General features: G+C 37.8%; 2 protein-coding genes across 2 annotated transcripts; one reads left to right on the top strand and one right to left on the bottom strand.

Annotated features, from left to right (window-relative positions):
• The first annotated feature begins 60,025 nt into the window (after positions 1 to 60,025).
• Positions 60,026 to 127,568, top strand: LOC149781692 (uncharacterized). Its single transcript, XM_089935002.1, has 7 exons — positions 60,026 to 60,431; positions 63,204 to 63,304; positions 67,067 to 67,222; positions 72,502 to 72,558; positions 73,783 to 74,988; positions 125,255 to 125,311; positions 126,790 to 127,568. Exons 3-7 carry the CDS (start codon positions 67,207 to 67,209, stop codon positions 127,551 to 127,553), a joined length of 2,100 nt encoding a protein of 699 aa, XP_089791128.1. The 5' UTR covers positions 60,026 to 60,431; positions 63,204 to 63,304; positions 67,067 to 67,206; the 3' UTR covers positions 127,554 to 127,568.
• Positions 127,569 to 137,189: 9,621 nt separating this feature from the next.
• On the bottom strand, positions 137,190 to 140,023 carry LOC149781691 (uncharacterized). Its single transcript, XM_089934776.1, has one exon. It carries the CDS (start codon positions 139,960 to 139,962, stop codon positions 138,394 to 138,396), a length of 1,569 nt encoding a protein of 522 aa, XP_089790902.1. The 5' UTR covers positions 139,963 to 140,023; the 3' UTR covers positions 137,190 to 138,393.
• Positions 140,024 to 144,179: the final 4,156 nt, after the last annotated feature.

Genomic DNA, 144,179 nt, shown 5'->3' with positions numbered 1-144,179 from the left:
GTATCGAGTAGGTCTTGATACGAATTTTTAAATTATACTAGCAGGGAGGGTGACGCTCTCAACGTGTCACCAGTTGTTGTCACAAAGACAAATCAATCGTTTTCTCTAATTGGCAGCAGAGCAGGTGACACTCTCAATTGTCACAGTTGTTGTTGAAATCTTCCAAATCTTATTTTGACAAGTATATGGTGAATTCAATTAGAGGCTGTTCACCCTCCCTGATGCTCAAGTTTTCAGTTAAGATAAGAAAAGCTGAGATACGGTAAGATCAGATAAGATTTATATAACGTCGGCATGGTTTCAAACATCAATTCAACATAAGCTCTAGTGAGCTTTCACTGTCCTTTCATAAAACAAACAAGGCATTACAATAAGCATGATTAGCAAGATACCTAACACATCATAACAAATCAATACAGAGTTGGACAAAACACACAAAGCATGATTTAAGTCGCGAGCAAACAATGCATTTTAAAAGTCAGGGGACTAAAAGGAATTTAGGATCTAGGTTAATTAGAAAAATAAAAAAAAATACATTATTAGTCAAAATAAAAATTTAAACATAAATACTGAAGCACCAGATTAGGACTAAAATCATGTTGAAATGCGCCTTATGCCTTACTTAAAAAGAAAGTAGCTAAATGTAGAGTGCTTGATCAGTGCATAAGACAAGGGCAGATAAAGAAATAAAACTCTAACACAAACAATTAGTTGTCATCATGTGTGGGGAAGTATTATTTGCTGATATTATATTTACAGTCTTTTCAATTCCAGGAGTGTATTAAATTCATTCTCCCTCTTTCGTCTTTCCTTCCCCCTTTTGTTTCTTCCTATGCCCTCTTCATCTTCTAGATCTCCTCTTCCAAGTATTCTCCAATGTGTTGTTTTCCCGACCTGATGGTTTGTTTTTGTTTTCATGCTTTTTAGATATTGGTATATCCAGATCTCTTTTACAACTCCCAAGGGGGGGGGGGGAGTGTGCTACTCTATGTAGCATTGCCTCAGCCTCACTTAATCTTCCAAACTTACAAAGTTGGCTAATTATACAATCCAGGATGAATGCCAAAAGGGTTCAACGCTCCGTAACATATACTCAACTAATTGAAAACTAATTTAGGGGTTCTTCCAATTAAACCGCATGCGATATTTCAGACATGGCGTATTTTTCATCACCCAGTCTGAATGTAAAGCATATGTGACATCGCATTTCGACCAGAACGCTGTCATGCGACTTTCAGATTTAACGTGTGATATACACAAACATGCCATTATTCACATGTATATGCTATCATACGAAATAACAGAGCAAAATGGATTTGAGTTTTAATTGGTTTCACAATTATATAGTAGTATATATTTTGCGAGAACTAAGTAGCCCTGAAAAAGGTAGTTTTTCTTGCCGGACGTTCCCTTAATGCCCGCGCCTTCCAGATCGGGCTAAACAAGATACAGCATATCTGACACCATTTGCATCCACCCTAAGAATTGATGAGGAGAGACAAATGTGAAGCTGGATAGTTTCGCTCTTCCAGGTCCGTATTTTTGGGGATGACGGTCTTCTGTTTGTTGTGGTATAACTGCTGTTGCTGCTCACTCCACCGACGGAAACATTTTGATTTTCCTTCAGTTTCTTTCGTCAACAATTAAAAAAAGTTAATTGCATCATGAACAAAGAAAGAAATGAATAAGGAGGGTTAGGACACATCCTTAATCTTCTTGCACAACACACACACACACACACACACACACACACACACAAACACACACACACACACACACACATATATATATATATATAACATGAACTTATTTTGCAAGGTTGCCAACGTTGTGAAATAAGAATGGACTTCCCTTAATCTAGAATAGTGTCATCTTGCCATCGATGAGCTCTACTGTTTTTGAGCTAAAGAAAACAGTTATCTACAATGATCACTAAGCCAGTCAAACTTCATCATCATTTACGGAGAAATCACGTTCAAAACAAGTTCTAAAGGAAATTGAAGATTGCATTGATGAAGAAAATGGACATCGAATCCGATCCTGTTAATTGCACAATATTGAATTGGATGAATACGGAATTTCTTCTCTTATATTTTGTGATTTGTCTTCGAGAGGAAGTAATCCATAGGAATCAAAATGTTTTACGCTGTGGTCGTTACCAAAATGTACGACTACTGTTATGTATATCTATATTGTGTGCTTAACTTTTGTCCATGATTGTATATTGTAAGGGTCATCTGCAAACACTATTGTAGAGAAATAATCTTAATCCATGATTTAGGTGGTGTTAACATGCTTATATGGTCTTTTGAATTTAGGATGTTGTAGAAAGTGAACTTATTTACAGTTTGAAGTACGTTTCCAGTAAGATGATTTAGTTTGTTTCTGAGAATCCTGGTGCGAAATAAGGTCACGTCGGGATGTAAGTAGGGTACTGAAGTAAACAAATTTCTTCATTTCTATCTTAATATCAGTCTTGAAGCTGCTTTCAATTCTAACTTGAGAGGAATCATTTATTTAAATTATTCAGTGGAATTACCAAATTCTTATTTAATTTTCGGACTAGAACACTATAATGAGACTATTGTAAATTTATTCAAAGATATTCTAGATTAAATTAATCGGATACATCAAGACTGTTGACACATTAGCTCATTCAAGTTTATTCAAGACATTGAATTCGTTCAGAACACTCCATACGTTTAGACTTGTGATATACCTTTTGAGATTATTTGCGACTTCATTCATATTTGTTTAAGTTGATTTTAGCTTTGCACTTTTTATTCTAGGGAACTAAATTATTTTGTTGAATTTTACTACACTCGTTGGTTTCACATTTTTGCTCTTACTTAGTTTAATATCACAGAGTCTATTATATTCCTAAGCGATGTCTGTTATTGATGCTCATTAAATTAATTCGAACTTTTCTACTCTTTAGAAGTGAAAGTTCATCTTTAGCACGCTCTACTGGATTCCAGTGTTCTGTGTACGAACTGTTGACCAGGAGGTAATGAAGGTCCCACGGGTAATCATAGGTAATAATTTCACGCTTAACTATTTTCTAAAACTCATCTGTTATTTAAATCGATGAAGAGACAGTCTCAGTACTCTTTTGCACGTGAGGTTCGATGAGTTTCGTCTCCAATGAGTCAACGGAAATATGGAATGATCATTTAAGTCTCAAGCTACTCTTTCAAGAATGTTTCTTCTGGCATGAGTGAGTGTCGATGCTTTTTCCAGATACTCTTCCAGTTTTCCTTCTGGAATGCTCATTAAACATTGGTCGTGTTGTACGTGACTAGTATTAATGATTTGACAATAATAACAATGTTCTCTGCCCTACTGTGTGATTCTCTAACATGAGATTTAGTGTAGTATTGCTCTTGTTCTGGTCATCCTTACCTTCATAATGTGTCTTTCTCTTCTCCCCTTTGCGGTGGAGTGTTGTGTTACCACTGAAGTTTTTATTCTGGATGTAAAACATTATCCTCGCTTATGTCCATGGGTGCGTGCTCAATTTACAATTCTCACAGACTGCTGATTTCAAAGGTATTATCAAATTTTGCATTGAAGACCACTTTCACTGTGTTCATTAAGGGAAATGAACATGGAGAAAAATCGTGGGACTGTTGAGCGACAAGGGAAATGAACATGGGAATAAATCGTGGGACTGTTGAGAGACAAGGGGAATTGAACATGGGAATATGGGACTGTATAGCGTCAAGGGAATTTAAACAGGGTGGGACTGTATAACGTCAAGGGAAATTGAACATGGGAAAAATTGCTGGGTCACTCTAGGGACAAGGGGAATTGAACATGGGAATAGAGTGTGGATCTGTCTAGGGACTAGGGGAATTTAACATATGGAAATTGAACATGGTGGGTCTGTATAGCGTCAAGGGGAATTGAACATGGTGGGATTGTCTAGGGACAATGATGGTAGAGGGTCAAACACAACAGAGACAGAGACATACATACAATAGTACAAGCGTGAGATTTATATATAAAGCATTACCAAGACCTGAAATCTTGATGGGGTGTTAAAACATTTGCATAATTGTAATGATGCTATAAATAGCTATAATCAAGGAAATGCTCAACGACAAAATGGATGTGACTAAAAGTAACACTAAAATGACGAAATTGTCCCAGAATCTAAAGGAAAATAAACATATCCCCGAAAATTAAGTTACAATGGTTTAGACTAAAATGGATAAAATTAGTAACTACTTACAATATCAACTTGTGTGACGATCGTGGATAAACACCCATGTATCTATTTATAGCTATAATCAGCTAAAATTCCTATGAAATCCCACTATCTATTTATAGCTCCAACTTGTGGGTTATTCCTTTGGAAAATCCCACTATCTTTTTATAGCCTCGGCTTGAGTGACGTTCCTGTTTATGAACTCTAGTATATATGTATAGCCACAAAATGTGGAAATCCCCAAGTCCATATTTATAGTCTCAAAATTTCCAGCGTCAGTGACGTCACTGTACTGAACACTAGGGGATAAATGGCAACAGTGTTGCAAGTGGCTGGCCTGAATACGCGCTACTGTAGGTAGGTAGGTAGAGTGTATCTGATAGGGATAAAGTGAGTTTCAAAGGGACAAACAGAGACCAACACACACACACACACACACACACACACACACACACACACACACACACACACACACAGAGGGAAGGGGAAAAAACAAACCCCAAATATAATATCAACACAGAAGGGAGATAATACAAACCCCAAATAAACTATCCACACAAACGTACGCGAACGCATACAAACCCCAAATATACTACCCACACAAGGTCGCTAATGCATACAAACCCCAAATATACTATCCACACTCGGGAGGAAGAAGAAAAAAACAACCAAATATACGATCTACACAACGTACGCGAACACACACACACACACACACACACACACACACACACACACACTATAAAATGGATAAAATTAGTAACTACTTACAATATCAACTTGTGTGACGATCGTGGATAAACACCCATGTATCTATTTATAGCTATAATCAACTAAAATTCCTATGAAATCCCACTATCTATTTATAGTTCCAACTTGTGGGTTATTCCTTTGGAAAATCCCACTATCTTTTTTTAGCCTCAGCTTGAGTGACGTTCCTGTTTATGAACTCTAGTATATATGTATAGCTACAAAATGTGGAAATCCCCAAGTCCATATTTATAGTCTCAAAATTTCTAGCGTCAGTGACGACACTGTACTGAACACTAGGGGATAAATGGCAACAGTGTTGCAAGTGGCTGACCTGAATACGCGCTACTGTAGGTAGGTAGGTAGAGTGTATCTGATAGGGATAAAGTGAGTTTTATAGGCACAAACAGAGACCAATACACACACACACACACACACACACAGGGAAGAGGAAAAAACAAACCCCAAATATACTGTCAACACAGAAGGGAGATAATACAAACCCCAAATAAACTATCCACACAAACGTACGCGAACGCATACAAACCCCAAATATACTATCCATACAAACGTACGCGAACGCATACAAACCCCAAATATACTATCCACACAAACGTACGCAAACGCATAAAAAACCCAAATATACTATTCACACTCGGGAGAAGAAGAAAAAAACAACCAAATATACGATCTACACAACGTACGCGAACACACACACACACACACACACACACACACCACACACACACGCACACCACAGAGGGAAGAAGAAAACCATTATACGCTATCCACACGGAGTGAAGAAATAACCCTTTATATATATATATACTATCAACAGAGAGTGAAGAAAATAACCCATTATATTCCATCAACACAGAGTGAAGAAGAAAAAGTTTTTTGAAAGCACCTAAGCCCTCACCTGCAATGACCAACTCTACCAAACACCTACACCCCACCCCCTACTCCCAACACTACAAAACCCATTTAACCCGTTATTTTATGGCATCAGTGTGTGATTTAGGAAACATCAAGACACAAAATGATGGATGAATAGACTGACTATTGTTTACGGACTTGCATGCCTAAAGAGCGTGCGTGAAGGAAAACATCTTTCCATTTCAATTCTAACTAAAACATGATCCAGAGGGATAGAGAGAGGTGAAAGAGCACAATTTCATAAAGTGTGAGTAAAAAACAAAATACGCCATCCTTATTATACAATGTCAAGACCAAGAGACACTTACGTTTTCTTTCTGGTCTATTCTCTTTTAGAAGGTAGTATGAAAATTCACATCAGGGCCAACGCATCGGCTGACATTGTCAATTTTTCCATTTCCATGTCTTTACTGGCACAAGTTCTTCATCATCTTCAATTTCTTCTTCTTCTTCTGAATCCCTCTTCTCTGTTTCGTCTTATTTCTGTTTCTTCTCTTTTCTCGTAGGGCACTCTGAATTCCAGTGTCCTTTCTCCTGACAACGATATTAGGTATCTTGACTTTTGTCTCTCTTTCTTAGACGAAGCAGGTATTCTGGAGACAAATACCCATTTACCTTTGCAGATATAGCAAACTTCATTAGCACACACTTTCGTATGACTCTCATCAAATCAGCGACCAAAAGAGTAAGTTTTGTTGCCACTTTCGCCTGTGAATTATGCTTTCGTATGACTTTTAGCAAATATTTGACCAGCAGGTCGATCTGTGCTGACTCTTCCATCTTCTTGATCGTTTGAGAGTGGAATGAATACTCTGACGCTAAGACACTCTCCTTATATACAGGGACCTGCTGCGTATGAAACCTAGTCAAATGTAATTTTGCAATAAGATGAAACGATTTCATTGAGGAAGTAAAAGGCAATGATGTACCGTATCGCCTCACACAAAACCTGAAGTGTTAGCTCAGATCCGTGTCAGCGATTTCGAAGACGACATAACTGAGCTACCATCAATGCTCTCCATTTATGCCACAAAACCACGAGTCCTGATTCACGCCAAAAGAAATTTCGTTCGGTCCATAGAAAATAGTATCACATCTGAGAAACGCAAAAATGAACTTCCATAAAACTGAGAACGACGGCTTACACCTACAACGTGAAATGTATGAGTTCAAGTAGTGCGTAAAACTTAGTCAAATTAAATTTTTATAGTCAAGACGAAACGATCTCTTTTCGAAGAAGAAAGCAGACACCAAGCGACAATGGCGATCCGTGTCACACAACATTTTTCAAAATGTATATGATCAGAGGTTTGTTCTAGCGATCTGCACGGTTAAATTAAATGTTGATGTATTTTGCAATAAGACGGACACAATTTCCATGGGATCGCCCATGGAACCATTGTTCGTACATTAGTTTAATTTTTTAAAATATTTTTTTTTATATAAATCGCCTATAGGATACACCCAGTAAAGCATGGCCATTCTCGTCACTGTGTGAATAGCTACTCAAGTCAATTCGAAGTGAACGCGGTAAGAAAATAAGTATAGCCAATGAAATGGCTTACAACGGGTGATGCATTGTTTTGTTCTAGGACTGTGTGGCATAATAATCCCTATGTTCTTGCGTTGTTACCATTACAGTGCAGACAGACTGAAATGTGAACTTACAAGCCCTCTTTGTGTGTGTTGTACCATTTCTTCTTACCACATCAAAATACTGAGCGTCACAGTATTGGTTGACGTTTTCAAGCTGACCATTTTTTTTATATCTCACTTTAACATTTTAACATAAACACTCACACTCACATCGGTAGATTCAGAACAGACGTGTTACAGTATTGAGGGGCATGTTATCTTTTTTTTTTCTTTTTCAAACTAATAAATTTGGGGTTTGTATGAAGTAAAGAACCGAAAGTACAGTGAAACTCAAGGATGATGACCCAATCTGTCTGTCTATTGATGCGTGTATTTACTTAAGAAGAAATATGGCCTCTAAAACACAAAGAGATACGGCAAGCATGATTAGAATGAACATAACGATGTTTTCCTTCACGCCCGTGTAATTTAGAGTTTCAATCCTCTTTGAAGACAAACTTGGTCTCCTTTTGTAGGGCTTGAAATAATAAAAAACCTGAAAAAATCCTAAGCACTTTGCTATAGATAATTTCATCAACAGACTAAACAACATAAATACCGTTACAACACTAGAAAGCCTTAAATCTTCTATCAAAAAGAAATGCATCAAAAAATTAAAGATTAACGATAACTAACCAATGAAACCGAATTTAACAAAGGCAGTGACATGTGAAGAAATGTCTCTCACTTTGGAAAGGTAGGCGAATGTACTCTGTCATGCACCATCAACTTGAAAAAAAAATTATAAACAGAGAGAAACCTGAATTCAAAATTCAGTTGTTTTTTTTCTTCAAAATTGTTTCGTTTCTTTTTTCGTTTTTTTTGGAACAAATCTAAGCACTAATATAGAGTGGAAAAGGGAAAATGCACATACAAGCTTTGATATTTCTGAAAAAATGAGGGGATATTCCTAACGTTCATAACCACCTATGGACTTGGACTTGTCTGTGACTTATCCACAAAACAAGATGTACATATTTCTGGTCAAGCTGCAAGTGTGTGCGTGTTTTTGAAAATGGTAAAAATGGGATATACAATTTTCTCGTGACACTTATAAAGTGAAGAGTCTGTGCAAGTGTCAAAAGCCAAAGTCATATAAGTTTTGTATTTTGTACGGTTTGTAAAGATTTCCACTTTAGAAAATGTGAAGTATCACAAGTTATTATCACAAACAGAAGTGGAACATAGGGGCTTGCAAGAAAGAAAATAATCCAGACAGTTGGTGTCATCAAGAGTGCTAGAGACGGTACCCGAACTTGCTTGCTTGCTTACTTGAATTAAAGTGATTTTCGCTCTAATGGAGCATATATCACTGTTTAATAACGCACCGCGTGATTTTTAGTTACTCCTGGGGAAGGAAAGAGAGCCTCATCTCCCAGGCTTTTATGTACTCACAGACTACTTTTAAATTTAGCCACTCAGGTGTAGGACTAACTAGTCCTTAACAACCTGACTGAAAGGCTTTAAACATGAGTGGGAATAGTCTCACCACACACTCATTTTTTCTGTCCGAGCGTGGTAAAGGAGGAAAAAGGTGCTCAAAAAGACAGCCATGGGTGTTAAGTACTCAACAAAACGCTAGCCCGTACTTATTTCAAATCAAGTCCCGTTTTTGCTAATGGACAGTAAAAAGTACCAATAATGTGTTAACCACTTGTGCAATTAGTTCAAATCTAACGAGTCTGTTAAATGTCCTACTTCCTAACATATCTATCTAATATTAGTACTTAGTGTACATAAAAATAGCCATACTGATCTTATTTAAATTATTATGTCTAAGAGACATATACCAGTTTGGTCACTGTTAGGTTTAAAAAGTTAAGTTTGTTGCGGTGTTCCAATGGGTCAAGTTTGTTTCGAGAATAGTTTAGTCAAGGAGGGATACCAAGCCAAATATGGTTCCCTAGTTAATAAAAAGAAATCTTTTGGAGCCCTAAAAAAGGCTGTTTTTTCTGTTAGAAGGTAACACGTCTCTCTTTTGCTTTCACGTTCTTTCCCGCAGTCCTAGTCTCATGGTTCTTGATATCAGGAAATGCGTAGCCATGATGGGCGGCAATGTAAGCAGCGGCTTCTACCAGTTGACTGAGGGGGTATCCAGTGTAGGTTTGTCTGTAGAATTGGGAAGAACTCTGACCCTAATCCCCATTGAGAAGGTCTTGGTTTAAAGGTGTCTAGAGATTTGTAGGCAACGTATTGTATGGCTCTAATAAACTACCCTGCTTTGTTGACGTCATACAATGCTTGATTTAGTCCCATTTCGGTGTACATCTCAACGAAGGTCAGCGTCCCCCTCCTCCTCCTCAACCGCCTCAATTTCCTCTTCTGGTTCTGATACTAATTCTTGGGGTTCTCCTTCCTCAGGATCTTCACATTCCATGTCCAAAGAATCCCTACTATACAAACATTGATAAAAGTCTTCCATGACTTCTAATAGTCTAGAATGACTTCTCTCAAACTGTTGGTTTATATCGTATTGTCCAATTCAGCATACAGGATGACGTTCACCGTATTATCTGCGCGTAGATTTTCTGCAAACTGAAATTCCACACGCATCTGACCGGATTTTATAGGGTGAAAATGTCCCTCCTCGCTGTCTTGACTTACAATTCGTTAGAGAACCGTTTTCGAAAATGGAGTTTCACTGTAACTTTCCCTTTGGAGAATGGAATATTTTGTCCCAGATCTCCTTTTATAGCAATGTTGACAGTGTCTAAATACGACTTACTGACGGGCAAATAGTGAGGATGTACAAATTCACGGTGTACGTGATAGGTGTTTGCACCTTCCTGGTCATTGTTTGTGGTACTATCCACTTTGAAAGGAATGACACGCAGTAACGGAACAGAGGTGTGTCCCACCACGTTGTACTCCACCACATCGGAATACACAAAGATCAAATTAAGGCCTTGGTTCAGTTCTACCGGGTTTCCAAAAGCTCTGTAAAAATCCAAATTACTTTTGATCTTGGGGCTCATATTGTTTGCGACCATTTCTGCATATCCACCCAAAATTTCAAACAAACTACCATTGAACCTGAGGGACAATGTGTCCGTATCTTGAAATTTGATCACGAGACGATGAGCCACTTTATGGTACTCAATCTTCACACTTTTTTTGGCTCTGTTCAGTGCTTTGCCAAAGGCTAAGTTGAACCTGTCCGCAATAGTGTCCACCAAATGTTCACCACTAAAATAATAACCTGAAGGAATATTCAAGGTGTAGATAATGAAGGCTGGATTGCTGGCTGGTCTTGTGTCCCCTAAAAACCAGACTTTGTTGATTTCTTCCTCCAATTGGGCATTCAGGATTTCCACCTCGAAAGTGTTTTTCTTTTCGGTGATGTTTTTGATTTGTGTTGGGTGAATGATTTCCACTAAAGCCACTTCCCAATGGGCTTCGTGATCTAACTGGATGGTCTGAGGTAATTTGACCGTGTAACAGCACAACGTGTTCTTGGGAAACACCTCCATGGAACTGTCACTGGGTAAGATTAAGTAAAATTGGTTGTTATTGCTCATAATTCCAGAGTTTTGTGGCTCTCCGAGGCGATTCTGGAAGTTAGAGGAGTGTCTCCGCCCAAAATGGGGTTGTTGTTGGAGTGGTGACTGGCACTGACACTGGACACAAGGTTCCTGTTGTTCCCGTTCGAGGAGAATTTCAGGGAGGGATTAGGAAGCAGGTAACCGATGTAACTGCTCAATGCAATGGTCCACAAGTGTTTGTCTCCTTGTTGCAAACTCAGATTGGCAATGGCTGCACCGATGACACAATGCACCACGAAGGTTTGGCAGAAAAAGACGATTTGCGTTTTAGGCACACGTTTTCCATACCACACCCACAAGGGTTGTGTTTGTAAATCTTGCAGAGAAGAATTGGGTGAAGGAGTGATCGCAGTAGCTGAATCTGTGTGAAAGGGAATGATGGTCACTTCTTTTTATAGTGCGAACCGCCGATGCAAGAATGAAAACTGGGTGGATACCCTTTCCAACGTACTTTGACTTCTTTGACACGTCGTTTGCCCACTTTACGGTTTCTGCGTTTGACAATGTCTTTGATGTCGTACACGTCGTCTTTTTTGGTGACACGACTTGATTTGAAATAAGTACGGGCTAGCGTTTTGTTGAGTACTTAACACCCATGGCTGTCTTTTTGAGCACCTTTTTCCTCCTTTACCACGCTCGGACAGAAAAAATGAGTGTGTGGTGAGACTATTCCCACTCATGTTTAAAGCCTTTCAGTCAGGTTGTTAAGGACTAGTTAGTCCTACACCTGAGTGGCTAAATTTAAAAGTAGTCTGTGAGTACATAAAAGCCTGGGAGATGAGGCTCTCTTTCCTTCCCCAGGAGTAATTAAAAATCACGCGGTGCGTTATTAAACAGTGATATATGCTCCATTAGAGCGAAAATCACTTTAATTCAAGTAAGCAAGCAAGCAAGTTCGAGTACCGTCTCTAGCACTCTTGATGACACCAACTGTCTGGATTATTTTCTTTCTTGCAAGCCCCTATGTTCCACTTCTGTTTGTGATAATAACTTGTGATACTTCACATTTTCTAAAGTGGAAATCTTTACAATCCGTACAAAATACAAAACTTATATGACTTTGGCTTTTGACACTTGCACAGACTCTTCACTTTATAAGTGTCACGAGAAAATTGTATATCCCATTTTTACCATTTTCAAAAACACGCACACACTTGCAGCTTGACCAGAAATATGTACATCTTGTTTTGTGGATAAGTCACAGACAAGTCCAAGTCCATAGGTGGTTATGAACGTTAGGAATATCCCCTCATTTTTTCAGAAATATCAAAGCTTGTATGTGCATTTTCCCTTTTCCACTCTATATTAGTGCTTAGATTTGTTCCAAAAAAAAAAACGAAAAAAGAAACGAAACAATTTTGAAGAAAAAAAACAACTGAATTTTGAATTCAGGTTTCTCTCTGTTTATAATTTTTTTTTCAAGTTGATGGTGCATGACAGAGTACATTCGCCTACCTTTCCAAAGTGAGAGACATTTCTTCACATGTCACTGCCTTTGTTAAATTCGGTTTCATTGGTTAGTTATCGTTAATCTTTAATTTTTTGATGCATTTCTTTTTGATAGAAGATTTAAGGCTTTCTAGTGTTGTAACGGTATTTATGTTGTTTAGTCTGTTGATGAAATTATCTATAGCAAAGTGCTTAGGATTTTTTCAGGTTTTTTATTATTTCAAGCCCTACAAAAGGAGACCAAGTTTGTCTTCAAAGAGGATTGAAACTCTAAATTACACGGGCGTGAAGGAAAACATCGTTATGTTCATTCTAATCATGCTTGCCGTATCTCTTTGTGTTTTAGAGGCCATATTTCTTCTTAAGTAAATACACGCATCAATAGACAGACAGATTGGGTCATCATCCTTGAGTTTCACTGTACTTTCGGTTCTTTACTTCATACAAACCCCAAATTTATTAGTTTGAAAAAAAAAAAAGATAACATGCCCCTCAATACTGTAACACGTCTGTTCTGAATCTACCGATGTGAGTGTGAGTGTTTATGTTAAAATGTTTAAGTGAGATATAAAAAAATGGTCAGCTTGAAAACGCGAACCAATACTGTGACGCTCAGTATTTTGATGTGGTAAGAAGAAATGGTACAACACACACAAAGAGGGCTTGTAAGTTCACATTTCAGTCTGTCTGCACTGTAATGGTAACAACGCAAGAACATAGGGATTATTATGCCACACAGTCCTAGAACAAAACAATGCATCACCCGTTGTAAGCCATTTCATTGGCTATACTTATTTTCTTACCGCGTTCACTTCGAATTGACTTGAGTAGCTATTCACACAGTGACGAGAATGGCCATGCTTTACTGGGTGTATCCTATAGGCGATTTATATAAAAAAAATATTTTAAAAAATTAAACTAATGCACGAACAATGTGTCCGTCTTATTGCAAAATACATCAACATTTAATTTAACCGTGCAGATCGCTAGAACAAACCTCTGATCATATACATTTTGAAAAGTGTTGTGTGACACGGATCGCCATTGTCGCTTGGTGTCTGCTTTCTTCTTCGAAAAGAGATCGTTTCGTCTTGACTATAAAAATTTAATTTGACTAAGTTTTACGCACTACTTGAACTCATACATTTCACGTTGTAGGTGTAAGCCGTCGTTCTCAGTTTTATGGAAGTTCGTTTTTGCGTTTCTCAGATGTGATACTATTTTCTATGGACCGAACGAAATTTCTTTTGGCGTGAATCAGGACTCGTGGTTTTGTGGCATAAATGGAGAGCATTGATGGTAGCTCAGTTATGTCGTCTTCGAAATCGCTGACACGGATCTGAGCTAACACTTCAGGTTTTGTGTGAGGCGATACGGTACATCATTGCCTTTTACTTCCTCAATGAAATCGTTTCATCTTATTGCAAAATTACATTTGACTAGGTTTCATACGCAGCAGGTCCCTGTATATAAGGAGAGTGTCTTAGCGTCAGAGTATTCATTCCACTCTCAAACGATCAAGAAGATGGAAGAGTCAGCACAGATCGACCTGCTGGTCAAATATTTGCTAAAAGTCATACGAAAGCATAATTCACAGGCGAAAGTGGCAACAAAACTTACTCTTTTGGTCGCTGATTTGATGAGAGTCATACGAAAGTGTGTGCTAATGAAGTTTGCTATATCTGCAAAGGTAAATGGGTATTTGTCTCCAGAATACCTGCTTCGTCTAAGAAAGAGAGACAAAAGTCAAGATACCTAATATCGTTGTCAGGAGAAAGGACACTGGAATTCAGAGTGCCCTACGAGAAAAGAGAAGAAACAGAAATAAGACGAAACAGAGAAGAGGGATTCAGAAGAAGAAGAAGAAATTGAAGATGATGAAGAACTTGTGCCAGTAAAGACATGGAAATGGAAAAATTGACAATGTCAGCCGATGCGTTGGCCCTGATGTGAAATTTCATACTACCTTCTAAAAGAGAATATACCAGAAAGAAAACGTAAGTGTCTCTTGGTCTTGACATTGTATAATAAGGATGGCGTATTTTGTTTTTTACTCACACTTTATGAAATTGTGCTCTTTCACCTCTCTCTATCCCTCTGGATCATGTTTTAGTTAGAATTGAAATGGAAAGATGTTTTCCTTCACGCACGCTCTTTAGGCATGCAAGTCCGTAAACAATAGTCAGTCTATTCATCCATCATTTTGTGTCTTGATGTTTCCTAAATCACACACTGATGCCATAAAATAACGGGTTAAATGGGTTTTGTAGTGTTGGGAGTAGGGGGTGGGGTGTAGGTGTTTGGCAGAGTTGGTCATTGCAGGTGAGGGCTTAGGTGCTTTCAAAAAACTTTTTCTTCTTCACTCTGTGTTGATGGAATATAATGGGTTATTTTCTTCACTCTCTGTTGATAGTATATATATATATAAAGGGTTATTTCTTCACTCCGTGTGGATAGTGTATAATGGGTTTCTTCTTCCCTCTGTGGTGTGCGTGTGTGTGTGTGTGTGTGTGTGTGTGTGTGTGTGTGTGTGTGTGTTCGCGTACGTTGTGTAGATCGTATATTTGGTTGTTTTCTTCTTCTTCTACCGAGAGTGGATAGTATATTTGGGTTTTTTATGCGTTTGCGTACGTTTGTGTGGATAGTATATTTGGGGTTTGTATGCGTGCGCGTACGTTTGTGTGGATAGTTTATTTGGGGTTTGTATTATCTCCCTTCTGTGTTGATAGTATATTTGGGGTTTGTTTTTCCTCTTCCCTCTGTGTGTGTGTGTGTGTGTGTGTGTGTGTGTGTGTGTGTATTGGTCTCTGTTTGTCCCTATAAAACTCACTTTATCCCTATCAGATACACTCTACCTACCTACCCACAGTAGCGCGTATTCAGGTCAGCCACTTGTAACACTGTTGAAATTTATCCCCTAGTGTTCAGTACAGTGACGTCACTGACGCTGGAAATTTTGAGACTATAAATATGGACTTGGGGATTTCCACATTTTGTAGCTATACATATATACTAGAGTTCATAAACAGGAACGTCACTCAAGCTGAGGCTAAAAAAAGATAGTGGGATTTTCCAAAGGAATAACCCACAAGTTGGAGCTATAAATAGATAGTGGGATTTCATAGGAATTTTAGCTGATTATAGCTATAAATAGATACATGGGTGTTTATCCACGATCGTCACACAAGTTGATATTGTAGGTAGTTACTAATTTTATCCATTTTAGTCTAAACCATTGTAACTTAATTTTCGGGGATATGTTTATTTTCCTTTAGATTCTGGGACAATTTCGTCATTTTAGCGTTACTTTTAGTCACATCTATTTTGTCGTTGAGCATTTCCTTGATTATAGCTATTTATAGCATAATTACAATTATGCAAATTTTTGAACACTCCATCAAGATTTCAGGTCTTGGTAATGCTTTATATATAAATCTCACGATTGTACTATTGTATGTATGTCTCTGTCTCTGTTGTGTTTGACCCTCTACCATCATTGTCCCTAGACAATCCCACCATGCTCAATTCCCCTTGACGCTATACAGACCCACCATGTTCAATTTCCATATTTTAAATTCCCCTAGTCCCTAGACAGATCCACACTCTATTCCCATGTTCCATTCCCCTTGTCCCTAGAGTGACCCAGCAATTTTTCCCATGTTCAATTTCCCTTGACGTTATACAGTCCCACCCTGTTTAAATTCCCTTGACGCTATACAGTCCCACCCTGTTTAAATTCCCTTGACGCTATACAGTCCCATATTCCCATGTTCAATTCCCCTTGTCGCTCAACAGTCCCACGATTTATTCCCATGTTCATTTCCCTTGTCGCTCAACAGTCCCACGATTTTTCTCCATGTTCATTTCCCTTGTCGCTCAACAGTCCCACGATTTTTCTCCATGTTCATTTCCCTTGTCGCTCAACAGTCCCACGATTTTTCTCCATGTTCATTTCCCTTGTCGCTCAACAGTCCCACGATTTTTACCAATGTTAATTTTCCATTGTCGCTATATGTTCCCAAGGGGGGTCTGTAATGCTAATTCCCATTGTCGCTATAGTATCCCACTTTACTACTTCCGCTCCTCGTTGGAAAACTTGACTGTTGTTGTGGTCAGAGCTTGACCTATGTCATTTTCCATATTCTTTAGTACTACTTAATTTTTTTACTCAATGACTTATTTAGCTGCAATCCTTATGATATGTCTAAACAGGGGTAGTCGGTTTCATTTCTTTCTTTTTTCACTTCATTCTCTTTTTCTTCAGTTCCTTAACTGGTGTCTATCATTTATGTCCCTGTTATTTTCTTAATTTTCTTCGTTTTTCATGACATTTTTTAAATGTCTCCGAAAGATTTCTGATGAAACAATTGGAGGCGTTGCAATAATTGCGATATTTTCCATTTCTGACCTATTGATGATTGTTACTCCTTCGTGACATGTCTTTGGAAGTGAGACCAGAACGTAAGTTAGGTAGCAACGGTAACAGTTCAATCAACTCTTTGTAAGGAATTTAAGTCAATTATCGTCCTTTTATATATAACTTTAGTTATTTCAGTTTGTGACCATAGAGTCGTAATATATATATATATATATATATATATATATATATATATATATATATATATATATATATATATATATATATATATATATATATATATTTATATTCCGACTCTATGGTCACAAACTGAAATAACTAAAGTTTGCAGACTTTCGTCAGGAACAGAATAAGTGTGAATGACTCCAACAATCGGAATGAAACTGAATGCTTAACTTTCTCCTTATATACACCGTATAATACGACTGTACTTTGCAATAAACCCAACATGACATCATGCACTGTTGATTTTGCGTCAATTAAGATATTACATATCTTCACACAACCAATGGGAAACCACGGAATAATTCTCGAAACTTCCATATGGCATCAGTCACTGAGAAACTACCCTTTTGGCGCCATTTTAAGTATATTATTAAAATTATTATTACTAATTGTCAACACGACACGTCAACCTCTATTTTTACATCCTACGTAATTTGCGTTTTTAACAGCCAAATTACGCACAGAACCAAATTACGCACAGAATTTATAACAAAAAATATTCTATACTGTTTACAACCATGTATAAAAATTACGGAAACTTAATAAATCAATCATATACCGGTAGTTACAGAAAATATAGATACACATAGCACTTCCATCATAAGGAAAAGAAAGAGTTATGCAATAAGGCTTTCATTTTCTATATTAATAAAATACACAAATGATCTAATGTCACAAAAAGAGGTAAAATGAATGCATACTGAATACCAAATATTGAACTCATACACGTGAAAGTACATCTGCAATTACATTTTCTTTCCCCTGATGTGCCAAATATCGATGTTGTGTTCTTGCAACATCAAACTCTAACTCAACAACATCTGGTTTTCATTTTGCATTTTGTTGACGAAGGTAAGGGGGTTGTGATCACTCCATACAATAATTTGAGAAGGTGGTCAGAGTTAATATACACTTTATAAAGTCGTAAATCAAAATTAGAGCTAAACACTCCTTCTCGATAGTGGAATAATTTTCTGGTGCTTCTTTGACTTCTTTGAGAAATAGCACACTAGATAATCCACGCCATTTTTATTTTCCTGAATTAATAAGCCACCAACCCCTACATCACTCGATCAAGATACTTTAAATGGTTGATTGAAATCTGGAGCTGAAAGAACTGGTGCTCTTATAAGTATGGCCGTTAATGTATCGAACGCCTCCTGACATTTGTCAGACCAGTACAACCTGGTATTCTTACTTAATAAGTTCGTCAGGTATGGAAAAATGTGTGCCAAATTTACGATAATTTCCAGCTACACCCAAAAATTGCATCAGTTGCTTTTTACTGATTGTCACTGTGAATTCGGAGATAGCTTTAACCTTAGCTTTTACAGACTTAACTTGACCATGTCCAACAATATGTCCTAAAATTTGACACAAGCTCGGCAAAGTTCACTTTTACTTAGATTAACAACAATCTACATTAAACTTAAGTGAACCGATCGATTCTAACACATTTGTTAGGACAGACTAACATTTGTTTTTACCACATTTGTCAAAACAGATGAAGATATCGGTGTTCTGAATCATGGTTATAAAGCAATTCTTCCTTTCAGCACATTGCAATAACATTCACTGAACGTATTGTTGACTTTTTAAGATGACTTTTGGAGGATATGTTTTGGATTCGGGGCATTGACTTTGAGTTATGGGTGCGCGCATAATTTTTTACAGGGGGTGGGGTGGGCAATCAGACACGACCGGGAGAGTTAGTTGCGTAGTTCCATATTTTTAGCTTCATTTGCATGATTAAACTTGTTGGGACATTCAATTTCGACCACACATCGTTTGAACTAGTCCAAATCACACTCACACTGGAGCAAAGGTCAGTCCATTTTTTCTGCCTATACCGCCCTCCTCCATGTGGAAAAAACAAGCTGGCTGACTCTCTCTTTTTGGAGCAGTTTCTGAATCTCTGATCGTGGTACTCTAAGTATGATCCGATCAGCTGTGTTTTGAACTTTTGGAAGTTATTGGAATAGATATTGAGATGAGCCAGACAGAACTGAGTTACAATAGTCCAGTCTTGAAAGTACTAATAAACAGGCAAGTGTTTTAGTGGCATCAACTGAAAGATATTTGCGAATGGAGCTGATGCGTCTCAGCTCAAGATATGCAGCCTTGCATATGTTCATAACATGTTGGTGCAATGCGAGACTACTGTCCAGAGTAAAACCTAGGTTTCGTACTGATTGTGTGGCCCCAGTTTTATCATCATTCATCTGCAGCTTGTTACATGTCATCCATGATTTCACATCAGAAATGCACCTCTCTACACCTTGGATGATAGCATCAACTTCAGTTGGGTGGCTAGATTTGTATATTTGGGTGTCATCAGCGTACAATTGGTGAGACACTGGATGATGATCTATGACACTTGAGAGCGGCTGAGTGTACAGAATGAAGAGAACAGGTCCAAGAACAGACCCTTGTGGAACACCACAACATAGATCAACTGGGCTGCAGTGTATTCCATTTGCAGATACAATTTGTGTCCTGTTGATCAAATAGGACTTGAGCCACAGTAAGGCTGTATCGTGAATGACAAATACATGCTGGGGTCGATGAAGTAATATATCATGGTCTTTTGTGTCAAATGCTGCAGACAAATCAAAGAGGGTGAGGACTGTGCTATCCAACGCAGAGAGAATGTCATTAACTACTTTTAGAAGAGTAGTTTCAGTACTGTGGCCAGGGCGATATGCAGATTGTACATTGCTGAAAAGACTGTTTGAACTTAGATGAGATACAAGCTGGGATAGAACAACGTTTTCTAAGACATTTTATATGAATGGGAGATTAGAAACTGGGCGGTAGTTCTTTAAATCGTTATGGTCTAGTGTTGGTTTCTTCAGCAGAAGCTTTACAATGGCAGTTTTGAAAAATGATGGGAATTCCCCGGATGAGAGAGAGGTATTAATAACGTCAGTTAGTGAAGGCAATACTGGATCTAAGCACTCAAGCAGCAGTGATGTTGGAATTGGATCAAGTTCACATGACTTTGGTGCACTCTTCATCACGATTGTACGTACGAAATCCATATAGACAGGTTCACATGCTGCTAATGGTTGCCGCTCAAATTCTGTTTGCCAACTGTATGGTGACGACGAGTCAATTGAAATTGTGTTGTCAAGCTTATCTCTAATGGTTTGTACTTTATCACGGAAGAAATTTGCAAAGATGTCCAGAAGGTCGATTAGAGAGAAGGTAGTTGGATGTGGTGTTGACCGAGTGTGACCCTGACGAAAACCAATCTTTTTTACTCTAAGAAATAAAAATAAAAAATTATATCTTAAAGACAAAGTCCCATCATGACCTTGGAAACAACCAATCATTTTAAAATAAAATAGAACTTGTTTACTAAAGTTGCTACAAATTCTGAAACAAGGTCAGGATTTAGATCAACACCTGGTGTTTATAAACTAACAGTCAAGGTCAAACTATTTTCTAAAAAAGGTATCATCTCTAGTGAATAAATTTACATTACAATATCATGTAATAAAATTTTTAAAAAAATTGAAAGTGACAAACAATTAAATTGAAATTAACATATATTAAATCAGATATAATTAAATCAAATATACATACCATGTGACTAATGGGCAATGAGCTTTACTTTTTTTAGTATAATCTAAATAATATTGTCGTTATGATGATTTCCGTTCGTGTAAACCAAAGTTTAATTTATTCTTCGTCTTTTCCTAACACGTCAATCAAAATGATTCGATGCATTTGATCAGAGCCAACTACACGTCTTCATCATTTCAAGACAATCAAATTGTCTTGTGGAATAAATTCTTTCAAAAAAACTAGGTAATCATCATTGTTTTTAGTGACTTCCTACTGGGGAATTACTTTTAAGACTGATGTAGAAATGGTGGCATACCGACTTTTCTACCGTTTTCGCAGAAGAGTCTAATCACGTGTTGGCACACTCACTAATTTCCCGACTATGATACAATCTTCATCAACTAGATTTGTTTTGTATGCAGATGCTAACATGTTTTCATTGTATGGTGTATTGGATGTCAATGTTACTTGGATTTCACTTAAATCAGCATAAAGTCTCTTTTAAATGCATTCTCTCAGTTAAAAAGATACAGTAATTTATTTTTCGCGGTGAATGTCTTCGCTTAGATCGATCCTTCCTTTTTTTGCAAATATTTTTTAATACTGAAAAGCGTTTCCCCGAATGAAACTGTGTTGTGATCACGAAGTATAACAATCGTTTCTGTTAGATGAGCTGGTATCTCTCCTCAAGTGCCAACACATGATTTGATGATTAGGCAAACATAGAATCTTGTGGGTTTGACTGTTGTAACACAAATGCCTTGATCTTGTCCTGCTTTTAAAACTCTTTCAAGATGTTAAAGTTTACCACTTGACTCGAATTACGTCGTTCTTTTACTTTCTAATTGTTATGAAGATTTCTTTTCCTGTCTCAGTACTGTTAATCCTAATTTAGAGGTCCACCACTGGCAAAATTAAAAGAAGGTCTCTTTAGGATGTCATCTGTCAACACTCCAAAACTTTCATCTTCAATTTGAGGGTTATAGTCTCATGGTCGATTGATGTACATGCAACTGTCGGCGAACTAGTAAAGGACGCGGTCTCCTACAGTTCCAACACCAATTGCAACTTAAACATGCACTAGTTGTCGCATACGATGCACTGATGACATTGTCTAACTCGTCGAGTGGAACAAATTCTATGAACTCTTCTAACGTTACCAAGATGAAATCTTGATGCAAGATTTCCGCCTGTTTAATGAGTTTTCTAGTATTGTCAATGAACAAAATGTATAGCCAAGTATTAATTCTTAGGTAACATTTGACACTGAACAAGTGTTCCCTAGCAACAGTTTAGATTATTTTAACAAACGTTCGCGTTCCTTCTTTCTGCTCTACGTATTCCAAATCGATGCCTTACAGAGACAGTTACCATCGTTTGAATTGATCTTTTGCATCCTAAGTGTGGCGCCAGGAAGGATAGTCGCTTTCGTCTTGTTGATTTAAGAAACTCGTCGTATCCTGAATAAAATCCATTGATTCGTGTCGTCCTGTTGATATTGTTTTGTGGTAGGAAAGTGTTCAGTAGTCAAGATAAAGAGCATATAAAATGCGACACGTATCCACGTTTTTCCAAGGCTAGTTCTTGGTCATCGTGGCCAAAAGGTTGCTGTTGATTTCAAGTTTCACTGCATATACGACATAAAGGAAACAACAGTATTCCATGATGAAGCGATACTGGATGGTACAAGTTCCTCGATGGAAGAACGTTTCTCCTGGTGGATTGTTCGAGGTTGAGGTGATCTGTTCGATGTGTTCTGTCAAAGTTTTAGAATGTTCGTTAGGTAGTCGAACATATTTTTACATATTCAAGGGTACAACGAACACATATCTACTTGAGATGTCAATTATATTGTTATCTTAGACGATGCGTCTAAATTTCTGGATTTTTTATCCAAACGTCAGTTGTATTCATGTTACCACATTTCTACAATTTGGTATCCTTTACTTTCAACACTCTGAAGCCGTAGGTAAGTTTTGTTATGGAAATGTTTCATGGTCAACTCGTTAAACAGATATTTGAATTCTCACTGAGAATAATACCTGGGGCATCCATAAAATAAACATCCCCGAAAATAGTACGATCTGTGTGATTTCTAAGTCTCCACAGTTTCTAACATATTGTATATACGTATCTTGAGTATGGCGCAAGTAATGTAACCAACACAAAGCTTCGCTCAGTATCGACATCTGCTGGATTGATGGGACTTAGGTGGTACAATGGCTAGTTTGTTATCAGATATACACTTCTTTTCACATACTAATCCACACACTTTGTCAATGGTGTCCAAAATCGGACTGAAAATATTACAACATCTTTTCTTCAAAATTAAAAGTGGCTGAAGAGTAGTCTTGGTCCCAAGAATAGAAAGCTTGTCGTTGTACAGTTCGTGTATTATCCGGGTAGTAGTACTGGGCTTCAGAAAAATACGGCAATATGACATATAGATGTTCTTCGGTATTAACAACGTGTGGAAGATAACCGTATACAACTGATATCATTCCAACACTTTTAAGCATTATGTTACTTAAATAACTCATGGAATATTACCACTGTACGTTTCCCACTTCATGCAAACTAGTTTGGCTCCCATAATGGTGACATGTCGACATTTGGTCCCCGTTCTGAAAAATATCAAATGTTTGAAAAGAAATATTCCATCGTATCCAGAGAAACAGTATGGTATTGATGGCTGTAAAAAGAAAACTCTTCGTTTCAGGTTTCTTCCATGGGGTCTAACCCTCAATGAACCATTGAAGAAAGGGTATGTTAGAAACGAAATATCTTTTCACGTTCAGTGATGAAATAATCTTTCCCCAATATAGTCGTGACATGTTCAAAAAGCCACCCAAAAGGTAGGAATGCGAATCCTTGTTTCTTAAAAACATGTAAAATCAAACAAGATAAAATTTACAAGATTGTCTCGCTTCTTGTTCTTGGGCTTCTCATTCAGTAATTTCACAGGTTTGTTGTCATAATTCTGAATGAAAACATGATAATCTAACTAGAAAAGTTCCTGGAGTAATGTGTGGCTCTTTGTTTTTTACACAAAAATTCTGTCCACAAGTTGGACATACTGTCAATTATTCGCAAGCACTCTTGTGGGCCCCGAGTGGCCGAGTGGTCTAAAGCGCTTTCCGTCACGGATCACTGCCATCTCACCTCTGTCTGCGTGGGTTCGAGTCTCGGGCTCGGTCAATGTGGATATGTGAGAAAGCTTGCCGGTAGCTTCTCGTGGGTCGGTGGTTCTTTCCGGGGTTTTCCCGGGTTCTTCCTCCACCATTAATATTGGCCGCCATGTATAGCCTATCTTGTGCTGAGAAATGGCGTTAAACCCTACAACAACAGCAAGCACTCTTCTTTTGTTGCAATTAGTTATCGGCGTAACAGGCTGGACTAAGAATGTTCTGTCCACAGATAGAGCATTCAATTATCTTTTATCCTTGATGAACCCAATATCTGGATGCTAATTAGGAACGAAATCTCTAGGCATAATAAGTATGCTGCTCCTGATTGTTAAATCCTTGATCGCATTTATCACTATCGCATCTGACGTAGACTCCATGAACTGCAATGCACTGTGACCTCTTTAAAGAGTGTTCTTAAAACTCACCTATTTTGACTACTAGAACAGACCTAAAGATTTAGTAAGTTTTACTTCCCTAAATATTGTCAGCATATTTTTGTTTTGTAATTTCAAGGGGTTTGTCATCGTGTCGTTGAATACGTTTTTAATGTAATCTAATATTGTATAGCGCTTAGAGCTTCTAAAGAATGGTTCCGTACTATATCCATATTATTATTATTATTATTATTATTATTACTATTATTATTATTATTTACTTTCAAACTTACTTTGTCCAGCTATGTCTGTAGATCCATCTGTTTACATATTCATGATAAAAAAAACTATACAACTTCAGTTATTAGACATTAAACTTGCACTGTCTGTTAAGTTGGGATGAATATGTTGGTATACAGTATAAATAAACAGAGAGCTGGCTATTCTTAATATTATTTTATTTTACGAGAGAGAGAGAGACACACACACACACACATATAGACTTGCATATATTACCATTATGCAAGATAATATTACTGAACCAATATAATTTTGCTTCTTCTTCATTTTATAAATCGTGTATTGACTAGCTGTTATTTCCATTTTTTACCGAGCTTTCACATTTTAACAAATGAGAAACAAGTGTTTGAAATATTATTGTTCGAATGGCATGCATTCAGTTATGTCCAGATATGCAATTTAATTATATACCTAAGTGTTAAATATAAAGACTTCCTGGTGAAATAATTTTCAAACTTATTCTCATGCCTCTATTTTCACATATGAAAAAATATGAACACTTGCTTTGTTTTCAGATAGGTCCAAAAAGTTTAAAAAAATAACAAAACTGTAATTTACCTGCGACAGGTAATGTCAACCACATCTTACCGCTTTCTAAAGTCACGTCTATTTGCATGATCAGGCTATGAAAGCGATGTGAATTTACGAAAATGTGGAGGGGTTGACAGCGTCTTGTGCGAAAGAGAAAGTTTAATTATCCAAACTTTGATTATGAGACAAGTCTGGTATATAACAAAATTAAAAGTTTCTTGTCCTGCATTAATACCGATTCGCCACTCGTTAAAATTCTTGTTTTTGGTACCACTCGATGAAATATATCAGATATTAACGTATATATATGTGTGTATATGCAATATCGAGGATATTTTTTCCTACGTTAATATCGGATATATTTTATCGAGTGGTACCAAAAGCAAGAAATTTTAACAGGTATGCACATACTGAGAAATAACAACTCTCCTTACAGCTTCCCTTTTTAATTTCCTTCATTCGAATACAAGTTTAACAATCTTCGTTTAAAGAGGAAAATGGGAAGAAAGAAAACTTTCGTGATGTAATACATTTTAATAGATATTCTGTTTCAAGAATAAAAAGTATTTGAAGACGGAATAAACAATCAACGTTATGACAAGACAAGCAGACGGCTTAAGACCGACAGATAAACTGAACAACAGATGCATTATAATAGGAAGGCCTAACGAAGAGATGAAAGACAAACGGGCAGAATGGTAAAGAGCGAGCAGACAGCTGGACAAATGGCGAACGGAAGGCTGAAGGAAGAGGATTATCGAAAGATAAAGTTGTAGACCAAAAAACGAATTGAAGGACTTACAGAATGATGGGTTAATATATAAACGGACAGACCCATACACGGACAAACAGACGCTCGAACTCAGAGGAGATTATACAGAAAAACGAACGGACGAGTGAAAGGAGTTATGAATGATAATGTTGTCCAATGAATAATTGGAAGGGAGCTCGGGCGGACTTGCCAATGAATTAATATTATTCGTTCAAACAAGTGAGAGAAAAATCAACAAGTCTATCATAAAACATTTACTTACATTTCAACAAATTCTGCGTCCATTCGTTCGTTTCGTAATATGGGAAACATGACGTAGCCCAATAAGTTAATATTTTAAAAGATTTATGAACACGTTATATTCGAAGTAAAAATGTTGTCGCCTCTTTTATCTAAATGCCAACATTTTCTTTAACTCGCTCTCCCCTTCTCTACTTCGTCTTCCTCCAACTTCATCCCCAGGGCCCCTCACGTTGTTAAAACTCTACAAGATCTTTTCAGTATCGACGTAGTCATAACACAGTTTTTTCTTCTTAAAACGATTAATAAAAGCACAGAATACTTTGTCGTAATCGGCATCATCATCATTAACTATTTAATCCAATACATCAATATACAATGACGAAATTATAAAAAAAAAACATTTGGTGTAAATGCACACAGAAGAATGATCTCTCTAGAAGCGTTCACTGAATTACGATTCTCTCTCTCTCTCTTTCTCTCTCTCTCTCACTCTCTTTCTCTCCCATTATTTCTCACAAATATTAAATAATTTAATATTACTAAACCTCAGATCAGTTACACAGTCAAAATACGTAAGACTGGAACACTATTAACCAGACAGCTAAATTTGACTACCAACTCAGGTATAACGAGAGTTATAAGATATTATGTACAAATACAAATTATTAATGGCAGTGGCATATTGGATAGAAATACATGGGCGGTGAGAGATATTCTGATCGATAGTTTGAAAATGCATGACAAATCTGGATGAAGAGTTAACAGGTATAACTATTCGTAGTTTATATGGGAACAAAATGATTTAAGTATCAATTATATAAATTGACTTGTTCTAACATTTGTATTTCATAGTAACTTACTAAATTTGCACCATTCCAGATACATCTAACCTTTACATTTTAATTATTTCAGAAAATTATTTATATTTAAAAGAAAGATCGTAAACTTCGCCATCTATATTTATATAATTTTTTCAGATATATACAAATTATGTCACCCTCCAGTTTTATTCTACGCTTTCATGGCAACACTACGAAGCAGTATCACAACTTTCCTAAAGTTGTTTGTTTTTTTTTTTAAATTAAAATTTTGAGATGTACTAAGTAATGAAAGTTGTTATAAATTGAAATAATATCATGATATTTGAAAATAATTATATATTGCATGCAATGTCAATGTTACAATCATACAGTGAATTAATAAAATTGTATTCAGTGGTATCCAGACCGTAAATCTGTATCATTTGCCAATTATGTGAAAGGGTTTCTGTTGTTGTTGTTTTTGTTGTTGGGTTTAACGCCATTTTCAGCACACGATAGGCTATACATGGCGGCCAGTATTAATGGTGGAGGAAGAACCCGGGAAATCCCCAGAAAGAACCACGGACCCACGAGAAGCTACTGGCAAGCTTTCTCACATACCCACATTGGCAGAATTCGAGACTCGAACCTACGCAGTCCGAGGTGAGATGGCAGTGATCCGTAACGGAGAGCGCTTTAGACCACTCGGCCACTCGGGGCCCCAACAAAGGGTTTCTGTGAGACCCGCTAGCCATTTTATTAAATATTGTTGAAACAAAATCTCCGAATCGATACAATATTGCCCAGTTTATATTTGTGCATTCGATTCTGTGAAATATTTCGCATTTGACTGCAGTTTATTGTACGTGTTCAATTGTCAATTGTCCTTTCAGGTAATTCACTGATTTATGTAAGGAGTTTTGTGCGGCTCCGACAGCTGGCCCTATGTGGTGAGTTCTTCCATTAGCCTTAACTATTGTCATGTGTAAGCATTCTTGAACCAACCCAGGAAATATTCTTGGCGTTGTTAAGATGGCATTGTCCAGAAGTCCTTCGAATAATTTATAACAGTTTCAGAATAATATTATAGTCCAAATAATGAGCACTTTATATTTCCACTGAACAGTCCAAATAAATGTTTTCCTCTTGAACAATATCTAAGACCAACATAAAATGCGTCTGCAGATTTACAACAGGCACATGAGAAATGAGAATGACTTCGAAATCAGAATGAAACTAAGTGCTTAGTTATTTCTTTATATACACTGTCTGTTTCGTCTGTATTCGCAAAAGACCACACGTGACAGAATACACTATTCATTTTGTGTACAATTGGCCTATTCATGTGACCTAGTCCAACCAATGGAAGTTACATAATTGTTCTAGAAACGTCGAAACCCCATCAACCACTGAGAAATTAAGCCATAAGAGTATTGTTAATTATAGTCAACATGTACACAATCATTTATTCATTAGATCCTATGTCATGCTAAACTCTTAGGATACTCAGGTCACGTAGGCAAAATTGAAAATCATGTGCCAGGAGTTACAAAAAACATAAATATACATAACACTTGATAGGATCATTTTTAAAAGGATTCTGAGGATCACCGAATGGCTTACACACACACACACACACACACACACACACACACATCAGCTGTAAACCAAAAACACAGACCATATGATATATTTCTTGAAGTACGACTGAGTAACCTAAAACAATGTGTACTCCACTGCATCGAAAAGTCACGTGTTCAGTGCGCTTAAGTAAAGTGTGTATGATTCCTTCACAAGATTGCACTCGATACACGCAATACAAATCTCATTCAATTTCTTTAAATTCTCTGCGTTAATATTGCAATTTATTTTCAATTAGTTGACAACTCAACAAAATGGACGTCATTTGTATCAAAAATAGTTTACAAGGAGTATTGACATGTATACACCACCCCTTCGCACGCGCAGGCCTATACCAAGAATACTTTGACTATAAGAGCAGTAGACAAAACGTATTAGATTTATTCTGTGTTTCCAGCAGGGTGCTGAAATACTTAACTCCGAATATATATTTATTTATTTTTATTAATCTTAGATAATAGATTTGGTATCAAAAATTTTGATCATAACCTTCTTCTCATTTCTTGCTATGAGAAGGAAATACTCATAACTTATGAAATGTCTTTGCCCATGGAGAGAAGGGGGGGAGGAGTTCCGGCTCTCTTAAGAAAAGGTTGTCACTCCTAACGGTGTAAGTAGTATAGTGGGCCACCATAGCCTTAATGGGAATTACCATTACAGACCCCCCCCCCCCCGGGCCACTATAGCCTCAATGGAAATTTAACATGGAGAAAAATCGTGGGCAAATATAACCTCAAGGGGAATTTAACATGGGAAATAGTCTTGGGCTACTCTAGCCTCAAGGGGAATTGAACATGGGAAAAAAGTCTTGGGCCACTATAGCCTCAAGGGGAATTGAACATGGGATTTTTTTTTTTTTTTAAATTTTTTTTTGAAAAAGGGGTAGGCAATGGAAAGTCATTCTCTTTTCGAGAAATATGGGTGGCCCTGAAAAGGGCCTTTTGGTTTTTCTTCTTCTTCTTCTGCTTCTAATTTCTTCTTTTTCTCCACCAACTTCTTATTTTCTCTCCTACACTCTTTCTCTTCTTTTCTTTCTTTTTTTCTCCTCCTCTTCTTTCTTCTTCTCTTCCTCCTCTTCTTTCTTCCTCTTCTCATTTTCTTCTTCTTTTTCAATTTTTTCATTCCATTTTCTTATTCTTATGCTTTCCTCTTCATCCTCCTTCTCCTCCTTTATCTCTTTCATGACACCACTTATTATGTCCTTTACTTTTCTTAAGTTATTAATTTCCATCTTCACACGATGGGGACCATAGGAATAGTGGTCTTCATTGAGTCTCACTAACATCTGCTCCATCATTCCTAAATTGTCTAAAACGTCTTGTAATTTTTTGCATTTTGTCAAGTTGGTTCGAAGCCATCTTCTTTGTAGAATGGTTTGAACGACGAATACTGTGGGTTCTTATACGAAAAGCGCGGACGTGAAGGAAAACATCCCCCTAAAAACATAAAATTGATCTTACCAAGATCATGACCAAACAACGCGTGGACGTGAAGGAAAACATCCCCCACTTTTCTCATTTCATATAATAAAACCCAAACTATACTCTCCACATACGCTAAGAAACAATAAAAAACCCATAATCTACTATTCACACAAACTTACGTGAACCGTTACAAACACAATCACTAACACACAAACACATACACTCGCATTATTAAAAAAAGAGTTAGTGTTTATATTCACACTACTCTACCTACACACACACACACACACACACACATTGGCAAATGTATAGTTATTTCTTTTCTAGAGTATTGGGTAGCCCTGAAAAGGGCTGTTGGTTTTTTTGAACTCCAGATGCACCTATCTAATGATGGCACCTTCCTGGCCTGGCGCCACACACGCATCTTCTTCCCCAGTCTCCTTTCACCTTTCTTCTTGGGAGTGCAGAGGCGGGATGATTGGCTTCAGCACCCCAATCCTCTGTCTCTGGTATCTTGTAAGTCATCCTCTCTCCTATTTTCTTTTCCTCCTCTTCCCTCTCTCTTCTCTCCTCCTCTTCCTTCTTTATTCTTGCCTCTTCTACTATGGCTTCCGCGGATAGTTCATTTACTATGCGCCTGGCATATTCCAGGTGCATCTGAGTTCTAGCAGTTTCACAATTCTGGTGTTCATTCTTCTGGTGGTGTTGATCAATCAACAAAGGTAGCTAGACTGCCGAGCGAGTTTCAATTTATACTGAAAGCGCGGACGTGATGGAAAACATCCCCCTAAAAACATAAAATTGATCTTACCTAGATCATGACCAAAAAAAAACAACGCGCGGACCTAAAAGAAACACTCACTTTTTTATGCTACCCATTCCTATTCTAAAATTTTTTTGTTATTAACCATTTCAATAGACTGTGGATACGCAAAGCAATCCAATCTAACCCCAAATCTACACCTCAAACACCAAAAAAAAGACATCATTTTAATATACTATCCTCACCAACCTACGTGAGCACTTACAAACACACAATCTTATACACAAACACATACCCTCACATTTTTTTAAAAAAGAGTTAGTGTTTATATTCACACTACTCTACCTACACACATTGGCAAATTGATGGTTATTTCTTTTCTTGAGTATTGGGGTAGCCCTGAAAAGGGCTGTTTGTTTTGGTTTTTTTTTTGCTATGGCAATCTTTTTTTAGTTTCTAAGAATGCGATGTCCTCTGAGGATAGACTTTCTGGCGATAGGTCTGCTTCTTCGGAAAGAGAAGAAGAACTCTTTGGTGTCGATACGACAATCGACAAAGCCTCTGTCAGCTTCAGGTTGCTGCTACTGCTGCTGCTGCTGTTGTTGTTGTTGTTGCTGTTGCTGCTGCTGTCTTTGAAGTCTGTACTTCTCTGTCCATTCTTCTTTCTCCCTGTTCACTTCTTCTCTGAAGAGCTCTTCTATCAGGTATTCAGTGACTTTTAACATTCTCACATTCTCTATTTCTTCTGGCTTCGGTATCAGACTGTGTCTGACCCTATGCAAATTCACGTAGGCTTCGTTTAGCTTAGCTAGTTTGGAGCACATCTTCGTAGGAGGATGAGTCGACAATGGATGGTTAGACTGGAAACAACCCCGGTTCTTAAAGTCAAAGCGCGGACGTGAAGGAAAACATCCCCCACACGGTTTTCGAGTCGCAACGTTCAATGAGTGTCATGAGAGGGATAGTAAGAAGTTAAGGAGCATCAGTCAAACATTCTTATAGCTAAACAAAAGACAAAGGCATTTTTTTCAAAACACAACATTTTTTATTCAAAATCACTTAACACTAACCAACAACAACTCTAACATTTTTAACAATAATCCAACATTATAACATCAAACATTTTTTCAAATGACAAACATTTTTTCTCAATTCACACTCTACTTTAAACAGGGCTGACAACGTTGTGAATGAAATTGTGATTTCCACTGTTGGAAGTCATTAGGCCATTGATGGACACTACGTTTCCTAGCTTGAGACAAAAGATAAGCATAATGGTCACAAAACCATCGATCTACTTTCACATCGTTTCTTGAAGAAGAACGAGGATCAAAATGAGTCACTAAATGTTCTAAGGAATAGCCCAGGCTGCGATGATGCAGAAAATACACACAGTACTGTCCACACACCAAGGAATCTGTGCCTTGTAATTTCACATTATTGAATCGGGTGGTCTGAGCATTTCTTCTCATAAAGTCGATGATATCGTCTTCCAAAGGGGGCAATCCGTACGAATCGAAATATTCCACACATCCTTCTTGAGGAAAGTAAACGGCTACCCAGTGGGTTCCTGGGAGATGACTGTCGTCCGTGTTGATCACGTAAGCTTGATGGGCTTTAGGTTTGCGATGAGGGAGTTCATCTTTAGCACAGACGACAGGATTCCAAGAAGCCTTATACGAACTGTGGTTCAAAAGGTAATAAAGTTATCAGGTATCCATGTTTTGTGTGTTGTTTTTTCTTCTTCACAGGTAATGATAAGTGATCAATTCGATCCTGACTTTTTGCTTGAAAATGTCTGACAAATAACCGTTTCTTCGTTTCGTCTCCTCACTTTGATTCAGGAGAGCTTCGATACGATGGATCTCTTGAGTGGTTAATGGTGGACAAGAATGTTCACGCAAGTCTTTATACCACTGGTGCAACACGTCTTCGTCCGAGATGAGACTCCAAGCATCGTCCAGATACTCGTCCAATTTTTCTTCTTGACTCAGCATCAGGCATTTATCGTGTTGAATTTGACTGGGATGATCGTTTTGACATCCATAACAATTTTTCTTGATCAATTCCGTCATTTTTTCGACCAAGTGTTTGGCAAAACAGGAGACTAAATGGGCTTCTTGTTCTGGCCATCTTGACTTCATCATGATAACTTCTTCTTCAACAGTCTCCTCACATTTCATGTCCAAAGTTTCTCCACTCGGTAAAGAGGGATACCAGTCTTCCATGGCTTCTAATAGTCTAGAATGACTTCTCTTAAACTGTTGATTTCTATCGTATTATCAAATTCTGCATACAGGATGACGTTGACTGTGTTCTCTGGGGGTAGTTCTTTTTCCATGGTCTCCTCACATTTCATCAGGATGACTTTCACCGTGTCTGGTAGAGCATTAGTAAACTGAAGTTCCACACGAATCTGGCCAGATTTTATAGGGTGGAAATGTCCCTCGTCGCTGCCTTGGTCTGGAGTGAAATCGAAAGCCCACAAAGCATAGCCTCCTGCGTAATCTTCGTACGTAATGCCGTGACTGGTGTTGGTTCCTAACTGTCCGGTGGCTTCGTACAGGGACAAGTACGATCTCAAGTAATTCATTTTATTGGGAGAAAAGTCAGGTTCGAAAGGTCGGGTACACAAGGTCTTGCCATCGCGACTGACTTCGATCTTGGACACGTCAAAGTGTTGAAAGTGAAAAGGATTTTCAGCGAAGGCTCCGTTGAAGGCTGAATTCTCGACCATACCAAGGATTAAACGTTTAGGTAACTGTCCTTGAAACAGATGATCTTCGATCATGGATCGCTGTCCCTTGGGAATGGTGAAGGTTTTCACTTCCACGCGACGGATCGGATACTTGGCGGTCGTTCTGTTCAACGTCTGACTGATGTCGTTTCCCACTTTGGGTAACACTTCCACGCGTCGTACGTAGAGTTTGGCCTCCTCGATTTTGCTTTTAGGAGTGTCAGCAGCAGTATCAGCCAACAAATGGAAAGCGGCACTGCTGCGATTCAGTCTCAAGCGAACATTTACGCCGTTTAGCAAATATTTCTCTTGCAACCACATGTCCAAATGCAAACGATCCATCAGTTCTAAACTCTTTCCATCTTTGATTTTGTTTCGTCTTTCCTCAAGCCGTCATTGTCAAATTTGTCAAACTTATTCGCTTCGTCAGGTTCCCATAGCACGTCAAGAGATTTTCCAGGTAGGCACGATAAGGGTAAGTATCCATGCTGCTGCTGACCAGTTTGTTATTCAAGTACAAGTCCACTGAGCTGAACAAGGAATGCATGAAATTGTTGATGGGAGCTATATTCTCAGTGTCTTCTACTGCACCATTATCCTTATCTAGAACTTTGACTTTCAAGTACAAGTAACTGCTATTCAGATCGATGTAATCTTCGGGCTGTCCTTTGATTTCGAACTCGATGGGAGCGGAATCCGTCAAAGAGGAGACGGGGTGAAATTCCACCCATTGGGATTCTTGCATCGTCATCATCGTGGGGGGCATTGCAAACAGGTCCAGTTCCGTCTTGGAACAAGCGCAAGATTCTCGGTGCATCATTTTTTTCTCTGTGTCTCAATAATCGAAAACGTCTAAGTCTCGAACGGTTCTTCTTTTCTTTGTCTTTCTCGCTTTAGACGTGTGAAGTCTGGTGAAAGGGTGTTTTCTTCGTCGTCTCTTTCTGCCTTGTCCTTGCTGAATGCCTGACTCGGTAGCGTGCAGGGCATTTATAGGTGTTTCTCGGCGACCCAAAATGTCTTTGCCCGTTTTCAGCAAGACATTTTTGCCAGCCCTCATGAAGGCTTCTTTAGGGTTTTGTTTGTCGATGATGACATTTTGGAGAAATTCTTTGCCTTGCGTCAGTGCCGCATCTTTCAAGGCGTGCAATCCGCGTGTCACCATCGGTTTCAACACCGGGGCCACCGAACGAAAGGCCGATTTCAGCATATCTCCTAAACCGTGTCCTCGCTGTCGAGCAACCCCTCGGTACACTGGATACATGACTTACGAATCGTGAGAGAACCGTTTTCGAAAATGGAGTTTCACCGTGACTTTTCCTTTGGTGAATGGAATATTTTGTCCCAAATCTCCTTTTATAGTAATGTTGACCGTGTCCAAATACGACTTGCTGACAGGCAAATAGTGAGGATGTACAAATTCGCGGTGGACGTGATAAGTGTTTCCACCTTCCTCGTCAGCGTTCGTGGCAGAATCCACCTTGAAAGGAATGACACGCAGTAACGGTACAGAGGTGTGTCACACCACGTTGTACTCCACCACATCGGAATACACGAACATCAAATTCAATCCTTGGTTCAGTTCTACCGGGGTACGAAATAACTTGATAAAAGACTCGTTGTCGTAAACGATTGGTAATTCATTTTTCTTCATCATGACCATTCTCATGTTTATGTCTCCGCCCAACATGTCATACAATTCAGGACAAAATAAAATGGACAGGATTTTACTCCCGTCAAATCTCATCGAGAAGCGACGAGCTGCTTTGTGGTATTCCATGGTGACACTTTTTCTGACACTCTCCAAAGCTTTCAGAAACACGCTATTAAACCTGGTGGCTATGGTGCTGACCAAATGTTGACCACTAAATTAATAGCCTGGGGGAATGAACAAGTGGTAGGTCCACTTTTGATTTTGTGTACGGGTTTTCTTGTCATATTTGACATTCTTATCCAAGTACTCTTGCACTTGCTCGTCATGAACTTCCACATCAAAAAAATTTTGATTGGGAAGGACATTGAGGACTTGGGTCGGGTGAATGATTTCCACTAAAGCCACTTCCCAATGGGCTTCGTGATCTAAGGGGATGGCCTGAGGTAATTTGGCCGTGTAACAGCACAACGTGTTGTGGGGAAACACCTCCATGGAACTGTCACTGGGTAAGGTTAAGTAAAATTGGTTTTGGTGACTCATAATTCCAGAGTTCTGTGGCTGTCCGAGGGGTTACTGGACGTCAGAGGAGGGTCTCCGCCCAAAATGGGGTTCTGGTTGTGGTTGTTATTGGAGTGGTGACTGGCACTGGCACTGGACACAAGGTTCCCGTGGTTCCCGTTCGAGGAGAATTTCAGGGAGGGATTGGGAAGCAGGTAACCGATGCAACTGCTCAATAAAATGGTCCACAATTGTTTGTCTCCTTGTTGCAAACTCAAATTGGCGATGGCTGCTCCGATGACACAATACACCACGAAGATTTGGCAGAAAAAGACGATTTGCGGTTTAGGCACACGTTCTCCACACCACACCCACAAGGGTTGTTTTTGTAAATCTTGCACAGAAGAACTAGGTGAAGGAGGAGTGGTCGACGTAGCTGCGTCTGTGTGAAAGGACATGATGTTCACTTCTTTTTATAGTCGATGACTTGCGAAGCGTCGATCCAAGAATCAAAACTGGGTGGATATCCTTTCCAACGTACTTTGACTTCTTTGACACGTCGTTTGCCCACTTTACGGGTTCTGCGTTCGAGAATGCTTTCGATGTCGTACACGTCGTCTTCTTTTTTGGTCACACGTTGTAACTCGGGCAAATAAAACGTTCCTTTGAGCACTTCTCCATTCATGTCTTCCAATTTATAGACGGCAGGATGACGACCATGCACTCGTCCAGTGACACGAAACAATTCGGTCGTCCAGTTAGGTAAGTAACCTTTGTCGAAAGTGCGTTTGGTTTTGCCAATGCGCACCCAATCTCCTACGGTCAACTGTCCACTTTTCTTGGGGACAGCCCTCGTCGGGGACGTACCAAACAGGCGCTTAAACACCAACACTTCGTTCTCGGGAGTCACTTCTTGCGGGGCACGTCCGATGCTTCGATGGTAAGATTGGTTGTACGCTTGCACCAGGTGCGGTAAGATGTCGATGTACTTCAGAGTGTGGTGATGCGTAAAATATTTCCACATGCGTTCTTTCAAAGTGCGTTGAAAACGTTCCACGATGCTGGCTTTGGTTTCGGGATTCTCGGTGGTAAAAAAATGAATGTCACGTTTCTTTAATTCTTTTTGGAAAGCTTGGTTCAGAAATTCGGTGCCTTTGTCCGTTTGCCATCGAAGAGGGTGACGACCGCTTTGTTTCAACACCCGTTGCAGGGCTCGCACTAACTCGCTGCTCGATTTGGAAGTCAAGGGCACGACCCAGGCAAATTTGGAAAAGACGTCGATGACACAAAACAAATATTTGTAGCCACGATTGTAGCTGTCCAAATGAGAGACATCGGCTAAATCGGCTTGCCATTGATGATCGATGCCTTCCACTCGGGTGCGACTTCTGGCAAACTTGCGTCGAATGGGTTTGTGTAAAGTGTAGGTAGCTTGTTCTTGTAACCATCGTTGCACTTGAGGTAAACGGAGACTTTTCAGTCGAGTTTTGGCAGCACGATACAATTTTTGAACTCCTGCGTAACCTGCAGGATGGGAGGGATCGTAGTAAATGCTGGCTAAGACTTTTTCCATTTTTTTGTGTTGATTGGTGTGTTAATAAGACACCCACTCTTGGAGGATGCTACTCTTTTTCTCTTGGGGTACTTTCTTGGATTGCAATACTTTGCGTGTGCGACCAGCAATAGGTGTTGAAGTGGAGGATGTCTGAGCGGGGGATATCGGTTCTTGTTTCACTTCTGTCTTCACTTCTGTCTTCACTTTCTTTTTCTCTTGTGTCGAAGAAGGGGTGGCCATCATCTTTTTAATCCATCCAATTCTGGAGGTAGGTGGTGTTGTTAACTTGCGTACTTTTTCTGGTGGAGTTTGAAACCTTTCTTCTTCTTCTTCTTCTTCTTCTTCTTTTCCTTTTTCTGTCTTGGTCACTGGTTGTGGTGGGACTGGTACTGGTACTGGTGATGGTGCTGGACTTTTCATCAAGGTCTTAAAATCTTTCAGAGTGGGTAGAGCTGTTTCGTCTAAAGCTTTCTGGTGAAAGAGTTGCGGTCGTTGCAAGAGTTGACCGTACTTTTGCGATTTTTCTGTTTCGGACAAATCTTGGCGATCCATCAAGGACTGCAATTCGAGTTGTAACTGGGACATCTCGCTCAAATTGGGATTGGGAGGTAAATGCGGGGTATGTTGTTCTTGCCACCGATGGTATTCCATCCATCGTTTGTAAGGTACTAAAGCTAGTTTTCGTCCTTCCATGGGGTTGTCAGGGGTCGATTCTGAGATCTTGGGACTTCCGAAGGCCTTTTTATCTTGCTCCCACCAGTCCTCCCAACATGGTTCCCAAGACTCCTTTCAGTATGGGGCCTAACAAGAGAGGTAAAATGCCTCCACGTTGGACCAACATCTTCTTCTTTTGACGAATGGGAATTTTCTTTTGAACCATTTGGCAAAGAACGTGACGATGTTTGCTTAAGCATTGTTTCTGGTGTTTGGACAAAGGGATCGTGCCTTTCAAGACGTTCAAACAACATTCGCACACGGTATTGATGACCTCTTTGGAGGCTGATTGAATGAGTTTTTTTCGTAGAGGTGGAGAAGCTTTGGACAGGATAGATAACATGTCCCCATGTTTGACTAAACGTGGTGGTAGTCCTTTCCTTTTCTTTCCTTGGGGTTTTCTGGAGGGTGACATCTTTGAGTCTTCAGGACCAAAAAACACTGATGCCCCCGACTTGGTCACCGGCCTTTTTTATACTGGAACGCGTCGCCACTGATTGTCTTACGGACTAAATCGTGCCAGTTCTTGCTTGGACAAATCCAGTAAACTTTGTAACATGCCCGATCTTTCTTGGACTTTGATTTTGGGAGAAGGTACTTTGTGAGCAGCAGCCACTGCCACTAAATTGGAGGGTCCTGCCACTGGGGAAGTTCTTTTTGGGGTCATCAACGGAGAAGTTCTTGGTGTGATCAACGTCTCCAAGTACTCTTCAGTTCTTGGTGTCATCAACGGAGAAGTGGATGAACGTGAGGCTGCCGGAGACGCAGTCACTGCCGTGGCAGGTCGTGGTTTGCGAGTGTAAAGTTGCGTCCTGGCCGAAGTGCCTCTCTTGCGACTAGTTTTCTTCTGTGGACTTTTCTTTTTCTGGGGACTTTTTCTCTGTTTCTTTTTCTGGGGGCTTCTTTCCTTTTTCCGGGGTGGTGTCTGGTAAGAGGAGGGTCCTGCCACTGGAGAAGTTCTCCTTGCTGACCTGGTCTTTTTCTTTTTCTTCTTGGGGCTTCGTTGGACTTTTTTCTTGGGTATAACTTTGGGGGCATTAGGATCCCATCTTAAGAGAGAGCGAATGATGACCCCTCCTAGAGTACCGCTCCCTCCAGGTTCCAAAATGATTTGTTTTTTGGTTTGAGTGTCGATGCGGGGATCGGCCAGTTGGACCAAAGCGACTTTGTTTCGATCGAAAAAGCGTTTGGTTTGATGAGGAATCTGAATGATTCCTTGGAGTATTTGACGTGCCGTCACCGTGAACCATCGTAAGACTTCTTTGAGACTAGCTTCTAAGACACGAGCTCGTATTTGTGGATTTTTTTCTCGACTGATGCCATACAAGGCACCAATCAATTTGACGGGAAGATGCGACTGAAGGGACGTCATGTTGACGTTGTGTGAGACAGACGAAAAAGGTCTGAGGTTTTTATAGATTTTTTTATGTGGAGTGAAATTAAGTCGAGGATGGAGACGTGTACAGGACAGGCCCTCCGTCTTGGCACCAGTGGTGAAACAAGTGGGTACGAAATCGCAAATCCTCGGGGGTGGTAGGTTTCAAATCGACGAGTAAATAGGCGTGTGGAGTTTGAGTGGCATCGTCGTATGCCTGAGTCAGCCAAGGCGTTCCTAACTGTTTGGCTAAGACTTGCACTTGCGATTTATCTCGAGAACCTTTAAACAAGACCACGTAATGCGCATTGAGACTGATGGTGCGATGGGCTTTACTTTGTTGAAACAAATTTTGGGTGATGTAAACGACACTGGCATTACGGTGATGCCCTTTGCGCGTGAACCACAGTTTAATTTCTTCTTCGTCTTCTCCTAACATGTCGTCGAAAATGACCAAATGGGTTTGACGGGAGTCAGAGACGATGCCGTCGCCTTCTTTAGGAATGCCTTCCACAAACACGATGGAATCGCCTTGACTTTCTCGCAAGAGGCTGTACGCCGATTGCCACTCTTTGTAACACCACACGATCCGCTGAGGTGGCCGATCGATCAAATGATGTTTATGTTCGATCAAACGTTTGACGAATTCGGTTTTGCCTGAACCGCTAGGTCCGGCAATGAGCATGTTAAAGGGATGGCGAAGATACAAAGCCTCCCAAATGGCACGATCTAAGTGTTCGTCGATGACTTTGACAGTAGAGGAAGAGGGAGCAGAGACAGCAGAGGTAGCCATAGTGTGAGAAATGTCACTTGTGACACGAAAACAAACAAGACAAGAGTTTATATACTTTTTCAGAACACGTTTATTGAATGTTTCAAACATGAATACGAAAGACAAAAATACATAAAAGTCAAAGGCTTAAGTACAAGGATAAAAGGCACATGATAACCATTAACGTGGAATAAACACAAGTGTCTGTACAACATGTTTTGGGTAATGTTCTAACCAGTTCTATAGTAAGGGGTAAGGTCACACAAGTGTCCTCCCGAAAGGGTCTTTCAGGCCTGTCCACGACAGTTCCGTCCTGGGTGACGGATTCTTCTGGCACCGTCACTAACACGGGTTGAAAGTAAGTTTTTTCCTTTAACAACTCTCATGCATACTGGGCCACTTCTTGGGTCCAAGCCTCAGAATCCCATTCTTTCCAGGCACGGACATCTGTCCAATGGGGATGTAAGTCACAAGCTACATAACACATCGTCATACACGTCTTGGGTAGCTAAAAGTTGACGAATCTTTTTTTCCTGTTGAGGTCGAGAAGTATCCAGATGAAAACGCAAGGCTTTGAGCAAAAGGAGTTTTTCGTGACCATTTAAGGCCATTGAGGTGGTAAGTACTGATCGTAAAGAGTCCACAAAGAATCGGCTGGTAAACGAAAACGCAGAAAACAAGTCACTAAGACACACACCACTTGTCGACCCAAATTGAATGGATACAGTTCTTGTAATAATCGATGGTAATGATCCACGGTTTGAATATGGTCATTGAGTTCCTTCCACGGAATCTGTTCAATAATATGTGACATAATCCGTGGCATGGCAACTTGATTTTATAGTGTCTTTGTTTCGGAAGCAATAAAGGTAATTTCTAACTAAACATGTTCGTTCTCCAGTAGGGAATTTAAATGTTACATACTGTAACTGAAACGTCAGAGTTTGTCTAGATGTTTCGTCTTTTTCTAAGCAGATTCCATGTAACAAATGTTGGTAATCCTTTAACTCGTCTTCCTCAATACGTTGCAGTAAGTGAATCTCGAAGTAACCAAAATTACGAACGTCTAGTTCATCATCATTCACAAACTGAAAGTGTTCAACAAGGTCTGACCACTGAAAAAATTTCTGACGAATCAGTCCTCTTATACCATTCAGGTACCAGTGGTTAAAGATCTGGTGACGTAACGGATGCAATTGTTCTTTACGTTTCACTTGTATTTTGACCAGTTCTCGGTAAATCCTTTCTTTCAACTCCTCAGGCAAGCCCAAAATGTTCTCTTGTAAAGTATCCATAAGTATATACACTGTTTTTGGAATCCTTGGGTGGTGGCCAATAGCTTCGTTTACCTTTGTGCCTGATGTAATATCCACTCATAATCAGTCTTCTTATACTTTGGAACAAAGCATAATTTAAAAACGGTTCAATAACTTTGCGTTTGCGTTTCACTTGTATTTTGATCAGTTCTCGGTAAATGCGTTCTCTCAACTGCACAGGCAAAGCACGAATGTTCTCTAGCAAAGTATCCATGAATAGGTCATACTAAATCCTCTTTGGTCTGACACAAGAAATGTACTCTTTGCACAAACATGGTTTTACTTCAGTGTCGAATTTAAATCGTTTAGTCACTAATCTACACATTACAATTCGTTCAGAAGTTTCCTCTTTCACTAAGTTGACATTTTGTTCAAGATATTGGTAATTCGTTAACTCTTCCTCTGGAATTCGATGCAGTAAGTTTACAATGATGTAGTAGATAGAATCGTCCATAACAAACCAATCCTTTTTAAAACTAGGGGATCGTTGATCAGTGTCTGTCCAATGGAACACTTTCAATTGAATCAATCCTTGTATAGCCTTCAGGTACCAGTGGTTCAAACGCCGGTGACGTAACGGATGCAATTTTTTTTACGTTTCACTTGTATTTTGACCAGCTCTCGGTAAATGCGTTCTCTCAACTCCACAGGCAAAGCACGAATGTTCTCTTGTAAAGTATCCATGAACAGATTATGGTAAGTTACTTCAATGTCTCGGTCCCACTAAGGGTAAGTAATGACAATTCGGTGACCATCGAGCATGTTCTACGTAGGCCGAATCTTGCGGTTCCCAGTAATGAAGTGACACACCGCAACTGAAGCACTTGACTTTATCTCCTTCGCCCAAGTAGAAAAATCCGGCTCTGGCTAATTCTTCGGGGGTCGGTCCTCCCAGATACTTAGGCCATTTTCCTTTGAACGATTGAAGACGATTTTCAAAGTCGCAGTATTCCGACAAACGCACAGGAAACGAATATTCGTCTTTCACAGGTTCGTTTCGATGAGGGTTGAGTGACATGGGCAGGAGTTTGCTCAGGGCTGGATGACATCCGTAGGGGGGTAGACGTGAAGGTGAACATTCCCCTTTAAAACGAAACCCAGTAAAATGTCCAAGAGGACGAGCGGCATCACTTTCGCATCCCTCAGGTTTGACACGCACAGCATCACTTTCCATGATAGGGGTAGTGACACTAAAGTTCCCATGATGCTTTACGGCATCGCTAAGGTCACAACGTACAGCATCGTACCCATCGCAAGGCTCAGAATCGCATTCCACTTCCGAAGCCTCACACTTGAATTGTGCCTTTCTAAACAACTTGTTCTGTGTTTCTCTGAAAGTATTCATCTTGTTCACTCGGTCTTGGTAGTCACAATGAACTATCGATCTTGACCATAGCCCCTTTTTATACTAGTCGCAATGCAGTCTCAAGCTTGTACATCTTTCCTTTTTTATGTTTTTTATGTCTTGTTCTGGAAGGTAACGTCTCTAAGGTACCGTCAACATTGTACCGTAGTGTGATGGGTGGAAAGGCTATAGAAAGGTAAGGGCAGTGCGGAGACATCGAGTATGTTCCAGAATAGCTGAATCTTTATAGATACATAGATCCATTCGTAACTTCAGTCCGCAAGCGAAACAATGTGCCTCGTATCCCAATCCTGACTCAGGTCCCAAGTAGACAAATCCTGTTTTAGCTAAAACATGCGAAGAAGGTAATCCTTCCCTATCCGTAGGCCATTTCTGAAACGTGTCCAATCGACGGGCACAATCACAATAGTCAGGTAAGAAGACTGGAAAATGGTAGGGTTTGAACTTGGAGTTCTCATCGGGTTTCTCACTCGATTCTTGCTGTGGCGAAGTCATCCTTCTAGCGGGTGACTATCCTCTTACAACCAATGTTTTATACCAACGTGTCCATACGGTAAGGTGAAATGATTGGGAAGTCGAACTCGCTTCTGGTACACGATTTGATAGACTTTTTCCAAGGGCCGACTGACGATGTGGTGAGTGGGTAAACGTACAATCTTGTTCGGTTGGTGAGTGGTCACTTTAAAGTTTCCATCCTCTCCCAATTGCAAGGCTTCTTTCAATACCCCAAAGTTGACCACACGACTGGTACGATAATTCAGTCAGTCCTTTCACTTTGCACGTCGTGTGCACTTCTTGTTTGTCCCGGTATTCGTAGCCGTAATTTTTGGGACCGCCACTGACGAAACTTAGAATCTTGTCGTCGGGATGCTCGTCTGTCCAGGTTCCTAAACGGTCTCCTTCGATGTCAGGGTGCTGTTGACTCGGGTGATGGATGTAAATGCAACTGTCCGTGTCAAAGTACAGGACGCGTTCTCCTAACAGTTCTAAAGCTTCGTACAATTTTAAGCGAGCATGAGCTGTCACGTAAGCCGCAATGATGACATTTCCAAAAGGGTCGTCTTGTACAAAGTCCAGATCTTCTTCGTAATTGACCAAGATCAAATCCTCTCGAACGACGTCCAAGTGTTTCATGTATTTGGTTTTGTCGTGAATCATCTGGAAGTAGCGGGAAGGTTCTGTCAAATATTCCGTCTTGGGTAAACACGGTCGTTGTGCCATTTTACCCCACAAGCAATTTAACATCACTTTGGCAAACGATCGCCTGCCTTCGTTTTTCTCGATGTGGTCTAAAGAGATGCCTTCTTGTTCATAGTATTTCTCTTTGAATTGTATTTGGTCTTCGGGAGTGTGACACCAGGACGGATAGCCGCTGGCTTCTTGCTTCATTTTCAAAAAGGCATCCACGTAGTCGGCGAAAATGCCTTTCTGACTGGGGTCACCCTTGTGGTATTGTTGTGTCTTGGGAAAGTGGCAAATTTCGTACACTTCTAACAGTTGGTATCCCATGTCCAGAGCTTTGAACAATTCTACGCTGACCCAGGTTCCCGTCAAGGCACGTTCTTCCTGGGTGTGATGGCAAGGCTGGTCTTGGTTGCACGTTTCGGCACAAGTACGGCACAATGGAAACATCAGTTTGCCTTGACAATGGTGAGGTAAGACGGGATGGTATAGATTCGTGGGAGGCAAAACTTTACACTTGATCAAGCCTTCGTATTGTCGAATGTTTTTCAGGTCGATGTGTTCCGTCAGCAATTGTGGGTGCCCTACAGGAAAGCGACAATATTTGCACACGTAGGGATACAGCGAACACACGTCCAAGTATTTGATTTCTTCTCCTTTGTCTTCGTCGGCTTGGTACAGCAAACAGGTGGCATTGGTCCTTCCTCCGTACAAACTATCCCTCGGGTTCAGCGGGTCCATGAACTGGTAACTTTCCACGAGGCATTTAAACTCGGGATCGGTTTTCATACGGTGATCGTACTCGTGTTCCCACATTTCCACCACTTGGTATCCTTGCTGTTCCAACTTTAAGCGCCGCTGACATGTGTCCTGGTACAAGTCTTCCATGGTTCGTTGTAAAAACTGATTTTTAGTGCTACGGTCAGGGTAACAGACGGGACATCCGTGAAATAAGCAACCGTTAAACTCGTACACGATCTTGGGGTTTTCTAAGTCCCTGCCATCTACCGAATACGTTCCGATGGTCTTTTCACCCCCTCCGTTGCGGGCATGCTGAATCCACTTGTCTTCCTTGTCGCACAAGTAATGTAACCAACGTAGGGCTTTGACCGAGTATTGACGTTTGACAAAGTTGGTCGTTTGAGGGCTGATGACAGCCACGGTGTTTTCAGGCATGAATCGTTGTCGATACACTAAGGAACACGCTTTGGCAATGGTGCAAGCTTCTTTCAAAGGATCGACCCGTCCGTGTTCCATGAACAGTTCTCGATATTTTCCACAGCAACGCCGTAAAATGTCCACGTCGGAACGACAATACTTTAGCATTTCTTCCTGAAAGTCGAAAGGGTCCGAGGCGTGAGCCTGGTACCAAGCGTAGAAAGCTTCTCGTTGTTCGGTACGCATGTTGTCGGGGTCGTAATAGTGAGCCTCAGGTAAATGGGGTAGAACGGCGTGTTGATTGGCTTCCGTATTGAAAAAGTGTGGAAAGTACCCTTTAGCCATTTCTGTCATTCCAAACGTTTTAGGCATTCGACTCAAAGGCATGGCCAAATAGCTCATTGAATCTTTAAACTGTACTTGTCCCACTTGCATGAAAATGATTTTGGCTCCGTTCAAAGTCACTTTAGGACGCTCGGTACCTTGTTCCGTATAGTATCTCAAAAGAAACTGTCCATCGTATCCGGAGAAATTGTGACAATCTCCGTTACGTTCGATGTCCTCTTGGCTCCACGTCTTGTCGATGGGGTCTAAGACCCATTGTGCAAAATCGGCTAACGTGTTCGGTCCCCGAAATATTTTTTCACGCCCTCCAGGAATCTTGCTGCAGTGAGGGCAATGACTGAAGATAGGTTCTTGAATGCACTTCTCGCACGCTCGATGAGCCACGCAGAAATTAGGAATGTGAATGCCAGTCTTTTGCATGCATTCGAAATCGAAAAAGATGAAATTGCCTTTCTTCTTGTGACCGTCCTCTTTCTCTGGTGGGGGTTGGTATTTTTGCACGTAGCATTGGTGTTCCAAGTCCACGATGTGGTGACAAATGTGACATTTTTTCTTTCCTCGACATATGTATGCCTTGGCATTATTGGTAAGTATGCCTTGTCCACAGGTAGGGCACAATCTCAGCAGTTGACAAGCACATTTCTTCTGTGAACCTTGTGTTTTCAAATGTTGTTGGTAACAGGCAGGGCTGACAAACGTGCGCAGACAAGTTGAACAAGGCACTGGCCCTTCGCTCAGACAGGGTGGAGAGGCCAAACATCCTGGGCATTTCATTCCACAATGTTTGTGTTGCTCTCGATTATTATAACCATGGTCACATTTCTCACAGTAATATCTGTATCCCAGGAATCCGGTGATAGTGGTAATGGTATCGAAATGGTCATCGTGATAATAAACATGAATGTATTTTCCGTCCTTAAAATCTTGACCTCGAAACAACAGAGGCCCGCGCATTTCTTGAGGGTGCACTTTCAAGGTGTATCGTGGAGCTAGGGCATCTTGCAATTTTTGCATCTCAGGAATGCCACAGGGTGTGTCTTTGGACAGGCCAGCTTGTTGCAACAGGAGTTCTGCTTCGTTTCGTTGTTTGGCTCGGTCCGATTGTCGAATAGTTTTCCAGGCTCTTTTCCATTCTGCCGTGTCGTTCTTGTTGGCATAGGTTCGTCCCACCACGATGGCTCGAGCTAAACACATCTGGTCTTGAGGATTGTGAATTTGGACAAGGCTACGCTTAATGCTGCGAAGCTCGTTCACCAATAACATCTTTTTGCGTCCGGTCCCTTGAGGAGGAGAGACGTGGGTCATGTCCAGTGTGGCTTTTCCATCGGTGATGTCAAACTGGTCATTAGATTGTTGCACGTGTTGAATCTTGTCCATGACTTTGGAAGCGGTCAATTCTGCAGGGGTGCTAAACTCGATCCAAACAGGGGATTTCAAACCGTCATGTTGTATGGAAAGTCTCAAGCGATCGTCTTCTTTGGGTTGACATTGTCGCTTGAGTGCGGTGAGCAAAGAATCCCACACCCCAGTGATGAACACTTCTGCTTTCTCTAACGGTACTTCAGCCTTGAAATCTTTAAACTTCACTGTGTATTTGTAAGCCGTGGTTCTAAATTTTCTAGAGGAGCGCTTTTCCGTCTCTCGAATGGAATAGTATTTTTCAGGGTTGACTAAGGGTGGTGAACTTGGTTTAGAGGGTTGGGATTCTGGTTCACTCATGTCCTCTTCAAAATCACTGGCATGAATTTGTGCCAAGATTTCAGCCCTGGTACGAGGCGATAGATCACGTTTCTGCCTCTTACTTTCTTCTTCTTTCTTCTCGAATGAATAGGATCGTTTCATCTTGAGTGCAAAACGTCAAATGACTCAAGTTTAAACACCATAGACTAATTTATAGTCATGGCAGACCAGCGTATATAAAAGGGTGTGTGTCTTGTCCTTTCACTATTCATTTCACTCTCAAGCTGAGCACAACGATGGAAGAGACTAGCCAAATCGAACGTTTCGTCAGAGCTTTGCGAGGGGTCATTAGAAAATTCTCTTCAGACCAGCCCACGGACTAGTCTCCTTCCTTTCGAGATAAAAGTCAAGATACTTCCTATATCTGTCAGAAGAAAGGGCATTGGTCTTCAGAGTGTCCAGACCGTCAAAAAAGAAAAAAAACAGGGACTAAAAAAGACAAAAGTAAAGATACCTGTTATTATTGTCATGAAAAAGGACATTGGTCTCCAGATTGCCACAAAAAGAAACAAGAGGAGTCAGAAGAAAAGAGGAATTCTTCTTCAGAAGAAGAGAGGGATTCTTCAGAGGAAGAGAGGGATTCTTCAGAGGAAGAAAGCAGACAGGTGAAGAAAAAGAAACAGGAGAAGAAAAGAAGAAGGGAAGAAAGCGAGGAGGAAGAAGAAGAGGAAAAGAGTGTGACGGTGAAGAAACTAAAAAAACAGAGAGACTAAACAAGGAGAAAGAAGAAGTCAATGAACTTTTTATTAAAGTGTTGTGAATTGTGAATTGAATTGTAACAATGGATAAAAGAATAAATTAATTATATAAGGTAAGTGTCTTTGAGTTTTGATTTTAAAATAAGAACGTACACTCACGCACTCATACACAGACACGTACTATAGGGGGTAAAATGTTTTTTTTTTTTTTTTTTTTTGAGTTATTGGCAAATTGAAAGGCTATCTCTTTTCGAGAGACGTGGGTGGCCCTGAAAAGGGCCTTTTTATTTTGGTGCAGGGGTAAGTTTAAGCAATCAACTTTAACTGCCTTAAGCCTTTGCCACGGCCAAGGCCTACTTCTGGACTGCGTAATGTTGATGATGATTGGGTTGAAATCACTAAGGGTGGTACGGTAGGCTTAGTCACAGGGTTAACGTGTTTAGCTCGGGAAGGTCGTATTCTCTTCGATCGTAATAAAAAGTCTGATACATTTGTTTCAGACTTCTTAACTCCGCTAAAATGTCCAACAGTACCGTGACCGTTTGATTTTCACCCTCTTGTTTCTTTGCTGCTACTTCTTCTTGCTGTTGTTTTTTTCTTACCTCTTCTTCTTGCTGCTGCTGTAGGAGAAAAGCTTGTTCCGCTTCCTTTTGTCGTTGTATAAATTTCTCCAATTCTTCTTTCTGTCTCTGTCTAAAATTCTCCACTTGCGGTAATGAAGAAGGTAACGAAGGTTCCGGAACAAATTCTTGCGAGGTAAGAAAATCCACAAAATCCCAATTCACCTCTTCTGAAAGTAAGTCCGGGTTCCCTTGGGCAGTCTCCCCTGCTAGTGCACCCCAATGGATCGTTTTCTGAGTTTCCGTCATGTTGAATCACTGTCGCATAGATTGACTGCACACAAGCGCTAGCGAATCTATATAGACCACGTGACGTCACAGACTGCTGTCTTCGGATTGGATGCGGGCTGACTGAATTTTGTAACGCGTGTTTGGATTGGTGAATGAACTCAATCCGTTTCAATCCTTCCTCTACCTATAAATAAGCGCAGTTCACTGCATTGATTCACCTGTTCTCGTCGCTTCAAGATGTGGACCACAGTCGAATCATCCACCCTTGTGTCTTCCATGATGTTTAGGACGGACATGCTCATGTATGTCCGGTCCAAGTGGACCGTTGTCGACAAGTCAGACACCAGTCTGTGGATACAAAGAGTGTACGTAGAAAGACAAGGTTGCCTCAAGAGGACACTGATTTATGGCCCTCGAGTAAGACGCAGCTTGAGGACAAGAAGATGCCGCAAATGCCCTTTATGTTAATGGATACATTAACAAAAACCAAAAGGCCCTTTTCAGGGCCACCCATATTTCTCGAAAAGAGAATGACTTTCCATTTCCTACCCCTTTTTTAAAAAATATTTAAAAAAAAAAAAAAATCCCATGTTCAATTCCCCTTGAGGCTATAGTGGCCCAAGACTTTTTTCCCATGTTCAATTCCCCTTGAGGCTAGAGTAGCCCAAGACTATTTCCCATGTTAAATTCCCCTTGAGGCTATAGTGGCCCACGATTTTTCTCCATGTTAAATTTCCACTGAGGCTATAGTGGCCCGGGGGGGGGGGTCTGTAATGCTAATTCCCATTGAGGCTATGGTGGCCCACTATACTACTGGTGTAGGTACGGCTACATCATGGGGAATGAGAGGTACGGAATCGCTGTAAGGAAAGACAGAGTCTTCTGATTATCGATGAACGAACTGATTTTGCGCAATTTATACACAGTTTTGAACGTATCATCACGACCAGATATGAACATTCGTCTAGGTACTTGTGTTCGTTCATCGAAAATCAGAACGAGGCTCTCGTCCTTCTTACTGGCACTAGTTGCGCCTGTGTACGTCATCAGACAGATAATTCTGCTGCATCAGCTTATTCGTTTCATGAAACGCGTCAGTCATCTAGCTTAAGCATCCAAAGAAATTCGAATGTTTGGCAACTTACAAACGAGCCTAAAAATTGCTTACTTTTGGATACAAGAGAAATGTAGTTGATAGTACAAGTGGTTGTGCACTTACTCGTAAGAGCTCAATCTTTATTAAAATAGTATACAGTTGTAGGAAATAAATAAATAAAATTAATCTCAGTATATTTTAGTGGAAATTTACTTTCAGTATAATTTAATGAAAAATTACTTTTAATACAATTTAGAGAAAACTTTAATCTTAATACTTTTACCCAAAACTTCTGTCCTAATATTACCCTCCGGGTCATTTGAACCGAGTCCTTGAGGCTCGATAGAGAAAAAAAATTACATTCATAAAAGAAGGTAAACGGTGAAAGATCAAAACTACAATGATAATAACATTCTTAAGACAGCCGATAAAATTAAAAAATACAATGGAAAAACATTGCCAGACATTTAGTAAACTTCAAAAATGCAATGATATTCAGTAAAATAAAATAAAAATACAATGAAAAGAACACTGCATGACATTCAGTAAAATTGAAAAAAAAAACACAATGATCAATTTTAAGATATTCAATACAATTCTGCGTAATCTACTTCTACTAGTCTTGTCAAATAATTATAATACTACTATTAGCATGCAGTTCTTGTTGTCTTTATTTTTCTTTTTATATGTTAGTTTACTCTTTTTTATTATTTTGTAATACACCAGTAGAACATATATATGGGCATCTACGGTTATTATTTTGCTTCAGCTAACTGTGGTGAAATGAATTCTCATTTTTATGGATAGTACTAGCACGCCGATATTGAGTTTATCTTCCTATTGCATACATAATGTCAACAAAGAAGTACAAGCAAACATTGAAGTAAAAATGTCTGCAAAGAGAATGGCGTCAAAATTAAATATTAATCAAAAGTAATAAGAAACGTAAGAATTTTAATGTTGTGTTAGTGCTACCCTAATAACCATGTCGTCTGTTTACTTGCAATCAAACCTTGACCTGCACTTGTATGAAATAGAAATTGCATTTTAAATAACCCAAGAGGCTAAGAGCAATAAGTGAAAATATTATAATCGTAAAACTGGTTTGGTGTGGTCTAGTGCAACAGTGAAATGGACGTGTATTACTGGCGTTACCTGTCACGTATGAAAGAGATATATCGCCGTTTTCGTTTAAAACAAATTTGACTCCGACACTTTGACTATTTTATCATTTCAGCATACATATATAATGAACAATACGACATCATCGATTGATGTTGCCAAAGCAGGGAAGGAAGCACCTTTTCTGATTGGTTTAAAGGCATCATGCCGTTTCTCTGGCGTTATCGCTGAGAAAGAATACCATAAGGCACACGTTCATATGATTCATATGAAAACCTGAGGAAAAAAAACCAACTCAGTAACATTATCGAACTCCATCGGGCTACAAAAAACAGCATCTTTATCAATATGATTGAGACGGCTATGCGGAAATTACAATTCTAGTTGATATGGACAAATTCGGCAAGACTTTGTTGAATGTGTTGGTAACGAAACATGTATACGGTGGTTTAAAATTTCAGTACGAACAGGTCTGATATAAAGCTCACTCGATGGAATGCAAATCAAGGTATGTGGGTTCATTCTAATTCTCTGTAGCAGAAACCTTAGCAACTGAGATTGTTACTGCAGTAGGATTGGAAAAAGTTATTTTTACTAAATAAAAAATTAAATACAGCATTGATTAGATTAGTTATTAATACATATTTTGAAACTGACCCCGTTGTAAGTTCGTATTTCAAGAAACAAAATATGGTATTGTAAAAACATACCTGTGTGAGAATTACCACAGTCAATAAAGATTAAACACGCGATTAATTAATATTTCTTAACCTATTTGTATTAAATATCGATATTTACCCCAAAAATTTAGTTTTAGATATTTATACATTACTGTTGTTTATGTGATCATATGATAACCTGAAGAGCAATACAGAGAAAACATTATTTTCTTTGCCTGGCCGAACTTAGTTCATTCTCGTGATATCTAGACTTGTTTTTACTACCACTTGACAAAATATCCCGGTGGGCGATGCATGTGCTCTGTGTTAAATATTGCCCAAATAGGTATATTTCGGGTTAAAGTTTCTTTTGTTCAAGTTACACTACCATTTCATCAATTGACGTCACACCATCAGCACGTGCCATTGACGTCATAAGGTTAGCAAGTTAAACGTTTATTAGCATTAAACTATTTTAAGTGTAGTTTTAAACCAGATTTTAGGAACGTTTAGAGAGCAAAGTGAACCGAATTCTTTATCAAGTTGCTTTGTATACATGTACTTTTGGTAAGGTTTGTTTTGTTTCCTTCAGGTAAAGGTGTGTGTGTGTGTGTGTGTGTGTGTGTGTGTGTACATAGTATCTGCATTAGAAGGAAAGCCTATTATTTACATAGCAACCGAAATACAGGACATCAGGTCTTATGAATGTACATAGGTCCAAAAATTACTCTTTATTCACGTACAGTACCTTGTCAATACAAAAAATATTTATGCTTGAAAATGTACTTTTTGAAAACCAGATTTTAGGACCGTTTAGAGAGCAAAGTGAACCTGGTCCGCTATGAAGCTGCTTTTGTATACAGGTACTTTAGAAAAAGGCACGTTTGCTCTCTTCAGATAAATCTGTGTGTGTGTGTGTGTGTGTGTGTGTGTGTGTGTGTGTGTGTACATATTCTCTATATTAGGATATTACATACCAAACAAAATGGAGGAAGGTATGCTCGTAAAGTTTCTCCCTAGTACATGTAGAGTACCCTGTGAACATAGTTAAATATTTGAATTTAGGAGATTACTGAGGCTGTATCGTAATAAATTTGGTAATATAGGCAGGTCAGAAAGCTTGGAACGATATAATATGATCACTGGTAAGAAAATAAATATTACAGTACTTTGACTGACCTGTTCAAGGACGGCTGAAATAACTGAGTATAAATCAGGGCTTGGTGTAACTTAAGAAGACAAATTCGTCATACTCAGTTAACTCTTTGTGGATAAGTTAGGTAATATGTTCGCTTAATGTGAACTTAAAAGAGCTAGGATCCATTAACATTCAATACATAGCTTTCATTCAAAATGCATTCCTCCATGCATTACAAAGTGTTAATCAAAACATGCACTTTTCAGCAGTATCGAAAAGAAGGTCTTATTTGGTACTAAATCTGAACATAATCTAACATGTTGGTACTCGAAAAGGAACGCAATGATATATAACTTTTCAAGATAATAAAATTTAAATAAGTAGTAACGTGCATAAAATAAATAAAACAGAAAGTGTTTGTATTAACCTCCTGCAATAAAGGTGAAGATGCACATATACGATGCATTCATAAATCAAAACGTGTATATAAATACGACCCGGTTATAAGGACCACTTATGGTCCTAGGTGTAATTTATACACAATGATTTGACTGTACCTCATTTAACGATCTAAAATTTCGCTTTCGATGTTTAAAGATGAGATCTATTTGTTTTACGAAATGGATCACAATAATTTGAGTGACGTGCAAAATGTCAATTGTTTGGTCGACGTCTATCAGTGATAGGTCGGCTGTCAGCCAGTGAATCGACGTCATCATTTATTACTGGGATTGCCCATATTAGATACGGTAGAAATCTTTTGCGAATTCATCGTCCCGTATGCCGTCTGACCCGTAGTAATAATTAACTACGGTAGGAAGCTGGTGCAAATTCATCGTCCCGTATGCCGTCTGGCCCGTAGTAATAATCAGCTACGGTAGAAAGCTTGTGCGAATTCATCGTCTCGTAAGCCGTCTGGCCCGTAGTAATATCTTGTATTGTGTAGGATTGCAAGGAGGAACTTTTCCAATTCACGATATATCATTTTTGTGTTCACTGTTTAAGTCCTTTTTTATATTTGCACAAATATAAATCAAATCTTTTAAAACAATTACTAGCCAAAATCCGCATATTTCTGCAGCATACGAAAAAACTAGAGCAATCAGAATAATAAAATAGTTTGCATGCAATATTTTTAGTAAATCAGGAATTTATACCAGCACTTATAAGGTGTAAACAAAAATTTAATTATTTGCCGTGTGTTTTACATATTGAATTGTATCGCTATTAATTAATGACTATACGTTATGTATATTGGTATTTAGTCGTTAACCTTAGTCCCAAATGACGCGAAAGGTATATATGACCAGTGACATTTATTAAGTAAACAACATAATTAAGTGCTAACATTTCTCTATGATTATATATTAAATATTCAGATTATTATAATTGTAAACATACCTACTTCAGTCTGAGTTAAAGATACAGTTTTTATTCTGACCATAGCAGGTTCCAGAAAAGAAATTCTCCATTAAGTTGACAAAATATTTCCAGAAAATGGTAATTGCGACCTAGGTCAAGTGGAGAAGTTAATAACCGTGTGATTAAGGATTATTCATTCTTGCCATGATATCCGAAGCGGAATCAGTCTTATTGTTGTGCTCAGTTTTTAATTTGGCAGGATTTATTTGTTCAAATTCTTAGTCACTGGAATTACAAAGTGCTCAATAATACTCTTGGACTAAAACATTAATTAGTAAGTATTGTGAATTCACACAAGGACATCTGGGATTATATTATTGTGGTACATCAACAGACTGTTAGTATATCGCCCCATTCAAGGCCAGTGGCACATTAATTCATTCGAGACAAGTGGCACATCTATATATTCAGTATTGGAATTTATTTGGAACACTTTCATAGTCAACGATATTCTGTAATGCGTTTCTTTCTTGATCTTTTTCTGATCCTGTTAGTTTAAGTATAGGCAAAATTGTGTTTGCTCGTACGAATTTCGTCCATCAATAACACTTTTCTACATCCTCTACATCTAGGAGGTGAAACGTAAAAAGTGGCGTTTCAATCGGACATGTTAAACTCGTAATAGGATTGTTTGACGTGTTGAATCTTCTCAGCTATTTTGGAAGGTGTTAATTCTTCCCGTGTACTAAAACTGAGCCAGACAAGACACTGCAAACTGTGGTGATGGGTGGATCGTCTCAAGCGATCGTCGTCTATTCCTTTGGGTTGTCATTTCAATGTCTCTAGCAAGTATCCAACAAATCTGCGATGAACCCTGTTGCTACATGTATCCCATAAATCTACAATGTACCCTGTTGCTACATGTATGGCACAAATCTCCAATGAACCCTGTTGCTACACGTATCCCATAAATCTACAATGTACCCTGTTGCTACATGTATCCCACAAATCTACAATGAACCCTGTTGCTACATGTATCCCACAAATCTAAAATGAACCCTGCTGCTACATGTATCCCACAAATATACAATGAACCCTGTTGCTACATGTATCCCACAAATCTAAAATGAACCCTGCTGCTACATGTATCTCACAAATATACAATGAACCCTGCTGCCACAGCAATCCCACAAGTCTGCCATGAACCATAATGCTTTCTCTGGTGCACGTAAGCGGTGGTTCTAAATATTCTGGAAGTCAATTTTTTTGCTTGCCCCGAAGGTTACTTCAGTCATACGACAATAAATATAACACTACTTTAGTGGAACTGATGAACGAAAAACAATTTGCTAATGAACATTTCTAACGCAGAATTTACCCTTGTCTTGTGAAACTCATAAAAAGGTTAACCAAAGTTTCTTACTGTCCTATAATGCCGCAAAAGAATAAAAAAAACGAGACTTACTTTTCCGTCGTTTATCATCCCCTCTGTACTCTCTCTCTCTCTCTCTCTCTCTCTCTCTCTCTCTCTCTCTCATAATGTTAACATGTTAATTTCATCTCTCTTGCACTCACAATGAAATAATAATAATAATAATAATAATAATAATAATAATGTGTGTACGGTCTGTAGCTACCTTGTCATAAGAAACTCATAAAGGGGATAACCTTCTTTCTGTTTCACACACACACACACACACACACACACACACACACACACACACCAACTTTCTATATATTGATTTATATTCAAATCATAATGATAGTTGTATCCACTTTATCACATCCCCTGTAAAAATTGTGCCGTAGCAAAATGTATACTTGAAATCGAGAGCTTGGTGATACTTAGGTATCATTAGGAATCTATGGCTTGAGCCTTATGTTTTAGAATTTTTGTTTTGACTGCTTTCATTTGAATGATCCCAGTAGGTAATGATGCCATATATGTGGTAGGTTAGTCCGTAAGAAATGACCTGTGCAAGGGACAGTAAACTTCAGTCATTACTCGCATTTAGTACAAGCATGTATTGAAATTAATGTTTATCTTTGTTATTATGAAATAATGTTCAAGTGATGCTACTTTCTTTGCAATATGACCGCTCTATTCAGGATAAAGGTAAATAAATAAGTAGTTTTGTGAACATTATGGTTAACTAATTTATTTCGTTTCAGCATCACGAGGAATGAACATTTACACAGACCATACCATTAAGAGTTCTACATCATCATGAGCAATGAACATTTACGCAGACCATACTATTAGAGTTCTACAACATCATGAGGAATGAACATTTACGGAGACCATACTATTAGAGTTCTACTGCATCATGGAGAATGAACATTTACGGAGACCATACTATTAGAGTTCTACAGCATCATGAGGAATGAACATTTACGGAGACCATACCATAAAGGGTTCTACAGCATCATGAGGAATGAACATTTACGGAGACCATACCATAAATAGTTCTACAGCATCATGAGGAATGAACATTTACGGAGACCATACCATAAATAGTTCTACAGCATCATGAGGAATGAACATTTACGTAGACCATACTATTTGAGTTTTACAGCATCACGACGAATGAACATTTACGGAGACCATACTATTAGAGTTCTACAGCATCATGAGGAATGAACATTTACGGAGACCATACCATAAATAGTTCTACAGCATCATGAGGAATGAACATTTACGTAGACCATACTATTAGAGTTCTACATCATCATGAGGAATGAACATATACGGAGACCATACCATAAAGGATTCTACAGCATAATGAGGAATGAACATTTACGAAGACCATACCATAAATAATTCTACAACATCATGAGGAATGAACATTTACGGAGACCATACCATAAAGGGTTCTACAGCATAATGAGGAATGAACATTTACGGAGACCATACCATAAATAATTCTACAACATCATGAGGAATGAACATTTACGTAGACCATACTATTAGAGTTCTACTGCATCATGAGGAATGAACATTTACGGAGACCATACCATAAAGGGTTCTACAGCATAATGAGGAATGAACATTTACGAAGACCATACCATAAATAATTCTACAACATCATGAGGAATGAACATTTACGCAGACCATACTATTAGAGTTCTACAGCATAATGAGGAATGAACATTTACGGAGACCATACCATAAAGGGTTCTACAGCATAATGAGGAATGAACATTTACGAAGACCATACCATAAATAATTCTACAACATCATGAGGAATGAACATTTACGAAGACCATACCATAAATAATTCTACAACATCATGAGGAATGAACATTTACGCAGACCATACTATTAGAGTTCTACAGCATCATGAGGAATGAACATTTACGGAGACCATACCATAAAGGGTTCTACAGCATAATGAGGAATGAACATTTACGAAGACCATACCATAAATAATTCTACAACATCATGAGGAATGAACATTTACGCAGACCATACTATTAGAGTTCTACAGCATAATGAGGAATGAACATATACACAGACCATGCCATTAAGAGTTCTACAACATAATGAAGAAAAGACGCTTGGTCTTATATGGCTACACTAAGAGTTTCGGTTGACTTCATTATTCTACGGACACGAAACCACTCTATTTAATTGAACTTTTAATTTATATTTATTGTAATGGTTTATATTACTACCCACCAACATTTACCATAATTACGAGCACGAAATCAACCCATTAACATCTCATTTATTTGCAGATTTTCAAAATCTCATTTTGTCCCCGAGTAGCCACTTTCTATTATAAGTCTTTTCCAACAAAACAAAAAGTGGAACAGATTATGCCAATGTAGTTAACACTTTATGTATGCAGTCTCTATCAGAGTTAATGCAATCGGAGTTTTAACACAATTAGTCATTCGACAAATTGTCATGAAATTTATCAAAACCTAACACATACTTTGTGCTCGTTGATTGCTTTGATTGTTTGCTTCAGCATCTCCAATAAATACTAGTATCTATGCCTTTCTATTTATCAGTAAAAATGTTGATACTGCATTCAGAAAAGGTAAAGGAAATATTTTTCATCATAAAAGGGATAATAAATCAAATACCTTTAATAATCTCCTGACCCGGCACGAAGTAACAATTATATATATATATATATATATATATATATATATATATATATATATATATATATATATATATATAAAGCTTGATTTTGTAGCTTACTTCCTTTTGTATTTATGTATTTACTATTTTAATTCGTATGTTACAATACCTAATGCAGGGGTGTCCAACCTTTTCGAGTTAGCGACCACATTGCAGTTTGCTGTGAGTGCACACAATTACGAACGGTTGACGGGCCAGATATAGGAAACCTTTAGCGTGCCCGAGTCTGGCCTGGGAGCCGTATGTTTGACGACCGTGATCTAAATAATATTTGACTTAAAAAGAATGTCCCCCCCCCAACAAAAAAACACATCCACTATAAAAAACAAAAAAAAAACCCCAAACAACGACATGTCTTTAAGTAAGTTATTTATCGTTTCCTAGAAATCATAAAGAGAGCTGACTAATATTCTGACATTTGTTTTGATCTTCAGACTAATACTGCAGACACTGGATGTAGATTTAAAAGTTGCTAGTTTCCCTTTCAAGTACAACCAATTTATAAATGCATTGGGACGTGTGTATAATGTTGAAGTTGTGAGTCTCCTTTTTGATTAACACCAAATCTCCATTTGGTGAATTAGAAAGGTAAGATATATTTTCGCGCTGACAATTTTATGATTGACCTTCGATTATTATTATTCAAGTCAATAGACCAGGGGTCTCAAACCGTTTCGCGAGATGGACAGCATTGAGTTTTGTTCTTACTCACAGTGCCGTTTATAAATTTGGCCTCCCTTTTTCACTACCAGTCAGCACAAGTTATGAAAGGGTGACGGGCTGTATTGTGGCTCGATGGTTTGTGTTGGACAACCCTGCTATAAAATAATTCTTTTGCTGAGTAACGTGTATTTAAAACTAGAATCTGCATCCATTAATTTCTGCATAATTTGTGTTACACAGTGTCCCAGCACTTGGATGGATACTGTCTCAGTTGACTAATTTCTCCAACTGCAATCAGACATGGTATATAGCAAACAAATATTATGACTATCTTGCAAAATAAAATACTGTGCGTTTTATCAATATTTTGTGTTCTAAGTTTGGTCATAGCTTGCAATAGACATATTTCTGAATCATAAAGTTATCTCTTCATCGCACATTTGATTGCTACCTAGTGCGTGTGTGGGGTGAAGCTTAGATACACACTGTGGTATTTCATCAACCATCAAAATTTAGTTTCCGGGAATATACATTACGATAATTTTCTCTAATTGAGCAGTTGTATGTAATATTTAGTGTGAGAAGGAGCGTTATTGCTTCTAATCATATTATGTGTTGAATATTGCGAAGTTAATAATCCAAGTCATAAAAGGGCTATGCCATCTCTCCGGATTAAATATCATGCTCTACTTGTCATTGTTGGAAGATCTGGTGTAAGTATATTTAAATTTACCGTTACGGTACCTGCCTCCAACACCGTCTTTTCTGTACCGCCGCACCGGCTATAAATATTTAACTCGTACGACGCACCCGGGAGCTTCTATTAACAGAAAGAGACACATGAAAATAAATCTGGCATAAAACAACCACCCGACGTAAAATGAAACAAAACAACAACAACAACAACAACAAAAAAAGAGGAAAAAAACCACAAAAAAATCTGTATGCTGTTGCTGTTTATCATATATCTGGTATTGTTTTCAGAAAGGGGTTACGATTGTCTTAAATCAGCGTTGATTCTATTATATTAAACTTTAAAGGAAATAAAACAGTGTCACAGACAATTAAGATATTAGTCACGGGATATGTACGCTATCAAAAGTAACCCTTCCGTGTAAATACACTGCATTAGAGCAGTTACGAAGGACCACTGCAAGATAGCATAGGTGTTATATGATAATTATAGTTTTGTTTGAAGGAAAAGATACAGAAAGTAGAATATTATGCACTAGATGAGTAGTGGTCCAATGTTAATGGAACTAGTAAATGGAAAAATACTAATGTAGTCCTATTCATCCAAAAGGTTGTTGGACAGACATTTGGCGTAAAGTTTAGATATCGGGGTCTTTTAAGCTAAGCCTGACTTTTATGTAAAAGTCTGGATATAAATGTAGCACGACCTATTTTCAGGATAATTTACCATACAAACTTTCAATGCGCATGCGACATTGATTGCATTTTAATTTGAGCATGTTGTCGTTAAGATACTGTCTGAAGGTCACAAAGAAACCACCATTTAGTATTTTCTCAAGGAATAGATCTTCTTAAGGTAAGTTGGAAACGGTAAGATAGACGTATTAGCAAGTATGTGGTGGGTGATTTATACATGTATCGTCGATATACTTTCTTTTAGCGTGTGGACAAGTAAACATATATATTATATGCATTACTGTCGGCCTGATGTGTGTTAAGATGCGTCTTTGGTCATATTTTGGAGATTGTTTCTTTCTCATTCTAACTTCGACACCATCAAACAGTAGCTTGACCAAATACGTGTTGTGACCATCCCATGCAACGATAAATATGAGTTCATATTACACGAATTGCGTAAGATTTCGCGCCAGAAACTTCTTCATAAATATTTGTCCTGTACATATAAAATTTCGACCCAACTTCCACGGCGAGTAGTCTAGAATTGTTTTCTAGTACTTCTAAATGAATACAGGCTGCGAATATTCTCTTAAAGAAAGTAGTCGCATGTATTATTAATTGTCGGAATGGCCTAAAGGCGTTACAGTTGGAGATCAAATTATAATTTGATAATCTTGCGAAGACAAACAATAAAAGTTTAAAAGTAGACATATTGCCTCTTTGTTCTGAGCCGGTTGGCTACATGTTGATATTGGAAGATACAATTAATTCCACCCGGTTTGTTTGCTTTTACCATTTTGAACAAATCTTTGTTATGTATACTTAATTTGCACTGTTTTTTAGTTATTTTTAAAATTTTTTATATACTTTGGATAATTGTGTTTTCGACTTGACCTTGTCCAAAATCAAGTTCCTTTTATACCTGACCTGAATAATTGATTTTTGTTAAAATTTCTTTAAAGAACTGATACAAGATAATATGTTCTATATGATAATAATACTATTATTTGGGTTAATAATAAAATGTATATATATATATATATATATATATATATATATATATATATATATATATATATATATATATATATATATATATATAACCTTAAACTATCAGGCTAACAACACATTATATAACCATTTGTGGGAGCTTCGTTTTTTTGTGCATCTATCACGCCTTGAAAGAAGTCACCCTGGTGGTTAATCGTCGGAGACGGGTGGTTTCTATTCCAAACACACCTGTCAAAGTCGCACACGTACACACAAGTTTGTTCAACGTCTACGCCGACTCATATACACATGCATTCAGTCCACAATACTGAAATAGCAGATCACCAATGGCACAACAATCGTGTATCCAAAATGAATATTCATGCATGCAAATGAAAGTTTTAAATTTTAATTCATCTGAGTCACAAGACTGATGTAAACAAAATGGCCATTCATACACGGAAAAGGCAAGCCTATACTTGAGAGTAATTTGTGCAGTCATGCCTACATATTGTTCGAGTTCTATCTAAAATTGATGAGATGAAACGCGTTGGATTATATATGTTATGTGTATCTTACGGAATAGTTTGGTTCTGACTCAGACAATAACATGTCATTATTAGAAATCGAATTAAATATGTAGAAAATGTATATGAGACTTAAAACTAATTACGCCAATATCAGATATATATACAGTATAATTCAGAGTTCCATTTCTGAGTCATTCTTTACACTGCTACTTGGTTGTCAAACACTAAGCCAAGACCGGTTTTTAAATTAAAGAAATTATCTTTCAAAACAACATATTCGTTACTATGACAACCTTGCTTGGTGGTTTTAATATGGGTGGACTGTACTACAAAGAATGTTATGTTTCACAAACAACTATTTAGGAGGAGTCATTGGTGCAGAGATGGATTGCATCTTCGACTCATTTTTTACAGCATTGGCAAACCATATTTTCCAAAGCAACAATTGTTTTTATTGTGTTTGGTGCTTTTCGACACAGTAACACAACTAGGTTATTTAGTGCCGAGGCAATTTAAATAAAGTGCCTTTCTCAAGGACGTACATTAGTAGCAAATCTGAGCTAATATAATGGTACTACTCGAACCTGTACCCTTCTGTCACAAGTTGAGAGCACCAATTACTGAGCCACTGTGGCCCCTGTCTCTATTAATTGTCTCTTACAACATGCGGGCATGCGCATTCTGCTTATTGTACATCCCTCTGACAACAGGGAACAGCAAAACCGACTCCACTAAAGTAGGCTTACACTTGATATGTTTGTAATTAATCATTGGAATGATTTGGGCACTAAGTGTCATAATTTTGGAGTGTAAGCTTATCCTGTTCATTGATTGTGAACGTATAACTGAACAAAATAGGGTGGGGGTAGGCATAAAGTCGGTTTTGTCGTGAAGGGTAATATAAATAATATTATATCAGTGTTTTTAAAGTGACGTATTCATATTTAAGTCAAATATTTATTGTCATATGAATTTTGTAGATTTCAACTGTTCTTATTTGAAAATTCTTAATGTAAGATGTAGAAATATAAAAGGTACACAATCCAACTTATTTTGGTTATTGACGCTGTAGAACTAGAACATGACCAATAAGGTTTTACATGTCCACAGATTAGAAAGAAGCAACGCATTGACACAGAAGAAATGAAAAATTCATATTATTATCATTATTGTAGTAGTGATAGTAGTATTCATATTAGACACCTTGCGTACATCCTTGTACGGGATGTTTTTAATATTAACATAATTCATTCTTAATCGATAATAAGGTTTAGAGTTTGTAACGAACGTTAAAACGGAGTTAAAGACGGAAAGATACTAAACCGAAATTAAAATACCGAACAAAATGTTTGTTTGTTACTTTCAGAGGTACTATTCGGGTTATATTTTTACTGGATTTTTTTATATTCAACCTTACCGAAATCTCTTAGCAGGTTGAACAGAAGGTACCGGAAAAATTGAGTTCCTCTGATCTGACCTGATTAAAATCTGAACAATTTTCAAGTCTACGTCAGAAAACAAGAAATAATAGGTAAAACAGATTTTATTGAATATATTCTTGCAATCTTTAAGGTTTTTGTTACCTTCAATGCTTCTAAAACCCAAACTGAAACATCAATGATACGAAACTTGACAAGAATCGCCGACTCGACTCGAATCGCCGACAGTGATCGTGTGAAACTGTGTATAGCTAGCTGTAGAACATTGTTACAACAACAAATGCTTTTGTTCAAACTGCCACAAACTAGTGGGAAGGTTTACATTTTCCCAGGTAGCGGATATTACGAGTTTGTTTGGACGGACGAAATGATTAACAAGCAGACATCGATAATGATAGGTGCCAAATGTGATAGGAGAAAATACAAATGTAATCAATAACGTAACGGAAGCAAGAAATATTCCATTTTGATGTAGGAAACAAACAACTTCCACAAAACACATTCATAAGAGAAAACGGGAAAGAAAATTAATGGGTCAAGGATATATTCAGAATGAAAAAAACAAACAAATGACAATTAAATCTGAGTCTGAACCATTAATACAAGGCATAGTAATGTATACTTCATTTTCATTTTGCAAGATACTGGGAGTCCCAAATCTTCAGAACGTCCCGTTGTCTGCAGCATACATGTTTTGGCCAGTATGTATGCGCGCTCTTACTTCGAAATGACGGTACAGTCTATTTGTGTAAAAGTGTGCGTCATCGCTTGCATTCCATATAATTAGTCATACTGTAATATTCTACTCGATTTGCTATACATTTTCACTGCAGGATAGCTAGAACAAATATCCTTTGTAGGGAGTTTCTTACCCGAGTCCTCGATGTGAGCCAAATACAAGAATGTTTGTATGGATTTATGTATGTATGCGTGTGCGTGTTGTTGGTTTTGGGAGGATGATGATAATTTGCAAACAAAAAAATTCGGAAATTGCATTAAAATTAGTAAATATAAACTTGATAAGAGAGTAAAATGTGAACATTTTCGATAAGTTTAATGTTCGATTAATTCGTCAAAAAAAGCTATGACCTCAAAAATATACAACAAAATTCAGATTAACGATAATCTCTGTCAGCTCGATAGTAGATCAGGTAAAAATGAAAATAATATTGATCTAACGCTTACTATTTTCGCACAATTTGTACACATGAAATAATGATTGTTACGTATTAATTATTAGTTTCTGCAACTTGAATGAGATTTAGTCAATAATTTTCTAACGTTTGTTTTCTATCGCTTGGGGTATCATCCTCTCCTTGATATTGTTAGAAAATATAAAACCCCACCGAATTTTAAACTTTGCCGGTTTCATCCAAACCTGTTGAACTCGACACATATTCAATATGAAAGATGAATATTATGCACTTGAGACCCTTACAGACATCGTAACGATATGACTGAACAATTGATAAAGCTACGTTCAAATCCAAATCACACACACAAACGAGATTTTCTATTTCTTGTGTTTCTATAAGGAACTGTAGACAACAGCACTGTACAGGATATAGCATACGCCATAGTCTTTCATCTTGGATTCTTCGTCGGGACTCGAACTTGAATTCATTAGAACATTTCATTATTAGGACTTCTAAAATTGTTTTTCCAGGGAAATAAATTATTTGTTAATTTTTTTAAAGCTTGTTGGATTCACTCTTTCTTATGTTACTGTTTCTTCGAGCCTAAACACGTAACATAAGAACTGGGGGCTCGTCAGGGATTATTTCGAATTTTGGTTAGAATGTTTCAGAAAACATTGTTTTTGGAAATTTGTATTCCCCTAGGTTTTAAATCTTCAGTGAAATCGGCAAGATTTTTTAAAAATGTCATCAAAGGTGGAAATATTTCTTTCAAATCCTACCAGGTACAATTGGACCTTTTTAAAAAAGATGAATTAATTCAACTTACCAGAAAATATGAACTTTCTTAGGTAAAGGCTTCCTTAACGAAGCAAGATATAACAAATATTGTGGTCAAGTACTTGGTAGAAAATAATGTTTTGGATAAAAGTGCTTTGGTTTCGATCAGTAAGTCTTTATCAGACTCTGGCACAAAAGTAAAGGCATTGAAATTAAAATGCAAGATGCAACTGGAGTTGAGGACGCTGGAACTTCAGAAAAATAAAAAAGAAAAACAAATTCATTTGGAAGAAAGTGAGAAAAAAAAGACAAATGCAGTTACAAGAAAAACAAATACAGTTACAATATGAGAGAGAGAGAGGAAAGAGAGAAAGAAAAACATGCAAATGCAGTTACAAGAAAAACAGATGTAAATACAGTTACGAGAAAAACAGATAAATAAGGAAGAAAGAGAGAAAGAAAGGGAATATCAATGTAGAATGAACGAAATGGAGCTGGCAAGTTAAAAGTACATTCATACTTCACATCAAAAGTTAAGTTTTGATCTTGCAAAGTTCATTAGGTTAGTTCCCCCTTTCAGAGAAAAATAAGTAGACACATATTTTAATCGTTTTGAAAATATTGCTGAAAATTTGAAATGGCTCACTGGTAAGGCTAGTGATATTTACAATTCACTGTCAGTTCACCAAAGTGATAACTATGATGTGGTTAAGAAATGCATCTTAAAGGGTTATGAGTTAGACCTTGAAGCTTATCGGCAAAAATTCCGAATCTATATAAAAGAAACTGGACAAACTAATGTCGAATATGCTAGATAAAAAGGGCAGTTATTTGATAGCTGGTGCTAATCCAAGAAAGTTGAACGAGATTATCAAAGTTTCAAGCAACATGTATCACTTGAAGATTCCAAAAACTGTGTCCACAATGACATAAAGACTTGTCTTGACGGGCATAAGATCGAAACCTTTGGAAAATGCTGCTCGAGCTGCTGATGAGCATCCTTTAACTCATCAAGTACCTTTTTTAAATAAGACTTCCGCTCATCAGTCTTCTGGCAGAAAGGTATTTCAGATTAATACAAGCCTTTCTAAAATTCAAACTGGCACAACTTCTAAAAATCAAACCTCTGATAAGCTTGATTCAAAATCCTTGTCTCTTCTTACGTGTACCTATTGCAAGAAAAAGAAAACACGTTCTTTCTGATTGCAACAAATTGAAAGTTGTCATCAGAGTCAAGACAGACCTATTCCAAATGCTCTTATTTCTAAGAGGTCAAGGTCACGGTCATGTATTGAAAGCAATACATTTGTTGGGTCTAATAAACCGTCGGTCTGATTTTAGAGAATTATGAACCATTCATATCGAAGGGTTCTATATCACTCTTGGATTATTCGGCCAATCACATCCCTATTAAAATTTTAAGGGACACAGGAGCTTCTTAGAGTCTTTTATTGTCAGGTACTTTGTCTTTTTCTGAGAAGTCGTCTTCTAATGAGAGTGTTCTTATTCAAAGTGCAGAATGCGGCTTTGTTAATTTTCCTCACCATTGTGTAAATTTGTCATCAGACTTAGTCTCAGGACCCATGACAGTCGGCACAGTGTATGTCTTACCCGTTGAGGGAATTCGTTTATTACTAGGCAACGACCTAACTGGAGACAATGTTGTTGTTAATACACATGTAACTGACAAGACTTGCTTTGATCAAAAAGTCAATCCAATTTCAAAATAATTCCCTGATTTATTCCCAGCTTGTGCAGTTATCAGACCTATGCAAAAAAGCTCTCGAGAATGATGTTGATAAGGAAAGTATTCCTTTAGCTGACACATGTATTGGTCAGGCTTTTGATGAGGTCACTTTCACTCCTTGTTTGGCTCAATCATAAGGTATTGATCACATTGATCCTCTTTTAACTACTCATTTTCTTTATTCTAATCAGAGTGACAAAGGACAACCACTTGTCGTCGAACAAGAAAAAGATCATGAGATCTCCTGTTTCTTTCAAAGGGCCATTAGTGAAACTGAAGCCACTGAAGTTCCTGTAGGTTATTTCATTAAAAATGGAATTCTGATGAGAACATGGAGACCTCCCTAGGTACCTGCTGGTGATGAGTGGTCAGTGAGCTATCAAATTGTAGTTTCAAAACCTTATAGACAGGAAATACTTAGTCTAACCCATGAAACTCCCTTTGCTGGTTATTTAGGGATTAATAAGATTTATCACAAGATCTTGACTCACTTCTATTGGTCTAAAATCAAAAGTTATGCTTGTAAATACTGTAGATGTTGTCATACCTGTCAAATGGTAGGAAAACCCAATCAGAAAATACCGAAGGCTCTTCTACAACCTATTACTGCCTTTGACGAACAGTAGAATTATGGTAGATTGTGTTGGTCCCTTACCTAAGACCAAGTCAGGTATCCAATACCTGTTTAAATTTATGCATGCGTCAACAAGGTTTCCAGAGGAAGTTCCTTTGAAGAATATTGAATCTACAACATAGTAAAAGCTTTGATAAAGTTTTGTACTCAATTTGGCATTACCAAATCTGTTCAATCGGGTCAAGGGGAAAATCTTAGGTCTGGAACTTTCCAGCCTATTATGCTTGAATTTGGCATCCTGCAATTCAAGTAAAAAGTGAAATTATGGTTTGACAGAACTACAGTGTAGAGAACTTGTGAGTCTGGTAATAATGGGGTTCTGTCTCTCTCTCTTGCTCATTGTTCAAATTTTTCTTCAGATTAGATATTACGACCCTTACAAAGTTAAAAAGAAAATGAATGAGTTAAATTATAAAATTAGTGTTCCTTTGATCTAAATAAATTATAGAAGTACTAGCATATTGAAAGATATAGCCAGGTTAAACATGCAATTAATTTAGTTGCATCTGTTCCACTCAGTGAAGTTCTGTGTGAAGGAATATCATCGGATTATATTGATAATGGAGGAATAACAAATCTTCGAAATTCAGAAATTATGAAAGATCTGGACCAGAAACTTTCACATTAGCAAGAGTAAAAAAGAAATGAACTTGAGCAGTTATTATTTGAATATGAGCACTTATTTTCAGATGTTCCTGCAAAAAGAAACTTTGTCATGACGTTGAAATTGTAAATTCCAACCCCCTCAAACAGGAATACTTGACAAAAGAAATTCAGTATTTTCTGGAGAATGATTTTATTGAGCCCAGTAAAAGTGGCTGGACTTCACCATGCATTTTTGTTCCAAAACCAGATAAAACTTTCCGTATGTGCACTGAATATAGGAATGTGAACAGTGTGACAAAAACAGATTCATTTCCATTAACTAGAATCGATGGCTGTATTGGTAAGATCAGAAATGCCAAGTATGTCACCAAATTTGACCTTCTGAAAGGATTTTGTCAAATTCCACTAACGGAAAGAGCAATGGAGCTTTCAGCATTCGTGACTCCAGATGGACTTTACCAATATAATGTAATGCCGTTTGGCATGAAAGGGTCGCCAGGTACTTTTCAACGCCTTATGAATATGATTACTGATTACTTTCTCTGGTCTAGACAATTGTGATGCTTACATCGATGATGTCATCATCTACAATAACAAATGGAAAGAACATTTAGCAACAATTCGGAAATTCTTTGACAGACTCACAGATGCAAGTTTGAGAATTAATTTATCCAAACGTGAGTTCTGCCGTGCTAGTGTAACTTTTCTAGGACATATCGTGGGACCTGGACAAGTTAAACCAATATACTAAGGTAAAGGCTATCTCTGACTTCCCTGTACCTGTAAATAAAAAGCAACTGATGCGATGTTTAGGTATAGCCGGATACTATAGGAAATTTTGTTCCAATGATTCTATAATTGCTGAACCTCTGACACATTTATTGAGTAAGAAAAACAAGTTCCTTTGGACTAAAAATGTCAGAAGGCTTTTGACTAGTTCTTACAGCTCCAAATTTCAGCCAATCATTCAAATTGTCTGTTGATGCAAGTGATGTTGGGGTTGGAGCAGTTTTGATTCAAGAAGACAAAAATGGTATTGATCATCCAGTGTGCTTTTTTCTAAGAAATTAAATAAGCCCCAAAGAAAGTATTCACCAATCGAGAAGGAATGTTTGACTTTGGTATTGACATTACAACATTTTGAAGTTTACATTAGTTCAGCTCCTTCTTCGATTATTGTGTTTAGTGAAGACAACCCCCTTACTTTCATCTGCAAGATGAAAATTAAAAATCAATGACTACTAAGGTCGAGTTTGTTGCTACATGAATATAATATTGACATCATGTACATCAAGGGAAAAGATAAATTTTAATAGCAGATGCACTTTCTCGTGCATAACAATGTATTATTTCTTGTATACTGTGTGTATTTATAAGAGTTCTTTTTAGCCTCATGTGTAATTAATCTATTGTAAAAAGAAAGCTTTATCATATGAATCTTTCTTTTTCTTTATGGGGGAAGTGTTACGTATATCTGATTTAATTTATATTTATTTTAATTTTATTGTTTGTTTGTCAGCTTGAAATTATTTTATTCTATTACATGCTATTGCAATATTATCTTGTTTGCATGATTTGGATTTTTTTCCAGAAATAGTTTGACCTTGACTGTTCATTTGTAAACACTTAAACCTGACCTAGTTCCCAACCTTAACTCAAAGTTAGTAACAGTGACGTGAACAAGTTTTTCTAAATTTATTTTTATTGTGGAAATGATAAGGGTGAGATCGAGGCTGGATGCATGACCCCTGACGTGTAAATAGATTTTAGTGAAGTAAAGAAATTTTTATTATATTCATAGAGTAAAATTAATGGTTTTTGTCAAGGCCACGTTGAGAGTACGTGATGTAAACATGATTACGTGATCCTCATCTGGGCATCTGTTTTGCGCAGTATTCAGGTTTTATACCTTTGTTTATGAAGAATTTAATCACCCTGGGCTTGAAACACTTGATGTCAAGTCGTTTTCTTCTGTTGTATCCAGTTTTCGAGATATATGTTAATTGTTCTTCAGATTATTTTGGATTCTAAAAGATTAATTCGTTTCTCTGGAAATATTTTGGATGCTCATACAGAATTCTTGAACAAAGACATTCTTAAAACGTTTATTCGGATTTCCAACACCGGAGTGTTATTTCTTGTCTTTCTAAAAGGAACTGTAGACAACAGCACTGTACAGGATATAGCATACGCCATCGCCTTCCATCTTGGATTTTTCGTTTGGAACTTGAATTCATTAGAACATTTCATTATTAGGTCTTCTAAAATTTTATTGGTAGATTATTCTTGGATTATTTTTTGGATTTGATTCTTAAAACCGTAAGTTCTTATTTGTTTAAATTTTGCAAAGTATTTCCAAGGAAATAGATTGTTTGTTAAATTTTTTTAAAGCTTGTTGTTTTCACTCTTTCTTGTGTTACTGTTTCATCAAACCTAAACACGTAACATAAGATTTGTTCCAATGGTATTTATTTTTCGAATTACGAATTCAGAAAGACTGTCTTCTTAATGTGCAATATCCACATAGATTTAAGTCTTATTATCACGGTTATTTTCATGCTGATATATAGTTTTCAGAATGTAAATTGTGCAGTGTCGTCGGACAGTTTCGTCCATAATTGATCCATTGATTGATTTGGTTACTTAACTGAATGTCATTGCATTGAACATCTAGTTCTCTAAAAAATGCGACACCAAATAACAAAACTTTTTCACGAAACAAAAGAATGTACCATATTTTGAAAGGTTTACCCTATATAATTCGAGATTGTAAGCAAAAACAATCATACACCACCCAGTTTGGAGAATAGAGTGCAACATCCCATGAACATATATTAATAACTAACCCACCAAGTCGTCATGCGTGTTAAGTCTTCCTTTAAGGTCCTCCCAAGTGTACTCCTATTTCCAAAATATCATAGCAATCGATAAATTTGTTTTTATTTTATTAAACCGTTAATATAATTTAGAGGTAAGCATTCTTGTGAACAACTCGTCCATGGAACCTTTCTTAATTACCATACCAACTTGGCATAGTTTAGTGTAATTTACTTTGTCAGTTTTGTCAATATGTATTTCACTGATGACAATCGATTGCAATCGGTACATTGATGTTTTCCAAACAAGAGACTCCGAGGAAAACAACTGTAGGTGGTTAATATATCGGGTGTGTAAAATCAATGCAATAATTTTGGGTACATATTTTTTTGTACACGAAATAAAGAAAGAAGGAATAAATGAAAGCCATTACGAAACAAAATAAATATCAATTATGAACAGTATGTATGTGTCAATACCTTCGAAAAATTAATGTAATTTTAAAGTATAAAATATTAATTGTAACATTTTCATGTTATCTTTTGTTATTATCCTGTTGATGCGAAATGGCATAGAAAAGATTTATCCACATATTTTAAGTGAAACAGGAGCTACCGAGACTTATTTAAGCTATTCACCGGGACAATGTCTTTTCCAATGCCTGTTTAACAATTAAATAAACTCTGCTAATTGTATAACATATTATATGGGGGTTTGATCAGGAATAATAAAATACTATAGTCGATATAGTAATACAAATTTTACAGCCATATGCATGACTTATATTTGAGACCTGGTATAATTTTCTTGTAATAATTTTCTCTACTCATTATTGATCGTATGCCATTTATTAAGTATAGTATTGCAAAGGGAATTGATTGAGCATTCTTGTAAAACTCTAGTGTACAGACACTGTAGATGAAGCAAAATTAACATAAAGAAATATTATGAAGATTAATGTTACTTGATATTGAGTTTATGAAAGCCTGTAATTAATGAACACCTGGGATAAAATGGCACTTTTTACATGACAACATAAAACGGGAGCGTGCGTCGTTGTCATTTACATCCCGTCACTTGTATTAAAATATTAAACTATTGGTTGAAAATAATTTAATATAGGTAGTAAAATGTTCAATCACCTGGACATAAATGAAGTGTTTTTCACGTCTATATACACAAAATGGTCTTCGACAGTCCCACTATGTATAATACTCGTATATAGTACAATGTGGCACAAAATCTTTGCCGTTGTCACTCTATTTTTCAAGGGACTAATGAGTTACAATTGGTCTCAAAATGCCCAAGTTCAGATTGGTACAAAAAGACTATAAAAGTCGTTTACTGTCAAATTTTTAGGAAAGACCTTCTTGAAACATAGGACCTAAGTACCTGCGAATCAAGGAGAGCGTAAGAGTTATCTCCCTCAGATTTTTCTGTCTTGAATGGATGCACACACACACACACACACACACACACACATGGTGATGGAGCTCTTAATAATTTGAAACATGCAAAGATACCCTTTATGTCACTAATACATTTATACATTTCCCACTTATATTTCAGTCGAACAAATCTCCACTTTATTCTGTACCATGGGGCAGCCGGGCTCGAAATCATATGGTGAGAAAGAAGATATTTTTGTACAGTTTAATTTAATAACAGATGATCAAATTATGACATCAACCGAACTTTATCTAAATGCAGCTATGATCTTGTTAAATTAATTGCAATAGCAAACCATTATGATGTTCCTACGACTGTTTTATAGAAATGTCAATGCTACTACTACTACTACTAATAATAATAATTGTTGTTGTTACTATACAGAATATTATTCATTAGTATACGTTGAGTGTGAAATATATAATTAAAGGGATAATATGTATCCTTTAAGAATGAAATCATCTTTTCATGAGACCGAAATCAGCATCAAAGCAAAATCGAGCAGACCTTTGTCACTTACGATTAGTATGTGATTGAATGTATCATAATTGTTAATTAATATATGAAGTTATAGAGTCAAAGAATATAATCACGTTATTATTATTTGGAAGGGTAGTGGAATAGACTACAATGTGACAATATGGTTGCCCAATTTTAAGGCCGAGTTTGCAAAGTGACATTATATTGTCTTATTTAAAGGGTGTGTTTTGCAGGCTCACGTTATACTTGTTTCATTTTAAGGGTGTGTTTGCAGACTCACGTTATATTTTCTCATTTTAAGGGTGTGTATGCAGGCTCACGTTATATTTTTCTCAGTGTAAGGGTGTTTTTGAAGGTTGGCATTGTGTTTGTTTTATATCAAGGCTTAGTTTGCAAGGAGAAAGCATATTTGTCTCATTTTATGGGTTAAGTTTGCATCTTTTAAAATGGAAGCATTCTATGGATTTGCATCATTAAGGATATACGAATTATATCGACAGGTAGAAAAGTGGTTAAGTTTGTCATAGGTACTGGGTCTTATACATCACAAAAACAAGTGGTTTTCTTATAACAGAGAACGGTGTTTCAATTATGTAACATGCAAACTTAATGATAAAGAAAACCAAACAAATTATTGATGATAAGAAAATGTAAACAGCCAGTTTACGAATCTTATCATAACGTCCAAATGTCACTAACACAACATACTTATAAATTTTCATGCGATATTACAAACCCACAATGCAGATCTTGTTCCCAAGAGAACTCTCTCATAGACCTTTCCTTGTCTCATAAGCTCTTCTCCTGAGCAAAACTTTCAGAAAGGAGAATTAGTCTAAATATTCCATGTAACACAAATAATCATCATAGCAAAATGGAACGGTGATGGCTAAATACTGTGTCAAATTATTTATTTTGCAGGAGGATCTGATGACATTTACACGGAAGTTGATAAGTACCAAAGAAACGAAGAAAGAAGAATTGTTTTGATAGGTAAAACTGGAACAGGAAAAAGCACTCTTGGAAATGCAATTTTAGGATACCAATTTTTCAAAAATGAGGGTGTGCAGATGCAATCCAATACCACTCAATGCCAAGTTGGACGAGGGAAGAGTTCCGACGGAAAGGACATCGTAGTCCTAGATACACCAGGGCTTATGGACACAAAACGAGACAAGAAGGAAATAATTGAAGAGCTTTGTAAATGCACTGCCATAATGGCACCTGGTCCGCATGTCATTTGCTTGGTAATCCGGGGCGATGACCGATTTACTCAAGAAAACATCGACACTTTAGATGAATTTTGCGCTTTCTTCGGTGAGGGTATCTACCAATATGTGATCGTCGTCTTCACACATAAAGCAAGCATGGGAAAAGGTTCAACGACCGACGATTGCATTTCTGCCCTTCCCATTGAATTCATAACTAAGTTCTTGAAATTTGGAGGAAAGAAAATTGCTATTGAGAGTAGAGCTGAAAAGAAGGAAATTAAAAAGCAGATAAAGGAATTGATCAAGCTGATAGAAGAAATTATCGAAAGGAATGGTGGTGGCTATTACTCGGAAGAGAAATTTAAGGCGGCAGAGGAAGCGTTTAGAAAGCGCATCCCAAAAATTCAGCAAGAAGTAAACAAACTCTTCGAAGAAAAAAAAAGGTCGCTTGAGGATGAGTATCAAGGCAAAGCAAAACAATTTGAGGAACGAGAACATGAATTAGAAAAGAAACTTCAACAAGCAAAGGAGGAATTAGAGCAGGAGATGCAATTAAAAGAGAAAGCGAAACTTCAGAACGAAGCTCGTGCAGCAGAGATAAGAAAACTGGAGGACAAACAACAGAAAAAATTGAAGTCAATAGAAGAAAAACTGGAGAAAGAGCGAGCGGAAAAGCAGAAAATTCAAGAAGAATATAAAAGGAATATGCAGGAGGTTACTGCAAAATCTGTACGAAAGCTTCGAGACACTATCGTCGAGGATAGAAGCCAAGCAAGACAAACGGTTACGGAAAGCAAAGGTTTCGGTGAATTGGCTAGGGATGTGGTGAAGGAAGGAGCAGGATTCGCCTATGACATTGTAGCAGGCGGAATTGGAAAAGTGGTTGGAGGCATTGCAAATTTATTTGGATTTAAATGAGCAATCTGTGTATTTAATTTGAATATTCTATATTGGAAATACTAGGGGTTCTTTCATAAAGCTCTATCATAGACTTTACATTTATTAGTAAAAGCGAAGTTATATTAAAAAATATATAAGAACAAAAGAACGCTTTATACTCAAATTGAGCCTGATAATGGCATCTTGTGTAGTTCGGAAATGTGAAATAATATATACTATAAAAGCAGGATCCGTATGATTTCTTTCTTTTTGTTTGTTTGTTTGTTATTGCCGTGGTACTCCACTCATGCAACCAGTGTTACCATATTTTCATCAGTTTTAATTGTCGAGTGTTACAGCTTTTATCAATTCATCGCGTTGGATGGTTTCGTTGTTGAAATTATGCGTTCTAAAAACTGTTTGTTGTTTCTTTAGTTTCCAGACTTGTAAAAGTCTTAGTACTTGGTTAGCAAGATTTTTAATGGCATTTTTCATGACTAGAAAATGAAACCAGTATGATCGATCGCCTCCTCTGATCTTCAACGTGATATGAAAACAGTAGCTGTACAACAAGCTTAACGATTGCTACAAGTGTCATTCACATAGGACATTTGCCACAAGACTGTAGAAGCAAAATAATTATACTTCATTGCGGATTGTTAATGTGTTGCCATAGTTTCAAACATCCAATCTTACCGCGTAAGAGAATTCAACCAGATACAGTTAATATATTTTGCATGTTATTATTAAGCCTCATCATACCGCTCTGTGTGTGTGTGTGTGTGTGTGTGTGTGTGTGTGTGTGTGTGTGTGTGTGAAATATTAAACAAGTTATTGCAATAAAACCAAAGCAGAATCAGCAACAAGACCCTAAGGTCAAATATTCTTTGATTAACAAGAATCCAAATGCGCCATTCAGCCTAAGGACATACTAATAATAAGCTTTAAATATTTTATAACAGGATAAGACGTTTTGTGATGTAAACAGCTCTAGTATCAGCTACGTTTAAACGATGTTATATTCAACAAACTCTTGAGTGTAAGGTGACCATTTGCCGATGATGACTCACTAATATATTCATTAATATTTATATTTTAAAACGATTGACAATTGGTCAAGGCCGCGGATGGATGGCTTCAATTCAACAAACACTGAGATAATAATATTCTTGCTTAAACTAGTGCCCGTGTTTGCTGAACTAAAATTCTAAACTAATTATCTATTTAACGGGACCAAACATATTGATAGCATATGTATGTTGACCTAAAGAAATAATTTACACGTTAGAAAGGAAATATATGTCATACACTTACTCTTTACAATGTTATGCTTATGTTGTGTCAGATGGCTGTTTGGCTGAGTACTTAATTAAATTAGAAATATTGCAATTAGAAAAAAAAGAGAATTCTGACTGGTAATACTAGTCGCGTGTCGTATCGATTTATGTAGAAACTGGTTGACATACTTCAGCAGATTCAAGAATTTTATAAACAGAGTAGTGGACCGTGGCAGTTTTGTATTATTTTTTTTACTGATTAGGTTAAAGACTTCTACACCACCATGACGTTGTCCTCATATCACCTGCACAAACAGCACGCATGCCCACAGATAAAGATGCCAACAGTTTTACTGTGCTAGTGTTAGGGTTATAAGCTGGCATTGAGTTGGTATTGATACAGAAGGGTGGTCCCAACGGTTGATTTCTATTGGATTCTAATATATTTGATTGCGCATCAAGATCTGATAATACCACTTGGAAGTAGTTATGCGCCGACAAATGTAACTAAATTACTGTCGATGTTGGCTTCCGCTGCCAGCCGGTTCAACATCCCATTTTCGAATTTAAAACCTCCATAATCCACCCCTTATATGTAATGATAAATTTAATATTAAACACAAACACCAAAAGTCGGTTAATAACGCTTTCTTACTAATGGTTTTACCCTGTACTTATATTCTACCGTCTTTATTGGTTTTAATCGAGCCTTCAACCGAGAATCATTTTTGACGACTGATCGTAAGGATCTGACCTAGCTGATCAGTAATGTCTGTTCTAAAGTCTATATACTGGTTATGATCTGCATGGCCGTCTGCGTCTTTATAAAACGTCACAGCCGGGCCTGCCGATCTCCCGATATCATCGCTGTATCTTGATAGTTCAATAATCGTCGTAGCGATATCAACATTGTCAAGAATTGCTTCGATTTCCTTCCCATCGATGGAATAGCGTGAGTAGTGGTATGTGGGCATAAGGGGAATTTAACATGGGAAGGACGCTTGGGAGCATAAGGGAAATTTAACATGGGAAGGACGCTTGGGGGCATAAGGGAAATTTAACATGGGAATGACACTTGAGGGCATAAGGGGAATTTACCATGGGAATGGTACTTGGGAGCATAAGGGGCATTCGGCATACGAATGGCACTTGTGGGCGTAAGGAGAATTTAACATAGGAATTACACTTGGTCGCATAAGAGGAATTTAACATTGGAATGATACTTAATCGCATAAGAGGAATTTAACTGGTGGGAAATCTTCAATTCACTGCTTACTAAATAACAGCACTTAGAGGTTGCAAGTTTGATACTAAGATGGGAAACATCATGAAAATAGTACATTCCAACACCTGGCGCTTGTGATAAACATGTAATAAGAGACAAAGTTTGCAGTTCCAGAAATGTCATTTGCACACATAAGTAGTTTGGGGGGGGGGGGGGTAGGGCGATATAGCGTCAGTTTGAAAATCATGTCAAAAAGGTGTCCCGGCAATATAGCGTCAAATTTTTTTTAGCGTCAATGGGAAATCCGGTCGAAAAAGTGTCCTGGCACTACAGTGTCAAAATGTACCTTGGGTTACTATAGTGTCAAGGGAAAGTTGAAGATAGGTTGGGTTTTGTATAGGGACAATAGGGTTGAGATTCGATAGACATAGACATAGGCACATACATACATACATTTTATTTCAGTATCTCCATGCATATGATTTAATTTTATTGGCAAACAATGTATCTTATGTAAGTAAGTAATTTGAAATAAAGACGCTTGCGCCCACGAAGGACATGCGCGTCTGTTTAATACCCAATACGGGCTATTTAATTAATCGCGGTGATCAGAATGGTACCACGTCCCCTACGCATTACTGTGTTCTAAGGAGCACTATTTAATTAAGCCAGCAGGTCTGGGATACCCTAGCAACCTGTATGAAGGGCTAAGTGCACGAGTGGGACTAAAACCCAAACACACACTCATGTATTAAAATATTTAAATCTGTATCACCGCAGGAAGGTAAAGTAGGTGTCAACCAATGCAGAATGTAACGCCAGTCGCGATTGGTCGGGAACTATGACGTCACATCGGGACACCTGTGTTTAGGCGGGTGGAGATTGTTCCACATCTCCACCGCTGTACGTTGTCAGAATGAGGCAAGTAGGAAAGGGGCTCGGTAGAACAGCCATGGATATTGTGCACGCCCCAAAAACGCCAGCCCGTACTTGATCAAATTCAGTCCAGTTTTACTGTTGGACATTTTTAAATAAGAACCAATATTGTGTTAGCCACTTATGCAATTGACCCAATGTTATAAGTCATATAATTTTCCTAATATAATTAGTAAAAGTTGGAATTTTGTGTACAATGTGTACGGTAGTCTAAAATTTACCAATCTGTAAAGTCAAAATGACTTTTTTGATATTAGTATGACGCATAGGTACTATAAGAGTAAAAACAATTTGTGACGGTGGGTTCAAAACGGGTCAGATTAGGATTTCAAGATAGATATATTATCAAAAGAGGTTTCCTAGCCAATTGAGAACCAAAATACACCTTTTAATAAGAGGTTATGTTAGAAGCCATTCTAAAAGATGCTGAGGCAATAGTACCCCATTTTCTTCTGCCATTTGTAAATTTTGAAAAGATATTCTGTGCTGTTTTTCTTGATGTAGGTTTCACTTCAGTTTCTGCTTAGTGGTTATCTAGTAAGAGTGTTTAATTTATGCCGTGCGTACGAGTCAGAGTGTATGAGTTTGCCGTCTTGTGCAGCCGGTCCTGATGGTCCTGGATTAAAAGACCACCTGATATATTGTAATATTTGGGGTCAGAGTTAAAGTCCTAGATATTTAGGTGCCGCATTGTGCAGCCGAGCCTGATGGTCTTGGGTTTTTAAGCCACCTCATAATGTGTCGCTTAGTGTGACTGTGTGTTGAATGACGTGTAGATGTTCAACTATTGATGACCTGCGATCACTGTTGTGATAAGAAGATATATGTTAGTATCCTAAATATCTTTTATTAATCGTTTGTTTACGCTATGTTTTTATATACAAGTTGGAAGGAGAACAAAAAAGATTTTGTTTGTAAAAAAGTTTTATTTTTTATTATTTTTTTTTGGAACAAAAATTCTAAAGCTAGATTTAAAGTGGTATTGGCTGGAGGGGGGAGTTTAGATCTAGTGGTGTACTGTTTTAATTTAACCCTATTAGATTTGAATTATTGTTTAAGATTGAGAGGACGGCTTTCTCTGCTGATTATTCAGGTCTCTTACGACGAGTCAGATGAGCCCGTTACAATTAAAAGGGTATTGGGTGGGGATGAGTTTAGATCTAGTGGTGTGTTGTCTAATTTAGCCCTATGAAATTTGGATTATTGCTTAGAATTGAGAGGACGGGCTTCTCTGCTGATTATTCAGGTCTCTTACGACGAGTCAGAGGCGCCCGTCTTCTGAGTTTAAAGTTTGGGTGAGATTAGTTTTAATTAGTTAATTTAGTTTTATATTTTGTGAGTTCTTTGGGCCTTTTTGTTAGTATGTATAAAAACTGATTTAGTAGTGCTTTTTTAAGTTTAACCCATGTGTATTTAATATTATTGTTAGGGCTAGGAAGACGGGTTTCTTTGCTGAAAAACTCAGGTCTCGTGCAACGTGTCAAAGGCGCCCGTCTCCTAAGTGAGGTTAATTTTAGGTAGGTATTTTAGTTATATATTTTTTTAGTTTTGGCCTTTTCAGATCCTCCATTTTTCCCTATATAAGTTAAGAATTATATAATGTTTAGATATGTACTACCTATATTTGGGTTTATGTCTTTTAGGAAATAGGGTAGGTCGGTGGTGATCCTATGCTATTTTGATTTTTCCTAAATTTGGTTCTTTGTTTTCTATACTTTGTGCAGGTATTGAAGACAGTGTGTAGGTCTTCTAGGTATGGGCAATGTGGGCATTTGCCGTTGGAGTGTTCATTACTTGCCAGATGTTTACCAAAGCTGTCGGCTAGTTTGGTTTTGCCTAGTATTATCCTGTTGATAATCTTTTGGTCTTCACATCTAACTAATTTGTGAGGTTTGATGGTTCTTGAGATTTTGTCATGTATTGTGAATAAGGTGCGTCCTGTTTTGCAATTCTCTCAAAGTTCCTGCCATTTAATGTCGATCTTTGCTTTGATAATTGAATGAAGTTCTTGGACGCTGTACATTAGTGGTAATGGGTCAAGGTCGTTTAGATGTTGTTTAGCAATTTAATCAGCTTTGTCGTTACCTGCCAATCCAAATTGTGAGGGTATCCACATGAATTATATAGTATGACGGTTAAGTGTGAGTTGCTTAATTATATATTTGGTTTCTTTAAGGAAAGTTTCTCACGTGATGAATGTATGGATTGGATGGAATTTATCACGCTTAGGGAGTCGCTGAGGATTACTGCTTTAGTGGTGTTTGTTTGTTTGATCCATTTGAGCGCTTCTAGAATGGCCCATGATTCAGCTGTGTAGATAGAGCAGTAAGCAGGTAAACGGGCTCCAATAACAATATTAGCTTCAGTAAGACTACTGCCGCAGCCGTTTTGCTAGGGTTTTTGGTTTTGGAGCCATCTATGTATATTTTTGTATATCCTGAGTAAAGATCTTCTAGCACTACTAGAATCCTGGTTTGAATGTTGTGCTATTGTCCTCGTTTAGGGCCATAAGTTATGTCTGTTACATTGATTCTGGGACTTCCGCTCGTCCAGGGAGTCGGATCAGGATAGTTGTATTGCTCTGATTGAATCGTTTCTAGGAGCAAATCTTTAGTTAGGTCATGTATTTTGTTTGCACCTGGTGGATATGGTACACGCCTGCGACTGAATGAGGTTTTGCATTTAATAATTAGTTTTATGGTGGGGTGGTTTACTGAGCGTGTAGATACCCGTGCGGCGTATCTGAGTATAAATTCGTTCCTTCTAAGTTGTAATGGTAACTCTCCTGTTATTACTTGTAATTTCGCTAATGACGTTGACTTCAATGCTTCAGTGCATATTTTTAGGGCTTTATATTGAATACTATCTAGTTTTATAATGCAGTTTTACTTGCGGAAGCATAGACTTGACATGCGTAGTCCATTTTAGATCTGATGAGTGATTTGTATAGTGTTAATAGGGTTTCTTGGTTAGCTTCCCAGGTCGTACCTTTAAGATTCCTCAGTAAGTTTAATTCACCTGTGCATCTCCAAGTTAATTCTTTGATGTGGTATGTCCATGATAGGTTTTTATCAAAGTACACTTCCAAGAATTTAGTTACTTTAACGAAATGTATTAATTTATCTTGGATGTATAGTTTAGGGTATTCAGGAGCCATCCTAGGGTGCGGATGAAAACATAATGGCTTCAGTTTTATTAGAAGACATTTTAAAACCCCATTTATCGGCCCACCATCCTATCTGATTAAAACTATTCTGTAATTGCTCTATTACTTTTTTGCGAGCAGGATTTCCTGATTTCCATATCCCGCTATCGTCAGCAAATTGGGATAGGTCTATTGTATCTTTGCTGATTGCTTCATCTAGATCGTTGATCATAATGTTGAATAACGTGGGGCTAAGTACGCTACCTTGAGGTGTTCCATTTTCAAGGTTTTACGAGTTTGAGTATTGATCCCCTATTTTAGTTATTATTTTGCGGTCAGTTAGAAAATCTGAAATCCAGCTATGAATACGGCCAGTAATCACATAAATATTTAATTTCGCAATTAGACCCTTTGACTAGACTAGATCGAATGCTTTCTTAAGATCGATGAATACTGCTATTAGATGTCTATTGCGTTTAAGTGTGTTGTTAAATGCTAGCTTGATGCTTTCTTCTACTCTAAATAGCTGGTCGATGGAGGACCTTTTATCGCGAAAGCCGCTTTGGTGTTCTGATATGTGGTTGTTTCTTTCAAGATGGTATCTGAGACTAGTATTAGTCATTGTCTCCATTATTTTGCATATGTTGTCGGTTAACGAGATAGGCCTATATGAATTGATGTCAACTGGATCTTTATTAGGCTTAGGAATAGGTATGATGAGTGCTTTTTTCCAAGTTTTTGGCAAGTGACCTTTCCGCCAGGTATTGTTGAGGAAATCAAGTACTATAGCAACGAAATTATCGGGGATGTGTTTATAGATTTCATATCCAAGTTGGTGTTCCCGGGTGAAGTTGCCTTTTTTTGTGGCATGTGCTCCGTCCATTCAGTTATTGTCAATTCCTCATTAAGTGGTGATTGTTTGGAACCAAGGTCGGTAAATAGGTTTTGATGCTTTTCCTCCACTTTTTGGCAGTAATCCTTAAATCGTTTAGTATGGGTGGAGTTGCTGCTCATATTAGATGCAATGTTTTGCCAGTAGGTTAGCTTTATCTTTGTTGGTAAAGTCGCGAGCTAGTTTGGGAGTTTGTTGTTTGGTTTTACCCCTAATGGCTTTAATTATATTCCATACCTGCTTTGCATTTGTTTTAATATTAGTATTTAAACAAAACATTTTCCAGGAATTTTCTTTTGCTGATTTGATTATTGATTTCAATTCAATTTCGCTACTTTTATAGATCCTAAAATTATTAGATGATCCTATGTGCTTAAATTTATTCAGGGCCTTTTTTATTTTTGATGGTGGTCTTACAGTCATCATTCCACCAGGGTATATGCGTTTAAATCGTTGACCTCCAGTTCTAGGTATGGTTTGTTTAGCTGCTTCTGTTAGTGCTGTTACTATATTTAGGTTGCATTGATCAATGGTATCATTATACAGATCAGCAAGTGTGACTGTTGAGACGATGTTTTTAAAATGTTCCCAATCAGCTTTGTCACATCTCCATTTTGGGGTGGTGTTATATGGTTGGGTGTGAATCATTATATTAAGAATGAGATGGATAGGGAAGTGATCACTTCCGAGAATGTCACTTTGATCGACTTCCCAGTCTGTAATTTGTGCCACTTTTGGGGGTAACAATGGTAAGGTCGATGGCTGACAGTGCGCCATTAATTGGGTTCATTCTTGTGCCAGACCCATTGTTAATTATAATTAGGTTAGAATCGGCTGCCCATGTTTCGATTAATTGACCTCTTTGATTCTTTACTAGACCTCCCCATTCCGTGTTATGGGCATTAAAGTCACCGCATATAATAAGGTTGTCAGTTTGCTTTGGGATCAGGTTCATTCGTATTTTGATGTTGATATGGTTGTCATTCCCTGGGTCGTAAATGATGAGTATTTGTACAGTGTGCTGTCCAAAGTTAAGCAGGAGGGTCTGCACCTCAATGAGTTCAGTTGAGACATGTCTTGGTTCGGTTCTGATTTTAGAGGTATTGCGTATTGAATCAGTAATAAAGGTAGCCCCCTCCCCGACCTTTTTTTATTTGCTTGCCATTGTTCTACCTTTAATGTACACTGCCGAGTATCCTCGTATTTTGCGGGTGGTTTTAGTAGTTTTGGTCAAGTGAGTTTCTTGCAAGCATATGATATCAGGTTCGAGTTGCGATGAGTTAATTCTTTGGATTAATTAAGTCAAGTTCTTATTGATTCCACTGCAGTTCCAGTGCCATTGAATCAGATATTTACGTTGATCAATTCCGTAATATTTTCTGCCAATTGTTTGGCAAAACAGGAGACTAAATGTTGTTCTTGTTCTGACCATCTTGACTTCATCACTCTGTCCTTTTCGTCTGTGTCTTGAGGTTCTTCTTCCACGGCATCCTACCATTCCATTTTCATAGATTCTCCACTATTCAAAGAGGGATAACAGTCTTCCATGGCTTCTAATAGTCTAGAATGACTTCTCTCAAACTGTTGATTTCTATGGTATTATCAAATTCGACATACAAGATGATGTTCACCGTGTGGTCTGGGGGACGGTTTGCAAACTGAAGTTCCACACGAATTTGGCCGGATGTTATAGGGTGGAAATGTCCCTCGTCGCTGCCTTGGTCTGGAGTAAAATCAAAAGTCAACAAAACGTTACCCCCTGCATAATCGTTGTACGTAATACCGTGGCTGGTGTTAGTCCCTAACTGGCTGGTGGCTTCGTACATGGACAGCTATGATCTCAAGTAATTCTTCTGGTCAAACTTAAGTTCAAAGGGTCTTGTACACAACGTCTTGCCATCGCGACTGACTTCGATTTTGCTCACGTTGTAGTGCTTAAGCTCGAAAGGATTTTTAACGTGAAGTCCATTAAAGGCTGAATTCTTTACTATCCAATGATTAAACGTTTGGGTAACTTGGAACTAATGATCTTCGATCATGGACTGCTGGTTAGCGGGACTGGTGAAGGTTTTTACTTCCACGCGTTTTATCGGATACTTGGCGGTCGTTCTGCTCAAAGTGTGACTGATTTCGTTTCCCACTTTAGGTAACACTACCGCGCGTCACACGTAGAGTCTGGCTTCTTGGATGATATTTTTGTACTTGTCAAATAGAAAGCGTCACTGCTTCGATTCAGACACCGGCAGATAGCCACACCGTTCAGCAAATACTTGTCTTGCAACCACATGTCCGAATGCAAACGATCCATCAGTTCTAAACTACGCCCTCGCTTGATTTTCTGTCGCCGAACGATATATCCCGCATTGTGAGGATCGTCAGCTTCTGCTACAATTGCTGCGTCGTTAACCATATTTGCACCTGCTGCGTCAGGTTTCCAAACCACGCAAGCATTCAGATGAGTGTTCATGATTTCTTTTCCGTACGTCAAGAGATTTTCCAGGTACGCTCGGTAAGGGTAAGTATCCATGCTGCTACTGACCAATTTGTTATTCAAGTACAAATCCACTAAGCTGAACAAGGAATGCATACTATTGTTGACGAGAGCTACTTTATCATCGGCTCCTGGTGGGCGGTTATCGTTTTCTTCTCTCTTGGACTTTCAAGCACAAGTAACTGCTATTGAGATCAATGTACTCTTCGGGTTGTCCTTTGATTTCAATCTCGATGGGAGCTGAATCCGTAATCATGGTGGGTGACATGGCAAACAGATCCATTTCCAACTTGGAACAGGTACAATACTCTCGGTACATCATTTTTTTGTCTCAGTAATTTTTAATAATCAAAAACGTCTAGTCTCGGACGGTTCTTCTTTTCTTAGTCATTCTAACTTGATGAGTATTAAGACTTTTGACGGGGTGTTTTCTTCGTCGTCTCTTTCTGCCTTGTCCTTGCTTTTGCGTCAGGGAAGCAGGAATGCCTGACTCTGCAGCGTCCAGGTCATGTATAGGTGTTTCTCGTCGACCCAGAATGTCTTTGCCCGTTTGTATCAAGACATTTTTGCCTGCTCTCAAGAATGCTTCTTTGGGGTTTTGTTTGTCTATGATGACATTTTGGAGAAATTCTTTGTCTTGTGTCAATGCGGTATCTTTCAAGGTACGCAATCCTCGTGTCACCATCCGTTTCAACACGGGGACCACCGAACGAAAGGCTCATTTTAGCATATCTCCTAAACCATGTCCTCGCTGTCGAGCGACTCCTCGGTACACTGATACATGACTTACGATTGGTTAGAGAATTTATTTCGAAAATGGAGTTTCATCGTGACTTTCCCTTTGGTGAATGAAATATTTTGTCCCAGATCTCCTTCTATAGCAATGTTGACAGTGTCAATATACGACTTACTGAGGATTTACAAATTCGCGGTGAACGTGATAGGTGTTTCCACCTTCCTCGTCAACATTCGTGACAGAATTTACTTTGAAAAGAATGATCCGCAGTAACTGCATGGATGTGTGACCGATCACGTTGTACTCCAAAACATCGGATTACATAAATTGAGTCCTTGGTTCAGTTCTACCGGAGAACGAAAATGTTTCACAAATTTCGAGCTGTTGTGAATGATTGGCATTTCTCTTTTGTTCATGACATCCTTGATCATCTTCAAGTTCCACCCAAACTTTCATACAATTCAGGGCAAAATCTAATACCTATACTTTTTTTCCTCACTTTCAAATTTAAGCAGCAGGCGACATGTCACTTTATGGTACTCAATGGTGACACATTTGTTTAGTTTGGTCAGAAATTTGTCAAATGCCTTCAATGAATTTGTTAACAATTGCGTCCACCAGATGCTTACCGCTAAAATAATGTCCTGAGTTAATTTTAAACTAATAGATAAAAAAATGTAGAAGTAATGCCGGGCTGATTCGCCGTGAATTTTAAATGTTGTTTAGTGGTAATCACGGTTTGTTGCACTGCTTCGTCCTGAACTTCGACCCCAAAAGTGTTTTGAGTTTCAGTGATGTTTTTGATTTGTGTAGGGTGAATAATTTCCACCAAAGCCACATCCCAATGGGCTTCTTGATCTGATTGGATGGCCTGAGGTAATTTGGCCGTGTAACATCACAAAATGTTGTTGGGAAACACCTTCATGGAACTGCTACTGGGAAACGTTAAGTAAAATTGGTTGTTGTTGTTCATAATTCCAAATTTCCACTGTCTGACGGGTCACTGGAAGTCAGAGGAGTGTCTCCGCCCAAAATGTTGTTGTTGTTGAAGTGGTAACTGCTGAAAGGATAACTGATTTTGGACGCAAGGTTGCCGTTGTTCCCGTTCGAGGAGTATTTCAGGAAAGGATTCGGAAAAAGGTAACCGATGCATCTGCTCAGTAAAATGGTCCACAATAGTTTGTCCCTTTGTTGCAAACTCATATTGGCAATGGCTACACCGATGAAACGATACAAGACAAAGATTTGGCAGAAAAAGGCGATTTGCGTTTTAGACAAACGTTCTGCTAACCATACCCATACGGGTTGCTTTTGTAGATCTTGCAGAGAAGAACTGGGTGAAGGAGTGGTCACTGCAGTTGTAGAGGTACCAGAGGTTATGTGGAAGGGCATGATGTTCACTTCATTTTATAGTCAATGACTTGCGAAGCGTCGATCCAAGAATCAAAACTGGGTGGATATCCATTTCAACGTACTTTGACTTTTTTTGACACGTCGTTATCCTACTTTACGTTTTCTTCGTTCGAGAATGCTTTCAATATCGTACACGTCGTCTTGTTCTTTGGTGACGCGTTGTAAACCGGGCAAGTAAAACATTCATTTTAACACTTACCCGTTCACCTCTTCCAATTCATTGACGGTATGATGACGACCACGCACTCGTCCAATGACACGAAAAAATTCAGTGGTCCAGTTGTGTACGAAAACTTTGTCGAAAGTGCATTTTTATTTGCAAATGCGAGCCTAATCTGCTATTGCCAACACTCTACTTTTGTTTGAGACTGCCACTGTCGGGGACTTACCAAACAGGCGTCGAAAACGGTCACCTCGTTGTTAGGACTCATATCTTGGGGGGCATGTCCGATGCTTTGATGGTAAGATTGGTTGTACGCTTGAACCAAGTGCGGTAAGACGTCGATGTACTTGAGAGTGTGGTGATGCGAATATTTTCACATGCGTTCTTTCAAGGTAGGTTGAAAACGTCCCACAATGCTGGCTTTGGTTTCGGGATTATCGGTGATGAAAAAATCAATGTCATCTTTCTTTATATCTTTTTGGAAAGCTTGAGTCAGACATTCGATTCCTTTGTCTGTTTGCCATATAAGAGGGTGACAACTTCTTTGTTTCAACACCAGTTGGAGGGTTTCGCACTAAATCACTGCACGATTTGGAAGGCAGTGGCAAGACCCAGGCAAATTTGGAAAAGATGACGAAGACGCAAGACAAAAATTTGTGGACAAACGGGAGAAATCGGCCAATCATGATCGATGCCTTCTACTCGGGTGCGACTTCTGGAAACTTTTCGTCGAATGGGTTTGTGTAATGTGTACGCGCCCTGTTCTTGTAACCATTGTTGCACCGGACGTAAATGGAGACCTTTCATGCGGATTTTGGCAGCACGATACGATTTATGAACTCCTCTCCGTAACCTGCAGAATAGGATGGATCGTAGTAAATGCTGGCTAACACCTTCTCCATCTTTTAATAAGTCACCCACTCTTCGCTGATGCTACTTTGGATGGGGTGAGATGGTGGTTAAGAAACGGTTTTACGTGTCCGATGGGCCTCGGTAGTATAAGTTGAAGGTATTGGTGTTGGTGGTAATGGAATGGCTTTGGTCTTCTTTTCTTTTCTCACTTCTCGTTTCCCTCCTTTCTTTTACACTTCTGTCGAACGAGGAGTGGACATCATCTTTTTAACCCATGCTTTCAGTTCTTCTCGTTGGGTTGTGGGGAAAGGGGTCAACAAGCAACCTACAATCTTACTAGGAATGGAAGCTGTTAACGGTGTTTGAAAGACTTCTCGTACCTCTTCTTTCTCAGGCATTCGTGGGGCTGCGTCTGTCTTGTATGCTGGGGATGGTGGTCGAGGTGATGGATGTAGGCTTGTCATAAGGGCCTTGAAATCTTTCAGAGTGGGTAGAGCTGTTTCGTCTAAAGCTCTCTGGTGAAAGAGTTGCAATCATTGCAAGAGTTGATAATACGTTTGCGATTTTTCTGTTTCGGACAAGTCGTTTCGAGCCATCAAGGACTGCAATTCGTGTTGTAACTGGGTCATCTCTGTCATATTCGAATTGGGAGGCAAATGCGGGTCCATTGTTCTTGCCAACGATGTTATTCCTTCCATCGTTTGTAAGGTACTAAAGCCAGTTCTCGTCCTTCCATTCGATTTCAAGGGTCACGTCTGAGATTTTTGGACAAAGGTATCGTGCCTTTCAACACGTTAAAACATCATTCGCACATGATATGGATGACATCTTTGGAGGAGGTTTGAATGAATTTTTTTTCACATGGGTGGAGAAGCTTTGGACAGGACGGACAACATGTCCCCATATTTGACTACACGAGGAGGCAGTCCTTTCATTTTCTTTCCCTTGGGTTTAGAAGAGGGATGGCTTCTGAGAGGGCTAACACCTTTGGGTCTTCATGAGCACAAAAACACTGATTCCCATTCTTTTCCACAGGTTTTTTTATATACTGAAACGAGTCGCCACTGATTTTATTTATGTCGTATCAACTTGATGACAGGCATCACGCGTCATGAAGGGGTTCTTAACGGACTAAATCGGTACAGTTCTTGCTTGGACAAATTCAGTAAACTCTGTAACATGTCCGAACTCTCTTGGACTTCTAGTTTGGGAGCAGGTACTTTGTGAGCAGCTGACACTGTAGCTAAAGAGAAAGAGGTTGTCACCGCTAGAGAAGTTTTTGGAGACCCGGGTTTCCATTGTTTCGTCAAATGAGGAAGAACGTGTGTCAAACTGGGTTTCTCTGGCATCACCAGCAAAGGAGAAGTGGAAAAACCTGCGGCTACTGGAGACATGGTCACCGTCGCTGCAGATTGTGGTTTTCGAGTGTAAGGTTGCGTCCTGGCCGAAGTGTCTCTCTTGCTGGTAGAAGCTGTTCTCTGAGGGTTTTCTTTTTCTGGGGATTTTTCTTTTTCTGGCGCTGTGACCTGGTCTTGACACCGTTGCTCTTTTACTTCTTTGGGCTTCTTTGGCTTTTTTGGGAGTTTTTTTCTTGGGGTGAACCTTGGGGGCATTAGGATCCCATTTTGAGAGGGAACGAATGATGAAACCTAATAGAGAACCGCTCCCTCCAGGTTTCAAAATGATTTGCTTTATGGTTTGATTCGGGGATCGGCCAGTTGCGTCAAGGCTACTTTGTTTCTCTCAGAAAAGCGTTTAGTTTGATGAGGCATGCGAATGATGCCTAGCAGTAATTAACGTGCTGCCACCGTAAACCCTCGTAAGACTTCTTTGAGATTAGCTTCTAAGACAAGACCACGTATTTGTGGATTATTTTGCAACTGATGTCGTACAAGTGACGAATCAATTTGACGGGAAGATGAGACTGAAGGGACGTCATGTTAACGCTGTGTGAGACAGATTCAAAGTGTCCGAGGTTTTTATAGATTGTTTGTTAATTCAACGACGAGGACATATACAGGACAGGCCCTCCGTCTTAACACCAGTCGTGAAACAAATGTGTACAATTTCGCAAATAATCAGGGGTGGGGTGGCTTTAATTCGACGAGTAAATGGGCGTGTTGGGTTTGAGTGGCATCGTCGTACACGTGAGTCAGCCAAGGTGTTCGTAACTGTTTGGCTAAGACTTGCACTTGCGATTTGTCTCATGAGCTTTTAAATAGGACTACGTAATGAACATTGAGACTGATGTTGCTATGGGCTTTACTTTGTTGAAACAAATTTTGAGTAATGTAAATGACACTGGCATTACGATGATGCCCTTTGCGCGTAAACCACAATTTAATTTCTTCTTCGTTTTCTCCGAACATGTCGTTGAAAATGAGCAGATGGGTTTCACAGAAGTTGGACACAGTCCCGTAGTCTTCCTCAGGAATGCGATCTACAAACACGATGGAATCGCATTGACGTTCTCCCAAGAGTCTGTACGCCGACTGCCACTCTTTGTTGAGGTGAACGATCGATCAGATGATGTTTATTTTTGATCTTATGAATTGAGGACACCAACTCTTGAGCACAATGGGCCACTTCTTTGGCCCCAGTGTCAAAGCCCCAATATTTCCAGTCACGTACATCTGTCCAATGAGAGTGTAAGTCACAAGCTCCACACACATCGTCATACACATCTTCGGTACCTAAAAGCTGGCGAATCCTTTTTCCCCGTAGAGGTCGAGAAGTATCCGGATTAAAACGCAAAGCTGTTAGTTTCATTTGGTGGCAAGTACTGTTTGTACAGAGTCCACAAGGAATCGGCTGTTAAATGAAATCCCAGAAAGAAAGTCACTAAGACACACACCACACGTCGACCCCAATTCAATGGAGACAGTTATCGTAATAAGTGTTGGTAATCCTCCACTGTTTGAATAGTGTCATTTATTTCCTTCCACGGAATCTGTTGTATCCCTTCTCTTTTTGTCGGAGGCAATAAGTGGACTTTCTACACAGAGATGATTTTACTCCATCGGCGAATCTAAATGGTTTAGTCACTAACTTGCACATCATAAGACACCGTTCAGAAGTTTCATCTTCAACTTAGTTGTGTAAAAGATTTAGGTAATCCTCTAACTCTTCTTCTCGAATTTGTTGCAGTAAGTCTACCTTGTAGTATAAACAACGAGTCACAACAAACCAGTCCTTATCGCCCACGTCCAGTTTAACAATATCTGACCATTGGAATACTTTCATCTGAATCAGTCATCTTATAGCATTCAGGTACCAGTGGTTTAAAGATCGGTGACGAACGTTCTCTTGTAAAGTATCCATGATCATGTCAGTCAGTATTATTTTATGTAAAATCTTCTCCTAGAGCGAAAAGTAATGAACATAATGAGTAATTTTTTACCACTACCATTTCGGGTAACAGTCAAGAAAGTCAATACATTTTTCTGATTTAAACGGTCTAAAGCGGAATAATAGGATGAACGCTTATTAATCTAAAGAAATCTGATCCGTTTGTTGACTTCTTTTACTTTCCTCTTGTGAATTTCTCGACACAAACGTTCTACAGTCACCCATTGAGGGTTAGCTCTGGCAAGTCTCTGCCAAACTACTTTCTTGTAGATCTTCTCGTGCAGTTCGTTTATCCTTGAATATTGTTTTTTAAATGGGGTTTAAATACTTGTCTCGGTGGTGTCCAACGTTTGACTCCTAGCCAATCTGGTTTCTTAAACGACATGGTATGTCACGTAAATAACTCTGTCCCACTAAAGGTAGCTAGAGACGATTCGGAGACCATCGAACATGTTCCAGGTATGCCGAATCTTTCTGTTCCCACTGGTGAAGCGACACACCGCAACTGAAACACTTGACGACTTTATCCCCTTCGCCCAAGTAGAAAAATCCGGCCCTGGCTAATTCTTCGGGGGTAGGTCCTCCCAGATATCTAGACCATTTTCCTTGGAACGTTTGAAAACGATTTTTAAAGTCGCAGTATTCAGGCAAACGCACAGTGAACAAATATTCGTCTTTCTCAAGTTCCTTTCGATGAGGGCAGGTGAAATTGATAGGAGTTTTCTCAGTTTTGGATGACATCCGTAGGGTGGTAGACACATGGTCTCACGTGAAGGTTGGCATTGACAATGAAAACCAGTAACGAGTCCACGATAACGAGTGGCATGGCTTTCACATCCGTCAGGCTTGACACGCACATCATCACTTTCCATGGTAGGTGTAGTGGTAGTAGTAGTTATAACAAAGTTCCCATGATGCATTACTGCATCGCTAAAGTCACAGCGTACGGAATCGCTCTTACCGCAAGGCATAGCATCGCACTCCACTTTAGAGTCGCCAAACTTGAATGATGTCTGTTTAAAAGGATTCATTTTTCTCGCATGGTCTTGGTAGTTATAATAAACTAACAGTCTTGGACTTGTCCCTTTTCATACAAGCCGTATTGAAGTCTCGAGCTTGTACATCGTTCCTTTTTTATTCCTAGTTTTGGAAGTCTTCCTTTTTTTCTTTCTGGACAAAGGTACTATATTTTTTAAGGTACCGTCATACATGTACCACAGTATGATGGGTGGTAAAGGAATAGAAAGGTAAGGGCAGTGCGGAGACCATCGAGTATGATCCGGAATAGCTGAATCTTTATAGATACATCTATCCATTTGCAACATCTGACCTCAACTGAAACATCGTAGTTCGTATCCCAATCCAGTCTAAGGTACCAAGTAGACAAATCCTGTTCTAGCTGAAACATTTGAAGCAGGTAATCCTTCCCTATCCGTAGGCCATGCTTGAAACGTTTCCAATCGACGGGCACAATCACAATAGTCAGGAAAGAAGACAGGAAAATGGTATGGTTGGAACTTGGAGTTGTCATTGCGTCTCTCACTCGACTCTTGCTCTGGCGAAGTCACCCATTTTGTTGGTGGCTATCCTGTTAAAACTAGCTTTTATACCGACATATCCATAAGGTAAAGTGAAGTGATTGGGAAGATGCAGTCGCTTCTGGTACACGATTTCATACACTTTTTCCAAAGGTCGACTAGCGATTTGGTGAGTGGGTAAACGTACAATCTGGTGCGGTTCGAACGTGGTCATTTTAAAGTTTCCATCCTCTCCAGACTGGAAGGCTTCTTTCAATACGCCAGAGTTCACCACGTGGCTGTTGCGATAACTGAGAGTCAATCCTTTCACTTTACACTCTATATGCACTTCTCCTTATTGGTCCCGGTATTCTTAGCCGTAATGTTTAGGACCACCACTAGCAAAACTTAGAATCTTCTCGTCAGGGGTTTTGTTTTTCCAGGCTCCTAAACGGACTCCTTCGATGTCAAAGTGACGTTGAACCGGGAGATCGTTGTAGATGCAACTGTCCGTGTCAAAGTACACGACGCAATCACCTAACAATTCTAAAGCTTCGTACAATTTTCCGTCTCTCGAATGTGGTAGTACTTTTCAGGGTTACTAATGGTGGTGAATTTTGTGTGTAGACTCTCTGTGCCAGGATTCTATCTCATTCATGTCATCTTCAAAATCTCTGGTATAAATTTACGACAAGACCTCACTTACTGTAAGGGGCGATAAAATACGTTTCTGCCTTTTACTTTCTTCTCCTTTCTCCACGTCATGATGCGATCGTTTCATCTTAAATGCGAAAAGTCAATTGACTATGTTTTGAAAACCATGGGTCTCTTTATATCCATGTCAGACCAATGTATATATAAAGTATGTGTATCTTCCCTTCCAATATTCATTTCACCCTCAAACCGAGCGCAACGATGGAAGAGCCCACACAGATCGAACTTCTGACCATAGCTTTGCGTGGTGTCATAATAAAATTTTATTCAGACAAGCCAAGGAACTACTCCCCCTCCTTTCGAGATAAAAGTCAAGATACTTGCTACATCTGTAAGAAAGGACATTGTTCTTCAGAGTTTCCAGACCGTCAAAAAAGCAAGACAGGTATAAGAAGAGACAAAAGTCAAGATACCTGTTATCATTGTCAAGAAAACAGACATTGGTCTTCAGACTGCCATACGAAACAATAGGAGCAAGAGGAAGAGATTGGTTGGGAACAGGAAGAATAGCTACCCTCTCCAAAGGAAGAAATGAGACACGAAAAGAAAGAGAACAAATACAGTAACTCAAGACGAGGAGAAAGTGAGGTAAAAGAGGAGAAAAAACCTGTGACAGTGAAGAGATTCAAAACACAGAGAGAGTGAACAAAGACACAGAATAAGTCTATGAACGTTTGATAGTTTTGTGTTGTGTTGTGAATTGAATTGTCTTCTCCTAACATGTCGCTGAAAATGGGCAGATGGGTTTCACAAGGATCAGACACAATCCCGTTGTCTTCCTCAGGAATACGATCTTCAAACACGATGGAATCGCATTGACGTTCTCGCAAGAGGCTGTTTCCCGATTGCTACTCTTTGTAACACAACAAGATACGTTGAGGTGGACGATCGATCAAATGTGTTTATATGCGATGAAACGGTTTGACAAATTCGGTTTTGCCTAAAATCTTGTGTCCAGCAATTAATATGCTAATGGGATGGTGAATATTCAATGCCTCCCAACTGACACTATCTAAGTTTTCGTCAATTACTTGGAAAGAAGAGGAAGAGGGAGCAGAGACAGAAGAGGTAGCCATAGTGCAGGGAATGTCACTACTGACACGACGACAGACAAGACAAGAGATTTTGTACTTTTTTCAGGACATGTATATTTCAACGTTTATAAGTGAACAACACGAAAAACAAAAATACATAAAATCCAATGGTTAGGTTCAGCAATAAAATACACATCACAACGATCAAAATTGAATATAAACAAGTGACATGCAAAATGTTGTTGGTAACAAAGTTGTCCTAGGGACAGTATATAACGTTCTTAGAGTTTCTACACTTAGTACAATCACACAAGGACCCTCTCGGAATGGTTTTTCAGGATGTCTATGTCGATGACGGTCCTGTCCTAAACGTAGTGGTTTTTCTCGGTGTTGGGTTCTTCTTCTGACACTGTGGCACACAGGTTTAAAAGTTACTTTTTTCACTGGAAACTTTAACTTTTTCCTTTGCATAACACACATCTTGGGCAATGTAAGAAACTTAATTCGTCCAATCCTCGAAACCCAACTTTTCTAGTCACGTACATCTGTCCAGTACAGTTTGTCACAAACTATACAATCATCTTCGTAAGCATCCGAAGCGGTTACAACTTCGCAAAAAAACTTTTCTCCAAACAGAGATCGAGAAGTTTGCATATGAAAGCGCAATGCTTTTAACACAATTAGACTCTCGTGATGTTTTAATGTAAAGGACATCATTTTTTTTACAGCACAGATCTTACAGAGCCTACAAGAAATGGTGCGATGGGCTTTACTTTGTTGAAACAAATTTTGAGCAATGTAAATGACGATGGCATTACGATGATGCCCTTTGCGCATAAGCCACAGTTTAATTTCTTCTTCGTCCTCTCATAACATGTCGTCGAAGATAACCAGATGGCTTTGGCTGGGGACAGACATGATCCTGCCATCTTTACTGTGAATTCCTTCCACAAACACGATTCCTTGACCCTCTCGCAAAAACTGTACTCCGATTGCCACTCTTAGTAACACCACACGATCCGTTGAGGATGACGATCGATCAAATGATATTTATGTTTGATCAAACGTTTGACAAATTCGATTTTGCCGAAACCTCTGGGTCCGGCAATTAACATGTTAAAGAGATGACGAAGATACAATGCCTCGTAACTGGCAGTATCGACGTTTTCATCGATGGCTTGGAAAGCAGAGGAAGACGGAACAGAGATATTAGAGGTAGCCATTGTGCAGGGAATGTAACTTGACACAAAAATAGACAAGACAAGAGCTTTTATACTTCTTTCAGGACACGTTTATTGATCTCTTTAAATCGGGACACGAAAGACAAAATACATAAAAGCCAAATGATTAAGTCGATCATTAAAATACACATCTAAACGCTCAAAGTGGAATATAAAGAAGTCACTGTACAATATTTTTTTCACGAAGGTGTAGCACCCTAGGGACAGTGTATAAAGTTCTTAGAGTCGCTACATTTGGTACAGTCACACAGAGGTCCTCCCGGAATGGCCTTTTGGGAATGTCGATGACAGTCCGTCCTGAAGGGAGTCATTGTCCTCTGTGACGCGATCTTCTTCTGGCACTGCAGTTAACATAGGGTTAAAGGTTGTTTTTTTCACTGTCAGTATCACAACTCTTTGGCATAGTCAGCCACTTTTTGTGTCAGCCACATGCCTCTTTCGAGAGAGGGTGTGAGTCACAAGCTGCATACACATTGCCGAAAACATCTTCAGAGACTAAAAGTTGACGAATCTTTTTTTACCGTAGATGTCGAGAAGTATCCAGATCCAGTCTCTCGTGGACATTTAAACGTACCACTTTCATATTGTTTTTTGCGGTATCTCACTGCACAAATCGTTCAAAGCCCACAAGGAATCGGCTATTTAACGAAAAACCAGAAAGCAGGTCACTAAGACGCTTATACGGCGACCCCAATTCAATGGATACAGTGCTCGTACAAATCGCTGGATATCCACCACCATGTGAATACTGTCATTGACTTCTTTCCATGAAATATGTTGTATCGTGATTCATAAAGGTTGTGGCATGGTAAGTAGTTTTTATTGCCTCTTTTGTCGGAGGTAATAAGTGTACTTTTTGCACGGAACCGATCGTACTCCAGAGTCGAATCTAAATGTTTTAGTCACTAGTAATATGGCTACCTTGTAACAAGTAGGATGAGTAGCAACCAAAGCCTTCTAGTCTTCGTCTAGTTGAACAATGTCTGACCACTGAAACACCTTTAAATGAATCACTCCACTTATACCATTCAGGTACTAGTGGTTACAACATCGGTGCCGTAACGGACGCATTTGTTCTTCGTGTTGGACTTGTATTTTGACCAACTCTTAGCAAATGCATTTTCTTAACTTCACATGAAAACCACCTATGTTCTCTTGTAAAGTATCCATCGAGAGATTACTGAAGTCTTCCCACTAACGGTCGGTAGTGACAGTCCGGAGACCATCGAGTATGTTCTAGGTAAGCGGAATCTTTCTGCTCCCACTGGTGAAGTAACACATCGCAACTGAAACACCTTTCTTTATCACCTTCGACCAAGTAGATAAATCCGGCTCTGGAGATAGGTCCTCCCAGACATTTAAGCTATTTTCCTTGGAATGTTTGGAATCGACTTTCAAAGTTGCAGTATTCAGGCAAACGTACAGGCTAGGAATATTCTTCTTTCAGAGGTTCATTTCTATAAAAGTAGGTTGAAAACCGTAGTAGTTTGCTCCGTCACGGACGACATCGGTAGGGTGGTAGCCGCATGGTTTCACGTGGAGCATGAAGTTGATAATGAAAACCAGTAAAGTGATAAGGTGCTCTGCAACGAGTGGCATCGCTTTCGCATAGATCAAGTTTGACACGCACAGCATCAACTTCCTTGGTAGGTATGGTAGTAGTAGTCATAGCAAAGTTCACATGATGTTTTACTGCATCACTGAGGCCACAGCGTATGGGATCCCTGCCATCGCATGGCACAGCATCGCACTCCACTTGAGAATCACCGAATTTGAGAGCTGTTTGATTTATCTTTCTCATTTAACGGCTGTAGTCACAATGAACTATCGGTCATGGACGTTTTCCCTTCTTATACTAACCGTAATGAAGTCTCGAGCTTGGACATCGTTCCTTTTTATGGCTAGTTTTGGAAGTCTTCCTTTTTTCCCTGGACAACGCAACTACCCGTGATGGGTGGAAAGGCTATAGAAAGGTAAGGACAGTGGGGACACCACCGAGTATGTTCAAGAATGGCTGAATCTTTATAGATACATCGATCCATACGCAACTTCATATCAACTGAAACACTGTACTTCGTATCCCAATCCAGTCTAAGGTACTAAGTAGACAAATCCTGTTCTAAATAAAACATTCGAAGTAGGTAATCATTCCCTATCCGTGGGCCATTGTTAAACGTTTCCAATCGACGGGCACAATCACAATAGTCATGCAACAAGACAGGAAAATTGTATTGCTTGAACTTGGAGTTTGCAGTGGGTCTATCACTCTATTCTTGTTGTGTCGAAGTCATCTTTCTTGTTGGTGGCTATCCTCTTAGAACCATTCTGTATACCAGCATGTCCGTAAGGTAAAGTCCAAAGGTCGACTGACGATTTGGTGTGTGGATAAACGTACACTATTGTGAGGTTGGTAGGTGGTCACGTTAAAATCTTGATCCTATCCAGACTGCAAGGCTTGTTTCAGTAATCCACTGTTCACTACTTGACTGGTGCAATAACTGAGAGTCAATCTGTCATTTTACCCTACGTGTGCATTTCTTGTGGGTCCCGGTATTCGTAGCAGTAATTTTTGGGACCACAACTAGGAAAACTTAGAATATTGTCGTTTGGGTGCTCGTTCGTCCAGCTCCTAAGCGTTCTCCTTCAATGTCAGGGTGTCGGTAACGCTTCGTATAATTTTAAGCGAGCATGGACTGTCACACTGCAATGATGACATTTCCAAAATCGCCAGGTTCTACAAACTCCAGTTCTTCTTCGTAGTTGATCAGGATCAAGTCCTCACGAAGGACGTCCACGTGTTTCATTTATTTGATTTTGTCATGAATCATCTGGACGTAGCGGAAATGATCGGACAAATACTCCGTCTTGGGTAAACACGGTCGTTGTGCCATTTTACCCCACAAACAATTTAGCATCACTTTGGCAAACGATCGCCTTCCCTCGTTTTTCTTCACGTGGTCTAAAGTGATGTCTTCCTGCTCCCATTATTTTTCTTTGATTTTCTTTTGGTCTTTGGAAGTGTGGCACCAGAAAGAATAGCCACTGGCTTCCTGTTTCAGTTTCAAAAAGGCATCCACATAGTCTTCGAAAATGCCTTTCTGAGTCTCCTTGCCCTTGTGGTATTGCTCTGTCTCGGGAAAGTGGTAAATTTCGTACACTTCTAACAGTTGGCATCCTAGATCCAGATCTTTGAACAATTCTACGCTGACCCACGTTTCTGTCAAGGCGCGTTCTTCATGGGATTGCTGACAAGGTTGGTCATGGTAGCACGTTTCGGCACAAGTACCGCACAAGGGAAAAATTAGTTTTCCTTGGCAATGATGAGGTAACACGGAATGGTACAAGTCCGTGGGAGGCAAGACTTCGCATTTAATCAATTCTTCGAATTGTCGAATGATGTCCATGTCGATGTGTTCCGTCAGCAATTGCGATTGCCCTGGGGAAAAGTGACAATATCTGCACACGCAAGGATACAACGAAAACACAACCAAGTATTTGATTTCTTCTCCATTCTCCTCGTCGGCTTGGTATAGCAAATAGGTGGCATTCGTTCGTCCTCCGTACAAACTATGCCGCAGGTTCAGTGGGTCTACCAGTTTGTAACTTTCCACGATAGGTTTAAACTCGGGATCGGTTTTAATACAGTGATCGTACTCGTGTTCCCAGAATTTTTCCACCTGGTATCATTGCTGTTCTACCTTCAAGATTCGCTGACAAGTGGCCTGGTACAAGTCTTCCATGGTACATTGTGAAAACTGATTGTCAGTATCACGATGAGGGTAACAGATGGGACATTCGTGGAATAAGCAACTGTTCTATGGATTGAATCTATGGTGGTACAATAAGGAGCACTCTTTGGCAATGGTGCAGTCTTCTTTCAAAGGATCGATCCCTCCTTTTTCCATGAACAGTTCTCAAACTTTCCCACAGTAAAAGGTTTACGTCGGAACGTAATACTTTAACATTTCTCCCAGGAAGTCGAAGGAGTCCGAGGCGTGAGTTTCGTACTAAGCGTAGAAAGCTTCTCGTTGTTCGGTGCGCATGTTGTTGGGTTCGTTGTTTTTACCCTCAGACAAATGGGGTAGAACGGCATGTTTATTAGCTTCGGTACTGAAAAAGTGCGGTAAATAGCCTTTGGCCATTTCTGTCATTCCAAACATTTTAGGTATTCTGCTCAAAGGCATGACCAAGTAACTTAACAAATCTTTAAACTGCACTTGTCTCACTTGCATGGAAATGATATTGGCTCCGTTCAAAGTCACTTTAAGACGTTCTGTAATATGTTCCATATAGTATATGAGAAGAAATCTTCCATCGCATCCCTAGAAATTGTAGGCCATCACCGTGGTTTTGCGATGACAATCTCTGGAACGTTCGATGTCCTCCCGGCTCCATGTATCGTCGATGGCGTCTTAGAATCATTGGGCGAAATTGGCTAGCGTGTTCGGTCCCCGAAAGATTTTGTTTCAGGTCCTCCAGGAATCTTGCTGAAGTGAGTGCAATGACTAAAGATCGGTTCTTGTATGTACTTCTCTCTTGCACCAGTCTCTTACAAACAATATTTGCAAAATAATGGAGACAATAATCGCAAATAGGTTAAAACACCACCTAGAAACCAATAACCTACTCTCCATAAATCAATGTGGCTTTCGGAACAAACGGTCCACCACTGACCAACTTCTCAGATTGGAAACAGACATCAAACTCGCTTTTAACGCACATAGGAAAACCGATCGCAACCTCATAGCGGTTTTTTAGTCCTAGAAAAAGAGTTCGACCTGGTATGGACCAATAGACTAATGGCCAAATTAAACCAATTTGGAGTAACTGGACGCTTGTTCAACTGGATTGGCGATTTCCTCACAGGCCGGAAAATTACCACAAGAATAGGCAACACCCATTCGGAAGAATTTTCACTTGAAAATGGAACACCGCAAGGCAGTGTAATATGTCCCTTACTATTTAACCTAATGGTAAACGACCTTGACCTCAATGCAGCCTCCGCAAAAATAAACTTGTCACAATTTGCAGATGATAGTGGCATATGGAGGAATGGAAATCCTGCCAATAACACAGTAGTTAAAGAAATCCAGCAGAGCCTAGACTACATATGGAGATGGGCGGAAAAATGGGATTTCAAAATATCTCATGAAAAAACTGTGGCAATCATATTCACCCCCAAACGAAATAACAACCTAGTCTATCCAAACTTCTATATACAAAATCACTTAATCAAATACATAACAGTAGTAAAATTCTTAGGAATGTTTGACAACCACCTCACATGGAAACAGCACATTGAACAACTCACCCAGAATTGTAACAAAGATCTCAATTTACTCAGGAACATCACACGGACTAACTGGGGATCCAGCCAGGAAACCAGGAAACCCCCCTCACGATATCCATAAAAGCCTGGAGGAAGTGACACCATTCCCTTCCCCAGGAACAACTAGCAGGCTGCGGTGCAGTCAGAAAAAAGTGGCACATGCACAATTGTGCGCACGCCACTATAATTAAACTCAACAACAACAACAACAACCAGTCTCTAGCATCCATTCGAAATCGGAAAAGATCAAATTCCCTTTCTTCTAGTCATCTTCCTCCTTTTCATATTTGGAATGATGCTTTCGAACGTTGTATTCGTGTTCCAAGTCCACGATTTGGCGACAAATGTGACATTGTTTTTACCCTAGACATACGTGAGTCTTAGCATTATTAATACATATGCCTTGTCCACAAGTAGGGCACAATTTCAGCAGTTGACAAGCACTATTCCACAGTGAACACTGGGTCTGAGATAAGCGAAGAAAAACAAGTCAAGATACTTGTTATCATTTTCAAGAGAAAGGATATTGGTCTCCAGACTGCTCTAAGAAACAACATGAGCAGGGGGCAGAGAAGGGTCCCAAACAAAAAGAAGAAGAGGTACTCCCAAAATGGAAGAATCCAAACACGTTAAGAAAGAGAAGAAAAGAATACGATAATAAAGTGAAGAAAAAGAGGACAAGGAAAAACCTGTGACAGCGAAGAAATTTGAAAAAAAAAAAGAGAAGGAGAGAGAAAAGACACAGAAGTAGCTAATGAACTTTTTAAAGTGTTGTGACATTGGATTGTTCAATTGTACCAGAATAGACCAGAAAGAAAAACGTAAGTGTCTCTGAGTTTTGATTTTTATAATGATAAGGACCAAAATTGAAGCAGTAACACAGGTACATCATCGGGGAAAAGGGGATTTTGAGTTTTAATTGATTTTGGCAAAATAAATACTGTCTCTTTTCCAGAGAAGTGGGTGGTCTCGAAAAGGACCGTTGGGTGTTTGTTATTTTATAAACAAACTCAGGAACGAGAAGCAATTATCTTTAACTGCCTTATATCTTTGCTACGGCCAAGGCCTATTTCTGGAACGGCTCCTGTCGATGATTCGGTAGAAATCACTACGGTGGGTAATTCAGGCGTATTAGGTGTGTGAATGGAGTTGGGCTGTTTAGCACGGTACGTCTTTTTCTCTTGGGTTTCATTAAAGAAGTCTGATACATTTGTTTCAGACTCCTTAACTCTGCCAACATTTCTAAGAGTACCGTTACCATTGATTTTCACCGTCCTCCTTCTCTCCTAGACCTTCTTTATTGTCCTCTGCTTCTTCTTCCCGTCGTTTCTTTCTAGCCTCTTCTTCGATCTGATGCTGTTGAAGGAGAAAATCTTTTTCTCCTTCTTTCTGCTGCTGCAAAAATTTCTCCAATTCTTCTTTCTGTCTCTGTCTAAAATCTTCGACGTGTGGTAAGGAAAGAGAAGGCGGCGAAGGTGCTGATACCGGAACAAGAAATTGAGAGAAAATCCACAAAATTTCAATTAAAATTGGTCTCTTCTAGAAGAATGACTGTGTTGGCTTTTGGTAGCCGCTGCTTTGCCATCACTTTTCGTTTCCATGGCCGGTGCATCCCAATTCATTGTCTTCTTAGTTTCTGTCATGTTTGAAAACTTTGTCGCATGGATTCACTGTACCCAGACGCTAGTGTATCTACATAGGGAATGTGACATCACAGTCCGCTCTCTTCGGATTGGAAGACAGACTCCGCTGTGTGACTAAATCGTGTTATGCGTGTTTGAATTGATGAAAGAACTCGATACGTTTCTATCTACGCTTCCACTATAAATAACCGCGATTCACAAGATGTAGACAAAAGTAACATCGTGTACCCTCGTATCGTCGATGTCTTTCAACCTGGCCTATCCCATGTATGTAAGATCATCATGACAAATCACCAAAACGAATGATACAGCCCTTTATAAAAGAAGGATCTATTTCGCGAGGCTAGGCTGTCTCAAGAGAGTCTTAAACCTGTCTGAAGAGTGTCTTAATATACGGTCTAGAAGTCAGAAGAAGTTTGAGGAAGAGAAAAAGATCCGTGAGATGCCCTCCATGTTAACGGATTGGTGTTAAAATAAAAACCCAAAGGCCCTTTCAGGGCCACTCCGTTGCCTCGAAAAGATAGCCATTCTCTTTGCCATTTTTGTGTATGTATATGTGTATGTGTCTGTTTTTTTGTTCTGTTTGTTTGTATGTGTTTAACTGTGTTTTATGTGTTCCGCCCCGCAAAGCGTTCTATCAAGTTATATGTCCCGTCCCGCCAAGCGTTCTAGCTATTTCTATCCCCGCTGTTCCGCCCAATTGAGGTCAGCCACTTGCAACATGGTCGTCAGTGTACCGTACCCTGAGGTCATCATTCCTATTGTCCCTATACAAACCTAAATTTTTCTTGTCCCTATACAACCCCAATATTCCCATGTTCAATTCCCATTGTACCTAAACAGCCCCAGGGTTTGTCCATGTTAAATTCCCATTGTCCCTATACAGCCCAACGACATTTTTGACTGGGTTTTCCATTGTCCTTATACAGCCCCACTATACTACTGTAATAAAATAATGACATTTGTATCTCGATACCCCGAGAATGTCTTGATTAGTAATATAATACTTTACTATTTGTTTCTCGACAACCAATGAATGCCTTGTTAATATTTGTATCCCGACACTCCATGAATGCCTTGTTAAATTATACATAATTATATTTGTATCCCGACAGCCAAGAATGCCTTTTTAAATTATACGTAATGATATTTGTATCCCGACACCCCATGAATGCATTTTTAAGAAATACAATAATTATATTTGTATAACGACACTCCGTGGATGCCTTGTTAAATTATACAATCATGATATTTTTGTCGCCACACCCCATGATTGGCTTGCTAATAAAGACAATACTGATATTTGTATCCCGATGCCCCATGAATGACTTTGTTAGGAGTCAATGCTCTTAAAATAAGTAACAGAAAAGAGTGAAAGACAAAAAACTTTGTGAAGTTTAACCAATATTTTTTTCCCTAGAATTCAAAGTGAAACTGAGAACAATGCATTTATAGTATTGCGAATTAAATCCAAAAATAATTAAAGAATTACAGACAAAAGTTCAAATAATTTAAAGTCCTGAGTAAAACTCAGTACAATTACAGAATAAACCCCAAAACTGAAGGCGATGATTTGTCTGTCATAGTTCCTAGTGTGTTGATGTGCCAAAAGTTTTTTGTTGAATCACAGAAATGTAATTCGAAGTCTAAATACACAATAAATTCCAGTGAATGTCTCTATCCATGGATTTTGTCAGAGCACTTTTGAATTTATAGAGAATATAATCACTTGAATTCAATAATTTTTTGAACTAAAAGGAATCCAGCCCAAAACTACTGGACGCGACATACAATATGCAACTTGAAAGTGCTAGATGTTAAAGCACGAATGATAAAATCCTCTCCATTGCTCTCTCTCTCTCTCTCTCTCTCTCTCTCTCTAAATATATATATATATATATATATATATATATATATATATATATATATATATATATATATATATATATATATATATATATATATTTCTCTGCTTGACCTCAGGTCACAATCATCATTTTCTATAAACACCATTAACTAATGGAAAGTAATCTTCTAGACTGATCTCGATGTTTACAAAACAATAACCTATCTTATTAATAATTCACTTGGGACATGACAAAACCATGACCCAGATAAACACATTTACTTCTCATATTTATAAATAATACTGATTTTAAACCCATACACAAGGTGACTAATTTAGCTTCGTAGTAATTGTTTTCAATGAATCAAATATAAAAGTCAATTTCGGTCAAGCAGAAATGAACTCAGTTTTGGACAACGTGAAGCCCAACATACAAGGTTACGTTACAATAGCATGTAATGAAATAATATCAAATGAAACTAACTAACAAACAAAGTAAATTAAATATACATAAAGCCTTGTTATGTAAGACAATAATGATATTTGCATCCCGACACCCAATGAAATCCTTGTTAATTAATACAATAATGATATTTGTATCCCGATATGCTATGATATAAAATAAAAAAATGCACCCCTTGGTACGTGCATTTAAATATCATGAATACTTTGATTAAAGAAGTACGTGCAGGCAAATACCTTTCATATATACGTGCAGAAAAATAATATTAATACTTTGATTAAAGAAGTACATGCAGACCGATACCTTTAATATATAAGCACGTGCAGACCGATATCATTAATACTTTGACTATAGAAGCACGTATAGACTGATGCCATAAAGTGTTTGGATACAGAAGTATATATCGATATCATAAATTTTCCCTCAACTTTTGATTTCAAAATTGCATATTTTGTTTTAACAGAATGCACCTTTCATATAAATTGATTGAAATTGCTCTCCTATGTTTGGTTTAAAGATCGCAAATATCCGCCCACTTCGCGTGTAGATAAAGTAGTGTACAATAAATGATTTATTAATATTTCTTAACCTATTGTGATTATATTTCCCTATCCCTCCCCATTTTGTTTAAGACATTTATAAATTTATGTTGTTTTGTGATTCTAGAATGATCTTCTGAAGAGCACTACAAAGCAAATATCTTTTCTTATTACTGCCCGGCTTAGTTCTCTCTCATGATGCCAAGATTAGTTTTCACTACTAGTTGACAAAACATCGCGGGTAGGCAATGCATGTGCTCTGTGTTAAATATTGTCCAAATAGGTATCTTTCTGTGCCATTCACTTCATAGGGGTGCCAAGTTAAACTGTTATTGGCACTGAAGTTTTATAAATGTGTTTTTAAAAAAGATTTTCGGAAAGTTTATAGAACAAAGTGAGCGTAATCTTTTATCAGCTATCTTCGTATCCATGTATATCATGAATGGTTGTTTTGTTTCATCATCTAAATCTCTCTGTGTGTGCGTGTGTGTGTTTGTATGCATATTATCTACATTAGAATGTAAACCTATTATTTACATACCAGCCAAATTGGAAGACATCAGGTCTTCGAAAGGTACATATGTCCTCCTAAACTTTCTCCTCATTCATGCGGAATACCTTTGCGAATACAGATATGTCTATGCGGGAAAACGTACATTTTAAACCATAATTTAGGACCGTTTTGAGAGCATATTGAACCATTCCTTTATTAAATCGCTTTCGTATACATGTACGTTAGGAAAGGTTTGTTTGCTCCCTTCAGGTATATTTGCGCGTCTGCATATGTGTATTCCATATTATCAACATTAGAAGGAAAACCTATTATTTACATACGAAACAAAAAAGGAGGATATCGGATATTGGAATGGTATGAAGATTCTCGTAAAGTGTCTCCCCAGTGCATGTTGAGCACACTGTGAACATATTTAAATATTGGAATTTAGGAGATTATTGAGGCTATATCGTAATAAATTTGGTCATCTAGGCAGGTCAGAAAGCTTGGAACGATATGACATCATCACTGGTATGAAAATAAATATTACAGAACTCTGACTGACGTATTCAAGGTCGGCTGAAATAATTGAATATAAATCAGGGCGTGTTGTAACTTAAGAAGACAAATTCGTCATACTCAGCTAACTCTTCGTGGACAAGTTAGGTAATATGTTCGCTTAATGTGGACATAAAACAGCTAGGGTTCATTAGTATTAACAACATAGCGTACATTCAAATACAAATCAAATCTTTTCACAAATTTAATAGCCAAAATCATCATATTTCTGCACCATATGATAAAACTAGAGCAATCAGAGTAACAAATGATTTGCATGCAATATGTTTAGTACATGAATTTATACCAGTAATTATAAAGTTTAAACAAAACTTTCATTATTTGCCCTGTGTTTTGCATATTTAATTGTATCGCTTGTTTTTATATAATGATCAGACGTTATATATATATATATATATATATATATATATATATATATATATATATATATATATATATATATATATATATATATATATATATGTATTTAGTCTTTAACCTTAGTCCCAAAAGACGCGAATGGTCTATATGACCAGTGACATTTATTAAGTAAACAACATAATACATTGCTCACATTTTTCTACAATTATATATTAAATATTTGGATCGTTATAATTGTAAACATGCTTACTGTAGTCTGAGTGAAAGATACATTTTTTATTCTGATTTTAGAAAGTTCCAGAAAACAAATCCTCCATTAAGTTGACAAAATATTTCCAGAATATAGTAATTGCGACCTAGGTCAAATGGAGGAGTAAATATGCGTTTGCTTAAGGATTATTCATTCTTGCCTTGAAATCCGAAGCTGAATCAGTCTTACTGTTCTGATAACTTTGTAATTTGGGTGGATTAATTTATTCGAATTATTACTGGAATTACAAAATACTCAATAATATTATAGGACTAAAGCATTAATTAGCAATTATAGTGAATTAACATAAGGACATTTGGGATTATAGTATCGTGGTACATCAACAGACTGTTAGTATGTTGCCACATTCAAGGCTATAGGCACATTAACACACTCGAGATTACTGGCACATCTACACATTGGAATTTATTTTGAACACTTTCACAGTCAACGATATTCTGTAATGCATATCTTTCTTTAGCTCGATCTGATCTTATTAGTTTCAGTTTAGATAAAATTGCGTTTGGTCGTACGAATGTCGTCCAGCAATAACATTTTTGCGTCCTCTACCTCGGACATGTTAAAACTCGTCGTAGAATTGTTTGACTTGATGAATCTTGTCAGTTTTTGGGAAGGTGTTAATTCATCCGGTCTACTAAATTCCAGCCAGACAAGACACTTCACACTGTGATGATGGGTTGAGCTTTTCAATTTCTCTAGCAGGCATCACTCAAATCTGCAATGAACCCTGCTGCTTTCTCTGGTGGAAAGGAAGACTTTAAAAACTTTCAGGTGTACGTGTAAGTGATGGTTCTAAATAATCTGGAAGTCAAGTTTTTGCGTGTCCAGAATGTTACTTCAGTCAGTGAAATCAAGGTGGTTACTTATGAGTTCTCCAACTGCATTCAAACGTTGCACCTCTCAAATAAATATTATGACAATCTTGCAAAATAGGATACTGAGCGTTTCATTAATATTTTGTATTCTAAGTTTGGTCATAGATGGCAATAGACATGTTTCTAAATCATAAATTTATCTCTTCATCGCACATTTGATTGCTGCTTTTGTGTTGTTTGAGAAACAACTTAGATACTGACTGTGATATTTCATTTACCTTCAAAATTTAGTTTCCAGGAATAAAGATTACGACAATTCTCTCTAGTCGAGCGGTTGCATGTACTATTTAGTATGAGAAGGGGCATTATTACATGCTCATATTTTTCTCTGTTAACTTTACATTGTCAGAATCGTTCAGTATTTTACGATATTGAACTCGCGCTCACTTCGTGTTGAACTCATAAAGGAACTACTTTCTATTGTAAACAAACAATGGACGCCGATGCTAGCACTTTTGATTTGTAAATGAATCATGTACACTCGCGTACTAGGCACTTTACGTTTTGGTTGATTAAATTTGTTTCTGAATGAGCTAAATCTGGTATTTCGTGGACTGATGCATACCAGCTGCTCTGCTACATTCCCTGTTAAGTTTTTGAAACAATGTTTCGGATTTATTCTTAGCTAGTAATAAAATAGGCAAAAAAGTATACTCACAGTTTTACATCCTGAATTTCCTCAAAATGCACTTTCTTAGTTCTGCAAATCCAAATTACATGAGTCATGTCATACGTTCTCAAGCTTGATTACAGATTTCGAAATTGTACTGTAATTTCGAATATATACCAAGTGCAATTACATCCATCTTACTGCACACAACGTGAAATAAACATTAAATTACATAGCGTCTTTTTGACAATTGCAATTGAAAGACTTCAAATTTTCCCCACATTATCATTTCAAAATTCAGTGACGGAGACGGAACAGTTACACAGTTGCAGATGTCAACACGCTTCTCTCTCGCTGCTTCAATCCAATTTATTTCACGTAAAATTGTCACAGATGAATCCAGTCCAAAAGCATGCAATTTTCTAGAATCGACAAAAATACCAAAATCTATTCATTCAAGATCAAATGGAAAAGTTGCTGCAATGCGCATTCATTCACAATATGACTCCAAATTTCAATTTTAAATAGACCAGCCATTTTTTCCTCCAAAAGTGATGTCTAGCGCGCGACTAAGTTCAAATTTATCTGGGCGGAGTTATGTGCGCATTAAAAATGTTGTTCTTTAATGATGAATCTGGAATCTGCGGGTGTGTATTGAGTTTGGAAAAGTCATACATTTAGTTACTTTGTTTCTTGTAGTGCATTTTTATTTACATAATTAAGCCTCAGATAAAATAAGAAAATCAACATATAATAAAAAGGTTACTGCATTTGTATGGGAAAATATGAACTCGTTTTGTCGGATGGATATACTGTTTTCCATAGGTCGTGCAGTATTTCCATCTGAAAAACTCGTTCATATTTTCCCATACAAATGCAGTAACCTCTAATTATTGCTTCAAATCATGTCTTAATATTGCGAATGAAATAATCTAAATCATATAAGGACTAGGTCATCTCTCCGGATTAAATATCATGCTCTACTTGTGATTGTTGGAAGCACTGGTGTAAGTAGAGTTTAAATTGTACCGTTACGGTACCGGCCCCCAACACCGTCTTTTCTGTACCGCCGTATCGGCTATAAATATCTAACTCGTACGACGTACATGAGAGCTTTTAGTAATTGAAAGAGACACACGAAAAGAAATCTGGGATAAAATAGTTGCTAGAAAGAAAATAAATCAACGCCCAACTCCACACAAAAATAAACAAGACAACAACAACAAAGAAGAAACCATGAAAAAGGAAGAATCTCCCCGCCAAAAAAAACAAAACAAACCACAACTGAAATCTTTATGCTGAGGGTCCTAAACCAGCTTTGATTCTATTATATTAAAGTTTACATGAAATAAAACAGTGTTACAGACAGTTAAGATACTAGTCACGGGATAGATACGATATCGAAGGTAACCCTTCCGTGTAAATGCACTGCATTAGAGAAGTTACGCAGGACCACTGCAAGATTGCATAGCTGTTATATGAGAATTACAGTTTTCTTTGAAGGAAAAGATACAGAAAGCAGAAAGCTTTGCACTGGATGAGTAATGGAACTCATATCGAAAGTAAAATATTCTGCACTAGCCGAGTGGTGGTCCAATGTTAATGGAACTCATATTGAAAGTAGAATATTTTGCACTGGATGAGTAATGGAACTCATATAGAAAGTAAAATATTCTGCACTAGCCGAGTAGTGGTCCAATGTTAATGGAACTCAAATTGAAAGTAGAATATTCTGCACTAGCTGAGCAGTGGTACAATGTTAATGGAACTCGTAAATGGACAATTACTAATGTAGTCCTCCTATTCATGTAAATGGTTGTAGGGAATACACTTGACGTAAAGTTTAGATGTCGCGGTCTTTTAAGCTAAGCCTGACTTTATGTAAAAGTCTGGATATAAATGTAGCACGACCTGTTTTCAGTATATTTACCATACAAAACATTAAATGCGCATGCGCCACTGATTGCCTCTTAATTTGCTCATGTCGTTAAGATACTGTCTGAAGGTCGCAAACAAACCGCCATTTAGTACTATCTCAAGGAATAGACCTTCTTAAGGAAAGTTGGAAACGGTAAGATAGACTTATTAGCTGGTATGTTGTGGATGATTGATGCATGCATCGTCGATAGACCTTCTTTTAGGGTGGGAACCCGTAAACATTTATATTCTATGCATTAATGTCTGCCTAATGTGTGTTATGTTGCGTCTTGGCCATATTTTGAAGATTGTTTCTTTCTCGTTCTAACTTCGACACCATCAAACAGTAACTTCACCAAATACGTGTTGTGACCATCCCATGCAACGATAACTATGAGTTCATATTACACGAATAGTGTAAGATCTCGCGCCAGAAACTTCTACATACATATCTGTCCTGTACATATGAAATGTATACCCCACTTCCACCGCGAGTAGTCTAGAATTGATTTCCTGTAGTTCAAAATGAATACAGGCTGCGAATGTTCTCTTAAAGAAAGTAGTCGCATGTACTATTAATTGTTGGAATGGCCTAAGGGCGTTATAGTTAGAGATCAAATTATATTGCGATAGTCTTGCGGAGATAAACAATAAAAGTTTCAAAGTAGACATATTCCCTCTTTGCTTTGAGCCCGTTGGCTACATTTTGATGTTAGAAGATACAATTAATTCCACCCGGTGTGCATGCTTTTACCATTATGAACAAATCTGTGTTATGTATATTTAATTTGCACTGTTTTTTAGTTATTTTTTAATTTTTTATTTTTCATTATATGCTATGGATAATGGTGTTTTCGACTTGACCTTTCCAAAACCAAGTTCAATTTATACCTGATCCGAATCATTGACTTATCGCTGGAAAAAATTATCGATTGGTGCTTTTAAGATCTGAGCAGGATCAGTTGTATTTTTCTCGTGTACAGCGTTTCATTGGGCTGGAATTTATTTATTCAAATTATTTAATTCAAGCGATTCTTCTCTGGAAATACAAGGTGCTTGCAAAATAACATTATTCGAAATAAAGATGTGGATTTATAGTAAATTTTCAAATTAGGATATATTGATGGATTGTTTTAGTGTAATTCAACAAAAGAATACCGACACATCACTACGACACTTCCAGCGTTGGATTTATTGTAGAATACCACTAAATTTTGTTTCAAAAATGTAATGATTAAGACATGCATTCGAAATTAAAAGATTATTTTGGATTTGTTTCGCAATACCGTATGTTTTTAAATTACATTTTTCACTTCGTGTTATAGGGAAATAAATGACTTGCTAAATTGTACAAAACCTGTTGGTTCTTATTCTTTTCTATTACTTTTCAAAGACCATGGAGCTGTAATGTGATTCTAAATCTAAAGGCAATTATTTACTCGTTTGTAATTAATACGATTCACTTAGTCTTTTTCTTTGTTTTAAAAGAATTTCCATCATTAAAAAGAACTTGACACTTTGTTAAAGATTTTTTTCATTAAAATTAGAAGTGATTCGGTGGTGGAATGTGTGTTGACGAATTGCTCCAATGAAGAAAGCCAGCGATTGTATTATTTCATTTTGATATGCTCTATGCATCGAAGGGTGTTTAATTGATTTATAAGTGTATGATCAATTAAAACATCGTCGATAATGACTCATGGTTAGCTGATAAACTTTTAAGATTTAATTACACAAGCTATAACAGAAGACAATGGAACTATATTTTGATAGTTGTATATCAGATTTGTACGTAGTGATTTCAGTTAACTGAATAAAGTTTGCATGCTATTGTCATACACTAACACGACATTTTGTTTCTTTTTATATATAATTCTGAACCTTATGAAACATTAGTATAGTAGATTTTTATTTAAAACTCCGAAATATTGAAATCGAATGAATCTAATACGCTTGTCAAAAGACGAGTCTTCTCACAGAACCAGCTCATACCTATTGAAACAGTAAAGCAAAAAGGAAGAAATTCGTTTGAAGTACTAAAACATGAATACTTCTCTGGGATTGTCAGAAAAGAACATTGCTGATTGCTGTAAATGTATGTCCTAATATTTTACCCTTGCCTAAAGATTCATACATGCAGACCCATACAAAGATATGATCAAACAGAATGTTACAGACAGAGGTACCGCATTTAATCAATGACTATGGAACGATAGAATTGAAATATTTACAGTGCACTAAATATATGAATAGTAGATCTCTGAGTTAATTGAATTAAAGTAATTGATGTATAGCTATTGCTAGGAATAGGATACTTAAAGGGACACATTTCTGTCAAGAGGATATGTGTACATGCTGCCATATAGACAGAAAGAAATGCCTAACTACTTATCCTTCGAAACCTCATCACTTCATCAGTGTCATCGCCAACAAAATCAAGAATGTCAAGGCCCTATTTAAACTAAGTGCTTTATATTTTATTTATTTCTATGTCAATTAGCACTCTTGACATGTACTAAGTAATTTCGATGGCTTATAATACAGGATAATGCAGTCTTTTGTGGTGGAAGAAACCGCAAAATGTGGAAGAAACTATTGACATTGGATGGGCGACGACTTTGCTTTCGCGCCTGTCAAAGTCAGGGGAAAACACTTTAATGTTGTTTTGGGTCTTAGTTCTAATGGATGGTGTTGCTGTGTGAGAAATGTATGGGTTGTCTTTATCAATTGATTGCTATATCGGAATTCTCAAAATCTCCAATTTAGTTTATTATAATATATATTAAAAAACATTCATTCCTTCCCTAATTAAAGCATGCCAAAGCTTGTATTATTTACGAAAATAAGCTAATTGCATTCTTTATTTTAAATTTAACTTCTTGTTTTTTTCTTCTTCTTTCTGGAATGCCTTGAACATTTTGTTGTAAATAATATTTAAATGGGACTCAACGACTCTTGTTATGTATATCTATGCTGTATGCTTAATTTCTGTCCTTATTTGTGGATTGTACATTCATTTGTGGATAACATGTTCACATAGCTTACGAATTTGCGCGTTTGTAATTTGTAAGCAAGATGTGGGTATAGCTTTTGAGTTCGGAATATTCTAGAACAAAAGTGTGATGGAATTTTCCAATTAACAATGACTCACATCTTGGGATTACCTTTTTCTACAATACACTTTTTTCAATGTATTTTCTGAATGAGTGAACAAAATGGTCATTTATACCTGCAAAGGCAAGCCTATGCTCCCTATTTTATTCAAACCCGTTGAAACCAAGTAGCAATTGCAATCTTCTCTAAGGATGCACTTCAGACCCTTGAAAAGGTTTTCTGCTTTCATCAGGCTATTGAGGATCCAAAGTCTTGCAATTCGTGAGAAATTTGCTGCAATAGTATCAAAGTTTCGTTTTTAAATAAATTGTTCGAATTACTAATGAACAGTCTGTTTTCTTCATGAGAAATATACACAGATATTTATGACATATTGTCAGGGTTTTTAAAATGTAATGTATGCTGAAATATTTGTTTCCATGTATCTTGTTACGTGTTTAGGCTCGAATAAACAGTAACAAAAGAGAGTGAAAACGACAACCTTGGAAAATTTTAAAAAATAATTTATTTCCCTGAAACTAATACTGTAAAAATGAAAACAATAAGAAGTTACGGTTACAAGAATCAAATACAAAAATAATCCACGAATTAAATTTTAGATGTCCTAATAATGAAATGTTCTAATGAATTTAAGTTTTCGAGTCCCGACAAAGAATCCAAGATGGAAGGCGATGAGGTATACTGTATTCTTTGTGGTGTTGTAAAGTCTACAGTTCTGTGTTATTCACAAACAATAATCCGGTGTTTGAATTAATGAAATGTCTTTGTCCAAGAAATCTGTATGAGCACTCAAATTTTTCCAGGGAAAAGAATTAATCCTTTTGAATCCAAATAATTCGAATAAACATTAAAATAACTCCAAATTGGTCACAAACAAACAAGTACATTGACATCAAGTATTTTAAGACCAGACTGAGAGAAATCTTTATAAACATTGATTATACAGTAACTCGAAACGCAAAACAAATTCCCAGATAAGGTCAATTTTCCAGAAATTACCAGAAGTATTTACGTATAAAAGCACGCAGTAACCAGTATACACTTAACAAAACCAATCATTTTACTCTAAGAATAGGATAAAAGTAAAACGTTGCTTACTTCTGTCACTAATTCTAAATGAAGGTCGGGAACTAGGTCAGCATTAGATGTTTACAACTGAACAGTCCAGGTCAAACTATTTTCTGGAAAGTATCAAATTCCTAGTAAACAAAACTACATTATTTTGATACGTGATGATGTCAAAAATAATTTTCTTGCAAACAAACTGACAATTAAATTAAATCAAATATGCATAACAAACTTGAGCACTGTCGTCGAACAAGTGCGTACAAAATTAATGGATTGATTGATTAGGTTAGTTTTTTGACTGAATGACATTGCGTAGAAAGTTGTATGCTATGCACAAGACTATCATAACTTACAACGAGACAACAAAATGTGCTTTAAATTTAGACAAACTTGCCCTATCTATTGTCAGTTCACAAGAACAAAAAAAAAACAAAAAAAACAAACAAATCAGTCGGCACCGAATTTACAGAAATGATTGTAACACCCCATTAACAGATATTAATAATTTACACACCAATTCGTTTTCCTTGTCAAAGCTCCCTTTAATGTGCTTTCAAAAAGTCACCAAGAATAACCAATCTGTAGTTCCCATCTCCGAAGAAGCCGTGGTGTGTTCAGAAGTCTGTTTGCATTTGCACATGAAAATAATTCACACTTGTGCGATAAGGTCGCCGCCAGGATCAAATACCGAAAGCAAACAAATATCCTTACAAGCAACGATGAATTGCCTTTCAACTTATTTTCTTTTACAAAGGATCAAATACATTACATCGATAACATGAAGACGCAGTAAGGACTGCATTACAAAAATACGAAAAATTTGACCGGAACGGTGGTACAAATGAAAAAAAATAATTCTCGTGTTTACAATACTGAAGTGTAAAGAAAAAAGTTTGACAATATAATTGAAACAACTTTTATATAAGTATTTCTTGTAGAAATAAAACACAAAGTTAAATTTTCTAAAAACTGTACACCGCTATCAATATTCTTTGGAGTAACCTTCAAACTGGTCACAAACAATCGAACACCTTGAGATCAAGTGTTTTAAGCCTAGAGTGAGAAAAATTTTGATAAACAATGATTATACAATAACTCGAAACGCAAAACAAATTCCCTGATGAGGGTCAATTTTCCAGAACCTAGAAGTATCTACGTATAAAAACACGTAATTCTAGTATGCCACTGACAAAAACCAATCATTTTACTCTATGAATAGGATAAAAGTAAAAATGTTGTTTACTTTTCTCACTGATTTATAAATAAAGCTCTGGAACTAGGTCAGCATTAGATGTTTACAACTGAAGAGTCCAGGTCAAACTATTTTCTGGAACGTATCAAATTCCTAGTGAACTATAAAACTTTACTTTGGCACGTGATGAAATCAACAATACATTTTTTAAAACAATTTACAAGCAGACAATTAAATTAAATCAAATATAAATTAAATCAAATATACATAACAAACTTGAGCACTGTCGTCGAACACGTTCATATAAAATTAGTCGATTGATTGTTTAGGTTAGTGTATTGACTGAGCGACATTGCGTTGAAAGTTGACTCCTCTGCACAAGACGCGATACCAACTTTCATAACTTTGACAAACTATCCCTACCTACTTTGAGTTCACAAAAACAAAATAAAACAAACAAATCAGTCGGCACAATTGTAACACCCCATGAACATATATTAATAATCTACGCACCAATTCGTTTTGCTTGTTAAAGCGTCCACTGATGTGCTTTCAAAATTTACCAATAATAGTCAATCTTAAGTTCCGATCTCCGAATAAGCCGTGGTGTGTTTAGAAATGTGCTTCCATTTGCATATGAAAATAATTAACACTTGTGCGATAAGGTCGCCCCAGGATCAGATATCGAAAGCAGACAACTATCCTTACAAACAACGATGAATTGCTTTTTAACTTATTTTCTATTACAAAGGAACAAATACTTTTCATTGATAACGTGAAGACCCAATAAGGACTGCGGTACAAAAATACGAACAATTTGACCGGAACGGTGGTATACATGCAAAATAATTTTCGTGTTAACAATACTTTCTTGTAGAAAAAACAGTATGACAATACAGGTGAAACAACTTTTGCATCGTTGTGATAGTGTTTCTTGCAGCAATATATATGTACCTGACCATATAACTAATCTTCGCTGATTTAAACGCAAAGTTAAATTTTTTAATAAACTATACACCGCTATAAATATTGCGTGGAGTAACCTGTATGTTTTCTACGAACATTTTTAAAAAACTAAAGTTTTTTATATTTTGGGCTAGACTTGTTACAAAATGAGTAAAATGTCACAAATATTGTATGATATTATGTTACACTATGCTGCTGTTTGTATTCGTAGTTTTATATAGTTTTATCTTGCAAATTTTTTGTGATTCAGGGCTGAGTAAATTACTGTTATTTAAGTCATTCCTATTTGTTGATTGCCTGAAACATAAAACGATGCACACTTGTCATTCTAGAGTTTCGAATTCCTCTAAAAGTAGAATGTACCCGATATTGAAAAAACAATTCATTTGAACCGATTTAACACGTGCACCAAAGTATAGACTAATTTTAACAAAGGTTGTTTCCATGGCAATATACTTTTAACTGCGACAGAATAATTGCAATGTAGGGCCAAAACTTGAACAGAGGTCAAGTCAGCAGCGTAGCTAAATTTAGTTTATGCTACGTGTAAACAATATATAGATGAAATGAAAGTGTGCTCATCCCTAATTCTAACGTAATACTGTATGTTTATTTTAAAAATATATCCAGAGGAAAAAAGATAACGTTCATCAGATAGATGAAAGTGCCAAATCATTTGCTGAATTCTGATTGCGACAACAATTATTACAATAGATTGTTCGAGTTCTATCTAACTTTGATGAGATGAAACGCATTGAATTATATATGTTATATTTATTACGGAAAAATTGCTTCTGACTCAGACAATAACATGTCATTATTAGAAATGGAATTAAAAATCTAGGAAAATGTATATAAGACTTAAAACTAATTATGCTGATATCAGATATATATACAGCATAATCCAGAGTTCTATTTCTGAATCATTCTTTACACTGCTACATTGGTTATCAAACACTAAAACAAAGACCGGTTTTTAAATTAAAGAAATTATCTTTCAAAACAACATATTCGTTACTGTGACAACCTTGCTTGGTGGTTTTAATATCGGTTGACCGTGCTACAAAGAATGTTACATTGCCCAACAAAACTGTTTAGGAGGAGTCGTTGGTGCAGACAGAGATGGAGGGCATCCCCGACTCATTTTTTACAGCATTGGTAAACCATATTCCAAAGCAACAATTGTGTTATTGTGTTTGGTGCTTTACGACACAGTAACACAACTAGGTTATTTAATGCCGAGGCAATTTAAATAAAGTGCCTTTCTCAAGTACGCAAAGTGGTAGCAAATCCGAGCTAATGTATGTAATGGTACTATTCGAACCTACACCCTTTCTGTCACAAGTCGAGAGGGCCAATTACTGAACCACTGTGACCCCTGCCTCTATTGGTTTTCTCTTACGACATGCTGGCATGCGCATTCTGCTTATTGTACATCCCTCTGACAACAGGGAACAGCAAAACCGACTCCACTAAAGCAGGCTTACAAATGATATGTTTGTAATTAATCATTGGAATGATTTGGGCACTAAATGCCATAATTTTGGAGTCTAAGTTTATCCTGTTCATTGATTGTAAACGTCGAATTGAACAAAAAAGGGTGGGGGTAGACATAAAGTCGATCTGTCGTGTAGGTTAGTATAAATAGTATTATATTAGTGTTTGAGGCGACATATTCATATTTAAATCAAATATTTATTGTCATATGAATTTTGTAGATTTCAACTGTTCTTATTTGAAAATTCTTTATGTAAGATGTAAAAATTATAAAAGGGACACTCGCCAAATTATTTAGGCTATTCTCGCTGTAGAACATGACTAATAAGGATGTATATGTCTTACTCCCGAAAATTAGAAAAAAGCAACTCCCTGACACAAAAGAAATGAAAATTTCATATCATTATCGTATATGCAGTAGTGATAGTAGTATTCATATTGGACACATTGCGTACATCATTGTACGGGATGTTTTTAATATTAACATAATTCATTCTTAATTGATAATAAGGTTTAGAGTTTGTAAAGAACGTTAAGACGGAGTTAAAGACGGAAAGATACGAAATCGAAATTAAAATATCGAGGAAATTTTTTGTCTGTTATTTTCAGAGGTTTTTATTCGGGTTATATTTTTATTGGATTTTCCCTGTTCAACCTTGCCGAAATCTCTTAGAAGGTTATACAGAAGGTATCGGGGAAAATTGAGTTCCTCTGATCCGAAATGACGAAAATCTGAACAATTTTCAAGTCTACGTCAGAAAACAGGAAATAATAGACAAAGCAGATTTTATTGAATATAGTATTGTAATCTTTAAGGTTTTTGATACCTTCAATGCTTCTAAAAGCCAAACTGAAACATCAATGATACGAAACTCGACTCGAATCGCCGACAGTGTTCGTGTGAAACTGGGTATAGCTGTAGAACATTGTTGTAACAATAAATGCTTTTGTTCAAACTGCCACAAACTAGCGGGAAGGTTTGCATTTTCCCAGGTAGCGGATGTTGCGAGTTGTTTGGACGGATGGAATGATGAACAAGCACAAAACGATAATTATAGGTGCCAAATGTGAGAGGAGAAAAAACAAATGTAATCAATATCGTAATGGAAGCAAGAAATATTCCATTTTGATGTGGGAAACAAACAACTTCCACAAAACACATTCATAAGAGGAAACGGGAAAGAAAATTCATGGGTCAAAGATATGTTCAGAATGAAAAAAACAAAACAAATGACAATTAAAACTGAGTTTGAACCAGTCATGCAAGTCATAGTTATGTGTTCTTCATTTTCATTTTGCAAGGTACTGGGAGTCCCAAATCTTCATAACGTCCCGTTGTCTGCAGCATACATGTTTTGGTCAATATGTATGTGTGCTCTAAATTCGAAATGACGGTACAGTCTATTTGTGTAAAAGTGTGCGTCATCGCTTGCATTCCTTATAATTAGTCATGCTCTAATATTCTACTCGAATTGCTATACATTTTCACTGCAGTATAGCTAGAACAAATATCCTTTATAGGGAGTTTATGACTCGAATCCTCAATGTGAGCCAAATACAAGAATGATTGTATTGATTTATGTATGTATACGTGTGCGTGTTGTTGGGTTTTGGTTTTCTGGTTTTGATGAAATTTTGTATAAAAAAAAATTAATTTCGGAAATTACATTAAAATTAGTAAATATAAACTTGATAAGAGATTAAATGTAAACATATTCGATTAAGTTTAATTTTAGATTAATTCTTCAATAAAGCTATGACTTAACAAAATACAACAAAATTCAGACTCACGATAGTCTCTTTCAGCTCGATAGTAGATCAGACATAAATGAAAATATTATTGATCTAGCGCTAACTATTTTCGCACAATTTGTGCACATAAAATAATGATTGTTAGGTATTATTAGCTTCTGCAACTTGAATGAGATTTAGTCAATAATTATCTCAGATTTCTTTTCCATCGCTTGGGGCTTAATTTCTAGCTGTCTAGAATCTTCATAGTGGGAATCGCACGTCATTGGTCTTGCCCTGTTTGTACAAGTGCACCGTAACAACAACAACAACAACACCAATAATAATAATAATAATAATAATAATAAACTTTATTTTAAAGTTAGCCATTAAGCGAATAACCTAGTAGTCGCTTATACATCCACTTAACAAAACTAGCTTAAACCTAATTCTTACAAAAACACAAACAAATCAAGAAACAAAATAATAAATGGAGTATGTATAATGTGAGAGTTTTTAGACCACTATAACAATTACAAAGGAAACAAAAAGTCCCGTCTAATTTCTCATAACAAAAATATTGTTGGCATGACTTTGAACGGTCTTAGGAATACATATATTTAACAGCAAAGTGTAACTTGAAACCTTTTTAAACGGGGCTGTATGACGCATGTGGAGGAAGGGTGTGTATGGGTAGAGAAGAGTTTGATGGAGAGGGGACATAAATATTGAGATTTTCAAAAGAACTTTAGACCATAACATAAGAATATAATGAACATAATTAAAAATAAACATTGAGGTAATTAATTAATATATTAGACATTTGGTAAATATATCAATAAAATTTACCATGAAGACGAATTTCTTGTGCAGTCATTGAACTAAATCAGTCATACGGAGTAACAACAACAATAAATATCGATATCAACAGTTGTTCATTTTTATCTGTCTACATCGACAATAAAGTTTTCCTTTAACGATGTCGCTAGTAGGTTTATTTCTTATTCGAAACATAGTGAATATATATTTTAATTCATTTTGCACTAATTCAATAAAATTGGGGTTTATTGAAACATTTAATTGTAGATTTTTAAATTCCGTGGCCAGTCCTTATTAATTTACGATATTTGTTGATCTGTAAAAAAGAATTATATCAAGCTAGTCTTATGTGGATAAATATTTTAATGCTCAACGTATATTGTATGACTAGGAAAATGATAAATATAATTAAAGCAAATCTTTACAAGTAATTCACAATATATAAACGTTTAACATTAATTAATGTTGTTGATAACTTCACTGCATATTAGTTTACATTAGACGACATTATTCGCCAAACAAGCAAAGTTTATTAGGATAAATAATACTTATGCTATATTAATCTATCCAACCATAAGGGCAGACATTTCGTGCACATCCTATGTCACGTTCTTCCATCGATCCGAATAATAATACGCACATTTGTAAACTTATTTTTAATATTCTGTAAATGTTTTTAGAAACGATGCATGAGGTGTGGGAAGAAAGGATGCCATGTGTTCAGGCAACAGAAAATAAAATGCCAAGAGAATATGTGTTGTTTAAGACACAAATCCTATAATCTGGCTTAGATTTAGCCATACTCATATGGAGGAATCCATAAATATTTTACAAAAGGAATACATGAATGATTTATCTTTTCTCTTCACAGCTGTGGACTTGTGCACACAAAAGTCCGTATACGCAATCTAGCATAAATATATAATCCAAGTCATAAAAAGGATATTTTATAAATACAAGTTAGATATCATTCTCTACTTGACACTGTTAGAAAATATGGTAAAAACACCGAATATTAAACTTTGCGTATTTGATCCAAAGCTGTTGAACTCGACACAAAGTCAACGTGAAACTGAATATTATGCACTTAAGACCTTTACTTTTCAAAAGCTTTTTACTTTAACAAACAAATGAGGACTGGATCTATATTCCTGTTTAATGTTGGTGATAAATTTGTGTTACGTATATCTGATTTAATTTATATTTATTTTAATTTTATTGTTTGTTTGTCAGCTTTCTTTTTTTATTCTGTTACTTGCTATTATAATATAATCCTGTTTAAGTAATTTGGATTTTTTTCTGAAAATAGTTTGACATTGACTGTTCATTTGTTAACACTTAAAGCTGACCTAAATAGTTTTTAGTGAATTAAACAACTTGTCTTTTATTTTCTACTTAAAGTAAAATGATTTTTTTTGTGGTCAGGGTCACGTTGAAAGTACGTGAAGTAAACATGATCATCTAACCCTAACATATGTATGTATTTTATATTTGTTTTTTTTATTTTTGCGGGTTACCTTCACAGAATATTTAAATTAGGAACTTGCAGTTGACAAAAATTAGTCAACACAAACTTGATAAAAGAGTCTTGTATCGCTTCGTTTTTATGTTATATAACGGTCCAAAATCTTCGAAGCGGGATTCGAACATGCTATTGTGTCTTGTCATGTTGGCACAAAAGCAATAATAAGTTACTCATTAAGCGAATACACTAGTCTTCCTTTAGACCGACGATCACTAAAGCTAAATAACTTAATGATTACAAAAGCTAGTAAAATGCAAGCAAAGCAGCAATCGAATATGATAGGGTTATAGGTACACCTACAGTTTAGAAATTTTACGTCCGTTCAACAATTACATATTAAAAGAAATGGGTCTTATTTCATTTCATAAAACAAAACGTTGAAGTTTGACATGACTTTCAGTGACCTTAAACATGCATATATTTACCTGCAATGTATTACGTGAAACATGTTTGACGGCCTCTACCACATCTATGAGGGTGTGAGGATAGGTGTCACTCAAGTTTTGAGAACTTAAGAAATAAACACCGTAGTGAACCAAATAAAAGTAAACAGTAATATAAGTGTATTTATCGATTGGTATGTTTGCTACCACATTATTCGGAAGTGAACATTTTTCTTGTGCATGCATTGGCCTAACACAAATATATTTAGTCATTGTAGTGACTGAATACCAGGAACCTGTTTATTTTATTCGAAGAAAACAAACAGAAAGCATAATGATTTTTCGACTTTCATACAAGTTTAATTTAGTTCGAACTTTCGTGACTATACATTCCAAGTTATGTATATTAAATCGATCAGATATTTGGTTTAAAATAAAGTGTCATAATTTTGAATCCTTTGATAAATGCTGGTAATGCCTAACATTAAATAAAGCACATGATGACACATTAGTTTTTACTCTTAGCACCCAACCGGTAGAGCTATTGCTAACTTATTCGCGCTTGATAAATTTATCCTAATATAAGGGTTGACATGTTTGAGCTCATCCTACGTGATGTTCTTCCGTCGAGGCAGAGAATGGTGGGCGCAGTTGTACACATAGTTATAATGTTCTTCAGTATTGCCAAAACTGATACATACGATGGAAAACAAAATCATTATTTCATGTGTATATGGACAAACTAGGAAAAATATAACCCCAGGGAAATAAAATTTGTACCAGTCTTGCCTTGAACAGAAGCCATGTGTTATGGCTTCGACCTTCCCATCGTACCCATATGAATGTGGTAGATTTCATAAATCATCTATAAATGCAATACAAATATCATTTCTACTTCCATTTTCACACATGATAAACGCCTGATGAGAAATCAGTCATCATTGCAAAGATTGCAATACAAGAAAATAGTTTCTATTCACTTTCCTAGAAATCATTCAGAACGTGGAGTAACATTATGACACGTGTATTCTTCCAAATGATACAGGGGTCTTTTGTTTTAAGATGGTAGTTGTTTTTTAGGTTTAACGCCATGTTTCAGTGCATGATACGCTATACATGGAGGCCAGCATAACTGATGGGGGAAGAACCCGGGAAAACCCCAATAAAAACCACTTATATACGGTAAGATACTGGCTAGCTTTCTCACATACCCATATTAGCCAAACCCGAGAATTGAACCCAGACAGAGAGAGGTGAGGTGGCAGTGATAGGTAAAGGCTAGTGATTTAGATCACTCAGCCACCCGGGGCTTTTGCAGGGACATGTGCTCAATGGAAGTTACCATATAAAAATAAAATGCTCATTTCTCATTGCCTTTTAATGTGCATGCCCAAAGTTTTATTTGTATGACATTTATTGCTTATAGTATTATAAAGGGCAGTGACTGAGCATTCTTGTAAAACTCTAGCGTATAGACACGATACTTAACACAGTAGATGAAGCAAAATTAACATAAAGAAACATTATGAATATTAATGTTCTTATAATGTTGAGTTTGTGATATCCTGTAATTAATGAACACCTAGGAATAAAATGCTACATTTTACATGACAACATAAAATTGGAGCGTGCGTCGTTATCATTTATGTCCCTACACTTGTATTAAATTGTTGAACTATTGGTTGAAAATAATTTAATATAGGCAGTAAAATGTTCAGTCACCTTGACATAAATGGTGTGTTTTAACGTGTTTATACATAAAACGGTCAGAACTTCGAGTTCTGACAGTCCCACTATGTTTCATAATCGTATCTAGTAAAAAGTGACACAAACTCATTGTCCATGTCGTTCTATTTTTCCAGTGACTGATGAGTTACAATTGGTCTCAAGATGCTCAAGTTCAGATTGGTACAAAAAGGTTGTAAAAGTCTTTTCTGTCAAATTTGTAGAAATGACCTTCTTGAAACCTAGGACCTAAGCACCTGCTAATCAAGAGGTGCGTAGGAGTTATCTGGTGATGTATCTCTTAATAATTTGAAACATGCAAAGACACTCTTTATGTAACTCATACATTTATACATTTCCCACTTATATTTCAGTCGGAAAAATCTCCACTTTATTCTGTACCATGGGGCAGCAGGGCTCGAAATCATATGGTGAGAAAGAAGATATTTTTATACAGTTTAATTTAATAGCAGATGATCGAATTATGACATCAACCGAACTTTATCTAAATGCAACTACGATCTTGTTAAATTAATTGCAATAGCAAACTATTATGATGTTCCTACGACTGTTTGATAGATATGTCAATAATAATAATAATAATAATAATAATAATAATAATTCTTGTCATTATACTGAGTATTATTCAGTTTAATACTTTGAGTGTAAAATAAAGAATTGAAAAGAAAAACCTTTCTAGGGATAATACGTATCCCATAAGAATGAAATCAACGACTGCTAGATAGAAATGTCAATAATAATGATAATAATTATAATTATAATTGTTGTTGTTGTAACTATATAGAGTATTATTCAGTAGTGTAATCTGAGTGTTAAATATAGAATTGTAAAGGAAAACCTTACAAGGGATAATATTTATTCTTTAAGAATGAAATCGTCTTTTCATGAGACCGAAATCAGTATAGAGGCAAAATCGAGCAGACCATGTGTCACTTACGAATATTACTCGATTGAATGTATCATAATTTTTAATTTCAAACACTCGGACGAATATATGAAGTTATAAAGTCAAATAATATAATCACGTTATTATTATTTGGAAGGGTAGTGGAATAGACTACAATATGACAATAGGGTTGCCCAATTTTAAGGCCGAGTTTGCAGGGTGACATTATATTGTCTTATTTTAAGGCTGAGTTTGCAGTGATACATCATAGTTGTCTCATTTAAAGGGTGTGTTTGGTGGCTCACGTTATATTTGTTTCATTTTAAGGTGTGTTTGCAAGCTCATGTATTATTTGTCTCATTTTAAGGGTGTCTTTGCAGGCTCACGCTATATTTGTATCATTTTAAGGGTGTGTTTGAAAGTTGGCATTATGTTTGCTTTATATTAAGGCTTAGTTTTCAGGGAGAGGGTATAGTTGTCTCATGTTATGGGTTAGTTTGCGTCTTATAAAATGGAAGTATTCTGTGGATTTAAATCATTAAGGATATACGAATAATATCGACAGGTAAAAAAAGTACTTAAATTTGTCATACCATATGTAGTTATTGGGTCTTATATAGCACAAAAGCAAGTGGTTTTCTTATAACAGAGAACGGTGCTTCAATTATGTTGGATGCAAACTTAATGATACAGAAAATCAAATAATTTATTGATGATAAAAAAGTGTAAAAAGGCAAATTACGAATATTTACGTTCAAATGTCAATAACACACCGTACTTATAAATTTGCATGCAATATCACAATCCCACAATGCAGATCTTGTTCCGAAGTAAACTTTCTCATAGACTTTTCCCTGTCTCATAAGCTCTTCTCTTTAGCAAAACCTTCGGAAAAGAGAACTAGTCTAAATATTCCATGTAACACAAATACGCATCCTAGCAACAGGGAACAGTGATGGCTAAGTACCGTGTCAAATGATATGCAGCGTATGTATTTTGCAGGAGGATCTGCAGACATTTACACGGAAGTTGATAACTACCAAAGAAACGAAGAAAGAAGAATTATTTTGATAGGTAAAACTGGAACAGGAAAAAGCACTCTTGGAAATGCAATTTTAGGATACCAATTTTTCAAAAATGAGGGTGTCCAGATGCAATCCAATACCACTCAATGCCAAGTTGGACGAGGGAAGAGTTCCGACGCCAAGGACGTCATAGTCATAGATACACCTGGGCTTATGGACACAAAACGAGACAAGAAGGAAATAATTGAAGAGCTTTGTAAATGCACTGCCATAATGGCACCTGGTCTGCATGTCATTTGCTTGGTAATCCGGGCCGATGAACGATTTACTCAAGAAAACATCGACACTTTGGATGAATTTTGCGCTTTTTTCGGTGAAGATATCTACCAATATGTGATCATCGTCTTCACACATAAAGCAAACATGGGAAAAGGTACAACGATCGAAGATTGCCTTTCTTCCCTTCCCACTGAATTCCGAACTAAGTTCTTAAAATTTGGAGGAAAGAAAATTGCTGTAGAGAGTAGAGCTGAAAAGAAGGAAATTAAAAAGCAGATCAGAGAATTGAGCATGCTGATAGAAGAAATTATCAAACGGAATGGTGGTGGCTATTACTCGGAAGAGAAATTTAAGGCGGCAGAGGAAGCTTTTAGAAAGCGCATCCCCAAAATTCAACAAGAAGTAGACAAACTCTTCGAAGAAAAAAAAGGTCGCTTGAGGATGAGTATCAAGAGAAAGTAAAACGATTTGAGGAACGAGAACATGAATTCGAAAAGAATCTTCAACAAGCAAAGGAAGAATTAGAGAAGGAGAAGCAAATAAAGGAGAAAGCGAAAATTGAGAATGAAGCTCGTGCAGCAGAGATAAGAAAACTGGAAAAACAACAGAAGAAATTGAAGTCAATAGAAGAAAAACTGGAGAAAGAGCGAGCGGAAAAGCAGAGAATTCAAGAAGAATATACAAGGAATATGCAGGAGGTTTATGTAAAATCTGTAAGAAAGCTTCAAGATACTATCATCGAGGATAGAAGCAAAGCAAGAAAAGCGGTTACGGAAAGCAAAGGTTTCGGTGAATTGGCTAGGAATGCGGTGAGGGAAGGAGCAGGAATCGCATATGACGTTGTACTAGGCGGGTTTGGAAGAGCGGTTGGAGGCATTGCAAACCTTTTGGGATTTTAAGTGAGGAATCTGTTTATTTAATCTGAATATTCTGTATAAGGAATAACAGCAGATTCTCGCATAACGTTCTATCATAAGCCTTACATTTATTGGTAAAAGCGAAGTTTTGAAAAAGAGCAAATTAATGCTTTATACTCAAACAGAGCCTGATAATGACATCTTGTTTAGTTCAGAAATGTGAAATAATATATATTATAAAAGCATGCTCCGTATAATTTCTTTCTTTTTATTTATCTTATTGCAGCGGTGCTCCCCTCATGCAACCAGTATTACCATTTTCTCATTAGTTTTTAATTGTCAAGTGTTACAATTTTTATCAATGCATCTCGTTGGATGGTTTCGTTGTAGAAATTATTCGTTCTAGAAATAGTTTGTTGTTTCTTTAGCTTCCAGACTTGCAACAGTCTTAGTACATAGTTAGCAAGATTTTTTTAAATGGCATATTTCATCACTAGAAAATGAAAATAGCATGATCGGTCGCCACCCCTGGTCTTCAATGTGGTATGAAAATAGTAGCTGTACAACAAGCTTAACGATTGCTACAAGTGTCACTCACATAGATCATTTACACACAAGACTGTAGAAGCATAAGACTTATACCTCACAGAGGATTGTTAATGTGTTGCCATAGTTTCGAACATCCAGTCTTACCGCTTATGAGAATTTCATTGCTTCTGCGTTTCTGTCCACCGAACGTTTTTTGTTGTTGTCTTTTTATTTATTATTTTTGAAAACTTTGCAAATGTTTGAATTTTTTCCTGAATGAATTTACCAAACAGGACGATAAAGCAAAACAAACATTGAGACTTTGAGGTTTAACTGATTCAACCAGATACATTTAATATATTTTGCATGTTATTATCAAGCCTCATCATACCGCTGCTCAGTGATGATATCAAAATATCGTGAAATATTAAACTAGTTATTGCAATAACACCAAAAGCAGAATCAGCAACAAGAACCTAAGGTCAAATATTCTTTTATTAACAAGAATCCAAATGCACCATTCAGCCTATTCAGAGACTAATAATAAGCTTGCTCATATTTTATAACAGGATAAGACGTTTTGTGATGTAATTAACAGGTTATACACCCACAACGCATGTGGAGTGGATAAAATAAGACTCCATGTACTGTTATAGTTGAACCCTTCTGTATTAAATATGTCTCTTGTTAAAAGAGTTCATTTACTAATAACTTGTTTTGGGGAAAGTTATGGAAAGTCATTTTGTAAACAGCTCTACTATCACCTACGCTTAAATTATGTTATATTCGACAAACTCTTGAGTGTACGGAGACCCTTTGCCGATATGACTCACTAATGTATTCATTAACATTCATATTTTCAAACGATTGACAATTGGTCAATGCCGTGGATGGCTGACTTCAATTCAACAAACACTGAGATAATACTATTCTTCCTTAAACTAGTGCCCGTTCTTGCTGAACTAAAATTCTAAACTAATTATCTATTTAACTGGATCAAACATATTGATAACATATGTATGTTGACGTAAAAAAAAAATAGTTTACACGATAGAAGGGAAATATATCAAATACACTTACCCGTTACAATATTATGCTTATGTTGTGTGAGATAGCTGTTTGGCTGAGTACTTAAGTAAATTAGAAATATTACAATTAGAAACAAAGATAATCGTGACCGGTCCTACTAGATGTGTATCGTATCGATTTATGTAGAAACTGGATGACATGCTTCAGCAGATTCAATAATTTTATCAACAGAGTAGTCTGACCGTGGCAGTTTTGTATTTTATTTTACTGATTATGTTAAAGACTTCTACACCACTACCACTTTGTCCTCATATCACCTGTAAAAGCAGCACGCAGCCCACGTGAGAAAAATGCCAGTATTTGTACAGTGCTAATGTTCTGACTCTAAGTTTGCATTGAGTTGGTATTGATACATCAGGATGGTCCCAACGGTTGATTTCTATTGGATTCTATTATATTTGATCGCACATCAAAATATGATAATACCATTTGGAAGCAGTTGTGCACCGACAAGTGTAATTAAATTACTGTCGATGTTGGCATCCACTGCCAGTCGGTTCAACATCCCATTTTCGAATTTCAGAACTTCATAATCCATCCCTTATATGTAATGATAAATGTAATCTTAGACACAAACATCAAAAGACGGTTAATAACGCTTTCTTACAAACGGTTGTACCCTGTACCTATATTCTTCCGTCTTTATTTGTCTTAATCGAGTCTGCAACCGATAATCAGTTTGACTACTGATCTTAAGGATCTGACCTAGCTGATCAGTAATGTCTATTCTAAAGTCTATATACTGGTTATGATCTTTATAAAACGACACAGCCGGGTCTGCCGATCTCCCGTAATCATTCCTGTATCTTGATAGTTCAATAATCATCGTAGCAATGTCAACATTGTCAAGAATTGCTTCGATTTCCTTCCCATCGATGGAATAACGTGAGTATTGGTATGTGGCCGCTGGAGGCAGAAATGACATTTGGGAGCATAAGGAGAATTTAACATGGGAAGGACGCTTAGGGGATAAGGGAAATTTAACATGGGAATGACACTTGGGGGCATAAATGGAATTTAACATGGGAATGGTACTTGGGAGCATAAAGAGAATTTAACATAGAAATGGAATTTGGGGGTGTAAGGAGAATTTAACATAGGAATGGCTCTTGGGGGCGTAAGGGGAATTTAACATGGGAATGACACTTAGGCGCATAAGAGAAATTTAACTGGTGGGAAATCTTCAATGCACTGCTTACTAGAGGACCACACTTAGAGGTTGCAGTTTGATACTAAAATGGGAAACATCGTGAAAATAGTACGTTCCAATACATGGCGCTTCTGATAAAACATGTATTAAGAGACAAGGTTTGCAGCTCCAGAAATGTTATTTGCACACATAAGTAGTGGGGGGGGGGGCGATATAGCGTCAATGGAAAATCCAGTAAAAAATGTGTCCCGCACTATAGCGTCAAAGTTTTAGCGTCAGTGGGAAATCCGGTCAAAAAGGCGTCCTGACACTATAGCGTAAAAATTTACCTTGGGTTGCCATAGCGTCAAGGGAAAGTTGAAGATAGGTTGGGTTTTGTACGGGGACAATAATGTTGGGACTTGATATACATAGACATAGGCACACACATACACACATACATACATACATACATACATACATACATTGATGAACATCAGTCTATCACACATAAAATATAAAATCGACTAAAAATGTATAGGCAAGAGAGTACATTTTTTTCGAAGCAAACATAAAATATAAAATCGGGTACAATTTATTTAGGCAGGAGAGAATTTATATCTTTTCTAGACATATGAGTGGCCCTAAAAAAGCCCGTTGGTATTTGTGTTAACATCATTCCGTTAACATAGAGGTATCGCATAGGCCTTCTTCTCTTCTTTATATTTTTTCTGACTTCTGGACCGTAGATGAGACTCGCTTCAGACAGCCATGTCTCTCCACATATATATTTTTTTCCGAACGCTCGTATCAGCGAACTTGTTGCAAGTGAATGATGATTTGACATATATGGGTAAGTCCGTGCGGAACAGCATCGACGATACAGGAGTATATGATTCAACATTAGTTCACATCTTGTGACGAGAACAGGTGAAGGGAATGAAGTGAACCGCGGTTATATATAGTGGAAGAGCGGATCGAAACGGATTTGAGTTTTTCCTCCAGTCCTAACACGAATCACAAAATTTAGTCACAGTGAGGAGTCTGCCTTCCAATCCAAAGAGAGCTGACTGTGACGAAAATTCCCTATTTAGATGCGCTAGCGTCTGTGCGCAGTGAATTAATGCGACAGAATTCTCAAACATGACGGAAACTAAGAAGACGATGAATTGGGGTGCACCAGCCGTGGAGGCGATAATAGATGGCCTACCGGCGACTACCAAAGTCAACGCTGCCCTACTTCCGGAAGAGAATGATTTTAATTGGGATTTAGTGGATTTCTCTCTTCTTCCCTAGAATTTGTTCCGGTATCAGTACCTTCGCCACATTCTCCTTCCTTATCACACGTCGAGGATTTTAGACAGAGACAGAAAGAAGAATTGGAGCAGCAGAAAAAAGCAGAACAAGCTTTTCTCCTTCAAGTGTAACAGCGAGAAGAAGAAGAACCAAGTAAAAAGGAAATGACAGGAAGAATAAGCAGCAGCAGAGAGGAAGCAAGGTCTAGGAGAGAAGGAAAACAGTGAAAGTCAAACAGTGACGGTGCTCTTAGATATTTTGGCAGAGTTAAGGAGTCTGAAACAAATGCATTAGACTTCTTTATTACGGCCCAAGAGAAAAAGACCTTCGCGAGCCAAACAGCTCAACCTTGTTACTACGTTTGAGATACCAGCTCTACCAAATCATCGACATGGACAAGTCCAGAAGTAGACCTTGCCCGTGGCAAAGGAGGCTAAAAGCAATTAAAGCTGACTGTTTCCCTCTCCTGAGTTTGTTTTTTTAAAACAAAAACAAACACTCAACGATGCTTTTCAAGGCCACCCATGTCTCTCGGAAAGAAATAGAATTCATTTTGACTAACTCTATTAAAACTCAAAATCCCTTTTTTTGCTCCATGATGAACGTGTGTGAGTGTGTGAGTATAGGTCCTTATCATTCTGAAAATCAAAGTTTACAATCTTATTCACAACACAACACTTTAAAATGTTCATAGACTTCTTCTTTGTCTTTGTTCACTCTCTCTCTCTCTCTCTGAATTTATTCACTTTCACAGCTTTTTTCTCTTCTTCCTTGCTTTCGTCTCCTCTTCTTTCCTTCTCTTTTTTCTCTTTCTGGACGTGTCTGGGTTATTCTTTTTAGGAAGGTACCTTTTCTTATTCCTTTATTCCTCTTGATCCTATTGTTTCTTAGGGCTGTCTGAAGACCATTGTTCTTTCTCTTGACAATCATGACAAGTATCTTTACTTTTGTCTCTTCTGACACCTCTCTTGGTTCAAAAATACCAACCCCAACAGGAAGAAGATCGCCAGAAGAAGAACGACATTTTCATCCGTTTTTATTTCGAATGCGTACAAGAGACCTGCATTCGCATTCCTAATTTATGCGTGGCTAACCGAGCGTGCGACAAGTGCTTCCATGAGCCTATCTTTTGCCGTTGTCCTCACAATAGCAAGATTCCTGGAGGACGTGAAAAAATCGTATGGGGACCGAATACGCTGACCGATTTTGCCCAATGGATCTTAAATACCAACGACGAGGCGTGGAGAAAAGAGGACATCGAACGTTACAGAGATTGTCATCGCCATGCCACGGTGATGGCTAACAATTTCTCGGGATACAATGGACTGTTTATACTTAGCTACTATACGGAACAAGGCACCAAATGTCCTACAATCACTTTGAACGGAGCCAAAATTAATTTCCAAGCAAGTGGGACAAGTGCAGTTTAAAGATTATACGAGTTACTTGGCCATGCCTTTGAGGCGAACGCCTTACATGTGTGGAATACCAGACAAGGCCAAAGGTTATTTCCCACTTTTTCAATACCGAAGCCAACCAACACACCATTCTACCCCAGTTGCCTGAGACTCACTACCACGACCCCGCAACATGCGTACCGTACAAGGAGAAGCTTTCTACGCTTAGTACCACACTCACGCCTCGTACCCCTTCAACTTTCAGGAAGCACGTAGGGATCGATCCTTTGAAATAAGCCTGCATCATTGCCAAAGCGTGTTCCTTAGTGTACCGCCAAAGATTCAAGCCCGAAAACACCCTGGCTGTCATCAGCCCTCAAACGACCAACTTAGTCAAACGTCAATACTCGGTCAAAGCCCTACTCTGGTTACATTACGTGTGCGACAGGGAAGACAAATGGACAAACATTCCCGCGACGGAGGAGGCGAAAAGACTATCGGAACGTATTCTGTAGTTGACTGGGGCTTAGAAACCCTCACATGGTGTACGAGCTTAACATATTTCCCATCTGCTACCCTCAACGTGACACAAAAAATCAGTTTTTATGAAGTACCATGGAAAACTTGTACCAGGCTACGTGTCACCGATGCTTGAAGTTAGAACAGCAAGGATACCAAGTGGTGATAATGTGGAAACACGAGTACGATCACCGTTTGAAAACCGAGTTTAAACTCGTCGTGGAAAGTAACAACTTGGTCGTCCCACTGAATCCACGGGACAGTTTATACGGAAGACGAAAGAATGCATCATGTTTGCTGTACCACGCCCATGAGGAGACAGGATAAGAAATTAAATACTTGGAAGTGTATTCGCTGTATCCTTACGTGTGCAGATATTGTCACTTTCTCGCAGGGCACTCGCAATTGCTGACGAAACACAATGACCTGGACAACATTCGACATTAAGAAGGCTTGAAAACAATGCAAAGTCTTGCCTCCGACGAACTTGTACCATCCCGTTTTACCTCACCATTGCCAATGAAAACTAATGTTTCCCTTGTGCCGTACTTGTGCCGAAACGTGCAACCATGACCAACCTTGTCAGTACACCCAGTAAGAACGCGCCTTGACGGGAACGTGGGTCAGCGTGGAATTATTTAAAGCTCTTGAACTGGGATACCAACTGTTAGAAGTGTACGGAATTTACCACTTTCCTAAGACAGAACAGTACCACAAGGGCGACGAGACTCAGAAAGGCATTTTTGCTAACTACGTGGATGTTATTTTGAAACTGAAAGAATAAGCCAGTGGCTATCTGGCCTGATGCCACACTCCCGAAGACCAATATAAATTCAAATAGAAGTATTGGGAAAAGAAATGCATCACTTTAGACCACATCGAGAAAAACGGAGGAAGGAGATCTTTTATTAAAGTGATAAGGAATTGTTTGTAAATTAAAATGGCACAACGATCGTGTTTACCCAAGACAGAGTATTTGAAGAACATTTCCGCTAATTCCAAATGATTCACAACAAAACTAAATACATGAAACACGTGAACGTCGTTCGTGAGAACATGATTTTGGTCAATTACAAAGAAGAACCGGACTTTGTAGAAGCCGACGAAGTTGAAAATATCATCATTGCGGCATGCGTGACAGCCCATGCTCGCTTAAAGTTGTACGAAGCCTTACACCAGTTAGGAGATCGTGGGCTGTATTTTGACACGGACAATTGCAGCTACATCGATCAGCTGGGTCATCGGCACCCTGGAAACTTTAGAGTGACCACCTACCAACCTCACAAGATTTTACGTTTGCCACAGACCAAATCATCAGTCGGAATTTGGAAAATCTGCAACAAAGCATGTACCAGAAATGAGTACGGATCCCGAACCACTTCACTTTACGGACACTTCGATATTGACCAGCATATATAAAAGGAAAATGTCCAAGACCGATAGTTCATTGTAGCTACCAACACCAAGTGAGAAAGCCTTTTAAACAGACCACACTATTCAAGTTCGGAGATTCATAAGTGGAGTGCGATGTTGCACCTTCCTCTTGCAGGGATGCCATTCGCTGTGACCTCAGCGATTCAGTACCACATCATGGGAACTTTGCTATGGCTACTACTACCACTTCACCTACGGTGGAAAGTGATGATATGTGTGCCAAACCTAACGGATGCGAAAGGAATGCCACTCGTTAACTTGGCATCTTTTCTGGTTTTAAGGTGAATGTCATCAGCCACGTGAAACCATGCGTCTACCACCCTACAGATGTCATCCACAATGAGTAAAATCGGGTTTCACCATACCCTCATCGAAATGATCCTGTGAAAAACGAATATTCGTTCCCTGTGAGTTTGCCTGAATACTACTACTTTGAAGGTCGATTCCAAGTTTCTGAGGAAAATGGACTAAATATCTGTGAGGACCTACCCCCGAAGAATTAGCCAGAGCCGGATTTATGTACTTGGGAGAAGGGGATAAAGTCAAATGCTTCAGTTGTTGTGTATCACTCCACTAGTGGGAGCAGAAAGATTCGGCTTACATAGAACATGTTCGATGGCTTGTAACTTGCTTTCTGTGATATCGTTTACCAGCCGATTCCTTGTGGGTTCTGAACAATCTGCACAGTGAGATACCGCCACAAAAAATACCTCACGAAAGTGGAACCTTTAAATGTCTACGAGAGACTTATTCTGTTAAAAGCCTTGCGCTTTTATCTGGACACTTCTCGACCTCTACTGGAGAAAAATATTCATCAACTATTAGTCGATGAAGATGTTTATGACGATGTGTGTGTAGGTTATGACTTACACCCTCACTGGAAAGATGCATGTGACTGGAAATGTTTGGGCTTCGAGGCTTGGACAAAAGAATAGGCTGAATGCCAAAGAGTTGTGATCCTGACAGTGAAGAAAGTAAACTTTAAACCTGTGTTAATTGCATACTGTCCCTAGGAAACTACACCTTCGTCAAAACAAATGTTGTACATTGACTTGTTTATGTTATATTTTGACCCCCAAGAAGTGGCTCCCGACAACGAAAAGACTGCTTTTGAGCGTCTGTTTGGTACGTCCCCAACCGTGGCTGTCCCCAAGAAAGGTGGAGTGTTGGCAGCAGGATAGTGGGTGCGCATTGGCAAAACCAAATGCACTTTTGACGAAGGTTACTTACCCAACTGGACAACATAACTGTTTTGTGTCACTGGAGGAGTCCGTGCCGTCATCATGTCGTCTATAAATTGGAAGACATCAACGGGGAAGTGTTAAAAGCAACGTTTTACTTGCTCGAGTTACGACGCGTGACCAGTAAAGAAGACGAAGTGTACGACATCGAAAACACTCTCAAACGAAGAACCCGTAAAGTGTGAAAACAACGTGTCAAAGAAGTCAAAATACAGTCGAAAGGATATCCACCGAGGTTTTACTCCTGGATCGAAGCTTCGAAAGTCATCGACTATAAAAAGAAGTGTTCATCATGCCTTTCAACACAGCCTCAGCTGTCACCACAACCGTGACCACTCCTTTACGCCGTTCTTCACTGCAAGATCTTCAAAAGCAGCCATTATCGGTGTGGTGTGGAGAACGTGTGCCTAAAACGCAACTCGTTTTTTTCTGCCAGATCTTTGTAGTGTATTGTATTATCGGTGCTGCCATTGCCAATTTGAGTTTGCAACAAGTAGACAAACTATTGTGGACCCGTTTACTGAACAGTTTCATCAGGTACCTTCTTCCCAATCCTTACCTGAAACACTCCTCTAACGGGAAAAACGGGAGCCTTGCGACCAAACTGACCATACAAGTACTCAACCAAACTGACCATACAAGTACTCAACCAAACTGACCATACTGGTACTCAACCAAACTGACCATACAAGTACTCAACGAAACTGACTATACAAGTACTCAGCCAAACTGAATATACAAGTAATCAATCAAACTGACCATACAAGTAGTCAACCAAACTGACCATACAGGTACTCAACCAAACTGACAATACTCAACCAAACTGACTATACAAGTACTCAGCCAAAATGAATATACAAGTAATCAATCAAACTGACCATACAAGTACCCAACCAAACTGATCATACAAGTACTCAACCAAACTGACTATACAAGTACTCAACCAAACTGACCATACAAGTACTCAACCAAACTGACAATACAAGTACTCAACCAAACTGACTATACAAGACAGTTTCATGCTCACTCATTTTTAAGGGATATTCATCAAAGTTTGCTGATTTACAAAACTGTATCTTTTAGAAAAGTCTTCTTGACATGCATACCCCAATGTTGGGAAATATAAATGTGTTCTCATTCGCACAAAAATGTACATAACTATGCATCAACAACACTTGGCACATACTTAACATTCATCAGAATCTAGCCTACAGTTACACTCAATTTCATCAATAATCGATCATTTCAATAGACAAGATTTTTCACCCTCTGGTTTTAATCATATAATGTAAGACACATACCCTGATATTTATGTTTTGGGGGTGACTGTCTTACTTCCAAAATAATGGCACTGTGAATTAGGTTCCGAGGTCGACTAACATCAGAATGAGAATTTTCAGGAATATCTCACACACTTGGCAGCCCATATTGATGCTTTTCTACAAATTAAAAGCTCATGTTGCTTTGGTCAGACTTTACTTAGCTTGACATTATTTTGCTAATAACTTCAAATTTCACACAAGCAAATGGATGTGTTTTCAAGTCCCACTGACCTACATTTCAGTTGCATGATGATAATTATTTTTAATGAAATGAAGTTATCTAAATACTTTCTTCAAAATTACTATCTTTTTATTTGTTTCATTAGAGAAAACTACTTCCAACTTAATTCCCTAAGACACTTATATCCAGACAGGCATCTTATATTGTAGAACTATATCTGATTTTACCTCTGTGATGTTCTTACTTTTGAACGTTATTATATTTCAATATATTTTTAACATTATGACGTTTCCATATATTTTTTAAATGTTATGAGGTTTCCATGTTTTGTCTCCTGATCTCATGGACTCTTTTGATATGCCTTTTCAAATTCTGATTCAGCGTAAATTGTCTCCCACACACGTCACACACATACATGTTTTCTTGTGTATGTATGCTAATATGACATTTTAAATTTTCTTTTTGACTAAATTCTTTGTCACATATGTCACATTTGTACAGTTTTTCTCCTGAGTGCATTACAATGTGTTTCTTAAGGCTCTCGTGCCAGAAAAAGGCTTTATTGCAAATGTTACACTTGTAGATCCTTTCTCCACTGTGTTTTCTCATATGGCTCTTTAAATTTCCATTTTGTCTAAATGTCTTTTTACAAACTTCACATTTGTATGGTTTAATTCCACTGTGTACATTTACATGCTTTTTTAGTTGGTCACTAGAGGTGAACTTTTTTTCACACTCACAACATTTATATGGCTTTTCTTCTGTATGTGTTCTTTTATGTCTCCTCAGATTTGACAGGTAGCTAAACATTTTGCCACAAGTTTCACATGTGTATGGTTTGTCTCCACTATGCACCCTCATGTGATTAATTAAAGACTCTTTAAGACGAAAGGCCTTGCTACAATCAGAACATTTGAATGGCAGATCTCCTGTGTGAATGCTCACGTGTTTTCTGAGTATATCGCTATGGGCAAACCGTTTACAACAAATTTCACATTTGTATGGTTTAACTCCAGTATGTATTCTAAGATGTTTTGTTAGATTTCCACTGCCTCTAAAAGTTGCATTACAATGTTCACATTTGTATGGTTTTTCCGTACTATGAACTTGTATGTGCTGTTGCAAGATCCTTCTTTGAGCAAAGGATTTGTTACACTCGCTACATTTGAATGACTTCAGTCCGGTGTGAATCCGTAAATGACCTTTCAGAGTTTCTTTGGTAAGAAACGTTTTACAACACATTTCGCATTTGTGTAGTTTTGTTCCGGCATGTAATTTTAGATGATGGGCTAAATTCGCACGGAATGGAAACGTTGCATCACAAACTCCACATTTGTAAAGTTCGTCTCTAATGTGTGATTTCGTGTGTTCTCTTAGAGACGACTTGAGACCAAATGTCTTGCTGCATATGTCACATTCGTACGGTTTGCCTGCTGTATGAATCTTCAAGTGTTCTTTCAGGCTGTCATTCAAATTAAATGTTTTACTACAAACTGCACACTGAAACGGTTTTGCTGCATGCATTCTCATATGCCTCAACAGATGTCCATGTAAAATAAACCCTGTACTGCATTTTGCACACGTGTATGGCATATCTCCTGTATGTAACAACATGTGCTTTTCCAACCATCCTTTAACAGTAAATTCTTTTCCACAAACTTCGCATCTTAATGTTTTGCTGTTGGTATGTTTTATCGTGTGCTTTGCTATATTACATTTCCCAGTTTGGGCATTTTCCAAAACATTTTTGTATGGTTTCTGCTTTGGTTTGTTTGTTGACAGCACTCTTACGACGCCTTTCAAGTCTTCAATTTTAAAATTACCGACGATCGGCGCTGTGCCAGAATGAGTCCCCTCGTGTAGTAATGTACCTTCCATCTCCCTGTACAGGTACGTTTCTAGTGAAACTATCGGTGAGAGAACTTCTTTGGTGCTAGCTTCCAAGCGTTTCCAGAATAAATCACGTGACTGCATGACACTCGTACTATTGGTCCACTTACAGTGGACATTTTCACTATACCAAATTAGAAAAATAACCCAAGAAAATAATGGACGTACATGGTCGAATGGCCACACACGTCTAAAATTTAAGAACATCATCACCATAATATAGAAAAGGTAATATCTTTCGATTTTTTATACTCAGAACCAAACCTATACCACACAGCAAATTAAGCATACTCAGAGTATGGGTCTGTGCTGAGAAAATCATGCGAACAGCGTCATTTTACAAAATATATATTTTGGAAACTAAGATCACTCATTCAACTTCAACTTCAGTACATGTAATACCCAGTAAAAAATCAGTTTGACAAATATCAACTATAATATCAGCACACACTCCCGTTTGTTTGTAACAACACCCCCCCCCCCCACATTATTGTTAAATACGAAAAACATCAAGTGTATAAGAAAATGCACAAAACTTAGTCATTTTATTCACTGATTTATACTTTCTAACTGGACTGGTGCTAAGGGGTCCCAAACACTGTCGAAATACTGGCGTCTGCTCGCTGTCTATTTCTTTTTTTTGGGGGGGGGGGGCATTTTTCTAAGTTTTTTTGTTTTTGTTTTGTTTTGCTTCTTTTTTAGCTTTTTCTACCACGCTATACACATTCCAGATGTATCACCGTACGTACGATGGAATAAGAATTTCCAGTTTATTTTGTTTATAGTAAAAGTCACACAGGTCATGTATGCATTCAGCATCGATTATTTCAGTAACGAGTGCCTTTTTTTAAAAACACACCTTTAATTGGCAATTATTCAGTTTATTTGGATCCTCATACATCCATATTCCTTTGGAAGGTCATTATGTACACGCTCTCAGAATTACATAAGGTAAAGTCAATGCTAAAGTACGTGGACATTTTTGGGCGAGATACAGGTGTGATCACGTACAATCCGGACTGCATGTTTCGCTCTACGCTACTCATGTTGATAAACAAATTCGTACTACCCCGTATTGTCATGATCATACAAGACGGGCTCTTTTCTTGACCCAGTTCAGTACGTGTACATCATTGTAACACCATATTGATTGATAATTTTTGTCTGGAATTCTCTTGATGACAGTTAAGGTGCAGATCATTCAGTAATCAGGATTGAATAGACTTAGGTTAGACAAAATTAGTATTAAATTTTATAACAATAATCTATATTTAATTTAAGATGAGTAAATACGCATACATGACCTATGACTTTTCCTATAGAATGAAAGGAAAAAAAAAACAATACGACGATAAACGTAGCACGAACATACTCATTAGAAACAAAGTAGGTTTACATTGATATTTGTGGACCAAGTAGAGACAGTCCAGCTGAGATCTAAAGTGTATATTGCATTTAAAAAATGATTATTTTATAATTGGTGGAGATTTCAGTCTTGTGATATATCCACATATACATTACTTTATTTATCATGATGTAAATAATACAAGACCAAGAGAAGATGTTTTAGTTATATGTGAATAATATAATTTAGTAGATGTATGAGGGAGCATAACATAGGGATCCATAGGCATACCTGAATGAAAATTAACAGGTAAAACAATCAAGACTGCAGTTTATTTCTGGATTGGGAAATTTTATTTACAATATGTGAATGCTGAACCAGTGTAATAGACTGACCATCTCTTTCAAAAACGAAGAGTCTTCCAAAAGGAAATCAAAAGAAAACATTCTGCAAATTTAATAATTCATTATTAAAAGACAGAATATATTAGTATTGTAAAAGAATCTATCTTAAAAGTTAAATATCAATATGTATATACCGGAAGTAGTGAATGGGGATACCCTAGCGACAAGGGGACTTTAATGTTAAAATAGGGGGTTGTACCCTGGCGACAATGGAAAATTTAACATGGGGAATAAATCGTGGGACTGTTGAGCGACAATGGGAATTTAACATGGGGAATATCTTTTGGGACTGTTGAGCGACAAGGGAAAATGGAACAGGGTCGGGATGGGTCTCTATTTTTTTTTTTTAAAAAATAAAAAAAAATTGGGGTAGGCAATTGAAAGTCTATCTCTTTTCGAGAGATTGGAGTGGCCCTGAAAAGGGCCTTTGGGTTTATGTTAATGTATCCATAAACATAAGGGGCACCGCATTGGTCTTCTTCTTGTTCTTAGGCTGCGTCTCACTGTAGGACCGTAAATCAGGACTCTTTTGAGGCATCCTTGTCTTTCTACGTAGATCCTACGTATCCACAGACTGGTGTCTGTCCTATGGACAACTGTCCAGTTGGATCGGACATACATGGGTATGTCCGTCCGGAACATCATCATTGACACAAGGGTGGAAGAGTGTACGTCGGTCCACATGTTGAGGCGCCGAGAACAGGTGAATCAATGCAATGAACTGCGCTTATTTATAGGTAGAGGTAGGATTGAAACGGATTCAGTTTGTTGACCAATCCAAGCACGCGTTACAAAATTCAGTCAGCCCGCATCCAATCCGAAGATAGCAGTCTGTGACGTCACGTGGTCTATATAGATTCGCTAGCGCCTGTGTGCAGTCAATCTATGCGACAGTTATTCAACATGACGGAAACTCAGAAAACGATCAATTGGGGTGCACCAGCAGTGGAGACCACCCAAGTGAACCCGGACTTACTTTTAGAAGAGGTAAATTGGGATTTTGTGGATTTTCTTACCTCGCAAGAATTTGTTCCGGAACCTTCGTCTCCTTCATTACCACACGTGGAGAATTTTTAGACAGAGACAGAAAGAAGAATTGGAGAAATTTATGCAACAGCAAAAGGAAGCGGAACAAGCTTTTCTCCTACAGAAACAACAGCAAGAAGAAGAGGCAAGAAAAAAACAACAACAAGAAGAAGCAGCAGAGAAACAAGGGTGTGAAAATCAAACGGTCACGGTATTGTTAGACATTTTAGCGGAGTTAAGAAGTCTGAAACAAATGTATCAGACTTCTTTATCACGACCGAAGAGAACAAGACCTTCCCGAGCTAAACACTCCAACCCTGTGACTAAGCCTACCGTGCCACCCTTAGTGATTTCAACCAAATCATCATCATCATCAACAGTACGCAGTCCAGAAGTAGGCCTTGGCCGTGGCAAAGGCTTAAGGCAGTTAATGTTGATTGCTTAAACTCAACCCTACACCAAAAAAAGGCCCTTTTCAGGGCCACCCATATTTCTCGACAAGAGATAGACTTTCAATTGCCAATAACTCAAAAAAAAAAAAAAAATTTTTTTTACCCCTATAGTACGTGTCTGTGTATGAGTGCGTGAGTGTACGTTCATTTTTAAAATCAAAACCCAAAGACACTTACCTTTTTATACCTAATTTATTCCTTTATAAATATTTACAATTCAATTCACAATTCACAACAGAGCACTTTAAAAAGTTCATACACTTCTTCTGTCTCATTGTTTAGTCTCTCTGTTTTTTAAATTTCTTCATCGTCACATTCTTTTCCTCCTCTTCCTTCTCACTTTCTTCCCTTCTTCTTTTCTTCTCCTGTTTCTTTTTCTTTACCTGGCTGCTTTCTTCCTCTGAAGAATCCCTCTCTTCTTTAGAAGAATCCCTCTTTTCTTCTGACTCCTCTTGTTTCTTTTTTGGGCAATCTGGAGACCAATGTCCTTTTTCTTGACAGTAATAACAGGTATCTTGACTTTTGTCTTTTCTAGCCCCTTTTTTTCTTTTTTGACGGTCTGGACGCTCTGAAGACCAATGCCCTTTCTTCTGACAGATATAGCAAGTATCTTGACTTTTATCTCGCAAGGAAGGAGAGTAGTCCGTCGGCTGGTCTGAAGAGAATTTTCTAATGACCACTCGCAAAGCTCTGATGCAATGTTCGATTTCTGTAGTCTCTTCCATCGTTGTGTTCGGTTTGAGAGTGAAATGAATAGTGAAAGGACAAGACACACACCCTTTTATATACGCTGGTCTGCCATGACTATAAATTAGTCTATGGTGTTTAAACTTTAGTCATTTGACGTTTTGCTATCAAGATGAAACGATCCAATTCATTTGAGAAGAAAGAAGAAGAAAGTAAGAGGCAGAAACGTGATCTATCGCCTCGTACCAGGGCTGAAGTCTTGGCACAAATTCATGCCAGTGATTTTGAAGA

This window comes from Sinohyriopsis cumingii, chromosome 15, assembly GCF_028554795.1.
Source record: "Sinohyriopsis cumingii isolate HCF-2022 chromosome 15, ASM2855479v2, whole genome shotgun sequence".
NCBI lineage: Eukaryota > Metazoa > Mollusca > Bivalvia > Unionida > Unionidae > Sinohyriopsis > Sinohyriopsis cumingii.
The sequence above is the reverse complement of the archived record's forward strand: the minus strand, read 5'-3'. Positions and strand labels throughout refer to the sequence as shown.

What these genes read in the sequence shown, in the direction of transcription:
- LOC149781691 (XM_089934776.1), bottom strand. Translation starts at nt 139,962, where the DNA reads ATGGAAGGTACATTACTACACGAGGGGACTCATTCTGGCACAGCGCCG.
- LOC149781692 (XM_089935002.1), top strand. An exon ending in GCCGGGCTCGAAATCATATG is followed by an intron (nt 72,559 to 73,782) that starts GTGAGAAAGAAG and finishes TTTATTTTGCAG; the next exon opens with GAGGATCTGATGACATTTAC. An exon ending in GCAGGGCTCGAAATCATATG is followed by an intron (nt 125,312 to 126,789) that starts GTGAGAAAGAAG and finishes TGTATTTTGCAG; the next exon opens with GAGGATCTGCAGACATTTAC.